Here is a 108,637-nt window from a genome sequence, read left to right as displayed (position 1 = left end):
AAACTGCAGGAGTAAATGCAAAACTGTACATTGTGATGTACAGAAAGCTTTGCTGCATAAAATAACATATTTCTTTGTATCCTCTGCCCAGCCGTTAATTGTCCAGACCATGATACAGGTTTTCCATCACTTTTCTGTAGCCATAGAAACACTGACTTCACAGGGCAGTTCATAAAACCACCACAAGATGTCAGCATCTGACAATATTTTCCCATCATACGTAATGTTTTTGTAATGAACTTTTGGAAGGTATGTAATGAACTTACACTCAGTTGACAGTTTATTAGATACACCTAGTTGGAATTAATGCAGTCTGATAGAACAGTCCTACATAAAATCCTCCCTGCATGACGGTTATAATAGGCCTTACATACTAAGATCCTCCTATTTTGCCTTTGCAACTCAGTGACTCCCTTAAAAATTCTTTAAGAGTGATAGTGCCATAAAAACATTTCAGTCAATGGGATCAGATCAAATTCTAGTTCAGCTGAGAGTTCGTGTCCTTGGTGAAAATGAGCTAAATGGCTTCATATTATATGAAACTAAGACACTACTGGCTATTTATATAGTAACAAAACACAGAAATGATAATGCTCAGAATCCAAACCATTCATGATCTTGATTTCTAGAAGAATCCGAAACAGTGGCTCGAATTAAACATTTACTAGATGGACAGAAATGACTACATTGCACTCTGGCTGCACATTTTCTTAGAAACAGCTTTTAAATACATTTTAATGAGCTGGAGTACAGTGCAATCGTTTTTTTATCTTAAAGACCATTTGAAAAACCTTCAGCAAAGGTGCTATTAATCTTGGAAATGTGAGGATTTCCTACTTGTTGTTGGTTTTATCATTAAACATTTTATATCTTTTGGGTTTGTCAGATAAAACAAGCACTTTGAAGATGTCATTTTGGGATCTGGGAAATTATAACGGGCCATTTTAATAATTTTGTCAGATTACTGAAAAGCATTTTAGATGTTTATACACATTCACAACTGTCTCGCAACAGGAGGCTTTATGAGATTTTGTGACATGCTGCATCACTTTTGTTAATCAAACTGCTTAAAAATTACCGTTTGAATCTCTCCCACGTAAGTGTTTTTGTGAAATGTGTACCACCATAGTGGCAACAAGACAGAACAACTGGATCTAGAGTTGAAAATCAGAGGGAAACTCTGACACTGTGATATCATTTTGAAGAGGTTTAGTTATTATTCGAGTTATGTTCTACAACCTGTGAGCATAAGTATTAATGCAGCAATAATACAAAGTGCTGTCTGGTTTAAATTGTCAATAGTCAAGATTATGGCAGTCCATGACAACATAATTGTTATATCACTGGTGCACAGCAGTTGAATTTGGACAAACCTGGTGCTGCATGATTCATCTTTGAGGGCCTTTTGTCAGACAAATGTTAAATTCGAACCAGAAGACCACACGTCACAGAAACAAGACTCATTAAGGAGTAACACGCACGCAACTTCAGTCTGAACACAAGAAAGCAGCGCGATCAATTTAACTCGATCACTAGCATCAGATCTCCTGCATCAAATGCAGATGCATGATGAAGGGGAGCAGCAGAATGTCTCTTTTTTGAGAATATATTAGCTTGGGGTGGAGGGTGCTGACAGGCAGTGCAGTGGCTCCATCTGTCTCCTTTTGTCCTTGGCACCATTGAGAGTCATCGTTGCCACATCTCTGATTTCCAGGTGCTGCTGAAACACATTGATGATGAGGTCTGGTAAGCGGACTCCTGAGCCGTACTGCCATGGTTTTGGGGTTTGTGTTCAGTAATTTCCTGTTTTATTTTGAAATAGTCTCCTTCCCTCATGTGTCATTTAGTTTTGCTTCCTGTCTTTTATTGCTTTGATAGTTTTCACCTGTGTCTCGTGGTCTCCCTAACCTAAGTGTATTTAAGTCTGTGTCCTTCCTTTGCTCAGTTGTGAGATCGTTGTTGTATCTCTGTCACGAACCCTAGAATAAGACACTTAATTACATTTGAGCTTTTACTGAATACCTTGGTCAACAAAATATTCCGGAGGTTTATACTGCTGTCTGAGACATGCCCTAATACTTTTAAGACATGTCTTGAAGCATTTGTGGTTTTTCTGGTTTTCTTACTCTTCTATGATAGCTAATTGAATATATTTGTAATTAATATGAATATACTCTGTTGGTAGGACAAAACAATGTTTCTCACCATGGGCTCTGGGAACTTGTCATGGGTATTTTTGCAATTTGCTGACATTTTATAGACCAAACAATTAACTGATCAATAAAATCACTAGGTGAATCAAAACGTTAGTGGCAGCCCTGTTTTCATTTAGTTTTACACACCCTGCCTATTGTGTCATTTACTGTTAAGATTAGAAACCATGCGCCTGTCACCAGGGGGCGACAGCAGGAAGTGAAGTAAAGTGTGTGTGTGTGTGTGTGTGTGTGTGTGTGTGTGTGTCCCAGTAGCTATGGGAGTAATTTAACTTTTCCCCTATGTTCAAATTTCTCGCCACCAAAAGTTGGCTAGAAGAAGTATTTATACTAAACCCTGGGATATATTTAAGCTACGTGACGCCCGTAAACATACAATCACATTTGTCCATTTTGACCATAGACTGTATAAGGTTTGGGGACGCCAGTGACACCACAAACTAAAAACTCACAAGCTCCCATAAGTTTGGCCCACAGGTCTAACATTTTACAGATGTAGTTGACATGATGTAAAAGGTGTGTGGTGATTTCATAGTTGTGATATTGAGCATGGCCTCGTTAATGTTATTAAAAAACGAGAACACCATTTATTTTTATTTTTTAAATTTTTACTTCAAGTTTGAGCACCGTCTTTCAAATGAGTCCTTATTCAAGCATTTTGGCCTTGCAGTTCTTCTGTTACAAGGTTTTTTATTTGTGTATGTCAGTGACGGAAAAAAAGGTGACCATTAAAGGGGTTTCAAAGGTGGACACCAGGGACTTCGATGCTCCCTTGTCTTTGGCTTTTCATGTTGTTTCTCCCTTTGGCTGTATTTAGATCGTTAATCTATGTCTGTTGTTAAATGTTAAGTACTTAGGTGCACATTGATTTGCAATATTCATAACTATTGATGGTTGGCTTCTTGATCACATGGTAGTCATGGTAGTCTGTAATGTAACCGTACACTAATTGAGTGTATTGGTTTGGACGAGCTATCTGTGCATATACAACATAAAATATTTTGAATACCATTTAAAAGCATTTGTTTTCCTACTGTAGTATTCACTTTTCATGTTCTTGACTTAAGATAGCAGTAGTAGCAGTACATATGAACATATTGATATTCACCATAAAGTGCTGGAAAATAATCATTTTTGATGACAATTTGAAACGAAATATAAAGTAGTCAAAACTAGCTAACTGTATATAAAGTAGTTAAAACTAGCTAACTGTATATAAAGTAGTTAAAACTAGCTAACTGTATATAAAGCAGTTAAAACTAGCTAACTATATAAAGCAGTTAAAACTAGCTAACAGAATATTAAGTAGTTAAAACTAGCTAACTGTATATTAAGTAGTTAAAACTAGCTAACTGTATATAAAGTAGTTAAAACTAGCTAACTGTATATAAAGCAGTTAAAACTAGCTAACTGTATATAAAGCAGTTAAAACTAGCTAACAGAATATTAAGTAGTTAAAACTAGCTAACTGTATATAAAGTAGTTAAAACTAGCTAACAATCTAATAATGTCAGACAGAATCAGATATCAGTCACAGGAGAACCAGTACTTTTACTGCTGATACTCTAAGTACATTTTGATGATAATACTTCTGTACTTTTACTTAAGTAGGATTTTGAATGCAGGACTTTTACTTGTAATGGAGTATTTTTACATTAATGTATTGTTACTTTTACTTAAGGTTAAGCCTGGTTGAAAGTCTGCATCACATTCTCTTATGATGGTTTCTGTTTTTACTTTGTTTCATATTCAAGGCTTCTTGGAAGAAGCCGATAAGCTTTGTAACACTGTCGAATAAGCAAATGCAGTTAATAATATGTATATTAGGTCTTTTTTTCAGGAGCCGATCCCTCTGTGGTATAAAAAGCACAGAACTGCTGCCCAGTTCAACGCTAATACAATGTCTGAGTCCTGAATGTGATGTACAGAAGCAAAACAAGCAGCCATTACCTGCACTTTCTCTGCCCTGTTCTGATGGAAATCACCACTGTGAACAAGTACTCTCAGCTGGAAACAGGAGACACCCACGGGACTGTATGTTTAGCCATCATGACTAACCAGGCACCTGCTTGATTGCCCTCTTAGGGAAAGAACACACTTCTGAGTTTTGTATTTGGATATTTTTTTTAGATAACTACCATGCAGTGCACCAAATTGCAGGTCTAGAACTGACATTCTGCTTTGGACGGTAAAGAGTTTTCCCATAACAGGATATGAAGCCTGAAGTGTCTTCTCACATATGAACACACCTCGGCATTAAACCCTCGAGCACTGTCATTTGTTTATTTATTAAAATATTCATGCAAACACACGGTGAATTTAAAATGACATTTTCATGTAAACTAATGACAGTTTTGCTGATTCGTAGCATTACAGTGAGGGTGAAGGTCGGACTACACAGTGAGAGGCCTCTGACCGGCCACTTAGCCTGCTAAGATTTACATTGCCATTAGAAACACTGGCCAAGACTATTTGGCTTCATGCAGAAATAATAATCAGGAACATAGTGCATGAAATTAAATTGTACACTGATAATATTGTTTTCTGTTTTTACTGCCCAAAGATTTGGTCTCTGTTATCGTAACAATTAGTTATTATTTAACGTATTTGCTGCAGTTAGCAGCCTGAAATTGGTTTTAAATGTATATTTTGTCTGTTTTGTCAATAATATGCTCATGACATGCTTGATCTGGACATGTGCAGGTGTTTCGTTCGTGCGGTATTGTTTTGTGCTTATGTGTAAATTGTGTGTGGATTTGACGTCCGATGTGATTCGCAGCGAGCGGGCTATGAACTGGCACCGGTTCATGCAGTGTTGGCTACCAGTCCATAAAAATGTTATCAGACAGGAATGGACACCACATACCCACTCTGCTGCCACCCCCCCCTGCCAGTGTGAGCAATAAGTGAAAAACTTACTGCTCTTCCTGACCACATACCCCTGGTCAGCCACAAAAAACAAGATTTCGGAATAGACAAGAAACACGCTGCCCGCCTGCCGTGCGAGTGAACCAAAACAGTAGAATTGCGGGCGGGAAAACCAAAACAATGAGCTGAAAGACGCCGAGACGCCGTAGAGCCGAGAGGAGCTGCAGAGTCGGTGATAATTCTCTGTGGGTTTGTCACTATGAGCGACTCCTTTCAAATACAAGTAGTCATCCGATTGACTATGCAATCTGAAGTGTTGTTGTGTCCTCTTGTGTTGAGGGATTTTCCTTAATTGCTGATGTGTAGATTAGCCTCAGCCTGCAGCCTTCTTGGCACCAACATGAGACCTCCCTGGACAGGACGTCACCTGTAATGTCAGCACTCACCAGAAAAGGTCCCGAGGTGGGTGGTATTAGGAAAACTGTATTTCTCCACTTATCAGTGAATTCGTGAAGCTTCTGCTGTTTTGAACTGAAGTTCTATTTTTGAATAAAAAGCTAAACGCATGCAGACAAAGTGAACATTGCTCAGATGTATTTCTGTTATGCGGTACAAGAATGGCCCAAATAAAGCACCAAACTATATTATATATATATATTTGCAGACCACTAAAGGACTGCAGTGTTGTGGAGGAGTTGTCGGTCTCCTCTGGCATTCGCTCGGTTCCACATAGGTGCTCTCCCAAAATAACACGACATAAGAATAACACAGCATCAGGTCACATCACATGTAACAGTTGCAGATGTCATGGTTTTGGGTTTGTGTTCAGTCATTTCCTGTTTTATTTTGAAATAGTCTCCTTCCCACATGTGTCTTTTAGTTTTGCTTCCTGTCTTTGATTGCTTTGATTGTTTTCACCTGTGTCTTGATCAGTTTCACCTGTGTGTTGATCAGTTTCACCTGTGTGTTGATCAGTTTCACCTGTGTCTCGTTGTCTCCCCTAGCTGTGTGTATTTAAGTCTGTGTCGGTGTGTGTTTCGTGTCAGATCCCACCTTGTGTTGAGTGTCCTGGCTGGTGTTTCCTGTGCAGCATTGTACTGTGTTTGTTCACCTGGATCTCACCTGGATCTCACCTGGATCTCACCTGGATCTCACCTGGATCTCACCTGGATCTCACCTGGATCTCACCTGGATCTTCTGGTTTTTGGATTTCTATGTGTTTTTTGGACTTGGGATTGTTGGCCTGCTCCTCGTGGATTTGCTGCCTGTGCTTATGGACTGTTATTCCCTTGTTTTGCTCTCTGCCTGCCAGACGTCCATGTAAGCCTTTTGTTCTATTAAATCATTGAACTGTACCTGCTCTGCCTCCAAAACCTTGTGTTTCTCCTGCTACCTGCTTGACAAACTGCAACAGCAGAAGCAGCTATGAATACAAAGTGTTAAAAGAAATAACCACAAGAAATGCTGCAAGAGATCAGCAGTAGTGTAGTAGTATTTCAGGAAAGTAAAATATTACGATCTACAGTCTGCACTATAGCAGAGAACGCTAGTTAAACAATGCAGATCATGTTTGGTAATGTTTGCTGATCTATGTGCAGCGGACACACAGTAATAGTAATCCTCCATAATCCGTTGTTGGCTATATCTACAGATGAGTGCTGTTATTAAAGCCCACCCAAGACCACCCACAGTGCCAGGTCACTCACTCTTAATCATAATCAAACTGTAAATATTGTTACTGACAGATTTATCTGGTAACAGTTTAAAAAAAACAAAAATACAACTTAATGTTGTTCACATTTGCACAAAGTTTTGGCAAAGGGAAAAATCAAACAGTTTAAACATAGTGACAGGTTTAGTTCATCATACTGAACTCTGGAGAAATACTGAAAAGGAGGACTTGATGTGCAAATTTACTAAGTTAACATTTTCCGCACTCACCACTTTGTTACTTCAGTTGAAGTTTAACTTGAACACTTTGCTATTTTACTTTTAAAGCTGCACTAATGTTTTTTTCATATTAACAATGAATCGAATGTGTAAAGTGTCGCTTGTAGTGACAAATACAGAGAATTATCACTGCAGTTCCCCTCAGCCCCACTGAGCTTTTTATTGTCTTTCAGCTCATTGTTTTTACATAAAGGGTTTATAGGTTGTAACTTATTACTCTATTATGGTTAATAACTCATTCATGTTTATAGATCAGTTATAAGCCCTTAATAAGAACAACTTTTGGGTTGCCAGATTGTGAGAAGGCACTTTGTCTGGTCAAGCACAACATACAACCTGGCAGCCAGGAAGGTTTCCTTACTGAAGACTTAGAACTAATCTATACACAATTAATACATGATTAACAATTTATAAAGCCATTACTTACAATTTATAAAGACTTTATAATCTGATTTATTAGAAAGTGGTACCAAAGTAGTAATGTATTAATGGTGTTAAACCCATTCTGAATCTTTGTCTATCAAGTATTGTTTCAGGTGATCCAGGTGGTGCTAAAGGTTTAAGTAGTCCACATAACTACTGTAGTTTATATTATAATGCATCATGAGCTTATCCTGTGTTTTAGAATACAAATCTTCAAAATTCCCTTTTTAGTTGCATAAAAGTAGCATAAAGTCAAAATGCTGAAGTAATGTACCACTCAATTAAAATGTACAGCTCTGAGAATGTGCAGCTCTTGTACAGTACATGTAGGCTGGTGTATGTTTGACAGTTGGTGGAACGATTGCGCTGCTTTGTAAGCGTACAGATTCTCAAACGGCCGTTTTCCCCCTTCAGGCTGAAAAACAGTTGCAACTGAGCAGTGTGAGTCTGGCTGTGATGCAACGTGTCCTTGCCCTCTCCTTTAACCTCGGAGGGATTGTTTCTCTCGGCGCTCCTCCCCATGCAGCTCCAATGATGATATTAAGCTGCAATGAGACTTCATTTGTCAGCATTTCCACTGTTTGCCTGTGGACATCAGATATGGCCTTTTAAAGCTTTAGAACTGATAAGACGCGACAGGATGAGGTTAATCTACCTCAGTAGTTAAAGCGTTGGCTCACCAAGACTTTACAGAAGCCTGTTTACCTGGAAAACCCTGGATTACATTTGTCCAATGCAAACATTGTTAAAATTCTGGCTTTCTACAATATTTGGGCATGGCAAATGCAATACGGTTAATTTCGGGGAAAGATCATGGTTCCGGTTAATAAAAGCAGGCTAAATGCCCATTCACAAACCCGACCTTCACACCTTTACTTCTCACCTTGCTACATATAAGGCTCACTACTTCCTGCATTGCCATTGGACGTAAATTGTGAGGCGCAGAATCGGCCAATACAGAAGTCATTCCCTTTCTCCCTGTTTTGAAGCACACATACTTTGTACAGCAGTTTTGATACAGACCAGTGTTTGAAAGTTTAGTTAGTGTTGGTCCTTCCACCACTTTGGTCCAGACTGAAATATTGGATTATTGATTGGATTGCCATTACATTTTGTACAGACAGTCATGGTGCCCAGACAATTAATTCAACTGACTTTGGTGATCCTTTCCTTGTTACTTTAATGATTTGCAGTGTCGTTTCAGCTGTTTAGGAGCAGATACATACTGTCTATGAAAACTGTTTGTCCTTTGTCCCCTAACTTAAATGATATGGCTGGTTAGCGCATGCTAGCATGGCCCTAAACCTAGCGGCCTTTCTGTTGGCCAGTTGGTCCACCACTTCAGTCTAGGCTGAAATATCTCCACAACTATTTAATCAATTGCCATGAAATGTGGTGCAGACACTCAGGATGAATTCTAGTCACTTTGGTGATCCTTTTAACTTTTCATCTAGCTGAACCATCGGGTCAAAGTTTCAGTTTGCCCGATAGCTTGGTTCATGACCAAAAACCTGCCAAATGAATGACTTTCACATCAGCCTCAGCTGGACTTTGTGTTTAGTGCTAATTAGCAAATGTTAGCATGCTAACACGCTAAACTAAGACGGGGAACATTGTGAATATTCTAGCTGCTAAACATCAGCACGATAGCATTGTCTTTGTGAGCATGTTAGCATGTAGATGTTAGCATTTAGCTCAAAACACAGGCAGTCAATTGGAAGCTCCCCAGAAAATTGTCAAAAACATTTAATTGCATAATCATGTTGGGTCATTTATCAAGCTAAAATACCTTCATATCTTCAGGTTTAAGCTTCTGAATCGTGAAGAGTTGCTTTTCTCTGTTTTCTATAATTGTAAATAGAATATTTTTGGGTTTTGGACTGATTAAGCTATTTGACAAAGTTAGCTTAGGCTATGAGAAATTGTGATGGGGAATTTTTCCCTATTGTCTGACATTTTGTAGACTAAACGATTAATCAGTTAATTGTAAAAGTAATACAGATTAATCCATAATGAAAATAATTGATAGCTGCAGCCCTGTTAGTAAAAATCTTAATGTTACTGAAAAATTGAAATCAGCAAGAAGCTTTTTCATACATCTAAACAGACCTAAGCTTCCTCTTGGGTCTACCTGTTCTGTTCTGTAGTGCCATTTCTTTCCCTCCGCCTGCTTCATTTGCCTCTCAGCATGTTTTGTGCAGAATAGTTTCAGGTTCAAGGTGGGTTAGGAGTTGGCGTGTGGTCCCCTACCAGGCAGTCCTGTTATAACATCCCAGCGGGCACCGGTCTGCACCAGCGTGGGTTTGATTATTCTCCGTCAGCCCTGCTGATGTGGGTGGCAGCAAATCTGTTGAACTGGGAAAGATGCACTCTGGCTTCAACTGAAAGGGTTTGTTTTTTTGTTTTTTAAACAGTGTGTCTTTGTCACATTATCACTCTATCAAATAAAACCTCCACAGGCAGAGGTGGAGGAAGTATTCAGATCCTTTTACTTAAGTAAAAGTACTAATACCACACTGTAAAAATACTGTTACAAGTAAAAGTGCTGCACTGAAAATGTTACTAAAGTAAAAGTATGTAAGTATAATCAGTAAAAAGTATTCAAAGTAAAAGTACTCGGTGCAGTGCAGCGTCCCTGTGGCTGCTGTGCTGTTTATATATTCTATCATCAGATTATTATTCCTCGTGCATTAATGTAAAGTGACGCCTTCACCATGTTGTTGTGTCCGACCGACAGTCCAAACCTCAACATTTTTAACAATAAATTTAAATAATTTAAAGGAAAAACAGCGAATCGTCACATTTGTGAAGCTGGAACCATGAAATGTTTTTACATGAAAAATATATGATCATCAACATAGTTGCCAATTAATTTTCTGTCAATCGACTAATCGTTTCAGCTGTACTTGTATAAACTGAGTTTAATTTATAACAAAACGTCATATTTTATATACTCTTGTGTTTTGTGTGTAAAAAAAAATCTTAATCTGTAAAGTAACTAAAGCTCTCAGATAAATGTAGTGAAGTAAAAAGTCCAACATTTCCCTCTGAGATGGAGCGGAAGTAGAAAGTGTCATGAAAAGACTCAAGTAAAGTACAAGTACTGAAGTCCAGTACTTGAGTAAATGTACTTAGTTTCATTGCACTGCTGTCAGCAGGTCACAGCAGAGTAGAGTACGGTTAGACTTCATCACAGTAAACTGATACTAAGCTGCCTAACAGATTAGACTGGCTTCGTCTGTGTGTTACATTGTGTCATTTGATGGTGTGAGGGTGATACATGTTATCTGTTCGACGTCCAGAGGCTGTTAAAGTGTTGCATGTTGCAGACCCTGATCACAGCCAGACCTTGACCTGACCCTGACTGTATGGGGAGGGAGGGGGGGTCACAAAGTCTCTTAGGGTTTAATATCCCTCCGTCCCCCCGCCCTGCACAACTGTCTCCAATCAACCACCACACCATGTACAGTATGAGAACACAAGTGAAAGGCAGCTTAGCTCAAACACACACACACACACACACACACACACACACACACACGTTTGTTTCACTATCCCCGTGGTGGACAGTCATGGACATAATGCCTTCCCTAGCCCCCAACCCTAACTGTAACCTGGACCCTAAAACCAAGTCTTAACCCTCAAAAAGCAGTCTCCATGGGATAGTGTGCATTCAGGTTAAAGTCCCCACGGGGATCTAAGAACATGAAACACACACACACACTAAAGCACTACAACATCTGTTTGTGCTTTCAGGCTGGATGAAAGTTTGAAAAACAAACGCCCATCTTCTGAAGCATATCACATAATTACAAAAATAGAAACTTCTGCTTTTGACCATCTTGTGTGCGTGTGTGTGTGTGTGTGTGTGTGTGTGTGAGAGAGAGTGTGTGAGTCAAAAACAATTCTGAAACTTCTGCTTAAAATCAATTAGAAAAACTATATTTATATGTTAGTATCAGAGCCCGGCAGGTAAACAGAATTAAAGGATATTATATATTTTTGGAAAGTGTATTTATTCACCAAACTGCCTGTTTGTGCTTCAGCAGACCGTTGGCTTGCTGGGTCATGGTGGAGGGCCAGACCACAACCCAGACGGTTGAAGATGCTTGATTTGTCAAGGAGGAACGGTTAGCCTGCGACAAACTTAAAACAATAAAGACACACGCGGGTGTGTGAGAATAGTTTTATTACAGACTTGAACAAACTGTCCTTTTAAATCTGCCGAACTGAAATGGAGGTTAGCCGACGACATCACACCTGTCCGGCCGTGACCGTTAAACTTGTGGCCCCTTCACGCGCCGCTGCGCACCTGCACACTGAGGGCGTGTCCAGGCTCGTGCGCTCCTGCGAGGCGAGGCGCAGCGGGCCGACAGCAGCGCGCGGCGGGCTGCGGCGACCTGTCTCTTTAAGTCGGTGTCAAAGCCGATTACCGCTGATCTCCGTCGTGATTCTGTTTTCACCGTCTGTTCCCTGAATCTATTTTTGCTGTGCGCCGCTGAAGGTACGATCAGCTTTCTCGTTTTGATACATTTTTATTTTTTTACCCTCGTCGGCTCGAGCGCGCCAGGTAACTCCTCGCCAAAGTTTGGCGCACGGAAACGTCGTGAAGTGTTGTTGTTTTTCTGCGGCTCTGCTTGGTAAGAGAGCCCACATTAAAGCCCCAATTCCGGCGAGCTGGTGAGGGTGATGTGCGCTGCGCCGCGGACTCTCCAACTTTTTATACCATGGTAAGCCTGGATTACCTTTCCCTGCAAACGGAGATATTAACCGCTTTCTCTCTGGTATCCTTCCGCTCAAACAACGGCAGTGGTAGTCCGGCAGTGCTGTGATGTGATGCCTCGGGTCACTGTTTGAAGTTGGCACCAAAATAAAAACAAAATCCGGGTGAACATAAAATGCAGAAGGGCGTGCGGTACAATGAGGGCCACGCTCTGTATCTGTCGGTGGTTGCGCGTAAAGAGGGCACCAAGCGCGGCTTCCTGAGCAAGAAGACCACGGAGAACAGCCGCTGGACCGAGAAGTACTTCGCCCTGTACCAGAACGTGCTCTTCTACTTCGAGAACGACCAGAGCACGAGGCCGTCCGGCATATACCTGCTGGAGGGATGCACGTGCGAGCGCGCACCGGCGCCCAAGGTCTCCGCAATCAGCAAGGAGCCCATGGAGAGACCGCAGGTGAGTCCCACTTCACTGGACTGGGAGAGGCAGGGAGGACCCAGTCAGACCATATAAGTTAATCCACATGTTAGTTTAAGGATGGAGGCTGCTGTTTTTGCATTCACTTTTGTCTTTGTTCCACCTTTTTAAACAGTCTTTACTCCTCGTGCAAGGCATTATTTTCAGCACAAACTCAGCTGTAAGTCTGGCGTCTCAGTTTGTCATTTTAACAAAGTATAGAGCTGCCAGGACCCCAAAATACAAGAAAAATGACACAGGCGCCTGTAAAATGTACAAATCTTTAGTCGTAATCACTCAAAGTATTATTACAGAGCAGTTCAAGGCTGTAAAAAATATAGTTTCACTATTTATATACAGGAATACAGCAGCAAAATGTAAGAAATGAAACAATAAAACAGTCTGTTTCCATGTAAAGTGATAATATCCAAACCTTTTCACTGAAAGTATTTACTCCACCGTACATCACTATATGAGTAAAACGTTTTTGTGGTCTACAGACATAGCTGAGATACTGTCAGCTGCTTTTCTCAGCTTGTCTGCACATTATATATAAATAAAACATGCTCAGTGTTTAGTACTGTGTTCAGTCTAGACCTGCTCTATATGAGAAGTGCAATGAGAACTTCTGTTATGAAGTGGCTATATACATAAAGTTGAAATGAATTGTATTCACAGATAATTAGAGGGAATCCAGACCAGCTGCTTTGGTTCTGAAATGAAAAGTCGTTTAATCGATTAGTTGACTGAAGGAAAAGTAACCAGCAACTATTTTGATAATCGATTAATCTTTTCAATCGTTTTTCAAGCAAAATTGCCAAATACTCTCCGGTTCCAGCTTCTTTAAATATGAGCATTTGCTGCTTTTCTCTGTTTTATGTCATTAGAAACTTAATATCTTTGGGTTTTGGACTGTTGGTCGAACAAAACAAGACATTTGAAGACGTCCCCTTGGGTTCTGGAAAACTGGGATGGACATTGTTCAGTATTTTCTGACATTTTATAGACTAAATGATTAATCAACTAACAGATGAATCAATAATGAAAATAATCGCTAGTTGCAGCCCTACACAGCATTATATACAGTATATACGTACTCTGCTAAAACATTTGATTCTTCTCTGTCACGGTGGTTACTGTCTGTACAGTAATCACTAACTGGACGTCATACTGTCGGTACTTTGAGTCTGGCCTTGACGTGAAACTTACCATTAGACAGAGAAGACTTCCTGTTCAGAAGCTTGCTCATAAAAACACACTCTTGCAGAAAATGTCAAAAAACTGAAATATTGTGTTGAAATGACAACACACAGATTCACTTAAACACGCAACCTCCAATGAGCGCTTTTAACCTTGGAGTGAGTGTGTGTGTGTGTGTGTGTGTGTTTGTGACAAAATAATCTCAACTCAAGTAGGACTGCAACTAACGAATATTTTCATTGTCGATTAATCATTTGCTCTATAAAATGTCAGAAAATAGTGAAAATAGTGGGCCCATCGGAGCCCAGGGGTGACGTCTCCAAATGTCTTGTTTTGCCAGAGCAGCAGATTAAAACCCCCAAAATATTAAGTTTACTATCGTGGAAGAGGAAGAAAATCAGAAAATATTCACATTTGAGAAGCTGGAACGAGTGCACATTTGCAATTTTTGCTTATAAACGACTTAAAAGATTATCAAAATAGTTGCTGTTTAACTTTCTGTCCATTGATTAATCGACTAATCTTTGCAGCTCTAAGCTCAAGGTCCACTTGTTCGACTTTTAGAGGCTTTGAACAGCAACTCGTACTGGTTGTTTCCGCCTCGGAGGATTTGCCGACGCCTCTGCCTGAAGCTGACGTTACTAACGCGTGCAAGGGACTGATTCTGAAACTGCCAGAGAAACGTCTCCTCCTCTGATGTACGTAACTTCCGTGTTTTGCAGTGGAAGACATTAAATTTGCTGCACACATCACCATCGTCTGCCGCTTCTCTCACATGGCTGTAACACCCTAGACTCTGTAATGTGTGGAAAATAATACATCCTTTTCAGAGAATAACCCTGTGTAATGAGGTAGACATAAAGAGCCTGGTTACTGTTTTGTTAACAAGTATGAGCCTTTATGAAAATGTTTGTTCTGTGAAAGCTAATGCTAATTTTAAATGACCCATATTCCTGTTTTTGCTGCTGCAGGGTATGAAGATGGGTTTCATCAGCAAACGGCATAATGTAGACTAGTGGTTATTTAATGAACTTGCCACACATGCGGCCCACAGATCCTGTTTGCATTCAGTTCATTTAGTTTTTTTATTCAAACTGGATTATATCAGTTAAATCTACTCGCAGGTAATCTGTCGCGCCTCGTTGGGCATTACTCACATGCTGCCCGTGACACCCTGACTCAGTCATGGCTTCACATGCTCCGTTTATAGAGGAGGGAAAAGCAAACATGTTGCAGTGCTTTCAGTTTTAGTGTGGTAACGATGAATCTGCTCAGTGGGGGGAGAATCTGCTGAAACACACGAGGTGACGTGACGATTGCTGCAGCTAATTTTTGAAGCTCAGACTGTCAGAATGTTTTTTTAAACACTCCACACGTTTACAGGTGGGCTTAAATCTCTTTCTCTCTCGGTCGATGTGACTAAGTTTTGTTTTTGCATTTCTATTGCAAAGTTAGGGGCCCGTAGTTATATCTTATTTCAGCCATCCCTTGTGAGATCTGTTATATGAAAAAGAGATTAAATAGATTTTGTGTGCACCACGGGTCATAAAGGTGCGGTTGCCTTTATGCAGAGGACAACAGTCCTGTCTCCTGTATTAGAGCTTTATTTCCCTCATCACAGTCACAGTACATGGATCTTATTAATGATTTAACGTTGTGCTTAGCAAAGAGCGCCTACAATGGCTGACACCGTCACTATATTCTGCATCATATCAGAAAGCAGAACTTCTGTGACAGTGAAGTTAAAGCCCCTAAAAACTTCAAGTATTTCTCTAGAGCATTAACATTCATGACTAAATGTGCAAAAATCAAAGTTAAAAAAACATTTTTATGAAGAGTTTAACGCTCAAAAACTCGACTAATCTGCTCCATCAGGACTGTGTCGATGCGGTTTGATCATGTTTTATTGACAGTGACCAAACAAACCACCAACTGATCAGAGTCTAATTCAAATGTTCCTAAATCCTGATTGGTGTTCTTCTTCCCTGTCAAAACCTGGCACCTACATTACCCACAATGCAACTCAAACGACCGTTTGGTGTGTTATGCTAGTAGCGGCTAATGTAGCCTGGAGCCTGCAGCAGAGATGAGCAGCGGGCTGCAGAGGTCTGGTGAGCTCACGTCTTTCTAACGCCACATCTTCAAACCTGTATTCTTCAGCCCCAACCGACGCTGACTCAAGTGACATCACTTGGGGACATTTATCAGACTTCACACAGCTCCCTCTGGAGACACTAAAGGCTTTATACTACTACATATTTCACATATGCAGTAGCACTCCCCAGCACCTGGAAACACACTGTGTAATGTTTTAAACTGGTGGTGTTCCCCTTTAGCCTCACCGAGCTGCTAGCGTGGCTGTAGAACTCTTATTTAGTCTTGTTTAGTCCGGGGCAGGGTTCAAAGAAAAAACAAATAATCCTGGGGAGGGCCTTGTTTTTCTACAAAGTAAAACAAGGTTAAGCCCCCCTCCCCACCCTAATACTTGTTGTACAGCCTGTCACAAGACTGTCAGTGTCTCAGAAGATAAGAGGCAAACTTTGGGCTAGCTTAAATACATTTCCCTGAATTCTTTATACTTGCAAAAGGTTCAAGGTACATTTATTTATATATACACAAGGATATAGATATATATAGATATATATATAGATATATATAGATATATAGATAGATATATAGATAGATATATATAGATAGAGATCTATATATATATATATATATATATATATATATATCTATATATATCTATCTATCTATCTATCTATCGATATATATATATAGATATATATATAGATATATATATATATATATATATATAGATATATAGATATATAAAATTATACAAAGGTAGTGGTATGGTATTGTGCAAAACCAGCATAACAGAAAGTTCCATGTCATTTATTTATGGTGGCGTGCTGAGGAGTTGAGGAGTCTCGCAGCCTGAGGGAAGAAGCTGCTCCGGTTGGTACCAATGATCTGAGGGTTTTAATCGCCCGCTGCAGAGCCCTCCGGTCCTGGGCCGTGCACATCCCGTGCCAGTTTGGGATGTTTCCAGTCAGGATGCTTTCTATTGCTCCTCTGTAAGAGTTAACAAGAACTTGGCACAGGGAATTTTTGCCTAAAATTTCTTTAAGAAATACCGTTGTTTGAAATTATACTTGTGTCCCATTATTTTTAACTTCAAAACATCCTATTAGAAATTCAGTCTGGGTGAATTTCCTTCTCTCTGCTGTACATCTGTGCACTCCCAGCACTTCCAGTTGAGAGCAATCACTGTATTATCAGCAGAGTCAGTATTTGTCCATTGCCTTTGCACCTGGGTCCTTTCTGCTGCAGATGAAACACTCACATGTCAGCTTGTCTGCAGATAATAGAGTTTTCAGTTACTTTGCTTGGATGTGGAAAGTGCCTGGAGGGCAGCCTTTACTCCAGAAAACAAACAAAATAATAGTATTTGTGCAGTAATTGTATTGCTAAGCAGCAACTTGCCTTTCAGGCTGCCGTATATGAAAATGTTTCATTGTTTACATTGTTTACTGGCCTTTAAAGTACACTTTCCTCATATTCTAGAGAATGGGCCGCTGTATTGTGGTGTTGGATGGTTGCCTAACACCTCGTCTGTGTTGTGAATCCTGTTGTCATACATAAAGGTATTAGTAGCAGGATGCAGAGGACAATGCTCTGTAATCAAGTTATTCACACACACACACACACACACACACACACACAGACACACTTGCACAGAGCAATTTGTGCGTGCCCTTGTTTGGGGGTTCAGAGAAATGACCAAAAACTCAGTTTGATTGTAAAACGTAATAATGTGATGCTGGAGAGCTGTGTGTTCCAGCTGAAGTATTTATGTCATCATAAAGCCACATACAAAGAACGTATCATTGCTCTCGGAAGAAGTTCTTCCTGTGTCTTACCTTCATGACCTCTGAACGATTACAGCTGATTCATGTGTTTATGGAAAAATCCCAAGTAATTTCTGTCTACGTGTCAGTTGTAAAACCTTATTTTCTTACAGAATCTGCCAGCGCAGTAAGAATATTTCAAACTGATAAATAAACAAAAAAATAAACTTGTTTCCATAATTTACTATGAGTGAGAGTCTGTATCTTGAAACAAGAAAGAATAAGGAAGCACTAGAATCAAGAAAAAGGCGACTTTAGAAAATGCTCGAAGTTGAATTGCTTTGGAAACAGGTTATTTTCACGTTTTAAGAAAATCAAACTTTAAAGACTGAATTACAGACAAAACGACTTGATGAGAGGGAGACTTTTGCATTGAGTACATTTTAGGAAAAAAGTGCTTGAGTGTTATAACAATGAAGGATGTTCAACGTGTAGGATTTCTGAGGCTGAATATATATTTATCAATATCAGATATTTTCTTTACATTAACACATATGGTAAGTAAACATTTTTGATGAGGATCAATAAAATTTGTTTTTTAAAGAATTGTGACCAAGTTATGTGCTGAAGGTGCTGTCTGGAAGACATTGTTTCTAAATTACTTTAAACATATCTGTAATTCTGTACTGCAGTTTCTTCTTATTTATCAGCTGACATATATATACCCATACAGATATATCTGCAATAAGCAAATATTGGACGAAATGTATTCAGCGCTGCAACAGATGATTATTTTAATTCTCGATTAATCAGTCGATTTATTTTTCTGATTAACTGATTATTCGTTTGGGCTAGCAAATGTCAGAAAATATTGACAGCCAAGTTTCCAGAGCCTAAGGTGACGTACTCAAATTGCGTGTTTTGTCCGACCTTCAATCCCAAACCCAAACTTGTTCAATTTAAAATCATATAAAACGGAGAAACGCAGCAAATTCTCACACTGGAGAAGCTGGAGGCAGCAAATGTTTAGTGTTTTTTTTTTCTTGATAAAACTATAAATAATTATATTGTTTTGCTTATCTAAAACACCTTCTTTGAAATGATAAAGAGAAAAAAGAGAGCGAGACAGACAGAAACCTGAAACCAGCTGTTTCTCCTTCATGCAGATTCAGTTTGTTGGACTGAGGCCAGAACGTTCAGTCAGTCATCTGTTCTTTACGAACAAACTGTCTCTCTCTCTCTCTCTCTCTCTCTCTCTCTCTCTCTCTCTCTCTCACACAAACTACAGCTAAAGACAGTGAAAGAGGACAGTGCTGTTAAGCTGCGACCCATGCAGCGTGACAGCTTGGCATTAGAGCCATGGGGGGCCGTCTGCCTGCCAGCCCGCACTGCAGCTACTGTTTACTCCTCACTGCTGCGAGCACTGCCGGTGATAGTCAGCTGGGAAACCAGACTGGACGGTACAGCTGCGTTCAACACCCTCCAAAGTAGTCGATTTAATAAGACGAAGAGTCGAGTCGCGATAGAAAAGGACTGGTTCAGACGGCAGGCAGAAGTGTGAATCGCTGTTCTCAGTGGCCACACTGGGTGAAAAGCCAGACGCCACAGAGAGAGGCGAGACACAATAAAAGTTGAAATATGGTGCAAAACGCCCCTTATTCCGACTTCAGAGTGTTCACCTATTATTCCAAGGTGGTTAGCCCTAGTGCTAACCTTGTAGTCACACCAGATCAATAGCCTAAATTTGCTGCTTTTGTTGTTACATATTTGTAGCACAGTGTAGTCCCTCATATTGAGAATGACTTCCGGATGGGAGCCAAAACGTCTTGATTCTGAAAACAGTGTCCAGATGACTACGACTGGAACCTTTTCTGCCATATTTGTAGCAGTTCGCTACCAAGTGAAACCAGATACAAACAAATAATAATAAAATTAGCTGAATCGATTGTATTAATGTTAATATCGGATTTTATTTTGATGTAGCTGTCTGCGGTGGTGCATTTGCAGCCTTTTTGCCAGCAGTTTGTTGACATGTCTGTATTTCTTTTCACCAAGTGGGAGATGTCGTCAGTGTCAGAAATTCCAGATATCGCCGACTCGAAATTACAAGTCGGAGGCTGACGTGAACGTTTTTTTCGCACTCGGCTGCTCATAATTACGGTTTAAATATATAAATATGACGTAAACGCGGCGGTGCTTTGAGCTAAATGCTAACGTCAGCATGCTAACATGCTTTTTTAAAATTAATCGTTTTGTCTATAACACTCCAGAAAACTGTGAAAAATGCCGTCACAGTTATTGTTTTGTCCGACCAACAGTCCAAAACCCAAAGATATTAAATTAATTATAATGCAAGACAAGGAAGCAAGCAGCAAATTCTTCCATTTTAGAAGCTGGAACCATCAAATGATTTTACTTGAAAAATGCTTAAACGATTAATCGATTATCAAAATCTAATTGTTGCAGCTCTGCGTGACATATTTTAATTAGAGCTATAGAAAATGAAGTTGTAAGTTGTTGCAGTGACACTGTAACGTAGTTCTTCATGTGAGGAGTCGCAGCTGAGAGGAAGCACATCTAACATCCAGACTAAACAACAAGATTCATGACACAAACAGTCACTGTTTGATTTTGACAGCGGGTTGAATCTAAGGCAGGTTTTTAATGGAGCAACATTAAAGTCAGACAAAACATCAGAGAGCATCAAAGTAGTCTACGATTGATAACTCTGCTCATTTGATGTCCACTCTCTTCACAGATACTCTGGTAGCAACATTAATTATTCAGTCTCCTGTATCTGGGGCTGAGTATGGTCATAATAATCATTAACATGACTGTGATCTGTATATTGATCTCAGTGTACTGAATATGCTTCTGTGTTCTTTGTTCTTGTGAGCACAACTCAAGATCTCTTCCTCTTAAAGTTGCTTTTATCATTTTATTTGCCTCTAACTTTTACTGTGAATGAGAAGAATTGTTAGTTATGGAAGCAAATAATAACCATAATAATAAAATGTAACCACTACTTAATACTTAATGGTACTTCCATGTATGTGAACTTATATTGATCCAGTTCCCCTTTGCAAGTTCAAAAACTTGTTTTTAAGTAGTTGTTTTTTTTACAGATTCAGATTCAAGAATCCAATGTTAAAAAAATATATATTTAAGTTGCTCAAATAAAAAATTTTTGGATCTAAAAATTCAAGAAAGTCAAAGAATCTAGTTGCTGCAACTGAATTGGTTGGCTTGGTAGATATTAAAAGTTAAATATTTAATCTATAAATTCAGCTGTCATTTTAAATTATTATGGCTATTATTGCTTCCATATTAGTGCTTAGTTAATGTTTTGCATGGTTAAATGTACTTTTGCTTGGGGCAAACATTTCACAAGATGGATATACCACTTTCTGACAAAATCCATCTCACGTTTTATTGCTCATCATGTGGTGGTTTAAGGGCTTTAGGCAAAATGTCCTTTTATTCCTGATCAGTTCTTCAGGTTGGATGATTGTAAAAAGACTTGAGTTGTGTTTTTTTTGTGGCAGATTTTATTTGTAGAACTCGAGAGAGGAGACAACGTTCTTTGTTTTGCGATGTAATATTAAACGGAGGGAGTGTATAGTTCTTGTCTGACAAATGTTTCACCACTGCAGCTGTATTTTCAGTGTCTTTGTCGTCCATGTGGCTGGGCACTTGTATGTGCATGACACAGTAAATACCTTGGTAACAAACCAATACACAGAAATGCCATTGAAAGTATGCACATGTAGATATCATAACTTTACAGACGTTTCTATGTCGTTCCCGACCTGCGCAGCTAGTGTTTACCCAGTGAACACAATGTTTCTGACATCCCTCTTCATTGGATTAGTCTAAGTATGCGTTAAATAGGCTATTAAATATGAACAACAGTGAGTGAGAATATAATTCGCTGTGATTTACTGCCTAATGAGCTGGAAACATAAGCCAGGCTAAAAGCTCATGTAACACACTGAAGGACAGGCCTCTGATGATTGTTTTTGTGCATTCACTTGTATCGAGTTGGTTGTTTCAGAGAGCCTTTGTAGCTTACAGGAGAAATGAATCGTGCACACATCTACACTTGTTTATCTTGTCATCCTCAGACATGATACACATTCCCAGTTCAGTTTGGGTCTGTGATATGGCAGTTATAGTGAGGGGAAATTCATAGCTGTTTGTTGTTTGTCTGCTCGAATTGAGTGTGTCCCTAATAATTTATGACTGCTGTGCACAACTTTAAACAAGCACAGTTTTGGTAACAGTTCAGGAATTATTTTATGGTCATTTTGAAGATTTAAATCCCATTAAAACAAGTAATGTGACTGTGCTGGACATTTCCCACTCAGTTAATCTTTAGACTGTTTAAATGTCAGAATTGATAATTAAACCTGCAGCAGAACAAGCTGTAAACACAGCGTTACCATATAATCACCTCCTAAAGTTGGTATGTGTTAGCAAACAGTTGCTTATTTACATATACAGCCGACATTTAGCATCAGCATTCATTCTGCTTTTAGCCACCTGACGAACACACTCTGTTAGCTCTGTGTTTGGTCTCCACCACCTCCTGAGGGAAACATCCGGCTCTTTAGCTGCTAAATGCTCCACTATGTTCACCAGCTGCTCTCGATCCTGGGCAGGTAGTACAGTGGGTTTATCAGAGCTTCAGGTTTGAACTGAAAACAGCTGCTGCTGAAACGAGGTTGATGAGAGCGGTGAGAGTGAACCAGAACAGTAACGTTTCGGGCTGTAAAACCAAAACAACGAGCCAGATGTGAAATCTTCCCCCTGCCCACCGTTGCTTCATGCTAATCTTCATGCTAATGCCCACTATAGGCTGCTCACCCATGCACCACCTGACTGATGTGTTTCCATGGTGATGAGGGTTGATGGCTGAAGTGGCTAATGTATTGTATCACATACAGTAAGTTGAACGTGGCAGAAACACAGAGATATGAAGTGAGAGGAGAGTGTGTTGGTATGAAGTCAAATAGAAACCGTGGAGAAGATGAGTGATGGACACAGATTATGATGATGTTTAAAAAGGGGATTAGATTTTAATATAAGAAAGGAGAGCAGTGATGGATGTGTGAGTGTGCTAGATGACACTTTAAGTCTTTTCTGATCATATGTACACGTTTGACTGCTTTGCTCTTAGAAATATATATATATATATATATATATATATATATATATATATATATATATATATATAGGGAGAAATGAGAATAGTCATTTAAAACCAAGGATTTCATAACTTACATTCAAATGTTTGTGAAAACGAAATATTAATATTCTGTAGTATTGACTGTGAACATGTAAAGCTGTCTGTATTTGTGAGTTTGTAGCTAACATCTGGCGGCGCTCTGGGTTGCTGCCGTGCTCGACTAAGAATAGCATCCTTGCTGGTCCTTTTGCCTGCAGTCACTGTCTGAATACCAAGTCAACACAACTGCACCTCACACACAGACTCTGCTACACACTGCTGGTACCTGTGCTATTTGTAGCCCACCTTTAACTGTACTGTGAGTGGATCGTTCTATCAGTCAGTCTTTTGCTGAGTGCAATAGACGTGTAAAGCCTCCCAAACAACTCGAAATCACTTAATTTCTCTTTCTCCAAGCTGTGTGTCAGGAGTGATGGTTTAGGTGTGCAAATGTCCCGAAGCCGTGTGGATATTTAAAGTCCTGTGGAAACTACAGTTGCCCTCTGTGTGTGTGTGTGTGTGTGTGTGTGTGTGTGTTCATGCATCAGTGACTTTACATAAGGGGTGTTACCATTGTTTTATGAATAATATATGTTTATTTACTTGACATTGAACAAGAACCACACTGGAAACATGCAGTAAATGGTCTGTGGATCATCAAGTACTGTGCATACACTACATGCAGATCTTACTGTCCTGTCAAGTTACATAAAATTAATACAATCAATTAAATGCTTTCACAGTCTTTCAAAAAAGGAACTGATCACATGTCTCACGTGGAGAGGAATTAGTTTAAAGGTGCAACCCTGTCTCCTACAAATTATATTTATATACTGCAAATTTTTTCTTTATTCTTTATTTTGATCCCCATTACCTTCCACTAATGGGGATCGCTAGTCTTACTGTTAATACTAATTTGTTTTGCCAGTGACATCTTGATGGGAAATGTTTTTGCTATCTGGATTATGTTCACGTCCATCTTTCTTCCAGTGAAGGAAGTGCAATGTTTTTGAACCGTGTGCACTTTGAGTCTGGGGTTCCCTCATGTGGTTAGGTTTAGGCAACATAAGCACTTTGGGGAGGGAAAGATCATGGTTTTGGTTAAATATTAAAAAGTAAACAATATCCTGTCTCATGCTTCAAGTCACAGTCAAGACAACAATCTGTTCCTCAGCCTCAACCAAAAAAAGGCTCAGTGATTTCCTCAAACAGCTGCTCGCCGTAGTTTTTATCAAACAAACAGGAGGAAATAGTGCGTTTGTTGGGGACTATTTTCAGCGGCGGATTAATCCACATGTGGTGCTCTAGTGAGTGTTTGGGGCAGCAGGACGGTGTGTGTGGGGCTGAGTCAGAATAAACTACAGTGTGTGTGTTCATGGTGATGAAGGAACATGTCACCCAGTGCAACAGTGCGGCTCACTGATGTGTTTTAATAGTTTCTGGACAACAGTGGAGCTCCGAGGAAGAAAATACATCAGGCTGTGATACACACACAACACCTGTTAGCGGATACATTCAGTGTTGTCTTTTGGTCTTTTTATGGGATTTGTTGACAATGAGAAAAGCATCACCTGCCTTATCCTTTTGTGCTCTCTGTGAGTGAAGGAGAGATGAAGCGAATGTTTCCAACACAGTACCGTCGTCCTGCAAGTGATGCCGAGGCTCAATCACTCAGAGCCGGCTGCAAGTAGCAGCTCTCATATTTGTGTCTGTGCACGGCAGACAGATGAGCTGATTTTTGTGACTGGACGTAGTGATGCTGAGTACAAGCTTAAAGCTCCCTCTGTCTGTCTGTCTGTCTGTCTGTCTGTCTGTCTGTCTCTCTCATTGTTATCCTCTAGCTTAAAGTAGACTTGTGGCCGGGGAAGCCGCATTAGCAATGCGAGGAGCTGTACAAGCCTCGATGGTTATGTAACCCCACCCCCCCACAACACACACAGACACACACAAACAAGCCCTTAAGCCTCTCTCTGGTCTGTAGCCGGCACACGCTAGCAAGAGTCTCTCACCCGCTTATCGTTACATCATTACTATACAGGCATACTTTCTCCCTGTGGCAGCCTCAAAGTAAAGTATATTGTCAGATGTTATAATACAAAGTAAAAATAAATATGCAGTATGCAGCAAAGTTCTGCCTTCAATGTATAGCTTACTTTTAGTTTCGCTTCAATAAGCAAAAACTACGAAAACACAGAACAAAATGTTTCTTTATCAGCAGAATTTTTTTTAGATGGATTATTTATTTATTATGCTAACTTTCTGTCATTATATGTATCCTCCATATTCCTTTAAAAATAAATGCCATGTTTAAACGCTACAGTAACTGTTGTTTCTTTTTATGTTTATCACTCTGCAGTGGGGTAAATGTGTTTATTAGGAACAAATATTATATAATATGTTTGTGGTAGCCCTTTGTTCTACTCACTGTCTCAGTTGTTTACTTGTCTCTTTAGATTCTGGTGATAAAAGAGTTTCATAATGAAGTCATTACTGTGCTTATTTCCGTTAGTATTAGATTTATCTCTTACGATGTTGTCAAACATTGTGTGAGATGTCACAAATATGTGGAGTTACAAAGAGAAGAAACATGACACCAGATGGATTTTGGTAAAATAAGGTTGGTTATTGCAGGATTGATCGTTTCGTAACTTAAGTTAAGCAAATGGCAAAAAAAGAGGCGAACTACAAAGGAAAAAAGGCCTGTGGGTGTTGCTAAATAAGTAAAATAAATTTTACCAAAGAGGACTTTTTCAGTTTTTCAAAGGTCTTACCTACATTTTTCTAAACAAAGAAAAGGAAAATAAAACCTCAGCGAACTGAACTTCCTACCACTTACTTATCCAACTTCAAACACATTTAAAGCAACCCCCCTGCTCCTAAGTGTGTGTGTGTGTGTGTGTGTGTGTGTGTGTGTGTGTGTGTGTGTGTGTGTGTGTGTGTGTGTGTGTGTGTGGAAGTGTGCACGTAGCTGCTGAAGTGGACCTGGCCCAGGCCCCAGGTAGTTTAACGAGTGCCGTAAAGTGATTGGTGGGTCGATGTTGGTTTATGACAAGCTTCATTTTTATTCACGCTGCTGTCATAGTTTAGTTATTGTATTTTGAAATTCGTGCATAAAACACAAATCAGCTGGAAGCAAAAGTTTGCATAAGAACGATAATGTGATGCATAAACACATGCAATCAAAAGTCAGCATGTTCAGAAGATTTACATATGCACACATGTACTTTCTAAATGATTTATACCCTGATTAAAATGTCCAAGAGACCCTGAACAGGATAAGCGGGTATACAAAATGGATGGCTTATTAAAATGACTCAATGAAGTCCCTGCTGATCCTAAATATTGCAGCAGGTGACATTAATCTTTTATCCTTTTCTTTAAAAGAAGTCATAAAAGTTCAGCACAGCTGGCAAATGTTTTGCTCAAGTATTAAAACATATAGGGAGATAACAGTAATTTAACATCGTATGAAAAGTTATAAATGACTGACTGACATTTGGCTTTAACACTGATACTGTAAATGTCAGCTAATCTTTCATTGACCATTATGTATGAGGTTTCTGCCTTTCTGCTGTGTTAGGATAGCTTATGGTTTGACTTACGTTCGATTGCAAGGAATTGTGACAGGCTACGTCAGCCCATGCTTAAATATAAAACCCTTTTAAACTCTGAAATCTGTCCTCTGTCAAGCAGACATCAATTTAGAAATCTTAATTTCCTCTCTGCTGTTTTCAGTGTGCCAAAATTACGATTCCACTAGAACTAGTCAGTGATATTGTGTCATTTCTGACCCTAAACTCTTTTAACCTTAACTCTTTTGACCCTAACCTTTTTTTTAGAAGTGTCAGATTATCTTGGTGCTTTTTGTTGAAGCAGCTTATGCAAGAACTAGAACACACCGTTACAGTTAATTAAATAGTGATATATGCAAACTGTTGTGGTTCTGAGGGTTTATGTATGCTATTTCCTGTTTTATTTTGAAATATTCTCCTTCCCTCATGTGTCTTGTAGTGTCCTGTCTTTGTTTTGCCCTGTCCTGGTTAGTTTCACCTGTGTCTAGTTGTCCTTCCCTCAGTGAGTATTTAGTCAGTGTGTTTCCTTTGTCTAGTTGTCAGACCGTCTTTGTCTTCATCCATGTGCTGAGCGTTCCAGCCCTTTCCCTGTGCGACTTGTGTTTCATACTCACAACCTTGGTTTTTGGATTTTCTTTGTTTATTGGACTATCTGCTTGACAGTTCGATTATTTGCCTGTTCCCTGGATTCTACGTTTGCCTGTTTGGACTGCTCCCCTGGTTTTGTCCACTACCTGCCTGTGTCCCATGTAAGCCTAAAATCATCCTGTCTGCGTTTGGGTCCTTCCCCTGTTCCCTGCTTGACTCACTGCAACACAAACAATATTTTTGTTCCTGTGATTTCTTCACATTTTGTTAGGAAGTTGGTATCATTTCTGAACATTACATTTTATGTTTTACTAACCAGAGACTTGTCAGAGCCCCTCATGTAAGTCACTTGTTTAGATCATTGATATTGGTGCGGCGACGCTGGAGGTCTAACGTGCTGTGACATGGCGGCTCGTCGGTGTTATTGTGTTTTGACAGAGTGAGGACATGGTGCGATGAAGACAGGATGGTCTTGGAAAACATGATCCTTTCATGCAAGAATGCTAGCACCTGCTGATCAGTAGCAGTCAACAGGTAGCTAACAATTAGGGATGATCCTGAATCGACTCAAATCACAAATTTGTTATCAGTTAAAGCCTTACTTTCCAAAGTTTTTCTATTGATTTCAGGTCAGTATGAAAACCTTTGGTAATCCACTACAGTTAATGGACTAGCTTGATAATCAAACTAAAGCCCCATTCGGATGGGATTTACATTACAGGTGGAGGTGGGAAATTAAATATTCACTGTGCATCTCTTTAATTTAACTCATTGTTCCCGACGGCATTTTAAAATCGGGAAATTACAGGATGTGGTCTGTAATAGACAAGGACATTCAGCAGGACAAAGACAAAAGAGAAATCCAAAAGCAAAGATACTGCGTGAAGTGATTTGAGTCAGAAATCGTACTCCTTCTCTGAGTCATAACTCAGTCAAGTCTTAACATGCAGACATGAAACACATTGCTATAATTCAGTGTGACTTACACTTCCTTAGGATATCATTATCTCTGATGTCGTCGTGAATAAACATCCATGAATCAGCTTAGAACTCATAGAATAAATGCTTCAGAACCTGCCTGAGAATCGTGAAGTTTTATACTTTTAATTGCGCCAATTTACCAAAATGTTAACAAAAACAGGCTAGAAACAAGGTTAAAAAAAGAATAGCAGTACCTTCCTGTAGCTGACAACGCATCACCGTCCATACAGCGGTCTGTGCTGATTCTGTCCTGTTCAGTACTACGTTCAGTCTGGTTCAAGTTGTTACGTTCAGTTCAGCACTAAACTGGGTCTATACAGGCACTGTTTATAACAGCTCAGCAGGCAACAGAGTTATCAGATTGTGATTGTTTCTGTGGCTTTCGTGGTCTTTTAATAGGCTTTTAAGGAGGAAGTAACATTCTGGGAATCACAGCTGAGTGCTCAGCTAAAAGCTGATTCGTTCAGTGACAATGGTGATTCAGTAAAGTCAGTTCAATTAGAAGATTCAGTGTTAAAGATTTGTTCACACTGAACACCTCTTGGCACAACACCAGACCTGTTCGAATCGCTGAACAAAACGTGTGGTGCATTGATTCAGATGTCTGGAAACAGCTTATTAATAAACTTCTGGTGAAATATATTTTACATTTTTGTCAAAGTTACCTTATCATTGCATGGTAGAGCTGCTTAAAGTTTGGACTTCAGCTGACTTACTTTGAAATAATAGACTGGTTTCATAATCAGAGATATGAGAGCTGTCTGCTGAACAACATTGCTTGTTGTCAGTGAACACTTCGAATAACATTGCAGCAAAGTTATGGATGTCTTGATCGGGGCACAGTAAATCTGCAAGGATCAAGTTACTGTAATAAAAAAAAGTGGGCAGAGTAATGCAATATAATGCAATAGGCATTACTATAATGCAATAGGCATTACTATTGCAGCAGCTACATTGCCAGCAGGAAGCATCGATCCTTACAGCACTCAAAACAACGCCAAGATTGAAATGTTGGCATTGCAGTTAGCACTGCACAGCAGGCACATTTAGTAGTTTTGACTATTAGAGTGCCGTGACTCCACACTTTACATTATAGGCACTCTTTAAGTTTGAATTTAATGTACTTACATGCCCCTGTGAGTTAGTGATTGTGACATTGAGATGATTTAGGTGTTTATGTTGGTGATGTAGATGTTAAAGCTTCTGTTGTGGAAATTAAAATGACGGCTGTGGCTTTGTTGAGTGAGTGTAAATGGGCATGACATCACTGAAAGTTAAAGTGATGATGCATAAATGACACTCGTATAATTTTCCCTTTTAATAAATCAGGATGCTGAATTAGCTAATTCATATCTGTTTTGGCTTACAGTCTGTGGTCAGTTCATATGAAAGGGATAGTTCGGGTATTTTGAAGTGAGGTCGTATGAGGTACTTATCCACAGTCAGTGTATCACCTACATTAGACGGCGGTCAGCTCGCCCCCAGTTTGGCGAAACAGACAGGAGTCCCAGCAAAGCAAAGCGCTGCTGTGGACGCCGTCAGCAGAAAAACTTATTTCACCCATAAAAAAAAAAAGGCCCACCTCAAAAAAATAATCAATATCAGTTTAAGTGTACGCTATATTAAGAATATTTTCTTTCTTTGGCACTAACCGTAGAACTTCCGTATTCCTGCACATAAGCCCAACTGTGCTGTGCACTGTACTGCGCTGCAGATCAGCTGCAAATACACAGTTTTCTCCTGTTTGAGTAACATTTGATAAGAACTACAGTGAGCAGCTGTTTTTAGGAAATTACTGAGATGTTTTTAAAAATTAAACAATATATTTGTGAGCCGTTTTTGAAAGATTTACCTCTTCAGTAGGAACCAGTGGGCTTGGAGCTGAGAGCCACAGACAGGAAGTCAGAAAGTATTGAGGGATGGACATTGTTGGTTTTTCATGGGATTTGTTGACAATAACAAAAATGACCAGCTTCATCCTTTAAGTCACTTGTTGGACTTGTAAGACCAGAAATATACACAATATCAAAATATCACAAATATAGAGAAATTAAAAACATACAGTATATTGCATATTGTGAGTTCGACTATGGTCATGTTTCCTTAGCTTGAATACTCCAGTTGTGCAGGCAGGCAACTACTCAGGATCTTTGGCACAGTGGAATTTTATTTTTGTCATATTTAATGACGTTTTTATCTGGTGAGTTTCATCACAGCCAGTGGTGGAATGCAAGTTTTCAGGTACTTGTACTTTACTGTTAGTATTACCGGTATATGTGTGTTTATACTTCTACTCCACCACATTTCAGAGGGAAATATTGTACTTTTTACTCCACTAGATTTATTTCACAGCTTTAGTCACTTGTTTCTTTGTAAATTAAGATTTTACATACAAAGATTAACTAAACATAAAATATGATGCATTATAATAGATTAAACTACCCCCACGTACAGTAATTAAAACTCAATCAACTACAGCAGTAAAATACTACTTACTTATTGACGTCGGTAATAATGATTCAATGACAAATACTATAATTATGCAACAATCACAGGTATAATTGTTTTTGCATTATGAGTACTTTTACTTATAAGTACATTTTGCTGAAAATACTTCTATGCTTTTACTTAAGAACAATTTTGAATGCATTTTTTTTTTACATTTTTACATTGAGGTATTGCTACTCGTACTTAAGTAAAGGATCTGAATACTTCTTCCACCACTGATTACAGCAGAGGTACAGTACCCACTGACTGGGCATTAAAGCAGTGTGTCTCTTCTGTACAGGAGTTACACAGAACCTGATTAAACCTATTAGCTCTCGTCCTCCTGCCAAAAATGATCAAATTTTACTGCAACAGCCTCCATGTCATAGAAATAATACATGATACAGATATCACACTCTTGTTCCCGCAGTTAGTGAAATTATAACTGAAAGGTTAAAGCATACTTTAAAAGTAATAGTTTGGCAGGTAGTCATTTAAAAGATGACCCGCATAAAATTAAATTCACCTCTGATTATTTTGTGTCTTTTTTCTCTAATGCAGCACTACTTCCTGGTCATCTTTGGCCACGATGGACAGAAACCTTTGGAGCTGCGGACAGAGGAAGAGTCAGACTGCAATGAGTGGGTGGAGTGCATCCAGCAGGCCAGGTAAGAAAAGACCCAAATCAAGTATCTAGTAGTATTTCTAGTTACTTCTCAGATTAATATTTTACATTGACAAACATGATAACAAGATAAGCTTATAAAATACAATGCATTGTCAAAGATTAAACCAGTGGTTCCTAACCTTTTTTTGGCAGTGTCTGGTCAGGGCCTGTTGTCACGCTCGAGGCCCAAAGAAATAAAACAATCCCCCCTAACGATTAGAGAAAAGTCCAAAAAATTAATATAAATTTGTGCTTAAGAACTTTTTTTCTTCTTTCGTCTCCCATTAATCATCTCACGACCCCTCAGATTTATCTGGTGACCCTTTGGAGGGGTCCGACCCCTAGGTTGGGAATCACTGCACTAAACTAGCTAACTGTATATAAAGTAGTTAAAACTAGCTAACTGTATATAGAGTAGTTAAAACTAGCTAACTGTATATAAAGCAGTTAAAACTAGCTAACTGTATATAGAGTAGTTAAAACTAGCTAACTGTATATAGAGTAGTTAAAACTAGCTAACTGTATATAAAGCAGTTAAAACTAGCTAACTGTATATAAAGCAGTTATATAAAGCAGTTAAAACAGTTATATAAAGCAGTTAAAACTAGCTAACTGTATATAGAGTAGTTAAAACTAGCTAACTGTATATAGAGTAGTTAAAACTAGCTAACTGTATATAAAGCAGTTAAAACTAGCTAACTGTATATAAAGCAGTTATATAAAGCAGTTAAAACAGTTATATAAAGCAGTTAAAACTAGCTAACTGTATATAAAGCAGTTAAAACTAGCTCCACCTCGAGCAGCTACAACAGTAAAACGCTGCTCTAACGTTGATGCATCTGTATTAACAATCTAATAATGTCAGATAGAATCAGATATCAGTCACACGAGACATTTTACTGTATAATGAGTACTTTTACTGCTGATACTTTTACTTGAGTAAAATTTTGAATATAGCACTTCGCCTCGCCTCACCCTCCCCTTCCAAGCGTGTAGGAGAAACTACGGTGGCCGCAAAAAACACGAAAGAGCCAGTGTTTGGTTTGTCCGTTCTGGGCTACTGTAGAAACATGGCGGTGCAACATGGCGGCCTCCGTGGAAGGGGACCCGCTCCCTCTGTAGATATAAACTGCTTATTCTAAGGTAACGAAAACACAACGATTCTTATTTTCAGGCGATTAAACACTAATGAAAACATGCTTATAAATATTATATTCCATTTCTGCCAACAGCTCCTCCTAAATGTTATACACTGGACCTTTAAGTAAAGGATCTGAGTACTTCTTCCACTGCTGTCAATTTGATCTTCACTAATACAGACAATCACTTTTCTCTCTCATTTTCTAACACGCAATTAAGTGTCCTAAATATTCAACAGACAGTATTTCTTTACTTATCATGAATTAAGGTGTTTAAATAACTTGCTGGAGACTCAAACTGTTCTCTACTTTCTGCTTTCTTTTTGTGCTGATGCACACTTGACATAACTACCACGTGTTATTCCATATGTGTTTAACATCCGAGAGTGTGTGTGTGTGTGTTTATGTACGCACTTGGACGTGTTCTGCTCGCAGCAGTTCACATTTAGGTCACACTGGTGCTGTATTGCTACACTGGTTACATCACAGACTTGATCTCGCCACTCGACCTCTATTTCTCTCCTCTCTCCCTCTCTGTTGCTGTCTTTCCTGTTTGTATCTGAACATTCAGTAGAAAATATGATGCATATCAAACCACCTTTGTTTATTCTTGCATGATTACACGTATATACACATCACGTCAGCTCCCTGTTTGTGTTGAGTTATATACCTCACCCACTTGTCTACAAACACTGTGCCCTGTCCTTTTCCCATGCTCCCTTTAGTTACTCTGACGTGATCGTCGAGCGTGAGATCCTGATGCAGAAGTACATCCACCTGGTCCAGATCATGGAGACTGAGAAGGTTGCAGCCAATCAGCTTCGCACTCAGCTGGAGGACCAGGACACTGAGATCGAGAGACTTAAAGCTGAGGTATGCATGAGTGCTTTCACATTTGTGTGTGCATGCATACATAAATCCACATACTGTCGCGCATGCATGTGTACAGGCACTCAGGTGCACCCTCAGATGGAGCACATGCAGATCAGAGCATACAAATGAATCTGAAGATGGGAAAACACTTGAGTTTAGAGCGCATGTGTCTCTTAAATTAAAGCACAGCAGGGCTCCAGTGATTCCAAGACCATTACTTCCTTATCATGCAACGAGATATTTGTTGTTTTGAACCTCCAAAGTGGTTTCATGAATATTTTAACCTCTGTGCCAGTATATTCACATGGAGACATGTTGTTGTGCCAGATTGTAGTGTTGAACAAAGCCAAGGAGAGGATGCAGCCTTACCAGAGCAACCAAGAGGAGGAAGACCCAGATATTAAAAAGATCAAAAAGGTAACTTGGTGGTTTCACATAATAATGCACAGAGAAACAAAGAAGAACAAAGAGAGACACCTAGTGTGCTATGGCTGTGCAGGTGCAAAGTTTCATGCGTGGCTGGCTGTGCCGGAGGAAGTGGAAGATCATTGTCCAGGACTACATCTGTTCCCCTCATGCTGAGAGCATGAGAAAAAGGAACCAGATTGTCTTCAACATGGTGGAAGCAGAGACAGAATACGTCCACCAGCTCTCCATCCTGGTGAACTGTTTCCTGAGGCCGCTCCGCATGGCTGCCAGCTCCAAGAAACCTCCCATCAGCCACGATGACGTCAGCAGCATATTCCTCAACAGGTACAATTATCTTCTTTTTATTTTGTTTCGCAGTGAATTTCTAAGCAAATATTTTATCTTCTAGTTTATAATTACAGTAAGAAACTCAGTCAGAGTGATTTGAGACCAGTTCTCCCTCTCTAGTGAGACCATCATGTTTCTGCACGAGATCTTCCATCAAGGTCTTAAAGCTCGGATCGCCAACTGGCCCACGCTGGTTCTGGGTGAGTACTGCAGAGCTTGTATGTTTTAGCTGATTAATTTCATTTATGTATTATGCATTACATTACTGCACAATTTTTTCTACCTAAAATCTCCTACCTTCCAAGCAACAATACGGTCTCTGTAATGGCTCTGCAGAGAAACGCGTTTCAACCGAGCAAAACCTCTGGGGCTGAAAAAATGAAGCCAACGCCTAAGTGCCAAAAACTGCAGTTCCTTGAATGGCCACTTTCAAGCCCCCATGTTAAAAGGCCCAACTTCAACGCAGAAATGAACATGTTTACAGCCTGATACAAAAAAACGATTTTGGTCTCTTTAGCTAATTTCCCCGTTCAGGACAACTGTACTGGGGGTTTTTAATTTTCACCTGTTTAAATTATATTAAGGTGCTTTCAGTGACAGGTGGGTTCCGTCACAGGTGGCTGGTTTCAGCAACCAGGCTTCATCCGGCCCGCCTCAGCTCCACCCACGCTCCACGTCTTTGCCCATTTTTGGGCGCTGCCAAAATGGCATCCGCCAGAGCCACCACACTGAGCTTCACACTGGCTCTTTTCAGAAACCTATGGGGGATGTCACGGAGACTACGTCCATATTTTATACATTCTGTGGTTTCACCAAAAGGGGGTCAGGCTGAGGGGCAGAAGTCAGATGGGCGGGCAGGGGATCATGCAAAAAAGTCAAACAGGCAGCTCAGATGACTGGAAAGCTAAAGCTGAAGCACAATAGACAATCTGGCAAAGAGTTAATGGGAATGGGCCAGTATATATACTGCAGGGCTGATGAGGGAAAGTGGGAACAGGTGTGCAGGTAGGCGGGGGAGGTCAGGTGATGGGGAATGGCTGGATCGGAAAGGAACGGAGAGTTAGTCTGTGGCAGGGAAAAACAAAGCAGACATGAGAATGTGTGACTAAGAGTTGTGTTGTGACAGGTTTCCATAATTTCACTGCAGTATGAAAAATAAAAAGACACCTGACATTTGAAAAACATTTTACATGTTTATAACATGTGGACACCATTTAACATGTGAAAAAATTCACAAATAAGCACATGTGGTTTCACATGTGACACATTTACATACTATAAGCATATGACATTTTCAGATATATCACATGTGAAATGTAAAAAACAAAATCACATGAAAACTATTTTGCTTATAATAATACTGTGAAGTAGTGGTGCTTGGAGCTAAAGGCTAATGTCAGATCACCAAAGTCAGCAGGATTCATCCTCTGAGTACCATGAATGTCTGTACAAAATGTACAAAATTTCATGACAATCCATCCAGTAGTTGTTGAGAGATTTCAGTGTGGACCGACAGACCAACACTGCCATATCTATAGCCATGCTGCTAGCATGACTTCCTGCACACTGTCAGCGCACATTGACCTTCGTCGATGTCTGATGAATGTCTGTGGTGCGTGGTATTTCTGATAAAGTCAGTGCTGACAGTTTGCAGGAATTAAACTCCCTCTTTTGCATGATTTCATTTTCCTGCATACCTGTATGCCAGGTGTGTTTGACAACACTTAGTTGGACATTTCACACGAGAAAAGATCCACGATAAAGCCACATGTCGTTTTTCACATTTCACATGTGAATAATCATAGTTCATATGTGAACTTTCACATGTGTTTTTTTAGGTTCATCTGTTTATTAGAAGAAACTGCTGAATTTGTTCTCCTTTCCACAATTCATTTCACAGCTGAGTTCATCCTTAAACACACCGCCAAAGAGAGTTTTCACAATGTCACTTGCTCACATCGACATTACCACACAATGATAAAACATTACGTACAGTTGAACAAAAAATAAATGCAACAGGAACAAACAAATAGTTTAACGCGGTGGATTACTTACCATTAGTTATCAAAGGAGCGTCGCCACACTGTCATGAACTGAAACCAAAGTCCTGAAGGAAGGAAATCAGTCTAAGAACATACTACATGTTGGGGAAAATGGTCGCCCATTGCTTTGCTGTTGTCTGCTTCATTATGATACTTTACATCTCAATGTGTTATGTGTGTTTTCTTTTTCACACCCAGCGGACCTGTTTGACATCCTGCTGCCCATGCTGAACATTTACCAGGAGTTTGTGCGTAACCACCAGTACAGTCTGCAGGTGCTGGCAAACTGTAAGCAGAACAGAGACTTTGACAAGCTGCTGAAACAGTACGAGGCCAACGCTGCTTGTGAGGGCCGGATGTTGGAGACGTTCCTCACTTATCCCATGTTCCAGGTACTATACACACTTCCACACACATTTCAAACACCAACTGATGTTAAGAAACCAATGCGTCACCAATGTCATGTGTGTTTTGTTCTGTATTTTAGATTCCACGATACATCATCACTCTTCATGAGCTGCTGGCACACACACCTCATGAGCATGTGGAGCGCAAGAGTCTGGAATTTGCCAAATCCAAACTGGAGGAGCTGTCGAAGTGAGTGTGTGCACATTTCATAGATATGTAGTGATTGACTGGTGAAAATGTTGACGCTAATGATGATCGGTCGTGTTGTCAGGATGATGCACGATGAAGTGAGTGACACCGAGAACATCAGGAAGAATCTGGCCATAGAGAGGATGATTGTAGAGGGCTGTGACATCCTGTTAGACACAAGTCAGACCTTCGTCAGACAAGGTGAGCTTCCTCTGCAACGTCTGCCTCCCTGTCTCTCGCTACCATTTGACTCCATCACTTTTCACTCACTGCTGACCGTCTCCATGGCCAGGCTCTCTCATCCAGCTGCCGTCCAGCAGTGAGCGGGGCATGCTCAGTAAGGTCCGCCTGGGCTCCCTCTCACTGAGGAAGGAAGGAGAGCGACAGTGTTTTCTGTTTACCAAACACTTCCTCATCTGTACCCGAACATCTGGAGGAAAGCTTCACTTGCTCAAGGTCGGCCTCACCTGTCCACAGATATTTATCCAAATACAGTGGAATTAATAACCATCATAACTAGTTGTTTAGATAAGTTCTTTAACTTATATTAGTGCAAATGTCTGTTTTGTTGTTCTTCATCTATCACAACTTATTCGCAGTTCATGCCAAAACATCTATGGAAATACAGACTAGGTATAAGAAAAGGTGTTTTATAATAATAATAAAATTATTCTATAATAAACTCATTGTGTAAACTCACTTTAATACTGTAGCTACAACAGAACTTATGTTACTATGTAAAAAAATTAAAGCGAAGATATGAATAAACTCATGTGGTATAAATACAATACTGATGCTGTAACCGAGAAATGTCACAGGGAATATTTTATAATATTATAATGACGTTAAAAATTACAAACAAGTATTTTAAGCTCATTGTAAAGTATTAACCCTATCAGATATGTCCCATGTTGCTACAGGGATATTATAGGAATATTATACTGTACAGGGCCTGAGATGATAAAGTAAGGGAACTAGTGCTCTGGATTTTTTCAGTAATTGTTGATACTGTTTTTTTTATACAGTCATGCTGAATATTATATCTATATATAACATCTGCTGCTACCTTCATGAAATATATTAGCCATAATCCATAACAAATGTCACATTCAGGCTTGTTATATTTATCAGAATCAGAATCAGAAATACTTTATTGATCCCCGAGGGGAAACTCTTTTGTTGCAGCAGCTCACTGTCACGTCAGTGCACACAGGAATAGAAGTACTAAGCAAAAAATATAATACATTATAATACAGGTCAGATAAATTAAGTACCAAGTGGGTATAAGTATAAAATTAAAATAAGAACACAGAGCTGGAATTGGTTAAATAAGCCGCTTAATAAAATGACGGCGTAGTGGACACATTTACCTGTTTTAAGTTGATGGAGCGAGTGTTTCTTCTCTCTGTCAGGTTTTTATAACAAATAAATATTTGTTAAACTGTAATGAGGTTCTTTATCAGCAGCTGAGCTGGCTGTTTGAGGGATGACCGGCTCGTCACACACTGCTCTTTCCACCAGCCCACACTGCCGTACTCAAACTAGAGGCCTTAGTGTCGCACACAACTGGGAAGGGAACATTTTGTTTTAGGTTTACCGATTTATATATTACATGAACCGATTAGTAAGAGATCACGGAGAAGCACTGAATGCTGGGTAAAGATGCCATTAAAATCCCCAAAGAAAGATCTCATAGATGAAATCACTTTTTTCTTAAAACAAGCGAATCAACTTCCTGGTGAGGTAGTATTTCAGTGCAAAGCAAATGTTGAACTGTTAAATGTTATCCTTGTTTGTTTTTTCTCCCCCAACAGCAAGGAGGAGCGCTGTCCCTGATAGAGTGTACTCTCATTGAAGAACTAGATGCCAGTGATGAGGACTGTGAGTATCTTTACCAAATCATATCGAACCCTGATGTCTTTGTCTTTGTTAATGTCAACACTGCTAGTTAACTGAGGTGTGGACTGCGTCTTTACCTCTGCAGACAACGCAGCAGGTCAAGGCTTCAGCCATCTGGAGTTCAAAATTGTGGTGGAGCCTCCTGACGGTCAGTCCTTCTCTGTTGTCCTCTTGGCTCCTTCTCGCCAAGAAAAGGCTGCCTGGACCAGCGATATCAGCCAGGTAAGCCTGACCGATTAAAGCTGTTGGATCAAAGTTACAGGTACAAGGTACAAGTCAAGTAAAGCAGTTTTCTGATCCTCGATGTGGGATTATGTTTCTCCGCTCTCTGTTTCAGTGCATTGATAATATCCGATGTAACGGCCTGATGACCAGTGTGTTTGAGGAGAACTCCAAAGTTTCTGTGCCGCACATGATCAAGTAAGAGGATTTCTGATGGTCTGAGAAGTATATAGAAAAGGAAGATTTCAAACTGAAGCAGTGAACAAATGTAATGTAACTTGAGTGAAGTGTAGCTACAAGCAAACGAAAATAATAAAAAGTAACAGAAAATGTATTATCTAATGTAAGAGTAGAAATTGTAAACAGACCTTACTACCATGCAGTAAATAATCAATTAAAATATAGTGGGATTTTTTAGCTGTTAAAGTATTATGTTTATTTTATAAAATGTCGATGATTTAAAGGATAACTCATATTCTATATTCGTCTTATTGTCAACAAATCCCATGAAAACATGAAACCAACACTGAACATATCTGCTAACAGGTGTGTGTGTGTATCACAGCCTGATGTATCTTCCTCCTCGGAGCCACAGAGCTCCACTGTTATCCAAAAACTATTAAAACACATCAGTGAGCCGCACTGTTGCACTGGGTGACATGTTCCTTCATCACCATGAACACACACACTGTAGTTTATTCTGACTCAGTCCCACACACACCATCCTGCTGCCCCAAACACTTACTACAGCACCACATGTGGATTCATCCGCCGCTGAAAGTAGTCCCCAACAAACGCACTGTTTCCTCCTGTTTGTTTGATAAAAGCTACGGCGAGCAGCTGTTTTAGGAAATGACTGAGCATTTAAAAAACATGAAACTATATATTTGTGACTAGTTTTTAAAGATTTACGTCTTCAGAAGGAAACAATGGGCTCGGAGCTAAGAGCCACAGACAGGAAGTCAGAAAGTTTTGAGAGATGGACTGACATGTTGTTGGTTTTGGTCTTTTCATGGGATTTGTTGACAATGAGAAAACAAACAAAATCCTTTAACTGAACATGGTGGTTTAACATGTTATTTATTTCCTTAAGGTCTGATGCCCGACTGCATAAAGACGACGTGGACATTTGTTTTAGCAAGACGCTCAACTCCTGCAAGGTCCCACAGATCCGATATGCTAGCGTGGAGCGCCTGCTGGAGCGACTGACGGACCTGCGATTCCTCTCCATAGATTTCCTCAACACCTTCCTCCACACGTACAGGATCTTCACCACAGCTGCCGTGGTCATCGACAAGCTGGCTGACATCTACAAGAAGCCGTTTACCTCCATACCTGTCAGGTACATGTCACTACGTCAAAGTGTTCCACCTCGGTACATTTCTAATATAGTCTGTAATCAACACTGGTTGTGTTCATTTGTTTGCACACATTCATCCATCCTCATTGTCCTTGCCTCTCCTCTCATGTAACAGACTCGTGCATGGCTGCCTACAGTACATTCACTCCATCTTTCCATTTCCACATGTTCTGTTGTTCTTCTCATTCTCCTCTCATTATTCACCTCCTTTCTTCACCCTGCCCTACACTCCTGTGCTCTTCTCCCTCCTCTTCCTGTCACTGTCCCAGGATTGAGCAACATTCATGTGATCGTCTGTCCATCATGTCCCTCTGTCCTGACTACAGTCTGAAGATCACACAGCTTGCACTGGACCAGTCCAAGTAAATACCATCAGCGGGACTGGTGTTTCACTTGTACCAACATTTGTCAGAGACAGAGCTACAGATCGACTCTTCTTCTGTCTCTCAGGTCTCTGGAGCTCTTCTTCGCGACCAACCAGGGCTCGTGGGCAACGGACCCCTTGAACAACAAATCCCCGAGGCTGTGCCGCAAGTTTTCCTCTCCTCCTCCTCCTCTCTCCATCCCCTCTCGCACCTCCTCCCCCGTCCATTCCCGCAAGCTCTCCCTCAGTTCCCCAATCAGTACGAAAGCGGGAGCCTTGGACCTGTCCATCAGCCCCTCCTCCTCTGCAGCCAACTCCCCCACCTCCAGTCACTGTCCTTCCATCTCCTCTCCTCCTCCCACTTCAACCAGGCCCCCCTCTGGTTTTTCCTCCCCTCCGCCCACCGCCACGCGCTCTCCCAGCCTCCCCCAGGCCTCTGGGATGTCCTCGCCGCCCCCCATCTCCACCAAGTCCCCGCTGGACCTCAGCCGCGGTCCCAGCTCCCCAGAGCTGAGCCCAGCTGCAGGGGAGGACGTCAGCGGAGAGCTGCCTCGCCTCGATGCCTTCTGTGGGAAGCTGAGGCGCAGCATCCGCAGGGGTATGTTGCTGGAACACAGAAGCATATGATTCACGCTCTGTCAGTCCCATATGAATATCAGCACGTGTGTGGGCACACGCCTTAGTGTCGACTCACACAGTGCGGTTTAAAAACAGGTAAATGCAGAAATTAGGTAGCTCTTCTTTCACTTGAATTTTGAACATTGGTGCCATCTACTGCGAAGTGACTTCAAATTCTGCTAACATGAATATTTATTTATTCCTACTGTTATACTTGAATCTGACACATTACTAATAGTGGCCTGCCAACCCAATAAGACAAGGGAATGAGAGACATAAATGGGTCACCATTACCCAATGGAGGAATAATCGTGCTGTTCACATCTGGATCACATCTGGATACAGCTGACAGCTTGTTCACTATAAAAAACGCGGCGGAGCACTAGGTCATAAAATCTCTGACAACAAATTGGAAAGGAGTGAAAGAAAATGATAAATAGAGCTCTTAGATGGCAGCCAGAGTGCCTCCTAAGAGGAAAATGACATATTGAATGGGTGAAATGGAGAGCCCTCTAATAACACCCAAAACACAGCAGCTTATCACCCAGTAGGCCAAAGATGCACATGAACAACACACTGTCAGACAGTATTTTGAGATCACTTTTGAAACAAATATATGTGTGTATTATATTTTACTTACTTACTTTACGTAATGATGTTTCAAATATCAACTGTAATGTATGTATGTATTTGGTACAGTCGTCTTTATTGTGAACAGACTGTAAGATTGGCTGAATGCAGAACTTAAAGCTGACAAACCCACAGAGAATTATCACCTGACTCAGCTCTACAAAGCATTTTAGCGTCTTTCAGTTTTGGTTTTATGGTACGCAGCTTTACTGTTTCGGTTCACTCTCATCGCTCTCCTTAACCTTGTTTCCAATTTTCTGCAAGAAAGCTCTGATAAACCCACTGTACACTTCAGAATCAGAATCAGAAATACTTTATTGATCCCCGAAGGGAAACTCTTTGTTACAGCAGCTCGCCTTTACGTCAGTGCACACAGGAGAAAGTACTAGCAAAAAATATAATACAATACACTATAAAACACTATAAAAACAGGTCAGAAAATAAATTAAGTACCAGGTGGGTATAAGTATAAGATAAAATAAGTGTGAAGTACCAAGTGGGTTTACCGGTTGATGATGAGAATACAGTATAATAATACAATGTAATAATGTAAGTAATAAGCAGTGGTGCATGTACTGTCGAGTTAAGTGTAGCTTATTGAGATTATTAAGATATTGCACAGCAGTAATGGAGGTATATAATATCAGTGAAAAAACTAACGTGGGAAATCTAAATATTGCTCAGCAATTAATGGCAAACAGACAAAGTTAGAAACTGGTGGAGCATTTAGCAGCTACTAGCTTTAGCAGACCCAGATAGAGATATTTCCCTTAGAGGTTAATGGAGACCAAAACAGAGCTAAAAGGAGAGTGAATATTGGACTTACATTCATCAGATCAACAGAATCACGACTCTAAATGAATGTTAATGTTGCTCTGTGTCGTGCTGGACATGTAAACAGACAATTGTTTAGTAACACAATGAACCATATCAACTTTATAAGATGATAATGTTGCGCCTCTCCCAAATGGCCGGTTAACATATCACATTGGGCCTCTTGTACAAACAGATTTGTACTTAAGTGGCACATTTGAGAGGATTTGTGGCATTCACCAATTTTCTTTCTCATCAGTATTTGTTGGAAAATTCTCGTTGCTCTGATGATATGTCGTTCGCCGCTGTATTAATGTCTTCTAATCGTTTCAGGTCCTCTAATACCACTATACTGACACTGCTAAATTTGTTTGCTAAATTTCTGACAGCTGGACTTGAAGCTCCACGGTGTGAAATTCTTCTTTTTACTCTTTGGTAACATTTCTGTGAATGAAACTCACAGAGCAGAACACGGAGCCTTATATGACAATTTTTGGGCCGTTGATTATGCTTGTAATGGAGTATTCTGAAAACTTCATCCACCATCTGACTTGGAAGACTTGTACAAGCAAACCTCGCAGAAAAAAGTCAAAGTTTAGGATTAGAATACAAAAATGTTCTTGCATGCGGCCCCGTTGTCTTGTCACATCATGTTACAGACGCCATGTTTGAGGTGTTACTTTTCTTCCCTAACAGCTGTCCTGGAGTCAGTGTCCCTGGACAAGTTTCTTCCTGAATCCCCAGCCAGCAGCGAGCCGGGCGACATGTCTCCCTGCCGCTCGCCTTCAACGCCAAGGCATCTCCGCTACAGACAGACAGGAGGTACAACGTGTACAAACACACACAGACACGCGCTTTATGCATAACAATGTGTGCATACAGAGCAGGCACGTGTTGCCATTTCTCCTTGTGGTATTTCATGGCTTTTTTTAATGTCTCTGGTTCCTTGCAGTCACATCAGGGGAGAACTCTCGCTGTACAATGTCACCGGCTTCAGCGTTTGCGATTGCCACTGCTGCTGCCGGGCATAGCAGCTCCCAGGGTGAGCACGGCAAGCCACGAAGGGCAAAAGACACACGATTGATGGAGGGAACTGTTGTTTTGTCGAACTGCAGATAGCACAATTCAGTGACAGATAGCTAAATGACGTCAGACGTTTAAAATTGTTGGCCTAATGTTTAATTTTTTTCTCCCAGGTTTTAGTAATTCTGAGAAAGTCTGTGACAAAGAATTCATCATCCGGAGAGCTGCTACCAACAGAGTTCTCAATGTGCTGCGGCACTGGGTTTCCAAGCACTCCCAGGTGAGTCCACAACATCTCTACGAATCTTTATAACCTGATTAGCAGGACCATTTCCATACGGTCCAAAACCTTCTTACAAGTTCCTCAACAAGTCTTTACATGCGTCCAATAGCCTTCAGTGTTTACAGAAGGCCCGAACCTGGACGGGACACTTTCAGCCCACCTGAAAGCATCTGTTGTTGTGTCTGTTTTCATTGCCATCACCTCCTGTGTGTCTCCTCTCTTGTCACTCTTTTCCCCCGATGGAGGTGCTCTTTGCTCTGTGTGTCTGTTCTCCCACCCAGGAAGCATGCAGAAAGGTCAGCATCCTCCCCAGGGACACTAAAAGGACTATCGTTTTCATTTAAGATTATATAAGATGCTATTTTTGTACCTGGATGTTGTGGCCTGAAAAGTGAATGTATATTATTTGGTCCTATTGATAAACACAGTTCTGAGTCCATGTGGGCAAAATGAGTCTGTGGGCTGTGACCTTCAGTTGGTGAATTGGGCAAACAACCACTAATATCAGCAGCAGTGAGTATGGTAACAAAACCACCTATAATCGATTATTTTCCTAAACCTATGAAAAACTTAAAAACAGGAACATCTCTGTTATCCAGTTTATCTATAAAAGCAGTAAATTAATCTTCCACTACTTTCTTGCTATTGATCCTATAATACCAGTCTCATTTTCTGCCCATTTATATTAACAGAGTATTTATTTAATTTTTATTTATTTGTTGGTCTGTTTAACAGAGAGAGCGTGCATTAATAAACATTTCTGTCAATGCACCAGAGAAGGCCATTTTTCATCTGTAGCCCCTGGACAGATGTTACAAAGTCACTGTGAAAACAGAATATAAGATTAAAATGACAAAGTTATTGAGAACATTTATAAGCATGCAGAACAAACATCATACAGGACACAGTGTCAGATACTATTTAAAACATGCAACACAGAAGCACATTATAAAAGACATGCAAAGCAATGAAACAAGGAATATTAATGTTAATAGTAACATGGACTAAGTAAGATGACATTGTGCAGAAAATTCGGGAAAAAATATCGCAAAAAAGTTTTTACGCTTGGCTGAGGTGGAAAAGTTGGTGTTTTTGATAAATGCAAAATGCAACAAAGTGCAATAGAAACAGACTTGGTGAATAAATCATGACATACATGAATCATGTGACTTAAACGTCCAGCACAGAGCTGAAAACATCAGATCTGTGTGGAGCGATGAGGAGGCTGTAATCTTCCTCACATTAATACCTGAAACTAACAGAAACGTCATGTTTTCCATCGCCTGAGCTTCGACTGGAGCTCTTTTAATGGCGTCATCTCGTTGTGTCCTCTTCTTCTACTGGAGACTTAGCTCCACCAGCTGTTTATCTCGATGAAACAACTCCTAATAGTCACATAACAGGATGGAAACGGGCATAAATTTGCATTTTCTGAAAATTTAAACCTGAATACTGAGAACATGAAGGGAAAACTCCCACAAAAGTCTAATGAGATAATCAGACTAGTGCTCCCAGGAACAGTGAATAAAGGCCTAAGCTCCAAGACTCACCACTGTGGACATTTCACACCATCATACAGAGAGTTTTGTCCTGGAGAGCACCCTTATGATACTACTGCAGATTTACTTAATCACTATTATACTCATATAGTTTATTAATAATGGCTTAAGTGGACTGTACATTTTTAAACATCTGGAATCAGAATCATGATTTCTCCCTTAATTTCCCTTTTTTATGTAGTTATTTATTTATATAGTTGCATTTTACTTCTTTCTTATGATTCGTCTATAAGACTTTGTAATTGTACTGTGTGGGTAAAAATGTCCTCTAGAGGGCGTCCTTTTCATGTGCACTGCAGTCTCTGTAGCTGTAGACATGATAAGAGTTTGGGGCAGTGCGACTCTGGATGTAAACATTTTAAAATGCATATTTGTCATGTCGATAATATGACAAATATGTTAAAATGACTTCTGAATTTCTTTGAATAATCATATCAGGACTTTAACAGGATAAAACTATTGTTGGACCTGAATCTGCTCAAGTCTTTTTGCCAACATACAATGCCCTAATATCATCTCTAACTGTGTACAAATGTGTTCATCCATCAGGACTTCGACATGAACAGTGAGCTGAAGATGGGGGTGATGGGTCTCTTGGAAGAAGTGCTGCGGGATCCAGACCTGCTGCAACAGGAGAGGAAAGCAACAACAAACATTTTAAGGTGCTCAGTCTCCACACAGAAACAGCAGCCACCCATCTACTGTATCTACATATTAAAGAAGATAAAAATAGACGCGGGAGCCACAGCTTTTTAAACAAGATCAATTGTGCCTGTGAAGTTAATGAGGATTCATCCATTTAATTCATTAATGAATTAATCATTAATGTAATTATTTATATATCTCTTGTTAAACATCTGAGTATTTAATATTGGTTGTGCACTTGAATGATTATTATTATGGTATCATTGTAACATGAAACTACTGAATATTCTGGAAAGAAAAATCCCCATTTTGTTGGTTCAATACATCAGAGGATCATATGCAAATGAATTAAGTTTATATTGACTTTACTTACATTAACACCTGTAACCTTTGGACTTTGTGTAATTCTTTTCGTTCTGTTGCTAGTGCAAAGAGGACCCCTCTCCAAAATTCTTAGAAATTCCTTGGAAAGTAGATTATTAGCTTTAGGGTACTTTTATAATCGTCACTGGAAAATTAACATTTTCTAAGACTTTAAACAAATAAGGCCATTTAAGAGAGTCAGATGCTTTTTAATATCCACAGCCATCACTGATAAATCCATATTCTGCGTTTCCGCTTGCTGTGTGACTAAAACATGTTTGATTGACATGTATCAAATCAGGTAGAGCCTTTGCTAATCTCTTACTTATAGATTTAGATAATATTTTATTACCACAGTTCATCAAACATATTGGTATAAAATCTGAAAGAGACTCGCCACATTTACCCGGTTTTAATGTAACAGATATTATATTTGATACATATTAGATCTTGAAAGAACTGAGTTAATAGATATGAATCTTATAATTTAAATAAATGAAGGAGCATTAAAATCCATCTATGCCGGGAGCTTTTGTTTGCAGCATTTCATCCTCAGATTTATATACGATTTTATTGTCTGGAAGTTGTTTTAAGCTTGTTGTGTCCAAACAAGTTTTGGAAGAATTTGTCCACTTTAAGTCCCCCTATTTAGCATTCATAAGCAGTATATAAACATTTAATAAATGTTTTTTAACATACTATAATGTAGCTGTAAGCAGATGTATTTGTCAACAATACGTCTTCGTAGGAGTTATAATTTATAAAGTTATAATTGTTGACAAATACTGTACATGAATAATCAAAATGCTTACAGCTGCATATAACTACATTATAGTGTGTAACTATTTATTAAATGTTTGTATACTACTTATAAATGCTAAATAGTGGGACTTAAAATAAAGCGTTACCGATTTAGTAATCGGTAACGCTCTAATAATTGTGATCTAATAATTGTGTTTTTCTGATTTATATAAATTTTAATAATAATATATATATATACACTCCCTGACAAAAGTCTTGTCGCCTATCCAAGTTGTAGGAACAACAAATAATAACTTGACTTCTAGTTGATCATTTGGAATCAGAAGTGGCTTATATGAAAGGCAAAGGCCTCTAGATTATGCTTATTTTACCAAAATATAATCTTATCATGCCTTGATTTTTAATTATTTTATTAGGAAAGAAAGGTCAGACTTTGCTTAGACAAAAGTCTTGTCACTTAAAAGAAATAATGTACAGTACAGAACATAAAGTCATGGTGCAGTGGAAAAATTATTAATAATGTGTATGACTCCCATGAGCTTGGAGGACTGCATCCATACGTCTTGGCAATGACTCAAATAACTTATTAATAAAGTCATTTGGAATGGCAAAGAAAGCATTCTTGCAGGACTCCCAGAGTTCATCAAGATTCTTTGGTTTCATCTTCAATGCCTCCTCCTTCATCTTACCCCAGACATGCTCAATAATGTTCATGTCTGGTGACTGGGCTGGCCAATCCTGGAGCACCTTGACCTTGTTTGCTTTCAGGAACTTTGATTTGGAGGCTGAAGTATGAGAAGGAGTGCCATCCTGCTGAAGAATTTGCCCTCTCCTGTGGTTTGGAATGTAATGGGCAGCAAGAATGTCTTGATAACTCAGACTGTTTCCATCTACTCTGCAGATCTCTCGCACACCCCTATACTGAATTTAACCCCAAACCATGATTTTTCCTCCACCGAACTTGACTGTTTTCTGTGTGAATCTTGGGTCCATGCGTGTTCCGATCTTCTGCAGTATTTGCGACGATTGGGATGCAATAGATGATTCATCGGAAAAATCAACCTTCAGCCACTTTTCCACCGTCCATCCTTCCTGTAAGCTGTGGGCCTTAGCAAATGCAACATGATTTTTTAGTTGTCTTCTGTTTAATGCTGGTTTCGGAGCACTAATTCGGCCATTGAGACCACTGTGTGACAGAATTCGACAAACTGTTCTTGTAGATACAGGGGTTTCTGGTGACCAGTTGTTATGTAGCTCTGCTGCAGTTGAAAAAGGGCTGGCCCTGGACTGTCGAACCGACAAACGGTCCTCTCGAACAGTAGTCTTACGGGGTCTGCCTGACCTGGGCCTGTCATGAACTTCACCAGTTTCTTCAAATCTTTTTCTTATCCTCTCCACTTGACATTTAGATACATTAAAGATGTCTGCCACCTCAGCAGGAGACATGGTCTTCCGGCTCTTGATGATCAGCACTTTGGTCTGTGGTTGAATCTTTGGCATGCTGTCAGAGGTCAGGATGCATTTCAAATGAAGGTTGGGTGTGCTGGGGTTCTTCTTCTACACACCTGGGAATGTGTTAATTACAGTATTTGTCACAGATGATGCTCTAATCTGTGATTGGTTGAATCATTTAAAGATGTGACAAGACTTTTGTCTAAGCAAAGTCTGACCTTTCTTTCCTAATAAAATAATTAAAAATCAAGGCATGATAAGATTATATTTTGGTAAAATAAGCATAATCTAGAGGCCTTTGCCTTTCATATAAGCCACTTCTGATTCCAAATGATCAACTAGAAGTCAAGTTATTATTTGTTGTTCCTACAACTTGGATAGGCGACAAGACTTTTGTCAGGGAGTGTATATATATATATATATATACAATGAAATGTGTCTATTACAACTGAAGAACAAGTGTTGCAGATGCAATTTATGTGACACACACCATTAGTATTAGTACTGTGGACACAAACCTTGTCTGTTTTGCTCTTCAGTGCCCTTTCTCAAGAAGAACAAGATGATGCTCAGCTGAAGATAGAGGACATATTACAGATGGTCAGTATTACCACCTGTTGTTGTTATTATTATGTACTTAACAGAAGGGATTTTATTATAGATTTTACTCATAAAGCGAAAAGTTTAAGCAATTGTTGAAATAATTTATCTCCAGAAAAGCTGCCCCCTACTACACTTCATTGTGGTAAGAAGAATGTTATTATGAAGAAGTCACCCCCTTAATGAAAACCACCAGCTGTACAGTAGTTAATGTGTATTATAGTGAATTCTGACACAACCCAGTCATAGGTGGATTCCCCGTATGTGGAGTTAACTTAGTGTTTGTGTGGTACTGTAGTTCTTTGAAGCAGCTTTTTAAGATTTTGTACTACAAAATAGTTTGTGTGGTGTTTGTAGGCGGAGAGTCCGAAGGCCGAGTGTTTTGAGTCTCTCTCGGCCATGGAGCTGGCAGAACAGATCACACTACTGGACCACATCGTGTTCAGGAGTATTCCCTATGAGTGAGTACATCTTCCAGTACAAACATTCACTGCACATGCTCACAGGCCAATACAGCACATTGTAAAAAAACACAATAAGCAGCTTAGAAATTTTGTTAAGTCTTTATTTTACGGGTCTGTAATTTCCAAAGAATTTCCTTGAACAAATAATTGTACAGTTAGTACTGTAATTGAGTAAATGGTACTTAGTTACTTTCCACCACTTTAAATAGACTGAAGACGTACATACAGCATACATACTGTTGCGCTTCTAGTGTCGAGCAGGAGGACAATAGAGAATTGGACCCAAAATGCAGACTAGGACTCAGGGCAGGTGCAGATAAACGGTTTAATATTGTTCACAAGCTTACAGGGGTTGTCAGGCACACAGAGATCAGGAAGCCAGGTGGGCAGTCCGAGCAGGCAAATAATGCCGAGGAGGGAGAAGACCAAATACAGAGACACACAATAAGTCCAAGACAACACGAGGGGAAACAGGCCGGGACGCAAGACACCAGGATCAACGACGATCTGACACTGAACGAAGGAAACACACAGACTTAAATACACTCAGACAGCGAGACGCAGGTGCAACCAACTGACACAAGTGAGAACAATCACAGTGATCAAAGACAGGAAGCAAAACTACCAGACACAAGAGGGAGGGAGAATATTACAAAATAAAACAGGAAATAACAGGACAAAAACCCCAAACCACCACCGTCTGACTGAATGTCTCTGATCCCGCAGGGAGTTCCTCGGTCAGGGCTGGATGAAGGTCGACAAGACCGAGAGGACGCCGTACATCATGAAGACCAGCCAGCACTTTAATGATGTAAGACTAAACAGCCACAGTGTGGGCTAATAGGGCAATATGTATATTATACCAGGGTTGCCAACTACAGGGTTGCCCAGCTAATGCAGTGTAATCCAAGAGCCCTGCATTCAATTAGACCTGAATTGATTAGTCGATTGACAGAAATTAATCGAGAAAACAAGGTAATTTATTTGTCATTTTACAACACAGGGTTGCACAATGAAATGTAAGTTATTGCCCTTTCATGCACACACACACACACAGAACATACTGTATATACAAATGTTTACATTTAGAATAAAATAAATCAAACAATATATACAGTTATTTACATACCTATACATGTATACACCCAGAAAGTAATAATTCTGTAGAGCATTTTTTGAATTTGCGTCTGGGGGAGTGTAAACAGCAGCAACAAGATGTCGATAATACGGTCGGCACCTCAACATTAAAAAAAACTCGACATCTGAGAAACATTCAATAATTGATTAATCAGCAAAAATGTCAAAATTTCAATGGTTCCAGTTTTTCAAATGTGACTATTTGATGCTTTTGTTTGTCATATATGATAATATATTAAACATCTTTGGGTTTTGGACTGTTGAATGTGTTTTGGGAAATTGTGATGAGCATTCTTCATTTTTTGAAGATCATTCTGACATTTTATGGACAAAAGGATTAATCAAATAATTATCAGCAGATTAATCGACAATGAAAATAATCGTTAGCTGCAGCCCTCCATTAAATCCTAGGTCCATGAGCGTTATAATGTTCAATAATGTTTTTGTTGTTTGTTGTAGAGGTCTTCATGGTGCTGTTGAATTGTAGTGCATTATACCGAGAAGTGTCTCTAATTTTTTGTCAACCTTGTTTATATCAATGAGGGTAGGTTCAATATTAGAAACACCTCTCAGTGTCACATAAAAATAGTTATACTTAGTTTTATACTTAGTTATACTTTGTCTGCCCTCATTTCTATAAACAGGGTGGACAAAATATCAGAAGCAGTATAATGCACTACAATTCAACAGCAATAAACTACAGCACAATGACACCTTTCAACAACATTAGTTCTAACTAGGTGTACCTAATAAACTGGCAACTGAGTGTAGGCTATTGGCTGACAAGGTGAAAAATCCATTTTTGTCAGTAACATGGAGGTCTCCCTCTCATCCTCTCACCACAGATGAGTAACCTGGTGGCGTCTCAGATAATGACCCATACTGACGTGGGCTCCAGGGCTAGCTCCATAGAAAAGTGGCTAGCAGTGGCTGATATCTGTCGCTGCCTCAACAACTACAACGGCGTGCTGGAGATCACCTCTGCTCTCAACCGCAGCGCCATCTACAGGCTGAAGAAGACCTGGGCAAAAGTCTGCAAGCAGGTTGGAATCCATTCATTTAACGTGTTGTTCAAAATAAAACCTACTTACTCTCTGCACAAAACCTTTTATGATGCTTTTTCTTTGTGTTTTTTTTTAGACAAAGGCACTCATGGACAGGCTGCAGAAGACAGTGTCATCAGAAGGGAGGTTCAAGAATCTCAGAGAGACGCTGAAAAAGTAAATACTGCTAATTACCAGCTAATTGTGGTGGTAAATGATTAAATCCAGTCGTTAAATACTGTCTAATGTTTGCGCTGTGTGTGTGTGTGTATAGCTGTAACCCTCCATGCGTCCCATACCTGGGAATGTACCTCACTGACCTGGCTTTCATTGAGGAGGGAACACCCAACTTCACGGAGGAGGGCCTGGTTAACTTCTCCAAGATGAGGATGGTAAAGATCTACTCGTTCCCTGCTCCCGTTCTTTTATAATCCTTATTAAAGCCCAGCTGACTGTTCTCTAAACCCCTCCGCTGAACAAAAGCCTTTCCAAAACCAGAAACACAACAGCAAAAGTGTAAAGAATTGATTAACCAGTGTGTTTCTGTTCCAACGTAAGCTGCAATCGTTAGCTTGTCAGGCTAACTAGCTCACTACCTACAGTAGTAAGCATTACTTCCAAGGCCAAGGAGCACATAATTAACTACATAGCTAACTGTAACATTAGTGTGTGGCATTATGTTAAAGAAAATTTCTACGTTGACGACTAGCGCTCGTATTTCCCCACTGTGTGGTAGCAGCTCTGTCCTGCTCTTTGCTGGATTTGGGGAAGTTTACACTCCAGGAACCCCAGCCAATGTTACCATCTATAATATATGTATATCAGTTAGTCCTCATCCTAAAAGCCTCTTCCCGTGTAACGTTAAAAGTGAAAACATTGTGTTTGAAAATACGAAAATGTATGTAAAATAAGCATCCAAACAGTTATGTTATGAAATAACAGTCTGGTTTAACATTTTTCCTTACCACTACTAACTAACTCTGCACTGCAATAGATTAACAATGCTCTTTATTTTTATGTCTTCTATCAACATGGATCATCAACTGCTGACTTTTTGTCTGGGACATGCAGCTTTAGCCTCAGTCTTTCAGCAAGTGTATATTTAAGACTTATTTGACAGGATTCTTGTTTTAAAGTCAGCTGGAGACAGCATTTTCAACCAACTCAATGGAGCTGAAGTTAGGTTAATTAGCTTGCTAGCTAGCTAGAGCTGATAAAAATCTGTCTGCAACAACAGCAAAATGAATTGTCGCATGTGAGAAATGAGAAGCTGCTTTTGTCTGCCTCAAATCTATGACACATTACTTAAAAATGACCATTTTTAATGGTAAATCTGCCACCGTTATCACTGTAACTGCATACGTGCGAGAGGAGAGTTTCCCCTCGGTGATCAATAAAGTATTTCTGATTCTGAATGGAAAGCATGACATGCGTAGCAACAGTAACTAAGGTTGACTCAGTTGTCTATTTACTCTGTCTCTCTCAGATTTCTCACATTATCCGGGAGATTCGTCAGTTCCAGCAAGCACCTTACAGGATAGAGCACCAACCCAAGGTGTGTCTAATAAAATGCACTCCACTGCCTTTACCATTAAATTATTTGTGCGATATGAAGTGAAGTAGAATTTAACTATTAATACAAAATATTTGTCTGTCTTCCGTGTCCTACCCCCCTCCAGGTGACTCAGTTCCTCCTGGATAAGACACTAGTGATGGATGAAGATACCCTCTATGAGCTCTCGCTGAAGATCGAACCCCGAGTACCACCTGGCTAATTATAACTTAATTTCAAACACAAACATATTCACACAGACATGATACGCATATCTCCATCTTACAATATCAATCACGGATTCACACAACTTGAGATTCTTTCTTAAAAAAAAAGCAGGGGTTGTTTCATAAAACACCACCAGTTATTGTGCTTAGGAAACTCAGGAGAAAATGTGCCTTGATGTATGAATATCTGATGTGTATATTTAGTGAACAGAATGAACTGTATAACATACACAACTCTGCCATACAATCGTACAGTTATGACTGTAGAAACAACCATGTTAGCTACTAAACATGGCACTAGAACGTAACCAGTTGCTGCTATCACACTGTAAATACCAAACTGCCTCTGTAGTCTTGCACACACAGTAAACTTTGTCAGATAAGTTTTACATTATTTGTATCACGATGGCACAGGATGTATAAAGAGAAATGGATAGATAGAGCATGCAAGTTAAAGCAGAAATAATAGATTTATTTGGGCCACAAAAGCGAAGTGGAGGACTAGTTTGGGATCCTGCGGGACCCAACGCATTCTTGCAGGAGGTCTAAACAAAAAATAAACTGTGGGATGAAAATTGTAGAAATTAGTATCTTTTTATGTGTGAATCAATAATCACACTGTCTTTATTAAAATTAAACGCCACGTGAACAGATCGGACATCAAGCAAGTCCTCTTACAGGACTGTGAACTAGACTGAACCCGAGCACGTTCGTTGGCGCCGCTATGGATACACATACACGGTACGGTGGCTCATAATGACCAAATGAACAAAGATGATGAAAACAATCATTTAGCCAAATGATCTACAAAAATCAAATGAAAGTGTTATGTTTAAACGCAGAGGAGGAGAACATGATTTTGCTCCGTTATTACCGACAGGTATGCGTTAGAGGACTGCACTGGGATTCCACGGGTCCAGCAGGAGCGGATTAAGAAAACAGTCCCGCGGGGCTCTACGGCAAAGCAAGCTGTAAACACAACACTGGCATATTATCACCTAATGAAGATGAAGATGTATGTTCTAGCAAACAATTGCTTATTTACACATCGAGCAAACACAGAGCAACATCAGCATGCATCTGGAGTCGTGTTTGTGTCACCTGATGAATGTGAGTCCACCATTCTCTCTCTGTTAGCTCTGTGTTTGGTCTCCACCAGCTCCTGAGGGAAACATCTGTCTCTTTAGCTGCTGAATGCTCCACTTTCTTTATTAGCTATTCTCCATCTTTGTGTGTCTGCTACATACAGTGGGTTTTTACAGCTTTTTTTCCACTGAAAACAGCAGCCTGCTGCTGCTAGAAATTAGATTGATGAGAGCGGTGAGACTCGACCAAAACAGTATAGTTTTGGCCCGAAAAACCAAAACAATGAACTGAAAGATGCTAACATGGATAATAAATCTCTGTGGCTTTGTTACTACGAGCGACACCTTTCACATTATACAGTCATTTGACCCCCTGTTAATATAAAAGTATTGAGAACTGCACTGATCAATATTTTTCTAATAAAAATGGATACTTTTTCAGCCTCAGCAGGCCGCTTTACGCTACCTGCTATCAAACAACGGACAGACAGTCAGAGAGCAGCTGGTGAACATAGTGGAGCATTTAGCAGCTAAAGAGCCGGATGTTTCCCTCAGCAGCTGGAGACAAAAGAGCTAAAAGGAGAGTGAATATCGGACTTAAATTCGTTGTAAACACGACTCAAATTAATGTTGCTTGTCTGTTGGATGTGTAGATTGGCATCTGTACACCATAAAAATCTTATAAGGTGATTTTATGTCAGTGTTGTGTTTAAAGTTTGTTCTGAGTGGCCAGAGAAAATCAAATATTGCTGCTATAAAATAGTTTTTATTGGACCTAACGGAGTAATTTCTGAGTGTTTGCAAGCGTATTTATTGTTTTAAAGCTGCTTCTTTTGTAATGATTGTGTATAGTGAAAAAGTCTTTTTGGGTTTCCCAGTGGCTGTGACGTGACTACTCTGAAATTGCCTCACGGGCCAGCTCTGTTCTGGAGGATTTGAAGCACAGTGTCAGCTGATATAATGAGGGTCTTAAAACCAGATTTTGACCCAAGGACGTCTTCAACACAGAAGATCAGGTAGTGAAGTCTCTGAAAGCCCCTATCATGTCAGCTGATATTGAACGTAGGTCGGGCATTTTCAAATATCCCCAAACAAAATTACAGTGAATCAAATTGCCACAAACCAATTTCTGCACAGTAAACCCGAAACATTTGGGGCTCCTGGGGGTGTACAGCTCCGGGGAAGTTGCCCACTTTGCCCGGTTGGTAGCCCAGCATTGTGTATGATATGTGTGTTTCCTAAACAGCTGGACAGTTATAAAAATCTACCTTAATACTCACTGACTCACCTGTTTCTTGGTGGTGTTGATGCTCACAGGAGATGTCGGCTTTGCGTTTTGCATTTGCATGTTACAGCAAAAATCTTTGTAGTTTACACACATTCCAAACCTGAAAATATCGCAAATTTAAGATCAATCAAAAGCATTTCCGCTACAAATTATGTCTTTTCAGTTTTTTATTTTTGTCATTTTGTACACGCAACTTTCCGATTTTGAATAATCTTCATTTCTGCTCTTTTTTTTAGAGAATTGGCCCAAAAGGTTTCTTACATGCTACAAAACCTGTTAAATTTATTTTACATGTATCAATATTATTATTAGTTCCTTATCAATGTGATCATTAATAATATTCATATTTTAAACCTTGTTGACTGCATTAGTAAAATAGTAATATCTTTGCACTATTGATTTGAAAAGAATGTCGATAGACTCTAAACTTGTTTGTAGCATGAATATAGCATGATGTCCCCTCTGTCCTTGAGATTACTGTTATTCCTGTAGTTGACTGTTACTGAGTTTTATTAGGTTTATTCATTTATTTTGGCACAAACATTTCAATGCATTGGTATATAAGACCCTTTCTTTCTTACATTACTGTGTACTTTCAAATTCCAGTTTTGTTGTATTTTTCCATGAATTTCTCTGCGTAATGTACAGATATTTACACACAATAAAAGCATAACAATGTGAATTATAATGTAGTTGCAAATTGTTTTTATGGCGGGGGGAAGGAAGATACGGTTTGCCCTGAGAGCTCAAACGCACCACAACTTAAGAAAACACGAGCAAATTAAGAAAATATATTCACCACTTTAACTACACATACGCGGCATCGTGAAACACGCTTTAAAGCAAATAAACACTAGAGAAACGCTGCCGGTTGCACAGAACTAAGTTACAGAAGTTTCAAGGGACTCTTAAAAACTGCAACAACACGCCCGGACACGCATGTTGTTGCTGTGGTCTGTGGCTCATGGAGTTAGTGAAGTCTGCAACATGTGAATGGATGGGGAGGCTACTGTGAAAGTGTGTCGGGCGTGTTCTTCAGTCCCCTGGAAAACTTATTTTGTTTTGCAATCCTGTTTTGTTCTGTGCAGCTTGCAGCGTTTCTTTATTTGTTTGTGTTGTTTGTAACATTTCGTTGTGCCTTGCATGAGTTAAGTTGCTGTGTGTAGAGTTTTCAGGGTCAGTGTGTGAGAAGTATAGTAGGAAGAGTGTGTGTGTGTGTGTGTGTGTGTGTGGCCGCAGCTGAAAATATCAAGGTCAAACTGGACAGTGATATCGGACCCTTGGTGGTCATGGTTGATCATGGCTCAACATGAGCGGTCTGTGCTGTCGTAGCTCATGTTGGTGGCCCTCCATTGGTCTATAAAGGTTTGTTTCTGAACTAATGATTGGCTTCCAGTTTTTAATCCCACATGGGGGGGGTGGAGCCCCCCCTGTGAGAGGAGAGTGAAAAGCTCTTAAACCAGAGACCTTCAGCAAGAAGGCAGAGCAGCTTTTCTACAGGTACTGTACCTTCTTTTCTTATTTCTCTTGCAGAAAGCTCCATTAGCTTCCATACATTCACGTCATGCTGTTTGTAAAATCAGAGGAGATACAGGCTATATACCATCTTGACTTTTTATATCTTACTTCTACTTATCTTTTTGCATGCTTTTGACATTTATAGTTAATCTGAGGGGGTTTGCCAGTGAGTGAACGTTTCAAAAGTCAAAATGTTTCGAATAGGAAAGGTGGACGGAAGCTAGAGGCGGGATGTGATGATGACTTCAAGGTGATATGTAGCTGAACAGGTACTACAAAGAGTGAGGAGAGAGAGAAAAGATTGAGAGATTGTAACTTGATTTGTGAATTTGTGAACTAAAAGAAAGCTTTGCAGTCAAAAATCTTTTTTTAAATGTTTTATTTTAAATACCGTAGGTTGACTCAGCTGTGTCCTCTGGAGAGGACGAAGCCGCTCTTAAGTCCTGCACGTACTCACTCAGAGTTAAAAGGTCACACTGGTCAGGGGAAGGGAGGCTGATCCCAGGTCTGTAGTGGTTTTGGCGTAATCCTGATCCTGATATGATCCACAGTGTCAGTTAGCAGTGGAGGCTTTACAAGGCCAGAGCACAGAATGCCTTAGATGTCAACTGATAATTATTTCTAGTCTAAACTTCACCTTCTTGCATTTCCATCTGTCGACCATTGTTGCTTCAACTCTGTCCTGATTTTATATATCTGCTGTTCTTTACGTGCCTGTTTCCATCCCTCTGTCCTGCTGACTGGGCCTCATGGGGGTCTGGTCTTGTGACCAGATCAAAATGTCACTGCGTTGTGAGCCAGAGATGGCTTGTTTCTTGGCACTGGATCCTGGCAGCACAACTGCCCTCCAGTCATCTATAAATAATATTACCACATTCATCAGCTTCCACAGACTGAGAGGAAAAAACAGTCAGTAGACGAAAATCCTGTGACTTATCGGGTGAATGTATTACTCCTCAGTTATCAGTTCAGTGCAGTTTAGGGGACTGACCGCTCATTTTTCCTTTGAGGATTAACAGGAGCACTGATGTCCTCGCAGCTTCCCTCTATATTAAGACACAGTCTCATGGACACTACCCCGTGAAGGACAAGCTAGAATATGACCTTCCAGTCACAACAGTTTCATTAAGAACATTTAATCAAGGTTTTAAATTTAACATTTTAAATCCATCTTGACGGACATTTAGAGAATATCAACAGTATTGATACTTTTTCCCAAACTGGCAACTGCAAACTCTGATTTCTTCCTGAACATTAGCGCTTTTCTGTGAGCTTAAAGGGACAGTTCACCCCAAAAACAAAAATATATATTTTTCCTCTTACCTGTAGTGCTTTTTATCGCTACAGGTAAGACGAAAACTATGTGTTTTTTGAACTGTCCCTGTAAGACATTAGTGAAATGAGATATGAAACCTGCCATCCTGTGGGTGGGAGACTGTGACAATGCTAAGAGGCTAAGAGCATCTGCCACAGAACCTCCTACTCTAAGCTTGTTACTGTATTAAACAAAAAACCTGTGGGGGGTTGTCAAAGCAGCAGGTGTGAGGCAGCGTATTCACATTGTGAACAAATGCAGGTCAGTCAGAGACTTGCGTTAAGGAAGTGAACATTTGGTTAGATTTGGTGGAAAAGGCTGTGCTTTCTGAGGGAGCTCTCAAAGAATCAGAGCAGCAAAGAGGATTCTGCTGGAAGAACTAATCCCCCTTTTAATATATACGTACAGCATAATAACAACATAATAAAACTTTATTTATAGAGCACTTATCAAAACAAATTACAAAGTGCTTCACAACAAGAGAAATAGAGGATGCATAAGTCAACAATACCAAAAAATATAGCAGAGCTCCATGAGCGCATCAGCAGAGTAAAGACCCAGTTACTCCAGAAAGTGGCACCGTGAAATTCGTCTGCACAACTTTGCGAAAAATTTTATTCTAGAAGCTTGGTGACGTAGCGACTGCTCGCTGGGCTAGTTGGTAAAATACTGTAGCTGGCGAGCTAACCGCTAGCATGCTAGCCATCCGAGAACATGTTAGTAAGCGCTCTGAGCTTCTTTCTTTTTTCTCTGTACTGAGCCGTTCCTCTCTGGCATTTTGTTCTCAGGATTGCACATCATTTCATTCAATAAAGAGTTATTGAACGGGGAGAACAAAGCTCTCCCAGCTAGCGAGCTGTCAATCAGCAAGCTAGTTGGCTTGGTCATTAATGGGAAACAAAGTGCACATTATTTATTCAAAAGACATAATTGTACCATCGACTCCTGTCTCATAACTGCAAACCATTCCTCTTTTGTGGAACAGTTTATTAAGGATGTTAAACAAAAGTGGATGGTGACGCACAGCTAACAAGCTACGATAACTTCCTCCATTTTGGGCTCTCCATTCCTTTAAAGGTCATTTGGTCAACGGTGCAAATTCACGGGTCAGAGTTCACCAAAGTTGAACTTGACGTGAAAAATTCAGATTTACTTCGCCCCTGCGAGTGAATCCACTGAGAGTGTCAGGTTGTAATGGCAGCACTGTACACCTGCATGAATATGATTGGTCGAGATTAGTCGGCTGATAGCTGCACAGGTGTGAATGAGACACCGATTGTGAAGCATGAATGAAACAGCTGATGCTAGTCAGCTAACGCAGGTGGGACTTAAGTGCTCTGCCTGAACTAACGATGCTCGAGTACTACTATGAATGTCTGTTCTGTGTGTTTTTACTTGCACTGAATCACAATTCAAACGCAAGTTGAACATTTTACCGAATACACTGACCCTCACACCCTCATCAACATGGATAAAACGGTGTCTTTTCTGTTATTTTTCTCTCCAGCTAATTTGCTACTGACAAAGAGTTACCGACTCGCAGAAAGATGGCGAGCTCTTTCACACGTCTGATCTCTGGCCGCAGCACGGCTGTGCTGTTGGCCAGCTTGGGCGCGGGAACGATGGCGACTGGCTTCCTGTTGAGTGAAAACAGCTCCCTGGCTGCTGAGGCGAAGAAGAAGCTCTATCCCCCCAGGTAAGACAGGGTAACATCAACACCACAGATACAGCATGAAGGAAGACAAAATGTAATGAATGGGTAAATTCATGAAGAAATAGAGACGTGTAGTGTGCAAAAAGGGGTCCGTTCTCAGTGTTTATTGTAAGAGCAGTGGATGGATGACCTTGATGAGTCAGTGAATAGTCCAAGCTCTATAATTATCTGCCTTAACGACGCAGAAACTGACTACGTGCTTCACATCACTTGCACATTTCAGAACAATGACTCATTGCTTTGCGTTTCCACAACAGAAGCAACTGAAAGGTGACATCAGTAGAGACACTTGGACTGTTTATTCATGTATTTAGAAGTGAAAGTGTCCCACAAAAAGTGTGCCGCATCAATGAACACATTTTGAGGATTCGTGGATTGCGTCAGTGAACATCTGAGAGCATGAAAGGGCACAGGAGGTCACAGCAGCAGCACTGGCACCATCCTGCCGTATCACTGACGCTCTCAGGTTTCATCTGCGTTACCTTCGACTCTCTCTGACTCTTTCACACACTCACAACCTTTCTGTCTCTCACCTTTTCGTCTTTAGCACTGTCTGTGTGCAGAGTATTGTGGATGTGTCCCAAGTATGGCAGAAATTAGGTTTTATTAAAGTCACATTTCGAGAGTGTCTTACTTTCATAATGTGATGTGTTTCCTATTGGAACAGGATGTTGGGGTTTGATGCGATCAATGGGTCAAGGGCAGTTTATTTTATTGTTAGGAGGGGTAGCGATTTTGCATTATTTGTGATGATGGAAGTAGAGCTGTTGACTTCAGACGTGGACTTCAGTCAGACTTAAAGCTGCATTAATCAACATTTTTATATTATCTTTTATATTAACAAAGAATCAAATGACTAATGTGAAAAGCTTTTGTTTGTAGTGATGAACCCACAGATAATTACCAACCCTCAGTTCTACAGAGCATTTTAGCGTCTTTAAGCTCATAGTTTTGACCCGCAACTAACAAGCTATGATAAACCCGCTGTACGCTACCTGCTCGACACCAAACGGCAGACAGACAAAGTTAGCATCTAGCGTGTGTCCATAGTGGAGCATTTAGCAGCTAAAGAGCCAGATATTCCCCTCAGGAGTTGGTGGAGACCAAACACAGAGCTAAAGGAGAGAGAATACTGGACATTTGTCAGGTGGCCAGAAACACAACTCCAGATGAATGCTAATGTTGCTCTGCGTAAACAACTGTTTGCTAACACGTTTGCCCTATCAAATTTATTTATTTAAGGTAATAATATTTAAATTTTGTGTTTACAGCTTGTAGTGCTGCCCCCAAGTGGCCAACAAAATAAAGAATGCAACTTTAAGCCATCAGGACTTGAGACCTGACTTGACTCAAAAGCCAAAACATTCAAGTATCAGGTTTTGTAAAAGTAAAATCCAGGAAAAATTAAAAGTAAGACAGCGACAGGTCATTGCAGAGCCACATACCTTGAATATTTGATTATATCAGGCCGTCATAATCCTCATAATTTCTTATGAAGACTTGTGATTGACTTGTTTAGCTTGACTTGAGACTTGACTTGGATTTGCCCCCAAATGCATGAAGTCAAAAACATGTTTTGATTATTGTTACTTCACTTGTATGTTTGTGCTTCGCTGTGCAGAATGATGAATGTGCAGAGTTTGTTTTCACAGTGACTGTGCTCACCTTAAGTCACCTTAACACGTGAACGTACCTGCAGGATTTTGTGACATCACAACTGGTTTCGAAGCCAGTAGTGGTCCACTATATCAACTTACACGAGTCTGATGTGGAAACTTGAAGCCTCCAGGTCACTAACACTGAGAATGGACTTTTCAGTGAAGTAGGAGACATCTTGTGTCCAGCAGTTAAACTTTTGAAATAATAAATATTTGTATATTCATAGATTCTGGATTTTTCAATGAGGAAGAAGGAGTAGATGTAATTTTAGGAATTTAAAGTAAATGTTTTTGTAGAGTATTTTTATGTCTTAAAAGATGTCTGGAGTGGATTTTTAAAGAGTAACTCCACACTAGATTTTGGAAAAACATGTAGTCTGTTCTACTTTGTGACCACACCCAGCTGTGATGTAGCATGGTACTACAGTGCCACGCTACATCACAGCTGCATAGGTTGTGGAAAAGGCACATTGTGACCACTAGTTGGCAGGTAGGTACAGTACACTCTTTAAATACAACTCTGCTTAAAAGCTCAAAATCTTTCCAATTCTTCCTCTCCTGTAGCGCTGACTTCCCTGACCTGAGGAAACACAACAACTGCATGGCCTCGGCTCTGACTCCAGCCATTTATGCCAAACTGAGGGACAAGGTCACCCCCAACAACTGGACCCTGGACCAGTGCATCCAAACTGGAGTCGACAACCCCGGACACCCTTTCATCAAGACGGTGGGCTGTGTGGCTGGTGATGAGGAGAGCTACGAGGTAAGAGAGGTTAAAGGTCACAGTCTATCTGTCTCCTAAAATTAAAAAAATGATTTGTTCAGGGCTTCATTTCCACTTGGGATGAGAGGCACATGCCCTTTTACTGTTTCAGTTTTATTTACTCATTAAAATATCTCTGAATAGTGTCTTCTGACTGTCTAGCTGCCAAAATCCAGACAAGAGAAGATCTGAGTTTATAAAAATGCTCCTCTTAATTGCCTTCAATTATTACCGTGCGCTCAGGGTAATGAGCTTAATGAGCAGCGAGGGCTTAGCGGAGGTCGAAGGCAGCCTCGAAGGGAAGAAGGAAAAGTCCCTTCACCTCCTGTGTGTGTTCTTTGGATAAATCTATCAAAAGCAGTAAAGGACGATTCTCTTTGTTGCAGATACACATGTAAGATATCAGATCTCTATCAAGGAAGCTAAACGTGATTTTAAGCAGAGGTTCAAAGTACATTTTTGATCTTGAAAAGATTTTTTTTGTTCCCCCCACTTCTGAAACCAAACCTCTACACCCTCGACTTTGTCTGCTGTTCCCTCCAGGTGTTTGCTGAACTCTTTGACCCCGTCATCAAAGACAGGCACAACGGCTATGACCCCAGAACCATGACACACCCCACCGACCTCGATGCCTCCAAGGTGTTTACACCATAACACCCCATCACTGCACGATCCCTCCATCCATCCATCTGCTGTCCCAACATGTAGAAAACAATATTTTCTGTCTCTCTTTCTTGCCTGTATCCTCCCCCTCCTCGACCTCCAGATAACCAACGGCATGTTTGATGAGAATTACGTTCTGTCGTCCCGTGTCCGGACCGGCCGCAGTATCCGCGGGCTGAGCCTCCCCCCGGCCTGTACGAGGGCTGAGCGTCGGGAGGTGGAGCGGGTGGTTGTGACGGCCCTGGCCGGCCTGAAGGGAGACCTGGCTGGACGCTACTACGGCCTGGGAGACATGACGGAGAAGGAGCAGCAGCAGCTCATTGATGTGAGTTTCATCTTGCCTTTACACATGGAACCTAGAAAATCTGATCTCTGATCAATCATTTTTGGTTACTCAAAGTCATAATTGGGGAATTTTAAATATTCCTTTGAGCTATTGCGTTCATTGAGCTTTAGTTCATTAGTATCAGCTACAAACAGTATTACACATAGGTCCTGTTTCTGTGTTCACATTAGTTTTAGGGTTATCTTTATATATAATGCTTTTGAAAAACCCTGTGAAATTCAAATGTAATGTCAACTGCACCATGCTGTAGATCAGCGGTTCCCACCCTTTATTGGCTTGTGACCCCTTAAAGTGAAGCAATGACCACTCATCACAGGTTATATAGCCTTAGTGTGGACAAAGACTGATTTTTCCTGCTCAAATAGTTTCATTCGAAGGATTTTACAAGCCTGAAGAGGTGAAAGTATTTCACTAAAAAATCCTCATGCAACCCTCTAGATTATTCTTAAGCAGCCTTGTTGGACAGAGCCAGGGTAGCTGTTTCCTGTTTCCAGTCTTTGTGCGAAGCTAAGGTAACCGGCTGCTGGCTCCAGCTTTATATTTACTGGACATATGAGTGGAATCAATCTGCTCATCTAATTATCTGCATGAAAGCGGATAAATGTATTTCCCAAAATGTCGAACCATTGCTTTAAGTCTGAGATAATAACCCTGATAATGTCACAGTGATATCAGCATTATTTCAGCTTCAGATTTATAACCGGAGGCCTGCATTACAAACTGGGGCTCAGAGTTTGAAAGGCAGAAGTCATGATACACACGATACAAGCTTTTTTTCTCTTATTCACCAAAAGTCACGATATCTTCATCGTCATCTGCATCATTTTGTCTTTTTTTTCTCAAAGTACAATACTTAATGTATCCTAAGAGGAGTGCCCCTCTTAGGACAGATAGCATAAATATTTTAAGCCAATAAGTTACCAGCTTCGTGCACATACATCACTTGTCTCTATAGACGAGTAGCAGTCAGTCCCATCGGTAATGGGTTCACTTTTATTGACCGCTCTGTTCTGATTATTTCACGCTGCACCACACAAGGATCATTTCCTGTTCGACAAGCCTGTGTCTCCATTACTCACCTCGGCCTTCATGGCCCGAGACTGGCCTGACGCCAGGGGGATCTGGTAAGGCCAACACAGTCTAGTGAAATCCCATCCCAATAATGTTAGTTATTTGACCCACCCTCTCTTAGTCCTGGTCTGTGAAGTCCTCCGTAACCTTTATTCTCTTCTCTCCAACACCAAAGGAATATGCAGTAGTCTATTCACCAAATTATAGAAGTCCTTCTTTAACATCTTCCTACCTCTGTTTTCTTCTTCTACCTGTCCCTACCTTCCTTTTCCCCTCCCACCTTTAGGACCACTTCTTGTTTGACAAGCCTGTCTCTCCACTGTTGACATGTGCCTTTATGGGCAGAGACTGGCCAGACGCCAGGGGCATCTGGTAGGGTCTACTCAGCTCTCCTGCATGTCTGCTGTGTGACCATTTAGACTCTAACTTCCACATCCTGATCCATGTCAGTGATGTATTTAATCTTTTACATCCTGTGAAGCTCAGTAGAAGCATTCAGTTATTGCCCTGCTTTTGACGCATGTTGATGGAAAAAATACTTTCCAGGGGCTAAACCAACAGGAAATAGTTTTTGTGTTTTCCTTTTGGTGTGTCTGTGACAAATGCATGTGTCTCTCACAGACACTGTTGCACAAATTAACTCTGCAGCGGCTACAAAATCAGGTCCTTTATGACCATGAGTCATTTCCAGTAATGAAAAGAGTGTTTTACCTGGAGAGCTCTTTATTTAGTTCCTTCAGCTGATTCCTCCTCAGGCACAACAATGAGAAGACCTTCCTGATCTGGGTGAATGAGGAGGACCACACCAGAGTCATCTCCATGGAGAAGGGAGGCAACATGAAGAGAGTGTTTGAGAGATTCTGCAGAGGACTCAAACAGGTACGGTGGAGTCAAATAATCGCAAACATAATGCAGAAACAGAGCAGTCTGATGATTTACGGAGCCAATAACAGCTTTTCAGTCACGTTAGCCGCCGTGTTGCTTTAGGAAGCCAGTGTCGGTCGGTCCACCACTTTGGTCCAGACTGAAATATCTCCACAACTATTTGATGGATTTCTATGAAATTTTGTACAGACACTCATGGTCCCCAGAGGCTGGATCCTACTGACTTTGGGGATCCCCCTTTTCCTCTAGCGCCACCATGAGGTTGACATTTTTGGTTTTTAGTCAAATATTTCAACAACTATTGGATGGATTGCCATGACATTTTATGCAGACGTTGATGTTCCCCTCGGGATGAATTGGTGATCCCCTGACTTTTCCTCTAGCGCCATCGTCAGGTCAAAACTTAATCTTGTCCAGTACTTGCAAAACAAATGACATTCCCATCAGCCTCAGCTGTACTTTGTTTAGTGCTACTTAACAAATGCTAGCATGCTAATAGTCTAAACTAATGGCTCAATAAATTATCAGACTGACTAAGATGTTGAACATGGTAAACGTCAGCATGTTAGCTGTCACGAGGACCCACATACACGACGCAATACACAATCCTGCTATCGGTTTCACGCTTTTCCACTGATTGACAGTTGGTGCAGTAATAATGTATGATTTACAGTACTTCGGCTTTGCAAAAGATACATAGTTCTAACTTGGCAGCGACAATGTACAGTATGTGACTGGTCAACTCTTATCATGTGATGTCCCGTAGGTGGAGCATCTGATCCAGGAGAGAGGCTGGGAATTCATGTGGAATGAGCGTCTGGGCTACGTCCTCACATGTCCCTCCAATCTGGGCACCGGCCTCAGGGCGGGCGTGCACGTACGCCTGCCAAAACTCAGCAAGGTAACACACTCATCCAGATGGACACACGAACTGTCCCACTCACACTATAACAGCTACAACTCAACAGGAACACACACAGATACAGCTTTAACCTCGGTTGACAAAATCAGTCTCACCATAAGGTCCATTTAGTGGCTGTTCTGGAGCTTTTGATCACACGATCTTCCTCAGCAGATGGAGTTTGCCCATTTGTCATGGAATTGTAAAAATGTCCATTTTTCTGAGCAACTTAAAGGGTAAGTCTGGTGATATTCTATAGTTTTTTTGTATCGTCAACAAATTCCATGAAAAGACCAAAACAATGAATGTATCCCACTGTTTGTCTGTGTATCACAGCCTGATGTGTCTTCCTCCTCTGAGCCGCAGAGCTCCATTGTTGTCCAGAAACTATTAAAACACATCAGTGAGCCGCACTGTTGCACTGGGTGACATGTTCCTTCATCACCACGAACACACACACTGTAGTTTATTCTGACTCAGTCCCACACACACCGTCCTGCTGCCCCAAACACTCACTACAGCACCACATGTGGATTCATCCGCCGCTGAAAGTAGTCCCGAACAAATGCACTGTTTCCTCCTGTTTGTTTGATAAAAACTACGGCAAGCAGCTGTTTTAGGAAATGACTGAGCCTTTAAAAAAAAAAAAAAGAAGTATATATTCCTGCCCCCTTTTTAAAGAAGTCTTCAATAGGAACCAATGGGCTTGGGGCTGAGAGCCCCAGACAGGGTTGGGAAATCAGAAAGCATTGAGAGACGGACTAACACATTGTTGGTTTTGGTCTTTTCATTTGTTGAAGACGACAAAATATAGAATATCGCCAGCCTTATCCTTTATACTCCAACTGCTGAGGAAGATTGCGTGATACATCCGATCGCCACAGAACAGCTACTGACTGGACCTTGTGGTGATAAATATAAAGAATGAACTTTCAGTCTCAACTTTAGCTCAACAAAATTACAGGATGCAATTATGTAAACTCTCAAACCAATGTGTATTGAAAATCAGATCAATATTGACTCTTGCACATGTGCTCTTGGAAATAAGTGGCATATACTTAGAGCAAGTTACCAATGATTGAAATCACTCTGCAGGACGCACATTTCTCCAAAATCCTCGACAACCTGCGGCTGCAGAAAAGAGGCACAGGAGGAGTGGACACAGCTGCTACTGGAGACACCTTCGACATTTCCAACAACGACCGTCTGGGCAAATCTGAGGTGAGGATCAATCAATCATATTGCCTTACAAACATGTCTTTTGTTCCTGATAGTTGTGTTTCTTTGTTCATGTTAATTAGGAACTACAGTATATGACTTCAGTTCAGCGCATCATTTCTAGCACACTGGTAGCTTTGGATCAAAGTTTTTGGCACGTCAGACTCCCTGAGCCACTATTTTGTTGCATGAACTTTGTGTATTCTCAGGTGGAGCTGGTCCAGCTATTGGTCGATGGGGTCAACTACCTGATTGAGTGTGAGAAGAAGCTGGAGAAGGGACAGGACATCAAAGTCCCAGCTCCCATTACTCAGTTTAGGAAATAAAAGCTGGACTCATCATGCCATCAGTGTTAGCAGGAGGGCAGCTCTCTGCTCGGCGCTCCCTCCCAAACTGAGCCTGCGGAGAACCTCAGAGCGTCGCCTGTCCACTGCTACAGCTTTATTCCTCCTACAAAGATTGCAAATCTTTAGGGCAACCTAATCTTAGACTGCATGATTCTACCTCAAGTTAAGGTCTTCACTGTAACCCTGACTTCAATAAAGCCAACCGTATGAAACACTTGACTGTGCTGCGTTTTCATTCTACAAATCCCAGTTCACTCTGATGAGCTTTTTCTGATGTTCCGTTAAACGTTCACAGCCTACTAATTTGAAAACCTTTTGGAGAATACTTCTTACAAAGTAAAACAGACACTGTTGCAGCATCATAGGACCTATAACTGAATCATTCTATTGTCCAGACTGACTATCATGTGATTTAGAAAGTTTATTTGAACAGAATTCACTTATTTACAGCACAATTGTGTATTTTGTTTTATTGACTAGTGGAGCCTGGGTTGCCTTTCTGTCAGTCTGGTGTTGAGAGAGAGAGAGAGAGAGAGAGAGAGAGAGATCTATATCTCTCTATATCTCTAGATATATCTCTCTCTCTATATCTCTAGATATATCTCTCTCTATATATCTCTAGATATATCTCTCTCTATATCTCTAGATATATCTCTCTATATATATCTCTAGATATATCTCTCTCTATATATATCTCTAGATATATCTCTCTCTCTCGATATCTCTAGATATATCTCTCTCGATATCTCTAGATATATCTCTCTCTCTCGATATCTCTAGATATATCTCTCTCTCTATATCTCTAGATATATCTCTCTATATATCTCTAGATATATCTCTCTCTCTATATATATCTCTAGATATCTCTCTCTCTCTCGATATCTCTAGATATATCTCTCTCTCTATATCTCTAGATATATCTCTCTCTATATCTCTAGATATATCTCTCTCTATATATCTCTATATATATCTCTCTCTATATCTCTAGATATATCTCTCTCTCTATATCTCTCTATCTCTCTCTCTATATATCTCTAGATATACCTCTCTCTCTATATCTCTAGATATATATCTCTCTCTATATCTCTAGATATCTCTCTCTATATATATATCTCTCTATCTCTCTCTCTATATATCTCTATATATCTCTATCTCTCTCTCTCTATATCTCTAGATATATCTCTCTCTATATCTCTAGATATATCTCTCTCTCTCTATCTCTCTCTCTATATATATCTCTATATCTCTCTCTCTCTATCTCTCTCTATATATATCTCTAGATATATATCTCTCTCTATATATCTCTAGATATCTCTCTCTATATATATCTCTAGATATCTCTCTCTATATATATCTCTAGATATATCTCTCTCTATATATCTCTATATATATCTCTCTCTCTATATATCTCTAGATATATCTCTCTCTATATATCTCTAGATATATCTCTCTCTCTCTATCTCTAGATATGTCTCTCTCTCTATATCTCTAGATATATCTCTCTCTCTATATATCTCTCTATCTCTCTCTATATATATCTCTATATATCTCTATCTCTCTCTCTCTATATCTCTAGATATATCTCTCTCTATATCTCTAGATATATCTCTCTCTCTATCTCTCTCTCTCTATATATATATCTCTATATCTCTTGGTCGATGGGGTCAACTACCTGATTGAGTGTGAGAAGAAGCTGGAGAAGGGACAGGACATCAAAGTCCCAGCTCCCATTACTCAGTTTAGGAAATAAAGCTGGACTCATCATGCCATCAGTGTTAGCAGGAGGGCATCTCTGCTCGGCGCTCCCTAAACTGATCTCGGAGAACCTAGCGTCGCCTCTGTCCACTGCTACAGCTTTATTCTCCTACAAAGATTGCAAATCTTTAGGGCAACCTAATCTTAGACTGCATGATTCTACCTCAAGTTAAGGTCTTCACTGTAACCCTGACTTCAATAAAGCCAACCGTATGAAACACTTGACTGTGCTGCGTTTTCATTCTACAAATCCCAGTTCACTCTGATGAGCTTTTTCTGATGTTCCTCGTTCACAGCCTACTAATTTGAAAACCTTTTGGAGAATACTTCTTACAAAGTAAAACAGACACTGTTGCAGCATCATAGGACCTATAACTGAATCATTCTATTGTCCAGACTGACTATCATGTGATTTAGAAAGTTTATTTGAACAGAATTCACTTATTTACAGCACAATTGTGTATTTTGTTTTATTGACTAGTGGAGCCTGGGTTGCCTTTCTGTCAGTCTGGTGTTGAGAGAGAGAGAGAGAGAGAGAGAGAGAGAGAGATCTATATCTCTCTATATCTCTAGATATATCTCTCTCTCTATATCTCTAGATATATCTCTCTCTATATATCTCTAGATATCTCTCTCTCTATATCTCTAGATATATCTCTCTATATATATCTCTAGATATATCTCTCTCTATATATATCTCTAGATATATCTCTCTCTCTCGATATCTCTAGATATATCTCTCTCGATATCTCTAGATATATCTCTCTCTCTCGATATCTCTAGATATATCTCTCTCTCTATATCTCTAGATATATCTCTCTATATATCTCTAGATATATCTCTCTCTCTATATATATCTCTAGATATCTCTCTCTCTCTCGATATCTCTAGATATATCTCTCTCTCTATATCTCTAGATATATCTCTCTCTATATCTCTAGATATATCTCTCTCTCTATATATCTCTATATATATCTCTCTCTATATCTCTAGATATATCTCTCTCTCTATATCTCTCTATCTCTCTCTCTATATATCTCTAGATATACCTCTCTCTCTATATCTCTAGATATATATCTCTCTCTATATCTCTAGATATCTCTCTCTATATATATATCTCTCTATCTCTCTCTCTATATATCTCTATATATCTCTCTCTCTCTCTCTCTCTATATCTCTCTCTCTATATCTCTAGATATATCTCTCTCTCTATATATATCTCTATATCTCTCTATCTCTCTCTATATATATCTCTAGATATATATCTCTCTCTATATATCTCTAGATATCTCTCTCTATATATATCTCTAGATATCTCTCTCTATATATATCTCTAGATATATCTCTCTCTATATATCTCTATATATATCTCTCTCTATATATATCTCTAGATATATCTCTCTCTATATATCTCTAGATATATCTCTCTCTATCTCTAGATATGTCTCTCTCTCTATATCTCTAGATATATCTCTCTCTCTATATATCTCTCTATCTCTCTCTATATATATCTCTATATATCTCTATCTCTCTCTCTCTATATCTCTAGATATATCTCTCTCTATATCTCTAGATATATCTCTCTCTCTATCTCTCTCTCTCTATATATATATCTCTATATCTCTCTCTCTCTATCTCTCTCTATATATATCTCTAGATATATATCTCTCTCTATATATCTCTAGATATCTCTCTCTATATATCTCTAGATATATCTCTCTCTATATATCTCTATATATATCTCTCTCTCTATATCTCTAGATATATCTCTCTCTCTCTCTATCTCTAGATATGTCTCTCTCTCTATATCTCTAGATATATCTCTCTCTCTATATATCTCTAGATATATCTATCTATATATCTCTAGATATATCTCTCTCTATATATCTCTAGATATATCTCTCTCTCTCTATATCTCTAGACATATCTCTCTCTTTCTATATCTCTAGATATATCTCTCTATATATATCTCTCTATATATCTCTCTATATATCTCTCTCTATATCTCTAGATATCTCTCTCTATATATCTCTAGATATATCTCTCTCTCTATATCTCTCTATATCTCTCTAGATATATCTCTCTCTATATATCTCTATATATATCTCTCTCTCTATATCTCTAGATATCTCTCTCTATATATATATCTCTCTATCTCTCTCTATATATCTCTCTCTCTCTCTCTCTCTATATATCTCTCTCTATATCTCTAGATATATCTCTCTCTCTATATCTCTAGATATATCTCTCTCTATATATCTCTATCTCTCTCTATATATCTCTATATCTCTCTCTCTATATATCTCTCTCTATATATATCTCTAGATATATATAGATATATCTCTAGATATAGATATATATATATATATATATATATATATATCTCAACATACAAGAAAGTTTATACACAAAATTACTAACAACACTAAGAGTCTACAGTGTTTATTTTGTCTGAGGGGGGGGCCACATGGTCAGACGTTAAAAACCACTGGTTTAAAAAAAAACAAAAACTAAAGGTACATTATGACATTCATATTCCAAGACTCCAGTGGGTATAAAAATGAACAGCTAGTGAAGAATCTGAGGTTAATAAACACAACAATACCAGCTTGATTAAGCATCCATCGCAAATCTTTATTCATTGACCTTGTTCTCCACCTGCAGTTGGATGTAATTCCTTACACGTGTAATGGTGTGCAATGATTCGTCAGCTATCAGAATATATTAACTGGCTAATGGCCAATTAGAGCTGTTTGACTGCTGTTCACAGACATACTGCAGGTTGAACCAGTCACTGCTTTGTACATCTTGTTCTTAATGTGAAAATACTGTCAGCCATGTGATGAGTAGATGAACAGGAGTTGGTAAAAATGTTCTAATTTTAAAGCCAAGGTTGCTGTTTTTCTCATTAGTTCTGCAGAGCTGAACAACTTTGTGTTAATGGTGTGTAAATTAACAAAATTTAAGAAAAAAAAAATTGTGAGGTGTCTGTAGAACTATGTCTGACATCCAGACGTACAATAGTTCATCAAACGTTAACACATCTGACTTCCCATCTGCATAACAAATATAATGCTCACTGACAGTATGCACTTTCCTGGGAGGCCAGCAGAGGTGGAAGGATTTTAATTTTAACAGACTTTTCCCCCCAACATCTCAAAATACAAAAACATCTCAAAAGGACACATGTTGTTGCATTTTCATAAATTTCTGTGTCTACAAGTGGACTTCTGCATCAGTAACAAAACAAATTTTCATGTACTGCAACAGGAGATTTCACAAAGTACAGTGTATCTTAAAGGGGAAAAGAAGCAAAAAGGAAAATAAAGAAAAGGAGACAACACATACAAATAACAGCATTAGATGCTGTGCATTTTAGTTAACTTTTGAAAACAAAGCCTAAAAATTTGTAAACAGGTCTGCATAAGCCAATGATTAACCCGATAAAAACACTCAACATTTAAGTAAGCAGAACAGCACTTTTTGTGTTTTACTGATATTTTACTTTCCAGGATGCCATCTCTGACAATTTTCTTATTTTTTCTAAAAAGAAATCAGTAGAAAGAAGTCAAAACAACCAAGAAGATGACACCTAGAGGCCACGGCCTGTCTATTTACCAAAAAGTCCTGTTTTTTATTTTTTTTATTTTGGCAAAGTGAAACAGAAACACAAGCCTCTATTAAGGAGTGGTTGGAGAGTGCTAAAACAATGCAGGTACGCGAGAACAGGGCATCTCTGTGTAGTTTGGGGATAAGAACAGAGAGTCAGGGTGAGCTCTTTGAACAGGAAACAGAAAGGAGGCCAACAGCCGTGAGCGTCAGTGTTGTGTCGTCAGTCAATAGGTCGTTTTTCACTGTGTTTCTTTGTAAACTCCTCAGCATTCTTCATGAATTTCGCACGGTCTTTACTGTATTCCTCTGCCAGGTCGGCCCTCAGCGGATGCTCCGGCTGAGGGGTGTTCACCAGGGCAATGAGATTCTGAATCACTGGAGAGAGGGAACAAGAATAGGCGTGATTTATGCATAAAAGTCCCGTGTTTTAATATTCACGACACCTGTGGAACTTCAGGTATCACAAACAGCGGCGAGGAAACTTTTCTGGCGTTTTGTCACCATTTAAAAAAAAAAAAAAAAAGTTTGAATCATTAAGATCTCAGTCTTGGTTGATTTGGCGACACCTGTGGTTGCTAGGGGTAACAGCAAGTGCGTTTCAAAGATATCCGTTTGTGATGAGTCAGGTCGACGCAAAGGCGATCGCCAGGCACCACAGTTTATTTACGCTGGCTGAAAAACCTCAGTGCTCGATGGGAAATGCCTGGCTTTCAGGCAGATGTGTGACCAACAACATCACGTTTTATGGAAACTTTAATTTTCTCTGGTCAAGATTTAAATTTCATTAGTCTTATTTTGTACTATGCAGATTTACTCTGTTAATTCTTGCATTGTGAAACAACACAAAACTTTTGGCAACAAGTTGGATTCTTAATAAACCATCTGTACAGACTTATGTTAAGCCCTGACAGTCCAAATGTGCCTAAAGGAAACTTATGTCTTCAATCCATAAATATATAGAATATATTGACTATTGCTTTGAATCTCTTTATTCCAAAATGTGAATGATATAAGAGGTGGACAGGGCCTTGACGTGACATTTCTATGTAAAATAATTTGATAAATATGAGGGTTAAAGAATAATTATCATTATTAATCAGAATATAATGATGATTGGCATTTTAATACCTTATGGTCCAGCAGACAGAACATCACAAACAATAATTGATTTTTTTGCTAAGCCCTGCCCTTCTTAGTCACTGTTGCTACGTCTGTCAAGCTGCACGGCTCATATGCAGTTTACATTAATAACAGTGGCAAACTTACTATCGAAATACTTCGTGGACTATTTATTTTGCTACCTGAAATAACTGTTGCTAGCAGATTTTATCAGCTATAGCTAACTAGCTAATTAAGCTACCATTAGCTCCATGAGCCGGCTGAAAACTCGTTCTCTGGCTGACTTTTAAATGTTTCCAGCAGATTTGTTTTAAAACAAAAACCATGTAAAAGGGTCTTAAATATGCACTTTCTGCTACACAGAAAGATCTGTCAACAGCATTGAAATGTTCACACACGAGCCTACAGGCAGCATCGCGCATCTCTCCCTCGCCTCACCTTGGTCAGTTTTTGTGGCTGGCTTCCAGTTCTCGACGCTGATGATAGACAGGCAGACCTGGCCCTTCTCATCAATGTTGGGGTGGTAGATTTTTGTCTTGAAAGTGATCTTGGGTGGCTTGAAGGGGTACTCCGCGGGGAAGATGATCTCAATACGAAATGCTCCTTTATCATATGGAGGACAATCCTTGGAGAAAACAAGAGTTTGTAGATAGGGGAGACAAAAAAAGTGAATTAAAACTGGACAGGACAACTACTACACTTTTTTTTTTTTTAAAAAGCAATGCATGTTCTTTTAGCAGCAATTCAATACTTACAGGAACAATGACCCCTTGCCAGTTCAAAATATTTGATTCATCCACTTGAATGTTGCGGAAATGTTTTATCCCAGTTTTGCGGATGTCATCAAGCTCCTGAAACAAAACATAATTGATTTAAAATGGGATAAAATGAGATTACTGGCTAATTTATTAGGTAGCGCTGATGGTGCAATCCACACCTGTGCCGAAGGTGGTGTTAACCGCGAGGTTTTAGCATTGGGGTCATAGTTAGTGATGGTGCTGTGCGCAATATATTCAGAAGTGTTTCGAATATTCTGCCCCCCTCATGTATGCAGATGAGGAGAATTTAGAAAAATTTAACTATGACCTCAATAATAAACATAGAATTACACATTTCATATACACATTTCCAACAAAAGCTGAACATTATAATCTTTGTAAAAAGGTAGAATTTATGGCTCTGTATTGCATTACAATAGATTGTACAGGTGTACCTGATAAAGTGGCCACTGAGTGTATCTAACAATGGCGAGGCTTCTAAAAAGCAGCAGGGGGAATAAAATCTGCCAAGTGGAAGCGATTTACAGGAGCTGTGTAATATGGCCCTGATGGTCTGAGTCCAGTCAGACAGTAAACAGTTACATCACTTTCTCCACAATGAGTCAGATCCACTCTCCTCTGCTCATTTCATTGGTTATAATATGTATTCTCCTTCCATAGCTTTCACAGGAATACTGCAATATGATCGGGGCCTTTGTATTACACATTTAAACTAGTGTTCAATAATGTAACACAATGTTATCTCGGTGTCTTGTTTAGTTCTTATTTCTATGACAGAGTACTGCTACAGTTCCTCTGTGTCGCGTGTTTTAATAAGCGCCTGACAAGGCCTGTATGATATCTTTACTAGCACTAACAATCTGTTATAGGGCGGCAACTAACGACTATTTTCATTATCAATTAATCTACAGATTATTGTCTTGATTCATCCATTAATCATTTGGTCCCATTACAGTTCCCCAGAGCCCAAGGTGACGTCTTTAAATGCCTGTTTTTTTCCCGACCAGCTGTCTAAAACCCAAAGATTTTCAGTTTACTGTCATATAAGACTAAGAAAACCAGAACACATTCACAGTCGATGATTGGACTTTTATAGAAATAGTTGCCAATTAATGTTTTGTCTGTCAACTAACGGATTAAACGGTTAATCGTTTCAGCTGTAGTAGCAGTACAACATGGCTCTACGTGCCTCTTAATCTCTCAATGTGATGAGCTAGTAATCCGAGCACCAGTTTGTGCCTCGCATTAGATTTTCCAGCTATTATTGATACCTACTGTTCTCTAGGTATTGCCAAAATCCTTAAAGACTCTTCTAACCATCTGAATGGGGGGAAAGAAATACTCAAACAAAGATAATTAACCCATTTCTGAAGTTGCTGCTCTATTTCTTTTCCAGAAAGCCGGAAAATGACGCGACAATGAATGACAAATATCAATATTAACAAGTTATTTGTTTGAAAATATAAAATAATAGAAAGTAACATCAATATAGACAAATATAAGTGACGCTTTAAGTTTGGTTCACATTGTATAAACTGAGCGAGGAGATATGTAATTTCTAGCAACCATCTTTATATGGATTAGGAAATACAGTCCCAGCTTGAGAAACGGGGTTAAAAACCCTTTTTTACGGTGAAACAGACCGAATATATTTTCATCCAGATGGTTAGAAGAGTCTTTGACGACTCTGGAAATACCTTCAGAACAGCTGTAAGTGTTTCAAAGATCGCTGGGTATTTATGTTTGGGAAAAACAGATGCTGTGACTCAAATGTAACGGTAATACACGCAAAAGCACAAACAGGTAATCCTACTTATCAAGTTGCAGTGACGTTCCAGAGTTGAACTGGTCTAGTTGTAGTCATTATTAGACCTGCAGTGATAAGTCGATTGAAAGAAAATCAATCGCCAACTATTCTGATAATCGATAGTCAATTGAAAGCAAAAATCCCAAGGTTCTTAAATGTGAGAATTTTCTGCTTTTCTTAGTCGTACATTAGAGTAAATTGAATATTTTGGGGTTTTCGACTGCTGATGATGCAGCCGTCACAGTTTTCTGATGTTTTATAGACCAGACGACTCATCGACAAAATAACCGGCTGATTAACCGACAATAAAAAAATAAACGTTAGTTCCAGCCCTAGTCATTTCACTGTGGTTTCATTAATAAATTACAGAGGAGTCAGTGAGTACCACTAGTTTCAGCTGACATCATGGAGTCAACCTGTCCAAACTGTTCTACTTCCTCTCCAGGGGACACTTCACTGTCACCTGTTAACCTGGATTGTTCGAGGAATCCAGGAAGTCGTAACATGACTCTTCAGTGACGTTATAACATGGGGAATTCCTCACACAGAGGCTTTGCTGTATCAGACACACAAACAACAAATCAAAACCCCGGTGTGTCACACTGAAACTAAGTAAGAACTGTAGGACCGGGCAGCCCATTACATAAAGCCATTACACTCGAGTCAAATAAGTTTTCCCCCCCCAACTAATTTAAAACAGATTTAAACATTCATCATGACATTAGTGGCTGTCGCCCTGCCTCATTTCACAATATGATTGTTTACTGTGTGATATATCGCCCAGTTGAGGTCTGACGTCACGCCCCAACCCCAAAGTCTCCATGTTTTCGCTGCCGCGTCTGCCTTCAGACGGTGACAGCGCGCAAAACAAGCCGCCACAGTTTTCGCCCTGAAGGCGGCTGATAAGCTCCCCTTTCAAAAGACAAACGTGTTGTACGCCTTCGTGCCGCATCTGGCGGGTTTCTGTAAGTGCTGAATCACGCGTCCCCCGGCGTCTCAAACTAACTAACTAGTTACCGTCTCTCAGTCACCGTCTCTCGGACGTCATTATCCTTTCATTTTGTCGGACAGATGAACGCCAAACACTTGCGTTACCGACATTTTCTCTCGGTCGACGGGTCTGTAACCGCTCGTATAGCCGACACAAGTTATTTAAACCCTCGCTAAGTGGTATAAATTCAATAATTCGGGAAATCTTTACCTTGGCTAGTCTCCTGGTCGAAGTCATTGTGGTACCGATTTGGTCTTCTTCGTCTTCTTCTTCTTCTTCCTGTTTCTTTCCGCTAAGACTCGACTTCTTTTGATTTTGGTTTCAAGTGGCTGACAGCCGGCGTCCCGGTGTGTTACCGCCACCTACAGGCCGGGAGTCAGGCTCAGGCTCAGCCAGCGGGAAACGAGTTCATTTATTTGCAACACAATGCAAACAAATGACATGCATTACATTACTAAATAACTATGAAAAAAGCCCAAAATTGCTTACTGATTACAGATAAAACATTTTTAATAAAACACGTGTTAAAAACACACTCAGTTGTCGGTTTATTAGGTACACCTAGCAATGATAAAGTAAGATAAGATAGAGGGGAAACTCGGTTGTTGCAGCAGCACAAGGACAGAAATAAGTACAGATAAATAGAGAAAGTAAAAAAAAAAGAATAATAAGAGGTATGTAAAACTAAAATAAGAATAGAAGTAAAAATAGAAACTATACAAGAGCAATTAAAGACATAATTACGAGGTAAAGTGATAAAGTGATTAGATTTTAGATTAGATTCAACTTGTCATTACACATGTACAAGTACGAGTACAAGGCAACGAAATGCAGTAGCATGTAAAACAGCGCACACCAGACTAATATATAGTATGATAAGTAATGATACTTAGTGTTTGTCTGTATTAATATAGAAACATAATATAGTATATAATGTAATAAAACATAATATAGTATAATATAGTATAAGGTGAAATGTAGTAATATAGTATAATATATAGATTAGTACAACAATTCAGCATAGAATATCAAATATAATAAGTATAGTATAATATAAAATATATTGTGTGAGTGAGAGAGGTGTTTCTGTTATTTAGCCTACCCTCACTGATAGAAGTGAGGTGGACAAAATAATAGAAACACCTGTCAGTACAATGCAATACAATTAAATGTATGTTTGTATATTCTCTCTGAGTCAGTGGGGTCCCAGCAATCTCACGAGTTTATCCCATTTTAAATCATTGAAATATTGAAATGAATAGTTTATTGACATCAAAAAAAAAGTTATTGTATTTGTAACTTTCCTGTCATCCCCCTCCCCATCAAAGTTACACTCAAATCTACCGAACTGGTACAAATGCTTAATGTGGAAGTGATGAGTAAGTTGTTTTAAGATTTTTGACTATGCTTTAGTTTGGAACAGCTGCTGTATTATGCAAATGCATAAAATTGGCAGGATAAAACAGGTATCCACTGTACAGTAGATGACAAAGCTGAGCAAGGAAATAACAGCGCAGGACATAGTTGCCACCGGGTGGTACTAAACTGTTAATACACAGGACAAGAAACGTCACACTCAGACTGAGTAGGTGGTGGTCAAGTCGTCTTATTAAAGCTTTACAGGGATAAAGTGGAAAAATTATTTGATTGAATTCTTTTAAAAGATACCCTCGAATATCTTCAGTTGAAAGAAAATTCACTTCAAGCATCTTATACTAAGTTAAACGGTGTTTAACTGATGGACTCTGGAAGTCATTTGTGACATATTTTGTTTGAAAAGAATCAGTTGGAGAGAAATGAGTGAGTTTGAATGAGGGATCCTAATGCAGCTGCATGAAATCAGCCCACAAAGAGATGTCCTGGTGCGATGCATGTCGGATAAAATGATCATTCATCAACACAGCTGCTTATCCAGCAACATACGTAGGTAAAACCAAAATCCACCTACTGAACTTCAACTTATTCTGTATTTGCAGTGACCATCGTACACAATTATACTTTCCATTCTTCTTCATACTTTTAATCTACCAAGAATAAAGAAATTGGGTTTCTCGCAGGCTTCCACGCAGTTTGTGTCTAACAAATGAAACGTTTGATTTAATAAACTAATGTTACAGAAAAAAAAGTCACTGTCGTTGCAGAGAAATGAAGTAAAAAGTATAATTCCAAAGTTGTCATTTGACTGCAAAAGTAGATACATTTAAATGATTGAATATTAAAGAAAAAGATCACATTTGTAACAATATTTAAACTGTACAGCCTCACCAGCAGATGGAAGACCATTGTAAAAACTGCAAATACTTCTTTTATAACTTTTCTCCAACACTCTCGCTGTCATGCTGTGTTTAATGTTGTAAATATAGTGACTGTAAAGAAACTTTCAGATTTTAGATATTATGTTTTTTATTATTATTATTTTATTAAGGAGGTAAAGAAGAAGGTACATTCGAGGATGAGGGAAATTGAAAGGAGTTATTGCCCAGAAGTTACACACAGTGTCTCAGAAGGCTTTACAGGGCCTTTGAGACATTGTATGTCCAGCTGACACAAAAAGGGAAGAAACCTTGGGAGAGGCAATTCAAAGAGAGATCCCCTCTTAACGGATGGCTGGGAGAGCAATAGGGTATCGGGAGTTTGGGGTCGGAAGTTGGGTGGGGGTTAGCTTGTAGGAGTAGGGTGACAAATTGTCCTCCAGTTCACTTGAATAACTGGAGGAATCTTCACCTCAGGGAAGGTTTTTTTTTAGGCTTTTTTGTCTTTTTCATCTGCTGTCGACAATCCTGTCCGTCATACCATCCCACCTCGTCTCCAGAGTATCCTCCTAACACAATTCAGAACTGTTGCCATGTCAACAGGTGGTTGGACGCAGACAGAAACACTGCAGGTGTATTTGTTTAATCTATAACAGTGCATCATATTTTATCATTTAATTTTTTCATGTTTTGTATGTAAAATCTTAATCTAAAAACAATTCATTAAAAGGATTTCAGATATAGGCTTACAGAATGTAGGAGAAGCACAAAATGGAGATACTCGAGTAAGTATCCCTACATCAAAATTAGACTTAAGTGCAGTTAAGTTAAGTTAACTACCAAATGGGAAATGATGGGTCAGCTACTGCTGAGGTGCCCATGCCATTAGTTATAGCTGCAAACAAAAAAACAAAACAAAGAAAAACATTTAATCAATAACCAAATAAGGGTTTCAAGTGGTAATTTAAATTTTTCAACAATACAAAATTAATAAAAAATAAAAAAAAACCTTTAAAGAAAAGCGAGTGGGCTCATCCACTATAATGTGTGTGTGCAAATAAATATAGCTGCCTCAAAGAAGTAAATCACCACCAATTATCTGAACTATAATCCGGAATAATTGCAGTTTTGTACACAGAAGAAATCACATGGCAGGCTGGCTTCCCAACGCCGTGGCTGCTGAGCGGATCCTGTGACCTCCCGACGGTCTGTTCAAGATGGCCGCTTGAGTGGAGCACTTACACATCTCTAATAAAACTAATCCAACTAGCTAGCTTCCCAAGCAACTTCAACCGCCTTCTCAGAGGATGACACGACGACACGGGCGACGTTTGTTCCTCTTTTAAACCTGGAGATGAGCGTACTCGTTGAGGACGACGTCGTAGTTATGGAATAAAAACAGTGCTGGTAAGGAATTCAGAAACAAACCAGGTTAACTCACAGTGAGCTAAGCTACATTAGCCAGCTAACGCTCAATAACTAGCAGGCTACACCTGCTTTAATCACGTTAATTCCAGGTGACAAACAACGGGCTGGTTACTGACGGTTGACGTTTAGGAGTTTTAAACAGGTAGCCACAGGCAGTTCTGTAATTTAACACCCGAGCTAAGTGTTAAGTGTGTTTGTTGTGGTCAGATGTTAGTTGCTAATGTTACCTGATAATGTCAGCGGTTTGATCACTGTTGCGCTAACTAGGTAAGATAGCATGTTTGCTAGTTTAGTAAAGGTTGCACAGAGTAGACAAACGTTCGCCTTCATGTTGACGTTGAAAAATGTCACCCAGGCTGCCTTTTTGTGGTCTGTGGGTGCTTGTGAAGCTAGTCGTAGAGTTAACGCTCTTTAAACGATGATAAAATGGTTAAATTATATTAATAATATAACTGCAGCTTGATAACGGTTGCTGTCGGTGTTACAACGGTTAAATGTGGCCCGTCAGATTCTCTGAGCTGATCAGCTGTATTGCAACTGTAAACATCGATTACCAGGTTACATTGGATGTTTATAGTTGGTATTTAACACTGTGACCTCATAATATTTAGACAGATTATCACATTTTGATAGGTGTGACAGCAGAACTCGTTTCTGGTAATATACAGCCATAATCAGCAATGAAACTGAATTAAATACTGCAGTTAAGTACAGTTTTGAGGTACTTGTACTTCAGTTTAATACTATTTCTACTCCAGTGCATTTCGAAGGGAAATATTGTACTACTTTTTACGCCACTACATTTATCTGAAAACTGTAGTTACTGGTTACTTTGCAGATTATGATTTAAAATACAATACATGTGATCAGTTTATAAAATGCAATGCATTGTTGACACCACCAATCAAACATTCTCCAACAACAGGGAACAGTCTAATGTTGGCAGTTGTCAAACAAATCCAAACAAAATAGTTGACCAAACTTAACAGGTCAAACACCTTTGAAACTGAAGGCCTCTTCTTCACATAACTTTTCAGGAAAGTCAGGCCTGGCTGTCAGTGTGTCTTATGTTTTAAGTAATTAATAATGAATGAGTCGTTACCTGCTTTGTGCCGTTCACCGGCTGGTTCAGAGTCAATCGGGAACGACTCATGAAGAAAGTGGTCAGTATGGTCGAGTCACAGATATTCATGAAGTAATCACTACCTAATGATTCATTAATGTAGGATCTCCCAGTCTGTTCTCTAAAAACTCATCATTATCTACTATATAGTCCTCCATTATGAATTATTAGGGAAGTACTTATTAACAATTCATCAATAATCAAGTCGTTCCTCATTCATGCTATCCGGCTGTTTTGGTTGGAAAATCGCTGAGATGACACATCATACAACTCTTTTTTATTCCCACAGCTCTACCAAGAGTTCCTATCTTTCCGAGGTCCAAAACGAAGCCATATCAGATAAATCACCTCACTCAACACAACGGCGACAACAAATACACAGCTGGTCCAGTGAGTTTACCGCTAATACTGGGCATGCTTGAGCTGCGTTGCTATGGATACACGTACTATGTGTGTACCGTCGGGGTAATTGACCAAACTTCGTCAAACACGGACAAACAGCGATTGAACATGTCCAAACAAGGACAGACACCCATGGCACACTAAAATAACATCTGTGTCTCTTTGTCTGTCTGTTGGAGAATGTTTGATTGGTTTGCCGTGGCCTTTAAAGGTTAAACTAACCAACAGTGTATAAAGTAGTTGAAATTAGTCCCACCAATAGCTGCGACCAGATATTAAAATGCTGCTTATGTGTGAATGCATCAGTTCGAATATTGCAATAATATGACACATATGATAATATATGTCATATATCAAAGGAGCTGCTATGCCCCTGTGTGTATACTTACACTTTTGAAACTTTTAAGTACATTTTGCTGACAGTACTTTTGTACTTTTACCTAAGTGAAATTTTGAATTTGTATCGTATTTTGAGTGTTTTTGGCAGAGTGGTATTGCTACTTTTACTTAAGTAAAAGATATGCGATGTGATACTTCCACCGCCTCAGTAGTTTTCTCATAGTTGACCCAGTAACTTCACAGCTTCCCCTCCCTAGAAAGACACTGTCACCTGACCCCAGGTGATAGTAGTGTAACATTTTTATGAAAGTTGGAGAAATGCTTATAACCAGTTCATTATTTTTAATTGTCAGAGAAATAGCAGACGACTGTTAATAACTACTGGTAACTCCAAATCCAAGGAAGTGCATATTTTACTGTGATGATTAACTGTAAGTCGTGTATTTAGAAAGACTGACTTCCTCATTCCCGTCCATATTTAGCCTACATAGTTACCAGTGTGACGCAGCAGTTCAAAGAGAGTTACTGGAGGACGAGGTAGGGAAAAACGTTGTTTGCTACAGTTAACTAACACACTGACTTGTGGAAAAAGGAGACGTCTGTACATTTTTAGCAGTCTTTAGTGTCCTTTGTGTTGTGGAGTCACTACAGCCTGCTGCCTCTTCATTAACACTGTTGTAGGGTCTACATCAGGTGATTTCTGTGTGAAAGTACACAGTACTTTTCTACTCAGGCACGCAGCGACAGTAATACAGGGTTGTCAGGAGAAAGTCGTCACAAGCGGTTGTAAGAGTTGTTTTAATTACAGTAATTGCAGTAAAACAAAGAGTCAAATCTGTCATCTGATCAAAACACTTCAAAAGTAATCTGACATATGCCATTTTTGGCTTGATCTCTATTGTCTGGATCATCTAGAACATAAGTAAACTGCCAAATATTGTCTTTGGCTACACATCTACTATGTAAAGTATTGATTTGAAAGGCAACTACTTACCATTTTTGTACAAGAACGTGTTCGGTAATGGCCATTCAGACTCCTTTTATCAAGCAGCTGATTTTAGAAAATATTTGACGTTTGCCCTCAGTTTAAACAGAGTTATTTTCAACCATGCTTGATATTTGCTTTCCCAAAATTTGACCCATTTTCATTCCCGGTAATATTAACCCATTTCTGATATTCCAGTTTAAAACAACAGGAGTATAAAGGTGTCTTAAAGTGTATTTGAGCCATGGAATTTGGCTTTTCCCCTTTATCTCTATGTCTTACTGCGGGGTGATCCGTATCATGTAGAAACAAAAACAGGATTCGACCTGGGGGGTTCCTGAATTTAATATTGGTTGTGCGACTGAAGCTGATTTTTGTGGAAGTGACAATATTATTGATCTGCACTTCCAGAGGCTCGAAGCGCCATGGGTGTTGTTGTGTTAGCACTGCGTGTTATTGCAGGCAGTCAGCTGCGTCAGTGCATCAGGCAGAAGATGAGATTAGGACATTTGAGACTATTGTATCACATTGTTTTCCTTTTATTGGGTGACAAAAACACAGATTTTAATATTTCCCTCAGGCAACAGTTCATTCTCAGTCGTGCTGCACTTTCTGTAGTTTGCTCAGCCAAAGAGCTGCGGGCCATCTGAAACTAGACATTGCGGCAGTATGGACAAATCACATGATGCAACAATGCAACGTAACGTGTTTGCTGTGAAACTGGTCTGTGTGAGGATAATGATCACAATTCCTGTTTTGTGCAGGTTCTGTACTGTACTTAAAACCAGCGATGTTGTTTTTCCATTCCTGTAATTTTGTCAACTTTTGAATCTCAGAAGACACGGCTAGGGTATACAATATAGCTTGCTGTGAAGAAGGTAGACTTTTGTGCATATTCAAGGATGTTTTGCAATGATATCATACTAACAGGAGCTAGGGCTGGGCGATATGGCTTATTAATAATAAGGCAGCGGCACACACACCTGTGTGAATGTATGGGTAATCGACGGTTGTTGGGCTGACGGTGGCCGGTTCTAACATATCGCTCAACTCTAACCTCAATACAGCATCTCGGTATCAGTTTAATAGAAAGAGAAGCGTCTGTATTTTTGACTAGACTCTTGCTCTTCAGGAGATTTTAACACCAAAAGAGCAAAGATGTTAGACTGAAAAAAACCTGATGTTTGAAATAATACTTTCTTTTCCAGTATTACAACAAGTCTTTTTTTCTTTTTAGGAATTGGAGGGGGTTAAGGGCCCTTTGTTTTATCCCAGCATGGACAGCTTCTTCAAGGCAGCTGTATGTGATCTGGACAAACTGCTTGATGACTTTGAGCTCAATACTGGTAAGATGTAGGGCTGCAACTAATGATTAATTTCAATTTTGATGAATCTTCCTATTGTTTTCTCAATTAATCGTTGGGTCTGTTAAATGTCCTGAAAAGAGAGAAATGTCCATCACAATTTCCCAGAGCCCAAGTTGACATTTTTTAATCTCGTTTTGTCTGACCAAAATCAAAAGATATTCATTTTACAATAATACAGACTAGAGAAAAGCATCAAATCCTCACTTTTGAGAAGCTGCAAATGGTAAATTTTGGACATCTTTGCTTATGACTTAAATAATTATTATCAAAATAGTTGGTGTTTAATTTTCTGTCAATTGACTAAACTATTAATTGATGAATTGTTTCAGTTCAAGTAAGATCATTAAAATTCTTGCAAAGCCATTTAAATAACTGTAAAAACAAAGAAATTTAGGAGTTAGTCTTAAAGGTCCAGTGTGTAACATTTAGGAGGAGCTATTGACAGAAATGTAATATAATATTTATAAGTATGTTTTCATTAGTGTATAATCGCCTGAAAATAAGAACCGTTGTGTTTTCATTACCTTAGAATAAGCCCTTTATATCTACAGAGGGAGCGGGTCCCCTTCCACGGGGGCCGCCATGTTGCACCGCCATGTTTCTACAGTAGCCCAGAACGGACAAACCAAACACTGGCTCTAGTTAGGGCCTTTCGCATTTTTTCGCAAGTTTCGCAGCCACCGTAGTTTCTCCTACACTAAATCCTACACACTGGACCTTTAAAGTCAGTAATATAGTTTGACATCTAAATTATCTTTTTGTGTATCTGAGTTTAACTTGTTTTGTTCTTTTTTTTTTTTTTTTATTACAGAGGAACTTGAATGCAAATCTGTTTTCCTGAAGCCTTCTGTGTACCCCTTCTCCTCACTGGGCTCTCAGTGTTTATCCTCAGAGGCGTCCACTGTCCCACCAAACCTCCCTGACCTTAATTCTCTTCATTATGGTTCTGCCACCAGCTGTCCTGACCGCTCTAGCAATCAAAACTGCAGCACTGATAACAGAGAGGTCAAAGGTCAGCCTCTCACTGCAGTGGACCTTCTCTCCTCTGTGGATCGCAGGCCAGCTAAAAGCTCTGCTCCTCCGTGCCCGGATAGAGCTCTGAAGCCAGTGTGTGATCTTGTGAATGACACAAGCTCAGCCATCCTGGTCAGGGCCAACAGCCACGATGCTTTCAGTGAGCTGGATATGGTTGAAAAGCAAATGGAGGAGGAGGAGACGCTGCTTGTGGACTTTGACAGCCCTGTGGCCACTGTACATGCAGAGGAGCAAGGACGACCAAGCCAAACTGCTGGCTGTAGAGACACCAAGGAAGAGCAGGCCTCTGCAGGGAAAGACGAGCTGCTGGGTTTGGATTCCCATGAGCAGAGCAGTGAATACTCTGCCTCACTCAGTCGGCTGGACGTCATTCTCCCTGCTGCAGTGGAGAGAGGCTGTGAGTCCACAGATGATTCACTGTCGCCAAGGACCACTGAGTCAGCTGACAAAGAGGAGAGGGACTGTGAGGAGGCGGCATGCACAAACCAAGTGGTCGATAACTCCTTAGACCACTGTGAACCGGAGGACACTCTGCCTGTTGATAGCATTAAAGAAACAACAACAACAACCTCAGTGAATAAAGAGGATGAGTCACAAGAGGCCTCGGATAAAAGGTGTGGCCGAGTCTCCTCCTGTAGGTCTAAAGCCAGGGGCCTCAGACAGCGAACAGGTGGGCTTATCATGCCTGCCCATAGCTGTGTCCATGTGTGGAGCTCTGGTGAAGCCACAGACCACAGAAGATGAGTCTGAGGAAGCTACAGAGCAGTGTGGTGAGGCAGACGTCTCTGAGAGCGCAGAGGCAGACTCCCTGTCAGCCTTGGAAGCCAGTGAGGACAGGTCCCGTTTAGAGGAACCTGTTGACTCGTCAGTGTCTGTGTCCCAGCAGATTGCAGGGGGCAGGGTGTCACCAGAGGGGCAGCATGTCTCTCTAGAACCTGCTGCTGCTGTCCTTTCTGCAGACCTCGCTTCCTGTGATAGCTCAGAACCCAGCCCAGTTGATCCTCCGGAGTTTGGCTTTGAATATCTGCCCGAGAGTGACCAGGCTGAGCTGCTGGTTACAGACGAGGAGTTAGATGCATTCCTGCAGGCGCATACAGAAGCAGAGCAGGGTGGAGGTGTCTCTTATTGCAGCAGTTCTGGAGATTTTACTCAACCTGAGAGTCTCTCAGAATCAAACGGAGATCTGGAGGGCAGGCTTGTGGAAGAGGAGCTGAGGAGCTGTGGTCGAGGTAGACGGGAGGATCTGGAGGGTCTGGCTTTTCCAGAAAGTGACAGAACAATGTGTGTGTCAGTAGAGGGACGTTTTAACCCTGGTGCTCCAGCGATATTGCAGGACTCTTGCAGACCTTGCCCAGAAGAGCCAGAACCCTCCTCTGGGGAAAGCCATTCTTTGACCAGCAACACTTTCCAGTCCCAGCAGAGCAGTAGCCCTGATCAGCAGCCCTCCTATGGAGGTGCAAGACCTAAACAGCTACACTGCCAAACTGCTAGTTCTCCACCAGCAGGGGAGGAAGGAGAGGAGCCGGATCAGACGCTTAGTGGTTCTACAAAAGGGCCAAGTACAGCAGAGGATGAAGAGAGTTCACCCACAAGCCCCAGTCTTACAGAGGAGCATTCCAACATTAGGGATTTGAGCCCTATGTATGCCACTCAGGAGCATCAGGATTACAATGTGGGGTATGATGAACTCTCAGAGCCCCCACCTTACCCTGGGGAGCCACCCACAGATGGTGCCAGGTCGGTGAATTGGAAGAGAGAGGGAGTGGAGGAGCTGGGGAGCAGACAGCCTGCTTGGGTGCCAGACTCAGAAGCTCCCAACTGTATGAACTGCTACCAGAGGTTCACTTTCACCAAGAGGCGGCATCACTGTCGAGCCTGCGGAAAGGTATGTTAGTCAGCTAATACTTACACACTTGTGTAGCAAGTCTTACTTAAATGTTGTTCTGTCTGGTCAGTTGATCGACTAATTGACTAATCAACTAATCGTTGCAGCCCACGTTGAAAGGTTCAGCAGTGTTATTTCTTTTCATGAATGAATTAATCTTTAGTGCAGCCATTTTTGTTGACAGTTCTATGCTTTATTTTATTCTCATAGCATAGCTCAGCTGGTTAAATGAACAGTAAATCAAGTGAAAATTGTAAACATTATACTTGTTTTGCACTAGTATTTAGTACTTGACAGCCGGTGAACACCTCCCATTTAGCAAATATCCCTTGGGCCAAAATATATACCATTTTATTTAGCAGTTGTGATCTTCAAAGTTGTTATATTACTGTCAGAACCATACGTTGTCAGTGTGTTTACAGGGATATAATTGAAATCTTATTAGTTAAGTATTTGCAGCTGGTGTTAAGTTGTCTATAAATATGAAGTGACTAAATTCACCAGATATTTATAATAGATTGTCTAATCAGCTTCAATTATGTGTTTGTTTTACATTCTTTTTTTTTTTTTCTTTCTAAAAATTGTATAATTGTACGAATGGAATGAGAAAGTACATGCATTTGTTTTTGTTTTCAACACTAATATCATATGTAAAGTGAAATGAAAGTGAAAGTTCTCATGAAGTGCGCGTGTTTCAGATATAGTTAGATAAAACAGATTATGTCCCAGGACCAAATATAGCACAGTGGATTCATGGACGCAGAGAGCATGAGTCAGCAGTTCTTTTTTAAGCTCTTCTATAGATCCTACTGAACGGTGTGTCCTAAAGATGGAGGTAAGTCCTTCAAAGGCCACTGATTAAAACAGCATTAGAGAGGACTGTTTAAGATGTGTTATTGTTCACAGCACGACTGCTACTTAAGGGACTAGATAGACCAACGTGTTTAGATAAACTGTAAATTGTTGTATCTTTATATGTGAATTTATTGTGCATGCAAGTTGCTTTGTAGCGTATGTCTTTTGTCACAGTCGCCCTCTCTCCTCTGTGGCAGGTTTACTGTGCTGTGTGCTGCAACAGGAAGTGTAAGCTGAGGTACCTGGAGAAAGAGGCTCGTGTGTGCGTCATCTGCTTTGATACCATACACAGAGGTAAGGCCGTAGTTTGGTCTGACCTGAGATCTGGCTCAGCCATTAACGATTCACTTCAACATGTGAGCAAAGACTAGCTCCAAGCAAGTCTGTAAGTGTTTTCTAATAGGGAAGTATTTTACCACTGCAGTATGATTGTCGACAGAAATGTTTAGTCATTCGGGAGTTGTTTGATGGCTGAGAATAATTTCAAGAAACAATAGAGATTATTTATTATTTCCACCTGGGTTCTCAGGAGTTATGACAAACTGAGAAACCCCTAGGATAAAGCTGTTGTGTATGCTCAAATTATTTGTGTGTGCATCTCCTCATAGCGTTCGAAAACTTTGGTGTTTGAAGGGCTTTTTAAATATTGTGATTTAAGTGATATTATAATTGTTTTATGCTGTAAACCTGTGAGTGCACAGGTAATTGGCTGCACAGAAAAGCATGCACATCTGTAGCATGCAGTTATTTGCCTCCATTGTATAAAGAGAGCATGTCCCTCCTTTTCTGAAGTGCTTTTGCTTGCTGGTAGAGGATTGACTTAGTGTGTAAATACAGGTTTTGAAGTGGAAGATCAGGTACTAATAATAGAATAGTTATAGTAGTAACTGAAAGCTTTTTTTGTGGGACTTTTGTGGGATGTACTAAATTGATATACACAACTCTCTAAAGCTGTACTAATCAATATTTTTATAGTAACAATGGATCAAATGACTTTATGCAATGGAAAAGGTGTTGCTCATAGTGATGAACCCACAGAGAATTATTACCTGAATCTAGTTCCCCTCAGCTCTGTAGAGCATTTAGTGTCTTTCAGCTCATTATTTTGGTTTTATGCCAGAACTTCACTGTCTTGGTTTCAGTCTCACCGCTTTTCATCATCCTCGTGTCCAGCAGCAGCAGGCAGCTGTTTTCAGAGAAAAAGTTCTGATTAACCCGCTGAACACGAGCTGCTCAGCAGCAAACAGCAGACAGACACAGTCGGAGAGCAGCTGGTGAACACAGTGGAGCATTTAGCAGCTAAAGAGCCGGATATTTCCCTCAGGAGGTGGTGGAGACAAAAAACGGAGCTAAAAGAGAGAGAATAGTGGACTTACATTCATCAGATGGCCAGAAACACGACTCCAGATGCATGCTGATGTTGCTCTGTGTTTGCTCGATGTGCAAATAAGCAACCGTTTGCTAGAACGTTTGCGATAACAACTTAATTAGGTGATAATATGTCAATGTTGTGTTTACAGCTTGCTTTGCTGCACACACGTGACCAAAAAAATCAGCTAATGTAGCTTTAATATTTTACTGCTTCTGAACTGGGGTTAATACATTAACAGGATGGAACTGATTTGAGTTTTGAGATGAGTTTCATTCCCGCGCAGGAACAGACTGAACCTACGAGCCATCTTTAAATCCTAAAGTAGACAGAATTCATCAGTTGTCATTAAAACTTAATATCAGCACAGTAACATTTTCATTATGCAGTTGATGAATATTTAAGGCACGAAACAAAAAGAAAAATGTCCTGTACAAACTGGCTCATGGGCTTTCTTTCATGTATGTCTGAGCATCTATTAAAAAATTCAAACTTTCATATAACGAATTGTGTCTTTTAAGGAACATAAACAACATGCAGGTGTCTCTCAATTTACAGTGGGAAAAAAAAAGATTTAAAATCAGATGTCTGTTTCGGTGGTTTACTTGTCTGCTTGGATGATAAAAGGTGTGTATCAGAGAGGCACCTTTTTATAGTTATAGACTGCAGCTTGGACATGGAGAGAAAGACGGGAGGGGGAAGATGGATGGAGAGGGCAGGAGAGAGGGAGGCGAGTTATAGCAGGACACTGGCATTTGTCCTTGATTTTGTGTGTGTGTGTGTGTGTGTGTGTGTGTGTGTGTGTGTGTGTGCGTGTGTGTGTACGTGCTACAGGACCCGCCTAATGCAGTAGACATGTGACGCTCACACACCATGTCTAAATTAAGACGAAAGAGAAAGAGGTGATCCACTTTTTGTGGCTGGTGGATGCTCGAGCGCTGTGATGCGATCCTTCTCTCCTTTCCGTCACCTCTCTCTTTCCTTCCCTCCCTCCTTCTTTGCTCTCCATCTCTCATATCAGTATGGTGAGCAGCATGTGAGGCTTACCGCACAAACCCCAGCCTAAAGCTAACAGGCTATTACGGCTAACGACAGACAGAGACTCATGGAAATAAGCGAGGAGCAGCTTCAGGAAAGCTGTGATGGGAGTGTCTAAAGTCAGACTAAGGAATAGACTCGCAAAGATGTGGACTGGTTGAGTTTTAGAAGAGGGGATGATGAGGACGAGGTAAGATGCATCCGACTTCTTAATAAGTAGACTGTTGTTATTGTGTTGCAACTGTGTACTGCTGCTGTGTTTTGTTGGTTTGTTGTAGTGCTTATGATCTAGCAAATCATCATTTTGACTAGCTGTTAAAGAGGAATATTTGTGTATATTGGTGCTAAACTTAAAATGGGGTCAGCAATAGATTTTTTACTTGTACTTGAAGTAATTTGCCTTAAGCCCTTGATACATTTTTGTGCCTTGTCATCCTTTCCTTGCTGAACAAGGTGAAACATCTCCCCTTGTAGTGATGCTGTGTGACTAACAAGGGACTTTTTTTCCATTAACAAGGGTCTGAATTACTGTAATGTGCTTTTTCCTGATGTGGCTGTGTTCCTGTGCTTTTTCTAAGCCAAGCTGTAGTTGTTGTCAGTACACAACAGATCGATAAAGATCTATGATGCTTAATCAATATAATGTAGACGAGTGCCACCTCAGCATTTTCTGAGAGTGCAATCAGAAGGCATTGAGAAAGCCTCTCAGTCATAACCAGCTTTCCTTGAAGTAACAACTCACGTCTGTCCTGTGTGCAATAACCTTCATTCATCTGCACTATAGCCGAGCTGTCATTCATATGTTAACTGAACCACACAAAGCTGTTTCAATCCTAAAATGAAATGAAATGAAATGTAGATACAGGAATGTTCTGCGATATTGTTCTGTGTTATACAAATTAGTCATTACAGTAAACGCAGTCACTGCCTTGTGGTCATTGTAAACATGGCTGCTACACTGCGTGCAACAGTCCACTGTTTTTCTGTCAAGCCTCTGAGCTAGCACAGTCATACTCATGCTCCAATTCTGCCTCTAAATTATCCGATGTGATATCTGATCACTTGACACAAAAGTATATAACCCCCATCAGCAGTTGCTTCAGACACACCTTCATTTTCAGAGTTTCGATCATCAGAATTCTCAAAAAGCTAACATTAAGAAACGTCTTCATCCTTGCGTCTGCGTTGGTTTTTAGTGTCTGTGACACAAAATGAGTCCAAACAGGAAACATTAGCAGCTATTCCCTGCTACCTGCATACCGTGAAAACAATACGGCACTCTTGCGTACCTTGGGTGTCTAAAGACATTAGAAGAACAATGATTTTCAACAATTTTGACACCAGCGAATTGTGAAAAACAAGTAGTTTGGTGAAGAGAAGGGACTTGAGGGTTTAAATGAATAAAATGACAGAATTAGACAGGGTGTAATATGGTCATGGGCCTCTAAAGAACTGAGGTACGTGTATTTTAAGCCTGTAGCTGACAAAAACATTACTGGTCCAAGAAACTGAGCCCAAGTACTACTGCTCCTACTATGCTGCATTACGATAGACTAACTAGAGAGTAGAAAATGGATTTCAAAACAACCTCACAAGCCTTGATATCAGCTACTAAATTGAATTTTCAAGTTGTTATGGCCAACACTTCCCTAACGTTCATACACATCCAGCCGAAACAGCAGTGTCCATCAATTTAAGTTTAGTTTAGCTCTCCACCATATTGCACATGGCAATTAGTGCACTGTCGGCCTGTTTAAGCTGAGAGCAGCTGCCCTTGGTTTCAGAGTGGCCGGAGAATCAGCGCAACTTGCAAACAGCAAACCAAAACAAACTACTAATTGAGGTTTTTCCTGAAACACTTTAATTTAAACACATTGAGACAGAAATGTATTCAACCACCAACAACTAAACAAGACTAAGAATCTGCAGCATTTAGCACAAACACTGCCAAAAGCACGGCGGTGCTTTGAGCTAAATGTGAACGTTTGCATGCTGACATGCTCACAATGACAATGCTAACATGCTGTTTAGCAGGTAATGTTTACCTTCTTAGTTTAGGATGTCAACATTGCTAACGTTTGCTAATTAGCTCTAAACAGGACCTGGCGATGGCGCTAGATGAAAAATGATGGGATCACTGAAGTCATTACAGTTCATCCTGACAGGAACATGAATGTCTGTAACAAATTTCCCATCCCAATTGTTGTGGAGACATTTCACTTAAATCTACCTATTAAATCTAACAGGATTCATCGTCTGGGGACCATGAATGTCTGAACAAAAATTCATGACAGTCCATCCAATAGTAGCTATATAGTAGACCAACATTGCCATCCTAAAAAAAAATGAATTAAGTGAAGTGGACTTGCATTAGGACTGATATTTGCATTAACAGTAGATTAAAATGAACTTGAAATTTGTGCTAAAATTAACACACCTCTGTGACATGTTTCTCCTTGTAGCTCAGGCCCTGGAGCGGATGATGAGTCCTGCGGGTCCCAGTCCGAACCCCAATGTCCCATCTGAGTACTGCAGCACCATCCCCCCTTTGCAGCAGGCTCGTGCCGCTGGCACTCTAAACTCTCCTCCACCGACCGTCATGGTGCCTGTGTCCGTCCTCAAACAACCAAACAACGACAGTATGACTACTCTTAAATACTACTTTACTGTTTGTTTGTTTTCCTGGCCTGTACCCTTGAAAACACTTCCACTGTCTGCATGTTATCAGGTTGTCCTCGTGAACAGAAGCGTGTGTGGTTTGCTGATGGCATCTTGCCCAACGGGGAGGTGGCAGACACAACCAAACTGTCAGTGACGAGCCGCAGGAGCTCCCAGGAGTTCAGTGGCGTCACTCCAGACCAAACAGCAGTAAGACATGGGTGCATCATCCACACAGCCCTGCTACAGGGAAACACTAGATTCTTAGTTTTAAGGACTTTTTTTCCGCCAAAAGCCACGTTGCTGTCACTGTTTCTTAAACCAGTTAACTTGTTTTGAGAAAGTTGGTTCTTCCCCAGGTGGTTTATAGGCTATTTGTCTGCTTCACTGAGCTTTGTACCAATATATTATAAATATTAATTAAGTGTTGTGAGCAGTAAAAATAACTGAATCCATTGGAGTATAATGGGAATGTTACCACAGTGACTGACCCTCTCATTTCAGCCTGGCTCAGCAGCGTCAGAGGTTGGAGTCGGTGGCTCCTCTGCCCCCGAAGCTTCTGGGGCTGTAGAGGTGGTCCGACCTCCAGTGTCTGGACCCTGGGATTATGCCCTGCTCTCTGGAATCAGTTCTTCAGTGAAGAGGGTTCCCAGTCTGCTGCCAGATAATGAGAATGATCTCCCTCCTCTGCTAATCACCACTGCAGAGGATGAAGCAGGAGGTACGTGTCCCTCACCCTCACAGTGGTCGTTTATTTAGGCTTCAATGGCAAAATAAGTTTTAGACTCCGTCTCTGATGCAGCATGTGAGAGAACAGAAAACACTCGTCTTCCTTCATATCAGTACTTTTCAACTCACCACTGTTTCCCAGCAGTAATACCGCTCTCTCTCGTGCACCAGGGGCCAAATATCGCGCAAGCACCGGGCTCTTTCTCTTAATGTGCTGTCATGTCTGAATCAAGCTGTAATGAACATTTACGTAAAAGTCGCTTATGTCTGGATGTCAGAAAGCCATCACTTTATCAGATAGATGATTCCAGCAAGCTTAGGTATTCACACTATTGCTTTGGATAGCATGCGCGTAACTTGAAGCGTGGTCTGCTGTGTTTTCTCTTTTAGATGTTTTGGTTGAGGAAAGTCCCGCCCCGTGTCAGATTCTGCACCTGTTAGAGGAGGGAGGACCCCGACCTCTGACATTTGTTCTGAACGCCAACCTGCTCGTTAATGTCAAACTGGTTACATGTGAGTAGAATATATCTCAAATCTTCAAATCATACTGCATATACTGGATAAAAAAGAGAATCATGGATGTCTTTAGATGCTCTCCCACAGACCTAGTCCCAGTTAACTCTCTGTGTTTGTGTTTTATCTATCAGACTGCAGTCGGCAATGCTGGTGTTTTGGCTCTAATGGGATGCAGGCTCTGGGACAGAGAGAGTTGGTGTTTCTGTTGGAGTGTTTGACAGAAGAAAAAGCTCTTCCAAAAGACCTCTTCACACTCTATCTCAACATTTACCAAGAAGCCCAAAAAGGTAGACAGCACATACAGGCCATGTGTTTGTCTCTGTATTTCTGTTTTACAAAACAAAGACTACAGAATCATTATCTTGTGTTACAGGGAAGTTTTTAGAGGAGCTGGATAATGTGACGTTCACGAGCAGTTTTCTGGGCAGTAAGGACCACGCTGGGATGCTCTTCTTCTCTCCCACCTGTCAGCCTCTAGATGGCCTCACTCTCCCCCCTCAGCCCTTCCTGTTTGGCCTGCTTATCCAGAAGCTGGAGGTGCCCTGGGCCAAAGTCTTCCCGCTCAGGCTGCTTCTACGGCTCGGGGCTGAATACAGTGGTGCGTGGCTTTCTGTAGTTCAATGCTGTCCCTGTCGTTGTGGTCTGGTATAGTTTCATATTGTCTTGAGCTCACACCAGTTCAGTTTAGAATCAGGTTCATTGCCAATCATTGTCATTGGACTTTGCCTTGGTCTTTTGGTGCATAACAATAAACATAGTAAGAGAAAAGAAATATAAAATAGTACTTTAGTAATACATTTACAATAGAAATTATACAAAAATATACCACTGAATTTGATGATGATAAATTATGATGAAAATAATTCTTAGTTAGAATTTAGCAGATAAAGAGGATCAATGATTGTGTTCCTAACCAGTAATGTTATAGTTTTATGGTTTATGTAGCGATAACAAACGTTCTCTTTTTCAGTGTATCCCACTACATTGACAAGTGTCCGTTTTCGGGACTCTGTGTATCGAGAGACAGGACACACCATTATGAATTTACTGGCTGTAAGTATTAAAACACAAGCAGATCGATGCCTTTGTTGTCAGTGGTCTGAGGTTACAAAGTATTGTCAGAACTAAAGCCATGTACTTTTCTTCTTAGTCCCACTGAAACCATGTTTAAACTATTTTTAATTAAGTGGCCAAGGAGGTTCTGTCTGCTGTTAATCATTCTCTGCAATTAGGTTATTCCACAAATGGCACTGAAGACTGTTGTGGTTAAGTCCCGTTAAAAGAATGGAAAGGAATTTAGACCATCATCACTGTGTAATTGTAAACCAGTGTCATAGCTTTGTTGATTGTAAACAGACAATATTTTTTAAGCTTCTTTTACCAAAGAAAAATTCCAATCTTTTCTCTGGATCCACATCAGCTATGAGACAGACATAGTTACAGTGGTTAAAAAGACCAGAATGAATCTGGATGACAGCTTTGATCTGAGAACATTTGACGCAGTTGATCACACGATTCTTCTAAAGAGATAAATATGTTGTCCTCTGGCAGTGTTGTCAGCTGGCTCCACTTCTACACCAGGAAGAGAGTGTTTTGGATAAAGGCTCATTTAAGTAGTATGACATTTCCTGACATGTTTGCCTCAAGGGTCAGTTTTGAGTTCCCTGTTTTTGTTTTTTTAACTTAATGTACATGCCCTTATTGATTTCATTAGGAGGCATGACTCCAAAGTCTGTGCACTAAAATTAGCAGTGATCGGCGGATGAAGCCTTATGAAGATTTGGGGCTTTCTTTCTGTTTGTGCCGATAAAAAGGATTTGAAGCTTCGGGGCTTCAAACGCAGCAGCACAGTGACATCTGGTGACTTGTAAAACTTATAGCAGCCTTCAGGACTGGAGCCGAAGCGCTACAACACCTCTCTGATTTCAATAGTTTTATTCTCATATGTGAGCAAAAAAAGACCAAGAAGCCTGCGTGTTATTATTCAATCTGTAATACATTTGTTCAGAAGTGCTGCATTAAATATAGATGTTATTGTGCAACGTGTCGCAGTAAAATAATTAATAAATGCGTCATTCAAAAAGCCTAGATATAAAATATTTTGTTGACACGAAATATTAATATACCTTATTGGTGTAGTTTAGGCCCAGTGTCACTGTGTTTTAACTTTTAATGTATTTATTTTTTATAAATATTATGTGACATTTCATAGCAGTCACAATGTGATGTGATTATAGAATGATATTAAATTAGCCTGTTAGTCTAAACTGTCAAACTCAATGAGGCTCTTTCTGAAGCACAGTCATCAGTCACGTGATATTCTTCCTTTGACACAAGCTCCGACACAATGTACTGAAACAGCGCTCTTCACAGGAGTGAAACAAGCTTCGGAGCTTCGATATCATCTCTAAAAATTAGTGAAATACCAACAGTAACAATAGCAGATGCACATCGTTGGCCTTTGTGCCACCACTTATGGGCAAACATGAAAGTTTTAAATCCTTTGCAGACATGGTTCAGTATCCTTAAGCTGTTTTCCCACAGGACCTGAGGAACTACCAGTACAGTCTGTCAGTTGTGGAGGGCCTGAGGATCCACATGGAGATGGGCCACAGCTACATTGACATTCCCAAAAGTAGCTTCAATGAGGTAAGAGAGCTGTAAAGGAATAATTCGACATTTTGGGAAAGAAACAAATTCGCTTTCTTACTAACAGTTAGAGAAAATCAGTACAACTTTGATGTCTTCATATTTACCATACAGACTTGAGGGTGATAACGATCTTGTCATCTAACATTGGTAAGAAAACGAATAAATGTATTTTCCAAAATCTCAAACTACCGGTTACGACTACACTTCCTTGAAGGCGCCTGTATATCTGCGCTAACAATAATCTTATTGTTTATTGCATGTCACGCTGTGTGAGATGGGTCTAATAAAGTCTTGGTTGCAGTCTGTGTCAGACTGTACGACTTCAGTTTGGAGGCATGTCACATGCTGCGTTGAATGCCTGGTGAGTCACGGTGCTACGATGTAAATAGAAAAAGATAACGGGTGCAAGCAGAAGAAATGTCATCCACTTGCATCATCTATCTGCACCGCTCTCATGTTTTGAAAATTCAGCAAACAATGAACAAGCTTTGGCCTTGCAAAGTGAGTTTGAGGTCAAGTAAATTTTATTTATACACCAATATCGCAAATCACAAATTTGCCTCAAGATGCTTTACAATCTGCGCAGCATACGACACCCTCATTCCTTAGACCCTCGATTCAGAAAAGGAAAAAACGTTTCCCCTTTAACGGGGAAAAAATGGAAGGAACCTCAGGAAGAGCAACAGAGGAGGGATCCTCTCTCAGGACGGACAGACAGGAAATAGATGTCACGTCTACAGAATAAACCAAAATCACAGTGTGGACAAGCAGTATGACAAAATTATACATAGATTGTAAAAAATATATGAAAAATATGCATCTGGGAGGACGTCGAGCAGCTTCAGGTGTCGCCAAACAGACCTGAGCCACAAGACCTCCTCTCCACCATGTAGACCTGGAAAGAGGACAGACTACACAAACACAAGAGGGAAAGCTCAGTACACCATTCACACAGACAGGACAACGGTAAATATTTCTTTTAGCTAGCTAAAACTGAGTGGTAGTTTTTGTAGATGCGGGTCGTAGCGTTGGATTGATCTGGGACAGTCCAAAATCACATAGTGTAAAGGGGCCTTTAAATATAAAATACAACAAGTACACTGGCAAAGACACAGCTCTGCAGTACCGAGTGTTCACTGTGAATAATGTATAATAATCTCTGTGTTTTACAGATGCAGAAGGTGATAAATGCATCCAACGAGCACGTCATCAGCATTGGAGCACGTTTCAGCTCGGAGGCTGACTCTCACCTGGTGTGTTTCCAGAATGAGGAGGGAAACTATCAGACCCAGGCCAACAGCATGCCTGGGAAGACCCGCACAGGCGAGTCATCAGTAATACTGCCACTAACACTGCTCGTTCTATATGTATCAGAATAAAGAAGATGAGGGAGCAAAATAACATCGCAAACATTCAAATGATGTAATGGTTATTGTTGTCAACCCTCTGGTGGTCTGTGTATTGTTACAGTGACTGGAGCCAGTTTTGTGGTGTTCAATGGAGCCTTGAAAGCCTCCTCAGGCTTCATTGCCAAGTCCAGCATTGTTGAAGGTAAAGTTACCGATTTGTTGACTCTTTATGACATCAAATCAAGGCTGAGAAGAACATAGGAACATGCCTCGTATTCTACAATGCTGTGATTGTTTTTGGAACAACCTTAACTGGAATTTGTCTTTGTGTGCTAGATGGGTTGATGGTGCAAATCCCTCCAGAGACCATGGAGTCTCTGCGCAGTGCCCTGAGGGAGCAGACAGACTTCCACATACCCTGCGGCAGGAATGACGGAGGGGAGCTCAGAGAAAACGTCACTGTCCGCTGGGTCGACTGGAGTTCACCTGTCAACACAGGGTAACGGCACTACACACACATACGCACAACTATTTACACACTTTTGTGCAATATGTCTGCTACTGTCCTGCCACACACTCTCTCTAATCCAGCTGGTCATACATGGAGTAAGTCTTTGTGCTGCAATGTTTCTGGTGGTAATTTCAGATGTTTTACATAGTTTACATAACCACAGAGCAGGTGCTAATAAGGCGGTAACAAAAGAAAAAAGTACTATAAACAGAGGAAAGGCACTTCAGAGCTAGCTGTCAGTCAGTGTTTGATCCAACCATTCTCTAAGGATCATTTCTGAGATGTATTTTCCTGTAGTCTTTGAAATTAAAAGAGATTTTTTCAAGTCTGTCTTAAAACCATAGTCAGGTGCCCACATTGAAACAGTTTTTGCTGGGTGTGACCTGCTCGTACTGGAGATCTCTTTCTAACAGGCTTCCAGTGGAAGAGATGGTGGACAAAATCCACACTCCTCGTTCTGTGTAAAAATACATTCCACAGTTTATTTGAAGCTTATCTGTCAGTCTATTCAGTTAAGAGAGTGTCTTCCAAAGTTACACTCTTTTTAGTACAAAATCCCCTCCTTGTGTTTCCCACAGACAGTGTTTCTGTGCTGAGCTGCACAAAAAGGGAATTTTGTATTAAAACGTGAGTCTATACTTTAAAGTTCAAATAAAAAACAAGAGCGCTGTGAATCTTAAAATGCTTGTTATCATATTTTGCTCAACTTATTGTTCACAATAGTTATTGTTCACAAAATGAATGAATAATTGTGTAGGTAGGGAAATGTGGCAGATTTAGCCGTGGTCAAACATCACTGACGGTGCACACATCGATGGAGTTGAGAAGGGAATGAATGGGACTTTCCTGTCACTCGCAATTTGATCGAATTTATCTGTAATGTGATTTAATGACTATGATGCTCTCCTGCAGTAAAACTAGTGGGGTTGATGGGAGGCCTCTGGACGGAGTCCGCAGTGTGAGGGTGCAGCAGGACACTGAGTTTGAGTCGGACGGATGCACCATCTGGTGCACTGAGGTGAATTTTCCTTTCAGTTAACTGATTCTTTACACCCATTGCATGCGCTGGATAAAAGTTTCCAGTGTGACTCTTCGAGCCAGTTGACAGTCCAGATGTGTAAATGTCTGAATATCCCTCCAGGTGTTCTACCAGCTCAAGACTCCAGACTGCAGCCTCGTGTCAGTGCTGTCGTCCTGCAGCGTGTTTCAGAGGGAGATGGCTTTGGCCACCTGCAGCGCTCTGACTCCTCACCTCGCTGTTCTCACCTCCAGTGGCATCAACTCGCTCTCTCTTCGCATCTCTACACAGGCTGATATGGTAAAAACCGATGTTTGTAACACAGTGAAGTGTTTAGAATATCTTCTATTCAGTTGGAAAATGTGTGGTGAGTATTTCTGGGTGTGTTTGCCCTCAGGTGGAGTACCAGGCTGGCTCCGGAGGCAGGCTCCTCCCTCAGCGCTACATGAACGAGCTGGACAGCGCTCTGATCCCCGTCATCCATGGAGGTAGCGCTAGTGTGCCACAGACTGCCATGGACATGGAGTTCATCTTCTACATCACACACACTATCTAATGCACATGCAGACCACGACACACTTCCAACTCAAAGTATTGAACAAAGATCCACTTAAGAGAAGGTGGTTGAGCACAGAAAGAGAAGCTGTTGATTGTGGCAGGACATGCTAACGCAACAGCTCATTTTGCAAAGTCGGACATGCAGCCAGTCACAGAGGACGAGTAGCAGCTGGCACAACATTCCCACTCTGAGGTTGGGGATGTATTTTGGAGGGATGTAAACTGATATGATATATTGGTTTTCTGTTAAGGAACTGTTGTGTGTTTGTGTGTTTCGTGCTCACCAAAGCTGCTTTAACACAAGAAGCCAAACACTAAACAAGGAATACGACAACATGACCAAATACAACCAAACTATTCTTTCTTCTGCTCTGCCTTCCAGGCTCCCTGCTGGCCTCCGTCAGCTCGGAGCACCTCAGTGAATGTTTCCCACAGACACTCTATCGAAATGTCTCCTTTGGATGTATTTATTATATTTTAATATGGGCTCATTGAATGAAATGATGATATTAAAGCAAGGTACATTACTGACTGCAGTATTCAGTACTTCAGAGGTGATACATGCGATCAGGTGCTACTGTATAGTCACTTACGTAGCTAGCCCGCTCTAAAAAAACGCAGGGATGAAAAGAAATCACATCTCATTTCCTCTCAAGGTACTATGCTTTCATTTCATGAGCTGGTTTATGATGATACTGCACAGGAAAACATTGGGCCTCATGCAAGAATATTCTTATCCTAAACTTCTGACTTTTTTTTCCAAGTCAGGTTCACCGAACTCCGCACAAACGTATCTCATTTCATCCTGATGAATCACACCTGTTCATCAGGAGGTGTACATTTGTGACATGTGATCGTTAGCGTAATCCACGCCCCCAAATTGCTATATAAGGGGACCTGTTCTGCTCCATTTGTGGACAAGTTTCATAAAGAAAAAAGAAGAACATCAGAAATCGGCAGAAAACACGACATACTTAGCAATGCCGAAACTATTCCAAGATCTTAATACAGCTGCCAATACTGTGTCATCAGAGTGGAGCTGTACTGTGACAGAAATAAAGAAAGACATGAAGTTAGATGCTAAAAAATGTCGACATGACAGTCATGGAGAAGGATGAGAGAATATTACACAGGTGTTGTTACACTGTCGGGTGTCACAACAGAGGATGTTGAAGAAAAAAGAAAAGTTGTCAACCCTTTCATGTAAATTGACAGCCATGATGATGGCGATGTGGTGAGAAGAATAGTAATTTTGCAATTTTTGTAGTTTTTGGCAAGATATTTTATCTCAGAAGAGGGACCTGAGGAAGATCTTGAAACGTTGCCTTGAAAAGAGAATTAAACTATTTATATACAGTGTGCAGACGTTTCTCCTTTGTGCCCTGCAAACATATTTACACTCAGCATTATAAATCTTAAATCAAACAAGTATTTTTCCCCTGGTGGAGAAGGGACGACTACCTGTACGTGACTCGTACAAGAAAATTCTAAATACAGAGAAAATCTTTAATCGCTCGTACCTGACCCTTAAGAACGAATCTGTTCATGCGAGTGTTTCTTGCACGAGGCCCATTGTGTGTCAATAACAGGTTTTGTGTTCAGATGTAGCCACGGTTGGAGTTCACCGCCGGCTCATCGCCACGTGTGGATAAATGTGGAGAGTGGCAATCAGCCATCCTGAGCTTCCTCTTCATTCGCACGTTATTTTGCTAAAAAGTGAAGGTGCCTGGTGTATTCTGGAGTTTCAGCTGCAGTCAGGGTTGGAAGTGAACTTCCTGTCCTGTCGATCATTTTTGCCGTTATTCTCCTTTTCGTTACCTTTGGTCTCTGCCAAGATGCTTCTGCTATACTTTTATTGTCTAAACGTTCTTAATTTTTGAACGAGCAGCTGTTAGTTCATGAGTAGCATGGCGTCCCCTTTCAGTGCTGACTAGTATTATCCAGCTCAAATACCAATGATTTTTCTTCACTTCAAGAGATTTTACGTGTCTGCTTCAGTTTTTGTGTCTCAGTTAAATGATCAGGTTTTGCACAGCTGATGGGATCTTTCCGTCACATTTTATGACTCTTTAAGCATTTTGAAAGTCATCTCACACCTTTTTTTGATCCTTAAGGTGTAGAGATGATAAATGTACAGGCTTTTTGAAAACTTTTAAATGAATGGTTTGACATTTTGGGGAAATACGCTAATTCGCTTTCTTGCCAAGAGAAGAGAAGACCGATACGACTCTCATATCTGTCGGTTAAATATAAAACTACAGCCAAGCAGCTGCTTAGCTTAGCATAGCATAAAGACTAAAAACAGAGAGAAACAGCTGGCCTGGGTCTATCCAAAGGTAACAAAATCTGCCTACCAGCACCTCTAAAGCTCTACAATGAGCATGGTATATGTGGTTTGTTTCATTTGAACAAAAACTGAAGTGCGAGAACAACAAGTTACGGAAATAGTCCAACACAAAACCTCCCGTAAAACCACAACTTGTCGTTTTTATGCTTCGGTTTTTGTACAAATTGTACAAATTAAAGCGAATAAGCAGATTTCCCAAAATATTGAACAAATAGCTTAAACCATTAGTTGTGGGTGCCCTGAACCCAGCAGCAGTCTGCTCAGGTGCTGTTTGGAGCAGAAACCCACAAAGTATTTTACCACACAGTGAAAAGCATCAGACCGGTTTAATGTTTTGAATATATTTAATGTATTTTCACAGCAGCTTTAAGGCACTTTAGAACCATTAAAACAGCAGACAGCTCTGAGGCTTTTCAGCGTGTGGGTGTACAGCAAGCGTCTTGTAGGTTTGTAACCAGGTCAACAGGTGAATCACGACGGGGATAACGTCGCCTTTTTTTTTTTTTTTCTTCTTCACCAGCTTCTCATCTTTTCCACAAAATTTAAAGCTACATCAGAACTGCCAATTTCCTCATACGAGTGCTGTGGTTAAAGGTCTTGTGGTTGATAAATACGCAGAGAGCGTCCATCCCTGTAAAATGCAACCAGGTTAGCATGTACTGTTTCAAGTAGCTTTGTGCAGTGTTTCACATCTCGTCTCACTTCGTTCCTGTCAGGAATGTTTCAGTCGGCTTTGTCCAAATGTACAAAAGATAAACTGTATGCATAGAGTTTTTTTTTTGTTTTGTTTTGTTTTTTTAATAATGAAGAGTTATTTTTGGAATCATTGGTATAAAAGTTTTAACAAACAGAGTAAGAGTTCATATTTTTGATAGGACATAGGCTACGTTAATTTTGCAGTTTGTGTAGCAGGTTCCATGAGCACTGAGAGGAAAAAAAAAAAACACTAACTTCGCAGTTAATTCCAGAAATAAACAAATATAATATATATAATTTTGTCATATGGTGGAAAATATCTAATCTCAAAATGCAATGCATAAAGGTGAATGTGCAGGTAAAGGTGGAAAAAATCTGAAGCTTTACACCAGCCGTCAGCTTTGACCTGTTCTACGACTCATGTTAACTTTCTTTAGCCAATACAGATTACATGTTATTTACTTCTGATGTTGATTTCAAAATGTCTTAATGTTCAGAGATGAGACATTTGATATTTAGTGGCCATTGCTGAGTAATAAATCTCAATTTAAATAATCAACAACACATTATTTTCATCTTTTCATCATATAAAATGAGAGAATGCAGCTGGTAACCCAGGAGGGAGCTGTTTTTGTGACTTATAAACCTCCACATTTAGTTAAGCTAATTCAGTCATGTTATGAATTAGTTAATTGCGTAGGTGTAGTATTCCTCGGGTCAGCAGGTCATTAAGGTGGTTTGATTTAAGAGGCAAATTGCAGCTCTGTATTATCAGCAGGTTTGTACAGAGCAGGTACAATGCGAATGTTGTTTATTTTTTCGTACCAGTCAGTTTACGACTGACTGGTACAAAAAAATTAATTAAATGAATAAATTTCTTCTCAGAGAAAATGTTGAGCTGGCGATTTTATGTCACCTGTATTACCTGTCCCCACATAAGACATGTTTAGTAAACACCAGAAAGGCCTACCGCCGTAACTGACTGCTGTTTTGATTTTAGCCATGCTAGCGGCGTTGCTCCAGAGATGGCAGTGCTTGTCTGTCTGTCTGTCGGTCCACCACTTTGGTGCAGACTGAAATCTGTCGGATCAATTGCTATAAGATTTTATACAGACATTCATGTTCCCCAGAGGATGAAGCCTACTCACTTTGGTGATCCTCTGACTCTTCCTCTAGCGCCACCAGCACGTCAGACTTTTCACACATCAAGAGAAATAGCTCAACATCTACTGGATGGATATTAGCAGTATATGAACATTTAGAAGTAGTTTATAACACACTATAATGTAGTTGTAAGCAGATATAAGGACATTTCTGGCGATTATTAATGTACAGAGTTTGTCGGCAATTGTAACTTCTCCTATGAAGACATATCGATATTATTACAACTGTGTTTTACTATATTGTCATTCATTATCTGTTCATACAGCAGCCTTTAGATGTGTTCATTACATTTACGAACAGCCTCCACGTACGGGTGTGCACAGGAGAAGTTATCGTTGTTGATGAATACATTAAACACATATCTTCTTACAACATTATAGTGTGTTGTGAACCATTGATTAAATGTTTATATACTGCTTATAAATGCTCAATATGGGGATAGGGGAGTGTAAGTTCCCAATCACTTTGGGGATCCTCTGACTTTTCATCTAGCGCCATCATCAGGTCAACATTAAAGTTTGTCCCATACTTTGGTTTATGACCAAATACCTGCAAAACTAATGACATTCCCATCAGTATGGTACTAATTAGCAAATGTTAGCATGCTAACATGTCAGCAAACGAAGATGGTGAACATGGTAAATATTATACCTGCTAATCATCAATCAAACTTTATTTCTTTAGCACCTTCCAACAACCGAAACTGAACCAAAGTGCTGTACAACATTAAAAACAAGATAAAAAATAATATTAATGATAATAACAAATAATAATAAAAGTGCAATCATCAGCATGCTAGCATGCTGACGTTAGCATTTAGCTCAAAGCACTGCTGTGGCAATAAGTACAGCCTCACAGGGCAGCTAGCGTGGCTGTAGACCTCACATCTTCGTTCATTTTCACAAACCAGCGTTTAGGCTTTTGAATCCCATAAGTTTGATAATAACTTAGACTCGTACATCCTCTTAGTCTACCCACAGTCACAGGCTTTGGGAAAAAATAACATTAGCGTAACCGTCTTTGTCCAACCTCCACAGTCGGGATGTGAAAGTGCTGTGTGGAGAAGCTAATTACTTGCTAGCTAAATCATCATACTCAGTGATACCATCATTAAATAATAATCAGAGTTAGCGAGGTGACGGCTCGCCATCGGCCTGTGGAGGCAGAAAAGTAAAGTAAAAGATTTTTCCGCAGTCTGTTTATTGTTGGAGCAGCTAATGACAACACAGGCCAGAAAAGACGTCTGTAAAACTGGACTAAATATAACCTTTTATTTTAATCGCATTTTATTACTTTGATTATACGTTCAACATCTAACTGCTTCCCCACGATCTGCTGGACAGATTTCTTGCTAAAAGTGCTTAAAAAAAAAATGAAATCCTTTACGTACATCACAGTGTCTGACGTAACCGCAGCGATGCCGGCTCGTCTACTTCCACCTACAACCCGGATTTTATGCCTAAATCAGCAACAAATCAAAGGTTTTGGAATCATTAGGAATTATTAAATAAGAGTTTAAAACTCAAAAACTCTGCATCTTCAGGACTGCGTGGGTGTGGTTTGATGAGGTTTGATGGCAGTGAACCAAACAACTGTCATCAGATTCAAATTTAGCTAAAAGCTGATTGGTGCACGAATACGTGACATCACTTTTTTTTTTTTTTTTTTTTTCATCTGAGCCCCGCCCACTTCAAACCAGTCAGAAGAGCTCAGGGGAAAAAATCATAAATCTCGTGTAAAAACAACCAAAACAGTTGTAACTTTGACAGATTATTGCGTTTTCATGTCGGTCCGCGTCGCTCATATTAAGAACCCGATTGAGAAAATGTGTTTTGAGGGTCTTTAATGTAAATATTCACCATCCCCACCTTCACTTTAACCATAAGCTGTTAGCAG

At 40.0% G+C, this 108,637-nt stretch overlaps 4 protein-coding genes across 10 annotated transcripts; 3 read left to right on the top strand and 1 right to left on the bottom strand.

Moving 5' to 3' along the window:
• Positions 1 to 11,665: 11,665 nt before the first annotated feature.
• rasgrf2a (Ras protein-specific guanine nucleotide-releasing factor 2a) lies at positions 11,666 to 56,685 on the top strand. 4 transcript variants are annotated; one of them, XM_044173743.1, is made up of 29 exons: positions 11,666 to 12,631; positions 31,102 to 31,208; positions 33,072 to 33,219; positions 33,547 to 33,636; positions 33,719 to 33,972; positions 34,096 to 34,175; positions 36,216 to 36,409; positions 36,505 to 36,614; positions 36,697 to 36,815; positions 36,907 to 37,070; positions 38,429 to 38,495; positions 38,599 to 38,735; positions 38,851 to 38,933; positions 39,829 to 40,077; positions 40,365 to 40,457; positions 40,546 to 41,057; positions 43,217 to 43,342; positions 43,473 to 43,562; positions 43,717 to 43,823; positions 45,935 to 46,047; positions 49,147 to 49,207; positions 49,565 to 49,668; positions 50,398 to 50,482; positions 51,654 to 51,851; positions 51,949 to 52,028; positions 52,126 to 52,243; positions 53,338 to 53,406; positions 53,531 to 53,611; positions 55,594 to 56,685. In XM_044173743.1, the coding sequence occupies exons 1-29, from the start codon at positions 12,353 to 12,355 to the stop codon at positions 55,600 to 55,602; spliced, it is 3,927 nt and encodes a 1,308-aa protein (XP_044029678.1). In that variant the 5' UTR covers positions 11,666 to 12,352; the 3' UTR covers positions 55,603 to 56,685. The 4 variants fall into 4 exon arrangements, 1 of the variants encoding a protein (XP_044029678.1); XR_006375464.1 differs by having other exon boundaries at positions 11,667 to 12,631; positions 53,531 to 54,740; XR_006375465.1 differs by having other exon boundaries at positions 11,667 to 12,631; positions 53,531 to 55,731; positions 56,240 to 56,685.
• A 669-nt stretch (positions 56,686 to 57,354) lies between these two features.
• Positions 57,355 to 70,167, top strand: ckmt2a (creatine kinase, mitochondrial 2a (sarcomeric)). 4 transcript variants are annotated; one of them, XM_044173747.1, is made up of 11 exons: positions 57,355 to 57,503; positions 60,344 to 60,532; positions 62,773 to 62,971; positions 63,515 to 63,610; positions 63,738 to 63,959; positions 65,338 to 65,423; positions 65,807 to 65,930; positions 66,703 to 66,837; positions 67,933 to 68,058; positions 68,265 to 68,285; positions 70,057 to 70,167. In XM_044173747.1, the coding sequence occupies exons 2-11, from the start codon at positions 60,384 to 60,386 to the stop codon at positions 70,150 to 70,152; spliced, it is 1,254 nt and encodes a 417-aa protein (XP_044029682.1). In that variant the 5' UTR covers positions 57,355 to 57,503; positions 60,344 to 60,383; the 3' UTR covers positions 70,153 to 70,167. The 4 variants fall into 4 exon arrangements, with proteins under 4 accessions (XP_044029682.1, XP_044029680.1, XP_044029679.1 ...); XM_044173745.1 differs by lacking the exons at positions 65,338 to 65,423; positions 70,057 to 70,167 and adding an exon at positions 65,019 to 65,104 and having other exon boundaries at positions 57,356 to 57,503; positions 68,265 to 68,616; XM_044173744.1 differs by lacking the exon at positions 70,057 to 70,167 and having other exon boundaries at positions 57,357 to 57,503; positions 68,265 to 68,616.
• A 2,603-nt stretch (positions 70,168 to 72,770) lies between these two features.
• On the bottom strand, positions 72,771 to 78,822 carry ube2l3a (ubiquitin-conjugating enzyme E2L 3a). The gene is made up of 4 exons (XM_044173742.1): positions 78,676 to 78,822; positions 75,644 to 75,739; positions 75,327 to 75,513; positions 72,771 to 74,144 (listed from the first exon to the last, which is right to left on the bottom strand). Exons 1-4 carry the CDS (start codon positions 78,700 to 78,702, stop codon positions 73,990 to 73,992), a joined length of 465 nt encoding a protein of 154 aa, XP_044029677.1. The 5' UTR covers positions 78,703 to 78,822; the 3' UTR covers positions 72,771 to 73,989.
• A 2,971-nt stretch (positions 78,823 to 81,793) lies between these two features.
• On the top strand, positions 81,794 to 107,867 carry zfyve16 (zinc finger, FYVE domain containing 16). Its single transcript, XM_044173740.1, is given in 20 exon segments — positions 81,794 to 82,124; positions 83,558 to 83,658; positions 86,232 to 86,340; positions 87,173 to 88,005; positions 88,007 to 89,281; positions 90,334 to 90,430; positions 95,006 to 95,182; positions 95,272 to 95,411; positions 95,706 to 95,922; positions 96,321 to 96,443; positions 96,578 to 96,733; positions 96,820 to 97,044; positions 97,417 to 97,499; positions 98,991 to 99,095; positions 100,271 to 100,421; positions 100,569 to 100,649; positions 100,784 to 100,946; positions 101,871 to 101,976; positions 102,100 to 102,276; positions 102,374 to 107,867. Coding segments are annotated over 18 exon segments (4,338 nt in total). The 5' UTR covers positions 81,794 to 82,124; positions 83,558 to 83,658; positions 86,232 to 86,270; the 3' UTR covers positions 102,533 to 107,867.
• The last annotated feature ends 770 nt before the right edge of the window (positions 107,868 to 108,637 follow it).

Source organism: Siniperca chuatsi, linkage group LG18, assembly GCF_020085105.1.
Source record: "Siniperca chuatsi isolate FFG_IHB_CAS linkage group LG18, ASM2008510v1, whole genome shotgun sequence".
Classification (NCBI taxonomy): Eukaryota; Metazoa; Chordata; class Actinopteri; order Centrarchiformes; family Sinipercidae; genus Siniperca; species Siniperca chuatsi.
Note: the sequence above shows the minus strand (reverse complement) of the source record. Positions and strands in the feature narration are given on the sequence as shown.

Coding starts and splice junctions, on each gene's coding strand:
- ube2l3a (XM_044173742.1), bottom strand. CDS start 78,702: ATGACTTCGACCAGGAGACTAGCCAAG. Junction 75,740..78,675: donor CGACCAGGAGACTAGCCAAG/GTAAAGATTTCC, acceptor GTTTTGTTTCAG/GAGCTTGATGACATCCGCAA. Junction 75,514..75,643: donor GGCAAGGGGTCATTGTTCCT/GTAAGTATTGAA, acceptor GTTTTCTCCAAG/GATTGTCCTCCATATGATAA.
- rasgrf2a (XM_044173743.1), top strand. CDS start 12,353: ATGCAGAAGGGCGTGCGGTACAATGAGGGCCACGCTCTGTATCTGTCG. Junction 33,973..34,095: donor AGCAGCATATTCCTCAACAG/GTACAATTATCT, acceptor CTCCCTCTCTAG/TGAGACCATCATGTTTCTGC. Junction 43,563..43,716: donor CGGGCATAGCAGCTCCCAGG/GTGAGCACGGCA, acceptor TTTTTCTCCCAG/GTTTTAGTAATTCTGAGAAA.
- ckmt2a (XM_044173747.1), top strand. CDS start 60,384: ATGGCGAGCTCTTTCACACGTCTGATCTCTGGCCGCAGCACGGCTGTG. Junction 63,960..65,337: donor AGCAGCAGCAGCTCATTGAT/GTGAGTTTCATC, acceptor TCCCACCTTTAG/GACCACTTCTTGTTTGACAA. Junction 65,424..65,806: donor CCAGACGCCAGGGGCATCTG/GTAGGGTCTACT, acceptor ATTCCTCCTCAG/GCACAACAATGAGAAGACCT.